Here is a 144,179-nt window from a genome sequence, read left to right on the forward strand (position 1 = left end):
TCATTTTCTCCTCAAATCTGTCATCAAGAGCACCAACTACCATCTTAAAAACTTTCATTCAAAACACAAGTTTTGCCAATCTCAAAGGCTGTCATCTCTGAGGTACATTGAACTAATTAGTAATTTAGCAGGAGTAGAGGGAAAGAAGTTCACTTCAGGCACTTTGGTAGACAGACAAAGAACAAAGTTCCTTTATCTGTATTAATACTTTAAAAAATAGCATTAATGTCCTGCAGCAAAAACAGTACCTGGAATGATTTCATGGAGTGAGTGCTTAATTCGAAAATATTCACACACTAAAAATATTTAAATGCACAACACAGGTCCATCCCATTTCCAATGTCCAATGGTCCATCCCATGTTCCAGGGTGGACAATCCTTTGTGCGGCCAAACAGAACCAAATATTTCAGGCATATTCAAGAGAAAAGAACAAAATCCTTTTCTTATGTATACACCACCTCCCAAGTCAGCCCATGGCTGATAGTCCTGATGTGTGACACTCTCTAAGCCAAAATTGTACCAAGTTAAGCAGCTGTAGCCCAGCCCAGAACTGCACAACAGACTCTGCTCCATCCCAGCAGGCTCCTAGCCCACCTAGTTTAAATGCCTTGCCTCCAATAGCCCAGTTGCATTGGAAGCAGGGTATTTTCTATTTCAATAATTGTGCACAATTTTTAGAAAAATATTTATACACACAAGAATAAATTAAATATAAAAAATCAGTATCCAGCTAGTCATTATTGCCTGTAATGTGTTACATCTAGTGCATAAAGTCAAAGGAATAAATACAGAAAGGTTTTTATACATGATTAAAAAGAAAAGTATCCCAAGAGTGATTAAATGTGCTCTATTGGCCTTTATTTTTTATATTTAAGCTTTCAAACAAGCAGTTTGCATGATGAGAGCTTTCAGATCTTCTACAAAATCCTAGTGAATTAGGAAATTTTGCAGTGAACTGATATAAACTTGGGTTTTAGGACTCTAAGTCAGTTGGTTTAAAATCAATTCCTTGAATCACAGTGCAAGATATGTTTTTATAGAATGAGGTAATAAGTCTTGGTTCTGTGGTGATGATGAACAAGTTGGTATTACAGGTGAACTTTTGCATTTCTTAATCTTTTTCTTCTTTTAGCTATCAAAACCAAATATAAAATCAGTGCACAATTCCCCCAATCATAAGTTACGGTTCACTGGCTGCTTTTAAGGAGGTTGCCATAACCCTGTTGTTTCGTCTTGTAGGACCAAAAATTTCAACGGTAAGTTGTTTATGAATGCAGTGAAAGGATTTCATTGCTTTTTTAATATATATATATGAGATTAATCTCATTTCTTTGAGAAGCAAACTATTGTGTATAGCTGTCCTTACCTGATAGATGGATGGTAGAAAATTAGTAGTCAGAATGGTATTTTTACTCCTCAGATAGCTTTTTACCACACAGTCAGAGCTTAAGGCATTCTAGCTCTAATTGCTTGAAGTATAATTAGACAGAGAAAAATATGAAATGAAGGAAATAAAAATTATGTGTTCAGTGTCAAACCTTTCCACACTTGCTGGATCTTGGCACTCCTCTGACTCACAGATTCTTGTGACACCTGTAACCCTGCTGCAAGGGATAATGACCACATAGAGAAGGACCAAGTGAGTTTTTGCAAAAGTATCTGAATTCCTAAATGTATTTGTAAAACTTTTGTGTCAAGTGACTTGTCTAAATTGACACAGACACTTTTCAGAAGAAGAGGGGGTCCTCTGAGTCCCAGAAAAGTGGTTTAATTACCTCAGCCTTCTTCCTTAGCATGAGCTATAAGGCAATAGAATAATTACATAATAACTGTGCTTAAAAGCTCATAATTTAGACAATGCAAAGTGAACTGAAGAGTTGTAAACTGACATTTGGAAAGGTGACCTGAATCGAAAACAGGTACTTTTTCAGTCACTTACTCTCTGAGCTGCAAAATTTGAATTCTAAACTGCACCTAAATGTAACCACTGGCAATTATTATTTTTTAAATACCTTAAAAAAGGATGAATAAATGAATTTTCTGCTGTCTGGGGATACTAGTACTAGAATGGTATGGTATAATTTAAAAACACTCTGAAACAAGCAAAGTCTCATCTTATTTCAGTTTCTTAATTTTACTTGTAAATTTTCACCAACATGCCATAAGTAAACTACTTGCAGCATACTTTAATCATTTGCCAGACACAGTCAAATAAGTGAGATTTCTGGGTAGGCCATTTGTCTTGGATTTGAATCCAAATAACAGAATTATTTGTATATAGCACAATTAAGTCTGTCCAGTTATGATGGCCATTTAATGAGCTTCTCCAAGGCAGAAGGGAGTTGGCTCTACCTGTCTAACCAGGGTTTTAATATGCCATAAAGCTGACATAATAAATAAAGCTAAGACTTTCCCAGTGACTCAGTAATGTGGATTGCCACATATGGAGAGAGCCATTAGGAATCCAACAAAAAACAAAGTGAAAAAAAGTAGATCACACTATTTGACTGCTAAATATTACAAATGCACTGTCTCTCTTCAATGGAACATGTTATGGTTTGAGATAGCTGTAACTTTCACTTGACAGGAATTCTGTGGCTCTGCCTATAGGTCTGCTCTCAGGTGTCATGTTGCTAGAAGGCACAGTCCTGGGGAAGAGTGAGTGGATGAATGAAGACAGGGAGCATCTCACAGAGTTGTATCAGAAATCATATGCTGCCCTATTTTAAACAGAAAACCCAAATGATTTCTATCAGACACTAAATTAACCCAGCAGGGATTTCTGACTGTTCCAGGCACAAAACTACTTTATTCATAGGAATAGTTGGATATTCGAGAGATCATCATGTTTTGTGCCATGGGTTGTAAATGTTGGCTCATCCATAAAGGATTGTCATGGGGTCTGTGCCTCTTTACCAAGGCAATTATGCAGTTGGTTAAGTTCAGCAATGCCCTGAAACCTAGCTTTAGGACAGAGTCAAGGTCCTAAACCAACAGGAGCTGGCCTTTTCAGTGCCAAGCAGGAATGAAGTTGGCAGCATTGCCCCAGGACCCTCCTCTGTCGCTTATTACATGAACTAGCTAAAAGGAAATGGAAATTATTTTGGAAATGGAGAAATGCATGGAGGTGAGGGGGATAAGAGGACTGTCCACTTTTAAGAAGGAAATGTGAAAATTACCCTTAGTTATGGTCTTCCAGGAACAAAAGGAGGATATGATTTTTACATCTGGTGAATTTTCTAAGTCCTCCCTTCTTTTTGGTCACAAAAATACATAATTCAAAGACAAAACATTTTTTCAGCACCATAAAAAGTTCACAAGTTAGGAGGTAATTGCATTAGCACGCTGAGAAAAGAGAAGAGAATGCAAGAAATCCTGATTGGCGTTCGTCTGTTTAAAAGGAATTATTTTCCAATACCTGAGCATGCCCAGAGGAGCTAGTCTCTGAGCAGCTGTGAAACAGAACCTTTTTACTTCAGGGTTAGTGCAGGGAGCTCATTAGCACAGCCTCAACCCTCAGCTAAACAGCCTTGTTTGCATATTGAAGCAATAGAATGCGAAGGTGTTAAAAAGGAAGAATTGCAGCCGCTACTCCTGACTGACATGTCTATCTGGGCTCTTGTGTTTACAAGAGAATAACGAAGCTGCCCCAAAGCCCCTACTGGGCCTGATTATTATGCAGAGGCTTCTTAGATTATGTATAATTGATATCCATTTTCCCTCCAGCTAACCAATGGCAGCTCTCAGGAGTAATGCTCACTCTCCTGCATCTTAGCAAGCAAGCAAACACTGGAAATTGCTATCTTTTGCTAGGCTTAATAATTTTTAAAGACCAAAAATTGACATTTACATTTTTCAGAAGCACAGATTATTGCACTGTTGGTGGGGTTTTCCTGCTAATAGCAATCAAACAGTGGAGAAACTGTATTTAAGGGTGAGAATAATCTGGGGCTATGTTTGTGTACCATTTCTATATATTTTTGTAACATAAGTTTAATGGACTGTGTATATAACGTGTGTGAACGCCCCAGTTTTTCCATACGATAACAATATGGTAACAAAAAGCAAGGGCAAGTTCTGAAAGCTTACTTTCTGCTGTTTTTTGTGAAAGATTTGCAAGGGGAGTTATGCAGGCAAGGACATTCCTTCAATTACATTTACCGGTCCCCTTTCTTTACTTACAATAGTTATCTTCATCCTTACAATTTAGGCCAAATGTTCAATTCCTAAAATTGACACAGGCATGAAATTAAATAGTGCAGTGCTCATTTTTTATTGCTCAGATATTTCTCTCCTCTTCTAAGAGAAAATCCCATTGAAGTTCTTCCTCAAAAATGAAATATTACATTCAGGCTTTCAATTACAAAGAAGTTAGGAGATATGAGAAAAGGGAGGTTTTTATTTCATTGACCAATTTTTTGGGTTTGGGTTTGTTTTTTTTTTTTCCTGCTTCAGAGCTTTTGAAAATATGTTTGTGCGGGAGGATTGGGCACAATAATTTTTAAAAAGTTTTTCCAGTAAAGAGTTGATCTTGAAAATGAAATGCTAATAGCTTGAGATAAACACGCAAAGTCTGTATAACCCTCTCAATGTGCTGCACTTCAATCCTGACCTTCAGCCTTTTTGCTGTTTTGGTCCTGGATATCTCTTCAGCACAAGCTGTCAGTTGCATGGAGAATTTTTCATCCATACAAATAGTATCCAGAATAAGGATGTGTCCAGTCCAATCATTTTCATGTCACCTTTCTCTCTAGAGGTGAAGACCTAGCTCACTAATCCTTTCTGCTACCTAACCTTGGCAGAATTTTAATTTTAATCTGCTCTCTGAGGAGATGCACAAGAAAATGCAAGGAATATTAATACATGGACTGAACTAGGTTGAATGCGCAAAGGTGAAGTTTCTTTCAGCCACTTGCATATATACCTATTTAAAAGCATAACCATTATGAGTGCACTAAACCTCCTCTCTGCACAGAGCAAGAAAAAACAGCAGAAAGGAATATTGTGAATTAATTTAACCACTTATACCTTGAGATTTCCTACAAAAACCTAAATACTTCTTCCATGCACTGAATAACTGGGCAAAACTAGAGAATAATAAGCAAGGAGCGTACAACCTTTACATAGCTGATTTTTTTGTTCCAGTAACTTTTCAGAAACCAGAGAGCAGTCAAAAAAACTGAACAGCTTGCAGCTGCCCTTACCTTAGCACACCTGCCTTTATGTTACAGAAACATAAATAGACAGAAACCAACTGTAGCAAAAAAAATTCTGCCAAAAGAAAAGGCAGGAACAGTCCCAACAGGCAATCATTCATATAGTGATCTCCTGACCTGTATTTAACAAAAACTGCACACTAGTTCTAAGAAAGAGTGAAGTCAAATAGTCATTTCAGAGTTGCACCTTTGGCCAGTGGACCACGGGACTGCAGTCTGCCCTGTCACACAAGGATTTCAGGCCACATAATTACATTCCAAGCAGTGTTAGTCCTGCATTGACCAGGTATATCTGGTAAGAGATAGATTAGCTCTTTTTTATAATGCAAGCTTCTGCTTTTTACATAAGCCTCTGCAAGTGGTTGCTGCAGTTCTACAAAGAGCTTCCTGGTCACATACATCCGTCTCTCCACCTCCTTTCAGGTGCTAACTTTCATTAAAAGAAGCTTCAATTAAATATTAATTTATTACTTATTTATTACATAGTGCTTTTCCATGCCATGAACTGCTGAGCTTGCCATACAGATCCTATTTGATCTCTGGGAGGAAAGGAAGAAAGCTGTGTGTCCATGGATGGGAGGGGGCATGATCTGTATTGAGATGCAGCCCACATTATGAAAGACTTAGGTCATATCCAGCACCTATAAATCTCAGGAGTGGCTCTATTATAAGGCATGTTTGTATTGTTCACACCCTTAGTAAGACTTTGAGATGCTCCTCAAAAGTATTAGTAGTATTCTGCCATCCCCTCTCCTTGGTAAATATGTTAGCAGAAAGACATTCTGACCTTTTCTTTTGCTTTTTCTTTAAAACGCCAAAGCAGAAGCCTCCTTGGACCTCCATGAGTGTCCAAAAGAGGACACAATTTATGTTTTTCTCTTCTTCAGAAGTATGGAGCCACCTCACTGCTCTCAGTTTGGGGTCCTTCTGCAGGACTCTCTCATGAGGAGCGAGCACGTTGGGCCTGATTTGCTCTGCACTTGTAGGAGCTATCAGTAGAGATAGGGGCTGGCTTTAATAACACAAAATTTGAACTGTTACAGTGATGTAACTCTTTTCCTTCTGTCTTTGGCTCTGTAAGTCTAAAATAAGGGCTCAAAGCCGCCCTTCTGAAGAGTAGACTCTGTTTCTTTCCCTGAGAAGAGATATAACAAAAAATAATCTTTTTTTTATAATTGAGAATACTTAACAAAAATCCATTTACCATCAGCGCAGGCAGAATATTTGTGCTGACTCTCTGAAAGAGATCATAATCAGTAAATATGCCAGGTGATGTACACACTAGAGGTTTGGTTCAATTCTCTGTATGACCAATCAACATCAATTAAGAAATATTCAATGTTTGGTCCAGGAAAGCATTTAAGTATTAACTTTTGTATTAAGATTTAAGTTTAAAAGGTTGACTTAAAACCTCATAAGAAGTTTTTCTCTTTCTTTAAATTTGATTTTAGATTACACCAGATTTTTCTCATCCCAGGTTTGTAATTTCCCGGGTCCAAGGCACACAGCCATCCATGAAAATCTACATTTTAAATCAGGCAGCAGATTTTTTTTATTTATTCTTTGCTTATAATTTTGTTTGGTAGTAACAGGGGGCTTTTGAGTCACAACTTCTGGGTCACCTGTGGTGTCACATGGCCCACAGATGAAGCCATAGCATAAAAACAACTGCAGGACATGGTTATAGTAAAGAATAATTGAAGGCCAAAGGAACCCCTAATCCAGAATAAATTTTAGCTTGCCATTCAGTGTACTCTTCACTCATTACTATTCAGTGGAAGTTCCATACACACAAACAATAAAAAAGTTTAGTCTTGATACTAGATTTGTCACCTGCAAGAATGCAGAACAATCTAAAGTGGAGAAAAATAACTGCTGGAATGAATATTTAATGACTTTTTCAAGAAGTTAGCACAGGAAGGGAGAAGAAAAAATTTGCCCTTCAGAGAATGCTCTTGTTTAAGGTCAGTGAAATTTGTTTTACAACTCTTCTGAAATAAAACATAAATTCCCTCTTAATTAAATTGGTCCTTTATTTGTTTCTATTCTCAGACACACTGTGAAACACCTGAAACTTTGCATATCCTAAAGAAACTGTCTGTATTTTTATGCAAATACGGAAATTATTATAATATCTTTTGTAGTCAAAACTCTTATTGTTCCATATTGTTTCCTACTTCAACAAAGGAATTTAACACAATCCATTTGCACAATCCAGTGTCCAGGAGCTACCTCGACTCTTCATTTCCTCTACACCTTGCTGGGCTATAGCTATTGAACATTATCTGAATCTTACTGACTTTAGTGCCTTACAAAAGGTTTTTGCCTCAGAATTTACATAATTTTGTGTACAGGAATCACAAAGAAAATATGACAAAGTAAAGCAGTGTTCTTTGAAGAGACATTTAAAGTTTCACTGTGCAAGACAATCACCATCCCCAACTCAATGAGCTAAAATTTCAAGTTGTAAGGATCTGTTTGTATCCAGAAAAACATAGGTCCTAAAGTTTTCAAGACAGTATAAAGAACAGTCTCTTATTTATTTTCAAGACTGCTAGTCTTTCTATCTTTCATATTTATCACTGCATGTCTTTTAATTTCCTGCCAGACCAGCTATATGGATAGAATACCACAGAGACAAAAGAAAACTTCCACAGTGAAGTGCTGCTTGCTTGGGCTGCTTTGTTCCTCAGAAGTCCTTTTTCAGGCAGCACCTCATTGCTGCAACAAATTAATCACCAAAACCCAGGTCTGGTAATGAAGTGCTATGGATTTGCAAGAGTTTGAAAGGCATTACATCTATTACCTGAAAGAAAAATGAGGTGAGTGCTCAGCCTGGGAAAATTAGCACAGCAGCTCTGTCAGAGGCCAGTCATCCTCTGGAGCAGTTTTTAGTGAAGTTAGCATAGTCTCAAAACCCTGTGGTTCTTTTCTGGCCTGTGCCACAGAGTCATGTCTAAAGTTACACTTGAAATCTAGAACTGCATGGATCTTGGATTGCCATTTACCACAGGTTTGGTGAAACTGTTCTCAAATACTGGCATCAGCCTGATCTTTGTTAGTACTCACAGAGGCTGAGATTCAAATAAGGCTACTCATTAGTCTTTTCATCCTTTCCCTTTCTAAGCTTGTCATAACTTTTATCATGCTCTGAAGAATAATTGTGATGTTTATCCCATTGTTCAAGGGGCTAAATTAATTATGTTCTATCTCCAAAAGTTTTTGCATTTTGCCACTGTAAAATAAGACAACACTTTTGGGAGATAGGATGGACAGATGTCTTTGGCTTTAAGCTAAAACAAGAGGATGGGGAAAGCACATAAATGCATAACTATGGTATTTCCTGAGTCCCTGAAACACCCCGCAGAAACATTCAGCATATGTCTCCTGTGAGACTTGAGACTCAATCCAAGACTGCTATAGCAATCAGTCTCTTTATGTTCCACTGAGACACTTGTTCTGCTCAAGCTCCACGTCTCTCTGGAGAGGAAGAGTCAGCAACTCCTCTTCCAAGTGCTGTTGGTCCAAACTCCTCCTCGTGAAGATGGATCAAGTGCAAGAAATCATCCACCATCAAATAGACCCGCTCATTTCTGGCAGAATGGATACCTTGAGACTGAGATGGAGCTTGGTCTGCCACAGGAGCTCAGTCATGACAATTTTGCTCTGAATCCCTGAAGTTACTCTATTTTTCTTTCAATTAAAATTACTGCAGCTGAAAGCAGAATCAATGCCAAGTAGATTGTATTGCTGACACAGCAATTGGGAGCTCAATAGCAAAAATACATCCCCTGCCCTTTTATTGGAAATTTATCTCCCAGCAAAAAAGAAGAGAGAAATGCAGAGTATATGGTGAGGTTTCCAATTAAAGCATTACCAAGCATGTCAAGTCCTGAACACATAGTGCATAAACACATCAATCTCTGCCTCTCAGCTTTCTCTAAATCAAGACATTCTCCTCTCTCTCCAGGCATTACATTTTACTTCATTTCACGACAGTGGAATTTCCTAGAGTTCGTGGCCTTTTCAGGTTCATAATATGAGCCATTAAGCAAAACATACCCATTCAAGACTTTGTATTTAAAAATAAATTCTAGCAATATCAGAACCATGTCTCTGCATTATTCCAGGATATTATTTAACAAATTTTTGCAGAGTAAGCAAGGAATGTGCTTCTTTTAGTTTCCCTTACATTTCAGATACCTATAAATATACATACAAAGAAAGCATGGAATATAAACATTTTTGTAATGAAGCATACTGTGGGAATTCATATCATCCACTTAAAAACACAGACTCTCAAATTAAGGTAGTTCAAAAGAAAGCACATGTCATCCTATCATAGGTGTCTAAGGCAAGTGTAATGAAGCTGAGCTGGTTCAGACTAGATGTCTAACATTAAGATGCCTGAAATTAGAGAAGATGAAGACCCACTGCTGTATGGCAGACCAAGACAAAGGATTTGGGCCAACATGGAAGGACTGGGACCTCCTGTATGAACTAACTTTTGTTAAAACTTCAGACAATATATGGTATATCCTGTTATTCTTGGACAATTTGATTCCCTGACCACAGGTAACAAAAGGGATTTGTAAGAGAAGAACACATTGTCATTCACTTAGTGAAGTAATTTATTTGAGAGATCATGTACAACACTCCAGTGTGCAAAATTCCTTCTCCTGTGACAAATAAGCTACCCTATGAAATTTAGAAATTAATATTTATCTACATCTAAAGCACAAGACAATTTTTAGATGTGCAGGGCAGCAGCAAACTTTCAGTAATAGACTGATCCCATACCCCAAGCATGAGAACTTTGCTTAACCAAAATTACTTCTGCATATCACACCTTTATCCAAGCCTCACCCTACTGACCTTATCAATGTCTCTAATTTAGAATTTATTCTTGTGTGTTACATAAGAAATCTATAGATTTTTGATAATAAGAAGGTTGAGGGTGAGTTTTCCCAAGACTTTTAGATGCTGATATTGAGAGAAATAGCCATAATGACTAAACAAGTAAGACAGCCACTTAAAAAAAAAAAAAAAAAAAAAAAAAAAAACATAGCTGTCCATTTTTTACATTGATTCTCAGAAAATTTTACATATTTTCAAAACACAAGTTTCAGCAGAAGAGGGTATGTGGGGACATGAAGAGGTCAGACTCTCTTCTAGGAAGGAAGAATCTGGGCATGGCCAACAATCTGTTAGTTGTGGAAAACCCTACACCATGAGAGCTAATAAGCAGTCTAAATAAAGAAATTAGTATAGATAGTAAGGTCTCCCCTGAATTCAAGGTAACAAAACACCTTTATGTAGGCAAAAATACTTTTAACCATCAGTCCTCAGTTAATTCATAGTTGCCATAGCAGAAAGCAACTGAAGTATTTCAAAGAGTGTCATTTCAGAATTGCTGCCAGAAATTGGAGATGAAGGCTTATCAGCATGGAAAACACAAATCTGGCACAGACCTCATGTAAACTAACAGTAGCAAGTGAGAGGCTGAAGTTCAAATGCTCTTTTTGTTCCATTCCACCCTGCTTTGATATTGTAATTTCTAAGTTTGAATCAATGGAACACAGTAGCTGGTCCCTTGCCTTAGTCAGTGTTTGTCTGGCATCTTCCAAAATGCAGCCTGACCTATGGTTCCACTTTCCAGGCATTAGAGAATAAATGTATAATCAGTAAATATAATCATTCATTGAGTTGATATTCTTCCTATTTAATCTCTCTTACTAAAAAATTTTCTATATCTGTTAGCTAGGAACTTCATTAGAAATACAAAATCTATGAGGAAGACTAAATAGTAACATGAATAAACAAATACTTCCATCAATATCTTACTTAATAAAGAGAATATTCAACAACCAGCTCCAACAGGAAGCTTCAGTCACTTGCAACACAAAAAATCAGGAACCTCTTCTTCGTGTTAAAAGTCAGTTAGAGAAGTTTTGATAATGAAATTAGATGGTCTGCAGATAAAAGCATGGCAAATTGTGTAGGGGAAGATGATGTTCTGCCATGGTATTGATTTTTTTAATTAGAAAACACAGATGAGTTTGCCTGTACACAAACTTCAGAATGCAGTGTTATTCTTTGTAGTTGCATATCATAGTGTATTATCACCTTTTGTTCTTCTTAGTTACTTCACAGGCCAAAATATTTATTCCATTGACCATTCCAACTCCCTAGAATGAATGCCATCTACCATATTAAAAAAAATTTGTTTATAGACTAGGCTTTGCTTCTACCAGCACAAGGTCTTTTTCTATCTCTACTACTGTAGATATATTATGTCTTTTTTCTGTACTGCTGTTGTCTAATGAAACCCTTCCCAAAATTGTGCCATGCACTCTAAAGCCACAGTGGGAAGCGTTCTTACATTAAAAGCTTTGTTACCTAAATAAAGAAAACAAGGGAAGAATGAAAAAGAGAGCATGTTACAGCTGGGGAACTGAGACACAGACTGATTTGCTCAAAAGTATTTTCCAAAGACATACAATAAATCAGTGGCAAAAGGTCTGATTTCTTATTCCCTATTCAGTCTCAAACTTTCCTTTCTTTTATTATTTCCTCTTCTACATGATATTACTTACCCATACACATAAGCAAGATAACTATATCACAACTATTATGCTGTGCTATTCTATAGCACTAAGGATGAATAAAAATGCAGGCTATGGAGTGCATCAGTTTTATACTGTGCTTTTGAGTGTCACAGATCTCCACCCATAACTGCTCTGCATCACTGTTTCCATAGTAACAAGATAGCATGAGAGGCTTTGGTGTCTCTGAAAGAGTCCAAACTCAAGATGAGAATATCATATTGGACTTTGTAAGTGAATTCTGATTTGTGCCTTTCATGCAAAATATATCTCTGAATGATGCACCCACTTTAATAGTGAAGTTATTCAATTTGATGATAGTAAAATTATAGGTTGAAGAGAAAACAGGTTTTAATGTGTAACAAGGAGCTGAAAATGCTTTTCCTTTTAGATAACAGGAGCTATAAGGCAACAGATTCCCATGCCAAATTAAAAATGTTTATAGTAAATTGACAGGAAGGAATTATGTGGTGATGATACTGGCATATAAGGACCAAAAAAAGACTGTAGAGAATTTTTAATACAGACTAGTCCCTAAAATATAACTGATGGCTGAGGAAAAAGTGTGATGTAAGATCACTCCATAGTACAGATATAATGGTAGCAACCCAGGTGTCTGCACATCCCAGCCATTGAGATCTGGGAGGTGACAGACAAGAGAAGTAAAACAGCCCAACGACAGGACAGCAAGCTACAGTGGAGCTGAGAAAAAGCTGCAGGTACAATGAAAAAGGATCTGATTTGTGTAATATGGTCCAAAAATGGCTGGGAATATGTACATGGAGGCTGTAAGACAGAAGAGAGGCAATGGTACTGCAAAGGTAAGTATGAGAAAAATCAAGTACAAGTTGTAGACAAATAATACACATTGAGTTCCAGGAACCATTTTTACCACTCCTAAAAATTTGACCTGAGTTGTTACAGCAATACCAACAAACCTCTTCCCACTGCTGAACTCCAAAACCCACTACATAACCTCACTTCCTGATCTTATTTTTGGAACATTTTTCAGGATATTTTCAGTTGCTTCATGGAATAGTTTGAAGTGCAAAGTACATGTAATAGGTTGTAAAACATAGGAAATTTTCTGACTGGCTCCCTGTGTGGCAGGAATGTAATTGAAATACTGTAATACGATATGTTCTTGTAATTCAATTACTTTTTTCATATATTCTGGCTGTTTGTATTTTTTGTCTACTTTTGATGTCTAAAAGTTAAATGGATTCAAAAAGTCTACAGAGTTGGAAGAACTTCCCTCTGACTTGCAGAGATGTGCATGGCTGGACTTGCATTCTGCCACATGTATCTCTTTTAATGGTTGCAACTTCAAGGGGCTGACAGCATTTCTTCATTTGATCAATAGCCTGAGCAGTTGCTACGTGCTCTGGTGTGTACAATGGAAGGGGCCTGGCAGTGCTACCTCTCTCAAAAAAAGCAATAAGAAAAAGCCACTTCTCTCCCCAGCATTCCTGCATGGCAGCTCTTCATTCTGCTGAATGTCACTAAATGCCACGCTGGAGCCACAGCAGCGCCGTGCTGCTGAGGTCAGCAGCCATGGGAGAGCACCAGGGGAGGGCTTGCATCAGTCAGGACACAGCCAGTCCAAAAGAAATTAAATTACCTCCACTAAAACACTGGCCAACCCTCACCACAAGGACAGTCTTCAGGTAAATGCTCTTTTCTTCTCTCAAAACTTTTCTTCACATCATTTGTGAGAGGAACATAGGGGAACCTTTGTAAAATCATGAGAGCTGGGGATAGACTTGTGTGAAAGCATAGCTGTATAGTCTACTGTGCAATAGTTTTCCACATAAAATAACCCATTCTCCTATTCCTGTTCCATTCAGGCTGGTGGGGACTCAGGTGGCTCTAATGAGACAAGAATGAGCAAAAGGCAGACACACAGACTGTGAACTGAGTTTCAGCAATAATGTTTCTCAGGGGCTGGTTATGCTCCTGAGTTTTAAACACCACTCACTTATTGAAGGATGATAACTGAAGGGAAGGTGAGTTTAAACATGTATTTGTATGTGAAAAAAAGTGGTTTTTACACCAAGGCACACAGTGATCTCACTCCTCTCCCAGTGAACCAGTCCTCTGACCTGCCCTGTCAAGGCTTTTCTTTTTCCTCCCTCCCCGACAGCTCTGAGCATCCTTTCATCCAGAGGTCTCTGCCATTTCAGATCACCTGCTCTACAGCTGACTTTTGCTCCAGCCCTGCTCAGGTTTCTAGGGAGTTCAGAAATGACCTTATGTTTTACAGAATTCATTCCACCTTTCAAACACAGTAAGGAATTTCAGAACCTATTGTATGCTGTGCCTGTCCATAATATGGCACACCACAAAACTTCCTGCCCTACCTGCAGATTATACAGCTGAAATGTATTTAACCTGCAGTACATGCTAGAGCAAGAAACAGTTAGAACTTTGCCTCATAGTAGGGACATAAGAAATATGAAAACCTGGTAAATTATTAAGGAACAAAGCTTTCAGTAGAAAAGCGACATTATAGTAATGCTGATAATTTGACTATCATAGGTGTTAGGATCTGCAATGGAACTCTTCTCCCTTTGCAAGTTCCTTTCAATGGAATTTGCTAGAAGATACAGTCTTAAGCTGTGCCAAGGGATATACAGCTTGATATAAGGAAAAAGTTTTTTATAGAAAGAGTGATAAAGTACTGGAACTGTCTGCCCAGGGAGGTGGTGGAGTCGCCATCCCTGGATGTGTTTAAAAAAAGATTGGATGTGGTACTTGGTGCCATGGTTTAGTTGAGGTGTTAGGGCTCGCGTTGGACTCAATGATCTCAAAAGTCTCTTTCAACCTTGTCATTCTGTGACACCAACAGGACTCCAGTCTCTAACCCTACGCTTGATTTATTCCCACAACAACAAACTGTAAGGATATTCTTTAAAAGATTACTCAGATTTGCCAGATGAGATAAGTAAAGCAACACCATTGGAAGCTGTTTCACTCCTTCACAGGGAGAGTTTGAAGGGGGTGCCTTTGTAGTGTGTTTTGTTTTAGTGAGGGCTTTTTTTTTACAGTCTTTATTTGCAAGTCAGCAAGTTTCAGTGACTTCCTGCATTACATTGACCCTACCTCACTTGGTCTCCAAACAATTATTCTTCTGTTCATCACTTCTAAATGCTAGTTTTGAATCTGGTCCTTGTTTCAGAATATACCCTGCACAACTCCCAACTCCCTGCTTCCTTATTACCTGTGTTCATCATTTCTATTAGGGAAGAGTGTAATTTTTATTTTCTTCCCAAATGCTCCAGAAGCAGGCAGGATAACAAAAAGTTGCTTTCCTTTTTGCTATTACAGTACACAGAATGTGCAGAAAAAACTGAAATAAACAAATCAAGTGGCTGTATCAGAGTCTTGATATGGAACAAAATAATATATTTCTTTCACCAGGGTTCCCACCTGTGGCCTGACATTGTCTATGAACCCTGGATGCAGTTTGTATTTATAGATGTCTGCAATGCAGTGGTATGGGATGGATACCAAAAGGTTTTCTTGATAATGAGCTAGAAGAAAACAAGCATTCAAGGGTGAAAATAATTTTAAAATGTTGATATGCTTGGTTTAGGCTGAGATGTACAAAACCTTACTTTTAAGGGTTAAGTCTTTGGGGGCTGTTTAGGAGCACAACTTTAATTTGATTTCTCCAAAGCAATCCAGACATAAGTGGATCAAAAGTGGAAAATATATGGCAGGTATTTACTTCTTGAAGACTTACAAAATTGGGGGGTTAGTTTCTCCTGTTGATTGTGGCAGGATTGTATTAATTGATTAATTGCCCAAGTGGTTTAAGATACAGACCTCTATAAGGAATAACACCATGTGCTGAAAAATAACATCACTAAGTGAAGAATGCACCAGAGAACACATTGAAATAATGGGAGAAATCCTGTTTAACATATTTTAAAGCCAGTTATGGAAAACAAAATACTTATGATCTCTATATGCTTTATAGAGATTTTTTTTATTCTTCAATAGTATCATGTCCTCTTATAATCATAACAAGCAAAAAACATCCAAGTAAAGACAACTACTAATTTCACCACTAGATCTTTTTCTTTAATCTCCCTGAAACTGCAGGGCATTGTTTTGGACAAGTGAGACCTCCCCATTCACTAAAGGCTCTGTAGCCTTATGGAAGTAGTCCTCTAACAAAATAAGAATAATTTCTCATTACAATTATGCTAGTCCTCAGGTTACAGAAGAAGCCACAGGCTTATTTCCCTGCAAGTCTACTGGAAGTTAGTACTATTTATCTTAAGAGTGGATTCTTTGAATAAGAAGGAGCAGGGAAACTTTTGTATTGGTTTTCTAGGAAGTTTTGCATGTTATATTTCATAAACCTCTGTAGCTCTCTTGGTGAGGTCTGGGATCTTCCTAACTCATTCTGTACCACACAGAAAGTTGTCATAGGCTTGAAGCTGTTAATATAATATCATATTAAACTGATAATTGAGACATATAAAGATATATAGATACTGATCCTCTATTCCTGGTCTTCTTGTCTAAAAGCATCAACTTCAAAAAGCTTTAATTTCAGAGAAAGTCTCAAGCATGGTTTGCTTTTCTGTGTTGGTTAGGAAATTTAGACTTACACTTCAACCAGGAAAAGTAACATTATATATCCTCCATGGGTTGTATATTGCCAGTTACCCTGGAGGATTAGGAACCCAGTCTTTTGCCCTATAAAAGCCTCCTATGGTTGTTTTGCTAAAAGAGTTTCTCTTCAGGTATTACAAATTAATTGCTTCAATAGCTCTTCAGCTCAGCCCCAATTCCTGCAGACTCAGTTCTCCCTAATGCCTGCTGCATTCCTGGATTTCCTGTGTCCTTTCTAAAGACAGGTCTGCACAATATTGGTAGGTGCAGTCTGGGCTGGCTCCTTTTCCTGGTGTCCCATCATGCTGCCCCAGGAACCTGCTGTTATGTGACTCAGTTTTCATCACAGTGTGTAGGGGAGAACAGAGGGTCGCAAAGAGCACATGGAGTGCTTAGGGAAAGAGTACAGAACAGATACAGTACCAGACTAAAACTTTGTGATGTACCTGCAGCGTTTTCCAACCAAAGGTTTAGAGAATTCCCCTACTAAAAACTGAATTAGGCCAATTATATCTAGTAGTTACATATATATATATATTTCTGTGTCTGTGTGTGTGTGCATGTCCATGTGTGCACACATATATATATGCATAAAAACCTCAAAATCCACTCATATTTGTGGATATAACATAATAACATAACATCTCCATAACACTTTGTGTGGAAAAGTTCCAGGTATTATTTTGCTGGCTTCTTGCTACATGGTAATTTTCAGCTCTTGTACTGCAAAAAAAAAATGTAGAAAATTATTCTCCATCCCCTTCTCTGATTGTGCTTTTCTAGCCCTCTCTCATATTCCTACTTTTTTTATTTCAATGTCTCTTATCTGAAATAAAAGGTTTTAATTCATTTATTAAATATTCACATAGAGATCTGTTTCACATTTATTGCCATACTTCTTGCTCTTCTGCCTAAATATTCTTGCTGGTTTATATGTTTTTGTCAGCGGGATATCAAAACTTTTGGCAGTGTATAATAAGTGAGTTCACCCCTGAATTACAAAAAAAAACCCCCATATATCTGTGTTCTGATCTTCTGGTCTCTGCCTCCTCCCTGACAGCATGAGATCATTCCAAAACCAGCATGCTGAGGAGGACCTGCTCAGAGCCAGCTGGTAGGAAACACTCAGAGCAAGGACATGCAACCACTAAATCCCATCCTTCTCTGGGATTTCATGAGCTCCAGATCAGGAAAAAAAAATCTCATGAGGAGCACTCCATGGCATCATATATAAAATACTGTATTGTATCCAGAGCACTCTCTGGATCTGGGAGCACTCTGGTCCAATTTCTCTCTTTCTGCTGTTGATGATTCCAAGCCATCCTTCTCAGCTCCACAAAGGTGAACCTACAGGTGCATCTCCTCCCAAGTGACACCTGGATGGTGGAGAAAGCATCCAACCCTCCCCAATGGGTCCGGGGGGTATTTTGTAAGCTTTTTGTAAGCTTTAAAGGAAGGGATAGAAAGAGTCTAGAGGAGTAACAGGGCACTCTTCAAAAGGAAGAAACCTGGATTCAAATCCACGGAATTTAGGAATTAAACTGAGGTTTTCTGCATGCTGGTCAAAAGCTCCAACACGTGAGCTGCTATACAAAGGGGAAAGAGTGTTTATACTCTCCAGCTTTGTTAAAAGAGGGGGGTGTCAGAAATTATTATTTACTCCTAAATTCCCAATGTAAAAGCTTCATTTTTGTAAATTTGTATGAATAAACATGGAAAATTGTACACTATGCAGTGAGACTCTTTCAAGAACAGAAAAACAAGACATTCTTTTCTATTTTTCCTAGCATACACAGGCTTCAGAATTCAGTTCTAACCCAGTATAGCAGCAAAAAAGTAGGGAAGTTTTGGCCAACAAGTTGCAGAATCTAGCAACAGGGAAAGACAGGAATTTTTTTTGCTTTTCTTTTTCCCTTGCTTTGTTGGAAAATTTTTCCTCTAGATATTGGAAATGAACAGAGCAAAAGGAAAGGTGGGCTTGAATTCAGAAGAACTGAAGCTTTGATCTTAAAAAAGTTAAAAGTCAGAGCACAGAGAGTACACATATCACTAGGTCAGGGGAAGTGATGTCACGCTCATAATGAGCAACAACAATGCTTCTGAAAAAAACAACTTCAAAAAATGCCCCCAGATATTACATCAAGGGGTATGTTTGCATGTTAACTGCCTCCAAGCAATCTTTTATATTAAACTACTTTATGTGCAAGACTTCCAGATCGTTTACAGGACAAGTGCTTAGGAAAGTAGGGGCTTTCCAAGCGCCTGAAAAGATTGTCTGACTGATTGTCTGTCTACAGGTTTTCTTTTAAAGCTATTTTAAGTGTATGATCCCATCCCAGCTATTTAACTCAGGAACCTGCCAATCACACACTGCCTAATTGAACTCTCGGATATTGTATGATTGCAAGCCACAAAGCATATGAACAAAAATGTGAAGAAAGGGTTTTCTGCTGTTATTTCATTCTTCAAACCCAATTTGAAAAGGTCAAACTTCAGATTGCACAGGCCCATTGAGACTCAGGGACTAAACTGGGACAATCAAAAAAAGAAAATAAAAAGCTAATTTTTTTCTTCCATTTTTGAAAAGCAAGAGGAGGTCTTTAATACTAGTTACTTGCTGGGGCTGATAGCAAGGTCTTAGGGTGGGGAAAGGACAATGAAAACTGAAAAAGGGAGACATGATTCAGTTTTTCTACTGCTGAGCTGCTAAATGATGACTGACTGACTGTATGACATCCCTTTCAGAGACACTTGTAATCTTGCTTTGTCTTGTTTGATTTTTTTTCTTCAAAGAGAAAATATGGGAAAACAAACATAATTAGGGTCTAAATAAGGGAAAATATTTCTGGAATACATTCTACAAAAGGCTAGAAATAAATGGTATTTCACAACGGTTGGACTGTGGTTCTGAGCCAAAGCCCCCTGAGGTTAAGTGAAAACCTCCTTGATTTCAACATGTCAGAACCTAAACCTCAGTGTTTTATGGAAATGAGAGTGGCAGTATTTATCTTGGCATGTATTAAACAAATTTAACCTACTTATTTAACCAGCATACAAATGTGTTATCGTTGTTTCCATGTTTATTGATTGACTGCATAAATGTGTGACCTCAACTGGCATAAAACCTTAGGACTCCACCAGCTGCAGTGGAGCAGTGAGAGCTAATGTCAGCAGAGAGATCTGAACCATAAAGAAGATGGGACTTTACACAGTCATGGCCATCCATGTTCTTAAATGAAATATGACTCAGTGAGCTCATAATATTGGCTGAAGGGGAGTTACTCTAAGGAAGGAAAAGCATCTGACCACATTTGCTCATGCAGCAGGTGGTTTGCAATTGTGATCACCCCCTAATGGTGTCAGCAGTATGTCTTTGATATTTAAGGGGTGAGTCTTAATTCTATTGACCTTGTTTGCAGAATTTATTCCATCCTGTGAGCATTACTGACTGTCACACTTTACATAGCTGTCTACTGGATGTTTTACTACTAGTGATTTTTTTTTCACCTGAGGCACTTCAGTCATGTAACTTCAGCAATCAATTTTGGCCCAAAGCAGCACAGGCCTCAGTCACAGAAAAGCAAGTATTTGCATGCAAACTTGCTATTAAAGCACCAGGGAGAAGAGTGAGTACACAAAAGCTTAAGAAGTTGGAATCTGAGTTGAATCATCACACAGTCAGCTAAATTATTAGCCCTGCAATTAGCCTTTTTGGAGGTCTCTTAATTGTTAATCCCTTTGCTGGTTATAATTGCTTTATTGAATCTAAATTAATCCAATTTTTTAAAAAATAATCATGCAATTCTAATAGCTACATAAAATTAGAAATATGGAAACTACTTTGAGAACTAATTTAGATGAGGCTCTATTGAAAAAATTAGTCTTGGCAATGATATTTTTTGCAGGTTTTTTTTACTGGAACATTGAGTTGCAAGGATGAGAGGGGTTAATATTTCATTTACACAGTGTATGCAAAGCAGTTGTATTTAAAAATTCACGAGATTGGGAGTATCCACTGCATATGGAGAGTGAGTCCGTGCCAAATCAGAACTGGATCCATGCCAAGGAAAGAGAGCCAGGGGTTAGACATCTGTAAAGTGTTGGATGGGATGAAGACAAAGGTAAAACACTTTGGTTCATTACACATCTAGGCTATTTCCTAGCCACTCATGTAAATCAAATTTTCCAGACCAAAACCACCCTATCTAAAGATGGACATTTGCATACTTTTCAGTACACTGAAATTTTATTTGGTCCCATAAGGACTGATTTAACCTGAACATATACCACTGGTATATGTTAATATAATATAATACCCAAGGTCTTATCTGACCCAGTCTGGGATAGAGAAAAAAATATATCTTCCAGGTGTCTGGGACTTCCAACACTACCAGGAATTACCTCATTATCCCACAGCACTATTCTTTATCCCTCATCAGATAAAGAGTATGGGGGGAAGGACACAGAAACATGAGAAGAACAGATAAAAGGAAACTAGGGAGAAGAAAAACATGTTGAGTCTTAATTGAGCTTGAGAGGAAGCAGGAGGAGAAAAAGATAGTTGGCTGGTTTATGGTTTTTTCTCTTTAGTGATCCATGTTTGCAGTAGATTGAAATCTTGTTCCTAATATATATTTTATTCCTTGTTTATCAAGTGTGAAGTCAAGGATGAACAAGTTTAAGTTATGGGCAAATAATGACTCTTCTTTAGAGCCAATGTCATGAGGAATTATATTGTAAATCTCAGTGAGCATGTTAATATTTTCCAAGCAGTTACACATCGTTCTACCCTGAGCCTCAGCTCAAGGAATACATTGGTTTGGTGTGTTACAATAAATATTTAAATGTATTAAACTTTATATAAACCTTAATATGCATAACGTGGAATCTTGATGCCCAGTGTCTCACCAAGAAATCATCACTGACTGGGCACAAGAAAAGACACTGAGGCTACATTTGGAAAGAGAAAGGGGAAAGCAAGAGCAGAGCCAGATACACAAACCAATGGAAATAAAATCTTCTTTCTCTTTCTCCATTCACATATTAAAATAGGGAAAGATGCCAGGTTTGGATAGGTAGCAGGAGTGAACCACTACAACAAACAGAGATCACTGGTAACATGCCTCCAAGATTTCATAAATGATCATAACTGTTGAACCAGACTTTGCACTTTGATTCCTGTTTGTGGACTATTTCACTGGCTTTAAGAGAATTTCTATGGATTCTACGTTTACATGCACATTCAAAATTCCATATTAATATGTACAGATATGTATCATCTTTTATAAAAGCTACACTGTGGAGAGTTGAGGCTCTAACATGCTCCTGCAGTATGTGTATGTAGAATACCATCACAATTAGCCCTGATAAAAATGAAATGAGGGTTTGAAACTTAGTATATTGTATATACTTAGTTTCAATATACTTAAGTGTCCAGTTTGCCCTTTGAAAGCAAGCATGTAATAAAATGTTATTTTTAAAATACAGCTCTCTATGTCTTACACACAGTGAAAAACAGCCATTTCAGCAACAAAGCTTGACAGCTGCTCAGAAGAATTCAGTGTCTCTACACGCTGTTCTCTTCACTTGGTTATGATGCCATCAGTAACTCTGCTTATGGAACTTTTAACTAAAGATATTTTAACACGTGCACAGAGGAGGATTTTACAACACACAGCTATCAACTTAATTTTAAAATGTAATCCTTTAAAGGATAAGAGATCTTAACTTAAAATCTTATCCTTTAAAGGATAAGAGAGCTTAACTTCAATTACCAGAAAAATATCAGAACAAATAATGAAAAGGTCTATTTGTAAGAATCTTGAATATAAACAGGATACAAAGGACAAATGAGTTTCTAATAAATATATCATGTAAGAGCAAATTTATTTCCCTCTCCAGTAGATAACAAGCTTTTTGGACAGAAGAGTCAAAACACTGTTATGAATCTGGATTTTGGCTTTTGACATCTCACAGGACATTTGTATAGACAAGCAGATTTGAGATAGGTAGTTATTTGGGAAATCCCATTCACAGAATTAGTTACCAATAGTTATTAGTGATTCATTTTTAAATGAGCAAGATGCATCAGGTCAGGTTCTGCAAGAATATGCATGACATGTTTATTATTGAACTGGTAGATGATTAAGATGCTTTTTGCATTTGAAAATTACACTAAGCTAAAAACACTTCAAACCCATCAGAGTATAGAATGTACATTTTAAATTATCTTGGTTCACAGCAGAAATCTGAATGCAGCTAAGCAATTAAGTGAATTCACATGCATCTATACAAGTAAAATTACATGCACAAATATAAAAAGGAGAATGACTAACCAACTCAGTGCAGAAAATAATCTGGCAATTAGAATGGATCACAAAGAAGCAATACAATTGTACAATTGCCTAAGAAGCAATCATGCTGTGTTAGACAAAAGTAGTACATTTCATGTGAAACAGACAAAATATTCCTTCCTTTCTACTCAGAGCTGGTAATTCTTTACCTGGATCCCTGTGACCACTGCAGGTTATCACATGTCAATACAATACATGAACCAGCTGGAGAAAGTCCCAGAACCTGAAATAAGAATTAATTTAAAAGAACTTTCTAGCATAAGACTTTGCAAGAAAGAACTGAGCTTGCAAGGCTTAATCCAGGAGGGGGAAGACTAAGAGGAGGTTTGATAGCAGTTCTCAAATTTTCAGAAAGACCTTTTGTGAAAGCAGGCAATGAATTGTTTTGGATACTCTCTGAAAAACAGGAAAGATTGCAATAAGGGAGAATTAGGTTAGAGGTGAGAGAAGTAATACAATGTGAAAGGCCAACTAAGCAATGAGTAATAGACCTACAGAGCTTTTTCCTGATTGCTAGAAATTTTAAGGAGGAGCAAACCAAGCAACAGTGAGGACTGGTTTTCTGTATCATTTCTCTTCTGGAGCACACTTTTGACTTAGTTAATCTCATAAATAATGCATAAAAAGTATTATTATCAAACAGTATGCAACTTTCTACCCTTGCTCTATTGTATAGACTGTGGTGCTAAACATACATCTCTATTAAGAGCATTACAATGTAAGCTGAATATGAAAAATGAAAGTAAAATGAATGTCTTAAACAAGGAATCAAAATCTCTTTAACTAGGCAGCATGTTAATGACTGCAGCAGATGAATTGAAACTGGAGATATACAGGTTTCTCACTGATTTTTCACAGTAGATCACTGCTTTCCATCCAAATATTTAATTGATCCAAAAAGATTAAAGTTTATTTATTAATTACACCCACAGAATTGAATGCCTTTGTGAGTAGCCCATATTGCATTGACTTCTAAGGTTACTGCATGCACAACAGTTGTCTATTTCTTCATGTTAAAAAGTAAATAAAATAAAATCACTTTCTCTATCCTGTAGTCCATTATTTCAGAAGTATCAATTCTTATCACTTTCTTTCCCATTCTGAACTTTTCAGGAGGTCATTAGTTATGTAACACTGTGGATGATATTTACATCATACAAGCATGATTACCAACTCACCTAAAGGTTTGATAAATGCATCAGTACACCATACAGAGGCAAATTCTTTAAGCAGTCTGGATGACATTCCTCTACATTTCTCAGACAGATGAAATTATGAAAATTACACCTTGGGCCATTTAGAGGGAAGGTGGTCCCCATCCTGTCTGACATAACTGCATTCACATATTCTCTACTTTGTTGTAGCCTCAAAGCCTTTGTCCCTTCTTACCTTAATATTTCTGAGAGAAATAACATATGAATGTTTAATTAAGCCTGTGATATGTTCCATTTCCAGCTCTTTATAGTGCTTTAATAGCACACTGTTAAACAAACTTCTCCATCTGTGTGGAAAAATACCACTGAAGCCAAGAGAAATTCTGCACCCAAAGCTGGAGAGGACCAAGTGCAAGAATGGTGAGAAGGCAGTGTGCTGAGCTTACCTTCACTACATCTGAAAGTTCTTCTCTTTCATAAAACACATTTCCTAGTCTTAAAAAATAACAGGGAATGGCAACGAGCGGCTGCTGCTAAAAGCAGCAAATGTCCCTGTTGCCGTGCACTCAAAAAACTGACAAGTCTTTGGCACAACTTTACTCAAAATGGTAAATATATATTAGAAAAAGTGTTCACAAGCTCACACTTGCCAGTACGGATCCTTGTACTTAGAACAAATCTATGTATGTACATATTTTCTAATAAAAGTGAGCTACTAGGAACTCCTCATAAAATATAGCCCTATAAAAAAAGATTATTTCAGAAAGTTTATTTACTTCATCAGTAGGATTTCTCAAAAATTGTTGTCATCAAAAATAGTATTTGAAAGAGGTTTTAAAGTTCTTTTTAAAAACAAATACACGTACTTTCTGACAGGAATAAGAAAGCTTATGGTGAGGTATACAAAACCACAACCCACTGCTGTTCTGATCATTATTCCCAGTTCCCAATTCTTGGACTACATGCCAAAGCAGCTAAGAAGACAAAGTCCAGGAATAATTGTGTTGGAGCTTTAGAGCTGCCTCTGGATCTGTCACATTGTTGGACTGTCTCTTGGTTGCTCATCTTCCTCACCCTCCAGAAGGTCATTTCCTTTCCTTTTGACATTTTTCCCCATAGTTTGTCTGGTTTTTTATCTACTCATGAGCAACATTCCACTCAAACCCTTTATACATCCTGCCATACACAAGATGTGTTTAGAGGACCTTCAGGCTGTGAGTGCAGGTTTTGTCAGGTGGGCAGATGGATTTAGGAAGCACATACCCACTAACATGGGAAATGCATACCTGGAGCCTTCCTGCTGAAACACAGCCTGCACACAGTCTGAAGCCTTCACAAATAACATACCACACCCCCTTAGTCAAGTACCTGTTTCCTATGACAATGTTGGGTTCATTTCCTGACTAGATCCTGCTTCAATATGGAAAATGCAGACTTGGTCCCATATTTCATGTGTCCTGTTCAAGTCAGGAAAGTTTAGTGTCCTGTCTGAAAGCAGCTTAAGGACGGAGTTGGATTTGATCTGAAAAACTCCTGATGAGAAGTTTTTGATCAGAAAACTCCTGAGACCATCCAGAATACCCTGTGTGCCTGCACACTAAAAGTGTTTGAGTCATTGCCAGCATTTTATAGCTGTACCTCCCACAAGTATGCACAGAGAAAATCCTGGGGCACAGATTCTGTGGTGTGCAATAAGTCATCCATCATTCCTTCTCCCATTTTTTCCACACTGTGTAAATGTTATGAGCCTGCCATGCAACCCTACATAAGACACAGGGTCTCAGAAATGGCTGGGAAGGACAGGAAGAAACCAGAATCACAGCCAGGTGCAGGCCCCACGCTGTCAGCCCTCCCCACAGTTTCCCAAGTGCTGACATTGTCTGAACTTGCAAATAGAGGCTGTGCCTGTGCTTGGAGTAAGGATAAGAGAGCACAGCCATGCTCATTAGCACAAGGGCCCCTTGTTAGGCAAACTGTGGAGATGCCACCACTCTACCAAGGGTCTGCAAGCCTGAAGGTGGGTACAGCCCTGTGTGCAAGTCCCTGAACAGCAGCAAAGCAGCAAAGCCGCCCTTGCTCCTGCAGGGCACACCTGAGACACAGCCAGGGGTGCACCCTCCCCTCACAGGAGCCTCCCCTCTGAGGCTGCTGCAAGGTGTGGGAGGGTGGGCAACCAGGACACTTTGTCTCAATGACACATTCAACAGAGCCACAAGGCACAGGGCCTTGAGGTCCAGCTATCACACTGACTATCTCAATCACCTTGTTTGGAAACCACAGTTACAACATCCTGCACAAATAAGGGCTTGTCAGGAAAAATGAGATCCTTGAGGGCCAAGCTGCAGTCAGTGCTTGCATGATATGCTGCAAGCAAGTTACTGGGCATCCTCCTCCTCCTCCTGTTGTCCCTGCATAGTGCCCTGTCAAACCAGTCATTGCTGCCCACTGGGGAACAGGTACCGTGTGCCACAAGGGAGAAAGAAATCTGGATAATCAGGGCACAGGAAGGAGAGGGTCTAACCTGTCATCCTACCTTCTTGGCCTTGGTTCTGATCCATAGAACACAATGTGATGTGATTGGTGACCCATGGAGATAGGGAATGAGCCTGCATTCTCCTTTATTTGGACACTGGACACATATCCAGCAGATCAAAGGGAAGGTATGAGATCCTTACCAAGCTCCATCCAAGCAGCTCCACACCATCCATTGCCAGCTTGCAGCACAGGCCTCCTCCCATGACAAGACACATTTATACCATAAGTTCCTTACGGCCCAGTTTTCACATTTAGAACAAGCCTGTGTTTTTTAGGAATAACAGATAATGCTATGTATGCATTGATAGATTGAGAAATAGTAACAAATATCTTCTGAAAAATATTAAAAATGCACATTAGGAACCATTATGAAAAGACAGTGATATTGCACAGTATGGATCACATTCTTATCTCCAGAATACCCTGACCTGAATCTATCTTTATTCAGCTTTTTCAGAAAGATGGAATAATCCCTGGGGATTTCACAAAGCACAGAGGCAAAGCCGTTTGTCCACAGTAAGTAAAACAGTGATTCAGAAATGTTCTTCCTCAATCCATTATCTGTAAAGCAATATTTCTTCACCTTATTAACAGGCTAAGAGATCATGAGAATTAATCACTGTGATTAATCGTGCTTCTAGATAAAATGTATATCACAGATTGTGTTTTATTATGTCTGGAGTTGGGGAGAAATCATACATTGCATCAAATGACTGTCAGTTCAGCTGCAAACTCAGTTCTGCTGCTCAGCTATAAATAGTGCTCACAACACATGTGAAAACCATCACGCTCCATTCCGAGGTGGGAAAATGCTGAAGTGTTCTGGTAAACAAACCCTTCCTGATGGCTCTCTGAATATCTGGCAGTGAGCACAGCTCTTGGTTCATTCTGCTGACAAAATCTGCCTTACTCCTCCCTGCTAATAAAGCAAGGCTGCATGTCAGGGAAGGCTGAGACCACTGATACAGAAACAGAGGAGTCTTGGTTTCAGCCTTAGAAAAACCCAGCCAAAGCTGCAGTTTTTATCAAACCATCTCCTGGGTATGGCCTGGGTGTTTACTGCAGCTCAAATAGCTATTGATACCATCATGTCCTTGCCAGCCCTCAGCACAGGCTCAGCAGTGCTCAGCCCTGCATGGCACACACAACAGATGTATTTTCCCAAGATTGGAGATTCTTGAGGACAACAATTTCACAGCCCCTTTCAGTGCTGCTCAGAAAGGCTTATGTCTCACTAGGGTCTTCTCTGCTACAGTTTGAGCACATTTTTCTTTCCTGTCCACCAAGAATATGGAGAACAAACTATCCTTGTTTGTACTCTCCTTGGTTTGCTTTAGACAAGGTCACTGTGACTGCTAACAATATTTCACACAGTTCAGAACTGTTCAGTGCTCATATACCATCCTGTTTAAGGTATGTTTATGTTTAAGGTATCACAGACCTGTGCTCTGTTCTACAGTGTCACACCAGATCTCCAGTACCCTGATGGCACAGCATTCAATGGTCTGTTTTCCCACCTTACCAATCACAAGCACAGTCCTGACTGCAGCCATGCCAAACATCCCATGCAGTACCCCTGCCAGGAAGCCTGGGAATGTTTTTCCTTTCATCCACTAAGCCATTCTTACACAAGCATAAAATATGGCAGCTGATTTTGCTATTACTAAACACACCCCAAAACTGACATACAGTTTGTCCAATGCATTTAGTCTGCAAGCAGTCACAGTGGGATGTACTCACACCATCCTCCTTGGCAGTTTGCACAAGCCATCCTTCAGATGTTCCCACCCCTCTCCAGTGACTCTATGAGGAACACAGGATCCTAACTTTTGGTGAACCAAATCACATCTTGGTCTGATATCTAAAGTGGATAGTGAGTCAGTCTTGCATCAGCACCTACATGGGTGGTTATCTCAGCATAGGACTTTGGGCATATGCAATATTTGAGTAAAATCATGCAACAGAGCTCCTCCATAAGCTTTCAGGCGAGCAAAATGCAATGGCTCGAATACTCCCAAAAGAAGAAGCCCAGTCCTGAATGAAATTAATTCTTTTCTAAATATAAGTGAAAGGACAAAAATATTTTGCAGTCATCAGTATACTAGCAATGATGAGGCATCTAAAGTCTTCATTTTGAGTCACTGGTCAGTTTTCACACACACCCTTTAGGTGGTTAATACTCAGTTTCACAGTATAGATAACATGTTGTAAACTTCTGTGTAGCTATCCAGATCTACAGAGAGAGAACCCATCTAGTTAACATTGACATTTGGAATATGTGCATGGTTTTCCTTCTCCTTTATTTTTGACAGCTACAGTTTAAGAATGGGCTTCGATACAGCCCATGACATGGCTGAGGGTATTTTTAAAAAGCAGTTTGGGGAGAAGAGGAAGAGAATGAAAATAAAGCCTGATCTTAATTAGTAATTTACACGTTCCCAGGTATTTCCTTCTTGAGATCTTGCACAGAGCAACTGCATCAGATCACCTGTAGGTTTAGGGTTTTCAGTTTTTCAATTAACATCTCCCCCTTTTTCATAAGCTTAACTCGTGTTTTCCAGAGTAATGTTGTTTTCACTTCACATCATTTGAACAAACAAATGAAGTTTTCTCTCCCTCACAAACACCAGCACATGCTCACACATGCTTCTCTCTTTGGTCTGCATAAGGTAGCTTGGCACCAAAAAAATATGTGATTAAGTTTTAACAAGTGTCAAAGCCAAGAGGCTCACAGACACTTACCTGGAGATCAGAATGAAGTTTAGGTGCTTTCTGAAATTCAAATTAGCAAGTGTCATTCTTCCTGCCTTCTACCACACTTCAGGAAACGTTTGATCTGCAGAGAGAGAATGAGACAGAGAAAATGAGGAAGTGAGAAACCTCCAGGATCCAGAGGCTCAGACTTCCCATTCCCCAGAATTACCACTGTCTCTAGGAGCATGTGAATAATCTTGGTTACTCTTGCTTAGGTGGTCCTACTGCAGGGCACTAATGTAAAGTACTGTAGAACCAAATTACCCATATTTAGGTCAAGGATTTCAGCATAGAACAAGAGTACAATTAACAATTCAAAATGCTGCCACTGAAAGTTGTTTTTGACACCATCAGCTGAAGTGAGCAGACACGCCTTTGTTAACTTACACTGTAGTCTATCATTTGTAATACAATATCAATGCAAAAAGCAACCTCCAAGAGCATTGATCAGAAAATTCATAATCTTATTTTTTGTTTGCTAAAGCACACATTTTATAAAGGCTCTTGTGATCTCATGTTACTGCCACGTTGCTCAGAAATAAAAGACATTGCAAGGGAAGGAAGGAGATCTAACATCTCATGACCTACATGGGTTCTTTATTGTTAAAAATGCTAAATTTATGTAGCTTCTGTATCAGGGGAAAAATACACTGACTAGACTACAGAAAGTGTATTTTATACATCAACTTCAATACAAATTTTACACTATACATAGTGATCTGTATTAATGTACTAATGCTTACCTTTATCTACTCTTCATACCTCTCTAATACACTATTATACAAGTGTTTGAAAAAAACATGAAAAAATATTTAGTCCAGTGACCTTGGAGACCTGCATCCTTTTTCCACCTGAGCATCCCATTAAGTTGCAGCTGGCATATTGCAAAGGAAAAGAAGAAAGAAAAGGAAGAAAAGGAAAAAAGAAAAGGAAAGAAAGAAAGAAAAGGAAGGAAAGAAAGAAAAGGAAGGAAGGAAAGAAAAGGAAGGAAGGAAGGAAGGAAAGAAAAGGAAGGAAGGAAAGAAGGAAAGAAGGAAAGAAGGAAAGAAATGGAGCGGTGGCCGAATAAAAAGCAAAAAACCCAGGCTAGAGGAGTGTCCAGCCAACCTCCAGCCATTAAGGCACTTCCCCAACACGAAGTCGGGGCCTTGTGCCCAAGGCGATGCCAAGCCTTGCGGACGTCGGCCGCTGGGATTGTCCAAGGTCGCAGGACGAAAGGAAGAGGCGACTCTCAGTCTCTTCGGGGTAGGAGGTTTTATTGGTAGGGGATGCGGGGGATAGCGAGGAAGAAGCTGAGAGCCCCGAGGCAGGGAAAGCCTCGTGTTTTAAAGAGGGTGGGAGGGGTGAAAAATAGCAAATCAGAGAAGGATACATTAAGGATTGGCATAATCGGAGAACCAATCAAACACGGTTGTGGGGGGGACCCTGGCCCCTAACCCAATCACCCGACACCCTGGCCCGAACTTTCTAGAAAAAGAGGCAGGGGTGTTGAGTGACAGGCAGGCAGCCAGGGGTGGGGAACAAGAAAGATACATTTAGTAACCAAGACAACTGGGGAGGGGTTTGGGGATTGACACAAACTGGTAACAGGGCAGGACCTTCTGAGAGAACAATGGGGGCAAACTGAACAAACATAAAACACACCACAACAAAGAAAGAAAGAAACCAAGTATAAGGAAAAAGGAACTGTCCAAGATGCACATTTTTTCCTCTTGCTTGTGCTCAGTCAGTCCTGTACCATAGGTCTTCTACTTTCACTTCTGCAAGCAAGCTTCTGTTTTCATGCCCAAATCTGAGGAGTCCATCATCCAATCTTACACTGAGCCAGGGGCTGAGTTTTAACGAGTTTTAACTGCAAAGAATTACCTTTGGCCCATTTACACATATTTTAAATACTGACTCTCTTTTCCTGACACAGGACAGGCAAAAAATGACATCTAGTTTATATTGGACCTTCTAATTTTATGTTGGCTTGTTGAATTTTGGTCTAATCCTTTCTTGATGCAATTTTGCGTATAAATACAAGCAATGCAAAAAATAAATGAGACAGGAAGAAAATGTATGATCAAGGCACCATGAAGTGTTTATCTCTTCTATGTTCTTTTCCTGTAGTTCCATGGCTTTCCTCATCAAATTGCACGAGGACCTGTTACACCTAATTCTGAGAAAGGAGGCAGTGGGTGGTCATGCAACAGGCACATGGCACACAGCAGATGAACCTCTTCCCTGACTCCTCCTGGTTAAAAGATGGACTAAATGCAGGCCTGTCAAACCATACCTCATCTAGTTCCCAAGTGTCCTGTTTCTCTACTCACAAAGCAGTGCAAGGCAAGGACAAAGGGGAATTAATATATATGAAACTACATATGCCTCTTATTGTTAAAAAGGGCTCCCATGTATATAAAAGAGGTACAATTGCTAGGTCTGACTAACAAAGAATCAGTCTACTGTGAGTGGCTAACCAGTTTTATATGTACCCATCCTTGGAAGTGTTCAAGACCAGGTTGGATGGGGCTCTGAGCAACCTGGCCTAGGTGTCCCTGCCCATGGCAGGAGGGTTGGCACTGGATGATCACTAAGGTCCCTTCCAACCCAAGTCATTCTATGATTCTTTGATTCTATGAGTATAGGGTATGCTGTGTACCTTAAAATCTTTGCAATGACCTTTTAACTTGTCTTTGCATGCTGCCAATTTTAATGGGGCTATTTTTGGTAGATAGCAGTAAGATCAGAATGCTTTGTGAAAAACACAAGAGGATTTAGAATAATGAAGGGTCCAGATCTGAAAACATTATTTTTTACTTAATTCTTATTTTTTACCTTTGGCACATCTGAAAATCTATTCTTTTAGACTGATGCAGTCCATTCAGAAATGGTGTCATAGCAGCAAGCTTGAATTGCAGGACAAAAAAGCAACAAAGAATCACTGTTTCTGCCTTGTCCTAAAGACTTTTTCAAAATATGTATATATACACATTTATAGCTCTGTTGAACTATAGAAGTGAAAAGAGAGAAAAGCACTGAATAATTAATCAAATTTTCTTCCTTTATTACACATGTCCAATTTTCCCACATAAACATATAAAACCAAACTGAATTCTTACAAATTATTAATATTAAAGATGCAGCTAGAGGATTTCATCTCAAAGAAAAATAGTCTTGCTAGTCAGCCTTGGTTGAGTTTCTGTGAGTTAGAGACAGGCATGCAGATCTGAGGCAACCATCCCTGTCTCTGTGCCTAGTCCATGTAGGTGACAGAGTCCAGTGATTAAGAGGTCTCATCCTAAGCAGAGATCTAAAACATTTGATATAATAATAGCTTGATTGATAAGAACATTTGATATAATAATAACATTTTATATAATAATAATAACTTGACTACATTACAACAGTGTCTATTTCTCTCACTAAAAATAAGAAGAGTCCAAATAACTATGGATATGTACCCCATAGATGCTTAAAGTCATGAGAGAGTAAAAATTTCCTCTGAAAAACCAACTTACATAAGTTAAATTATGCCAACAGAAACAGTGTCAGACAAATACATAACGACATTCAAGAATATTCTAAATATCCTGTTACCTTCATGCCACTGCAGGGAATTCCAATTAAAATATACTCTCTGGGAATAACCAGACAGACCCATTGCAGATTTTAGATGTCAATAAAACACTCTCCTATGACAGAACTTTGACTTAACTGCAGTGAAATTGGGCCTTAAGCAGAGAACATCCTTGCTATAGTGTTTACTGATTTACTTGCAAGGCAGTGTTTAGAGGGATATTAAGAATTAACTAGCATGTTCTCTATTTGTGGATTATGTGTGTAATTCCCCAATCTGAAAGCGAAGTATATATATCTAAAAGTAAAGCTCCATACACAGTTTCCCATTAGACATTGCTTACTCATTTAAAATGTATATTTACTTAAAATTTTGTTCCCTGGGAAGACCTAATGAAATATACATTTCATTTTAGCAGGGATTCCCAGAGGAGTCAGCTGCCAGGCAGCCTTTTTCTAGCTCCTTCCGTGCAAACTATGTAAAGCAGGACACTAAATCTGCAATAGCAGGCGACACTCAGGAATTAGAGTTTCAGCTCTGTTTATGCAGTCAGTGCTTGAGGAGTACCTGGATCTGAACAATTCTGTTAGTGCATTGATAATTCATTCATAGCAATTTCTTACCTGACATTAATTTCCTACAAAACCACAGTATCTAAACATGCTCCACATAAAATCACATTTAGGAAAGTCAGAAGCTAAGAGGAAATGAATGAGTGAAATTTCCCTAGTTATAAATGCTTGCAGTATTTTGGCATCCTAAAGTCCTGCAAGACCCACAGCTTAATTTTAGCTGCTTTTGTCTTAGGCAATGGATAGGCAATACTAATTCTTCCAGCTAAAAATCTACCTTAAATTCTGTCCCACATTCTGAAACTATGAAGACAGATTAAAAAAACAGACTTAAACAAAAGAAAAGTTACATTACAAGCCTTTGGTTGAAATAAAGGACAGGGAAATAGTAGTATACTTCTTGGCAGGAGTTCTGAAGACATTTATATCAAGAGTCATTTAGAACTCAATCAAGAGGGATCCAGGCATCATTGGCTATAAGTAGTACCAGCCAGGAAAACTAATCTCTATGAAATGATACTGAAAAAACATTTTAAAACAGACTCTTTTTCCTCAAAGCCTTTCACAGAATAAACGTCTTGAAAGAGTTTGACTGAACTGACAGACAGATCTGAATCTCTTACTCAACAAATATAAATCAAGATGAAACTATAGCTGGTTTTATGGAGGAAAATAGTGGTAAACTCCAGAGACAACTAGAGTCTCTAGAGAGAAAACAAGTACTCTTAGTTATGAAAACAGTCGGAAAATACCAAAGGAGCAAAACTCTCCCAGAGCTATTATCCAGCAACTAATAGCAGAGGTGAGTGGCACTTGCTACAGGGAGAGTGGAAAGTGGGCTACTCACAATATTGTTAAATACAGGATTGGGTTCTGCTCAATCTTTCAGACCTGCCAGACTTGCTGCAGAGCCATCTACATCAAAATGCATCGCAACTCTATGATAAGAATACAGCATATTTTTTAGACTTCTCTAAATTGGGCAGGGCTCATAACAAAGGAACTACTAAACATAAGAAATTTGAAGAGGTTGGTTAGAAATAGGATAGAAAAACAAATAAGAAAGAAAATGGTAAGCAATTTTTAAAAATTTATTTTAATTTCATACTCTGGCTCTTTGTAGCCTAAGCACGGTATCTACAGAAAACCTAGAGTTCAAGACAATTTGGCATTGAAAGAGGAAATGAGCTGTTAGTTTTGAAAGAGAACGTCAAGAGGCAGCAGGTTCTGTCATGAGAAAGTTATATGAAAATCATTTTGCAGATTTGAAGTCTTGAACATTAAAATACACAACAGCACCCTTCTGTTTAAAGGTGTAATAAAAACCTTCTGACTCTTGTCAAAAACTGATTGCTGGAGCCGTACTGGTCCCCAGCCTTGCCACGTGTCATATTCCATTCCCCTGCAGAGACACAGCAATATCAGCTACACAACTTTAGGCTAAGGAAGGAAACAATCTCTCAAGCTTCTCCAGCAGGTGATCAGATATCATACAAGCCTCCCCCAAGGTGTCAGCCATCAGCAGTCACATCTTTCCCCAGGACACCCCACAGCAAAATCCATCTGGCTCCCAACCATAGAATTTTTCAACTCAGTAAAAAGATAAAGACATTTTCTTAGCAGAACTGTTAGCCTCGTGACTGAAAAAGGATTTGCAAGACTGTAGTTGTTTCATAAATATATGCAAATGTTCCTTAGAGTTGCAGCATCAGCGCCCAGGTTAGTTAAATGAAACCATTTATCTCCCCTTATGTGCAACAAGCCCATTACTTTTTTGTCTTCTGAGGCTTCAGATTGACAGTACTGAGGTGGCATGGTTATCAAAAAAAAAAAGAGACTACTACTAAACTACTCATCTCAAGCCACTGGTTTAATCTTTTTTCTGATTCTCCTCTCCATGCCAATGGAGGCATGGGGTGAAAATTGAGCATCTGCATCGTGCTTTGTTGTCAGCTGAGGCTAAACTGTGACACTTCTTTTTCCCTTCCTTGGAATTTATTTCCACCTCCACCTCCACCTCCACACCACCCCAAGCTGCACAAGTGCTAACACCACCTATTTCTCCAAAGGATCAACTCCTGCATCCAATTTACCAAGCAGCTGCAGCAGGTCAGGGTGCAGAGTTAATGTGGCCAGAGGGAGGGAGAGGGAGGCAGCCAGGGCAGGGTGACTCTCACAGCCAGGAGGGCTCAGATGCCTCACACACAACAGCTAAACCCCAAACCACCCCAGGTTCAGTTTGATGACAATGTCCCATAAGAAGCCCAAGTAATTAGAGACCTGAGATTTTTAGTTGCAAATGTAATTGCTCTGTAAAAGAATCAGATAAGAAAGGCTGTTACCAACAATTAATTTATAGGTTTATTAGAATTCTGACTAAAATTTAATTGAAATAGAAGATACAAGATAAAATTTAAAAGAACTATGCTAAATAAACACATCCATATCTACTGCAACTCTATATCTACTGTTTACTAGAACTGCCATGGTACTATTATGTTGTCTCTTATATTAAGAAAACAATTATAATCATTTGCCCTGATAGCATTTATACTTATCTTAATAGATGAAAAAAAATTTGTTCCATTTCTACATTAAATCACAATTTTTAAAAAGCTTCTACTTAAGTTTTACCTCTGTTAAATTTTGCTGGACTGCTGTACTCTTCATTACTGTTGTCTCTCAAAATATCACCTTCACTTCAACTGTAAATAGCTCAGGAAAATAGTTCAAACGTTAAAGGGAAACTTCCAAAGCGAAGATATTTTTTCCCTCATAACTGAGACCTTTCCCAAGGGAATAGGACACTTTTGGAGGTGTTAGTGCTTCATGTTTGTAGCAATGGGAAAAAAAATGTAGAGAAATAATGGGTTGGCTGAGTTTATTATGAAAGGGTTTCTCCTATTAGGAGACTCAGGGCAATAAGAGTCAAGATAAAACAAAGTTATGGTGGAAAGTTGGAGAATTTGTACTAGTTTCAATATCTTTGCTTCCATCTCCTAAATTGCCAATTGTCATATGTCATTACTGCTCAGGCTGTAGGCTGCTCATTTGATTACAGTGTAGATCCCTCTCTGGAGCACGGCTCTGTCCGCGTGTGAAATCACAAAATGTGCTTGTGCAGGTGCAAAAAGCTTGGGAGAACAGGAAGATGATAATTAAAGTATTTTGTTGCCTTTTAAATACGCAGTTACATCTACAACAAAACACAGAAATACTAAGCTGTTTGCTTCTATTTGTCCTTAAAGGATTTGTGGCTGGATGTACTTCAGTAGTTGCCAAGAGTTCTTGCACAGTATTAATACTAATTTATGATGAAGCATACCAAATGAACCACAAGTTATTTAAGAAAATGAAATAAAGAAACTTTTGAGGTTTTAGCAGGAAAACAGACTGATGTGTGAGTAGTCTGATGTAAATGAATAGATGGCTTCAATGAAAATGAAAGAGAAGAAAACTCCCTCCTGGGGTTCATTATGCCTCTTGAGCTGTTGGTAGTAAAGTTAATTTTTAAATGCTTTGAGGTGATTAAGAACTCAGGCATCACTCTAAATGTAAATAAGTCCAGCTTCATTTCCTCGCAGTTAACTGATTGCAGCAGTCACCAGCTACTTAGCTTGCTCATATTTTTGAGATCTGTAGTCTAGTTCATCATTAACCCTCTTCATATGAAGTGACAATGTTAGCAAGCCTGTTGTTGAACATATATAACCAGGATGTGACATATTCACTCACTAGGGAAGGAGAACGTTTACATTTGTAAATCTTGAGGGCACTATTAGAAGCAAAAATTTCACAGAACAGAAACCAACATAGAAAAGGAATTTGTTTCCATTTACATTGGATGCAGCTTAAAAATGCAATCAAAATATATGCAGTTTAGAACATTCAGCATAAACAGAATAATTATTTATAGTAAAATTAAGAAAACCATTAAAGCTTTACCTATTCCTCCCCCATCAGGTCTACTAAAAAGAAAATTTCAATAATCTGTAGATGAATATCACAAGTGAAAAATCTCAGATGATAATCCATTCGTGTAATGCATATAAACAAACAATTAAGAATTAACATCAATAATCCTCTTCAAAGCAGTGATTGGACCCTTGAAATCTGTATTCTCATTCCCACATCTGGAATTGAGGTAGTTTCATGGCTAGGCAAAAGCTTCAGAAGTCACTAATTCTATTCACCAGTTTGAAGTTACCTAACCTAGGATGTGCTAAGCCATAAACAGTGAAAGTAGCTCTACAGGATGCTGAAACAGTGAGACAACCAATACTCAGCTCTGGGACAAGCTCCCCAGGTTGTGGCCATGGACCAAGCCTGTGGGTGTTCAAGAGATATTTGGACAATTTTAGACAGTCTAGATAGATTGGACTATTTTAGATAGTCTAACTTTTAGTTTGCCCTGTGTGGAGTCAGGACCTGGACATTATGACCCCCATGGATCCCTTCCAAGTCAGGATATTCTATGATTCACTAAAGAGTAAAGATACAGGCTTTATTAATACAACACAGGTATTCAAGTAATCCAAAGCCCAGAAAACTTGGGTTCAAATCCTAGCCCCAAACTCTTTAGTGAAACATGTCTATCACCTGCTACCAGGTTTCTTTACAAAGGCATATGATGTTTGTCCAAACATACTATAAATGCTTGAATATTTCAAGGCAAAGGGATTTACACTACAGAGATTTACACTTTAATGTCAACCTGCAAGTCAGCCATTTCATATGTTTAGTCAAATCAAATTTAAACCTTTTTTTAACTCAATTGCTTTTATTCACTTGAATACCAGAAGAATTGTCAAAGGAAAAATGTACACAAAATAGACATGAAATTTTCACAGGTCTTATCTAACCCAAAAAGCAGGAAAATCTCACAGTTGTTAGGTACACCTCTGCCTTGCAGAGAAAGAGATTGTGCATCTAACCATGGCAGATCAGAATGAACAGAAGGTAAATAGGATTCATCAGCAAGTATACTAGCAATACGCTGGTAATTTCCAAATAAATAACAAAATGCTAAAGTCATTATAAATAAAGTCTACAAAAACTGCAGTTGCTCTTTTCCTATCACTGGTATTTAACCCTAAGTAGGTAAATGTAAAAGGGAAAAATGTCCTAAACTGATCAGGATAAAGACTTCCTAAAGTTGCTGGCAGTCTGATCTTAGCTAGAATCTGCCCCACCAAGAATCCTATTTTTGCTCTAAGACTGTCATAAATTTATTAGTAAATTTGCTGATAAAATTGACTACAACCATTTTGAAAATCAGGTCTTTCATGTGAATACTCCCAGTTTCCATTCTCCCACTGAAAAGTTTCACTCTACTTTGTTTTCAGGTTAAATATTTCATTACAGTCTTACCTGACAGATATCTTCAATATAAATTAGCAGCTGGATTGCTAATTCTTTCCTTCAAGAAATGACAACACAATATAATAATATCCAGCTAATGAATAATATTTCACTGCATTTTAACGATTAGCTTTTACAAAAGTTACCAGAAGAGTTTTTCTCCTGCCTTGCTCTTCTCCAACTTCTGTATCAAATTACAGCTAGTATTGCCTGTGTCTCTATACCTCACAGTTGTAGCTAGAAGAAGATAGGGAGGGAAAAGGAGTTGATCTAGTCATTTATTAATGTCAGGAAGCTTCAGGCTAGATCTTTTCCGTGGGGGAGAAACACTGTTAGTGCTCTCAGTAAATTGAGGCAGGTCGCATCAATCTTGCAAACAAAAATTCTCCAGTTGTTCACATTTGCTAAATAAAGGCTCTCTGGCCAGCTGCCTGCTGACAGCCACAGAACTGCAGCAGCAAGAAACATTGCATATCTCTCAGGCACCTGCAGGGAAAACAATGTTGCCCCATAAAAGGTTCACAGAATTTTCAAGTAGCAAACAAAAAGGCACCGAGGAATCACTAGAAAGCACATTCAAAACAGAAGTCTGATTATATAGTTATATACATATATAGGTATATATATATACATATATAGGTATTATTTGTTAGGAGGAGTTGGCTGTAACATCTCCAGCAGGTGAGATCTTTTCTTCAATTTTATTCCATACCCTAAGTATGGTTAACTTCATAATTTATTTTTTAATTATGCCAGGTTTGTAAGTTAGGCTTGAATATACATGGATATGTGCATTCAGTGATTGTGAAGATTCAAATTAATCTATGATATCTAGACTATTTATATTAATCAGAAAATCAAAAATTAATCTCTGAAAACAACTCTCAAATCAAAGTAACAGCTTCCAGACAGACGATATTCATTTTAGCAAGCATAGCAGTTACCTACTCCTGTGTTTGAAATTCAGGCCCTCTGCACAGTGCTTTAAAATCACTTCAGAATTCTACATCAATGCCCTTATTTGAATCACATTATTAGCAGGTGGACATTCTCTCAAAGGCCAGAGTCATAGCCCATAACAATACCAATCAATATATGTGGATTTAGAAAGGTAATTTCTGTTATATCCTGCTTACCAGGGATCTGATAAAAACTTTTGGTAACTGTAGCACCCCATGAGAAGGTATGCAGGCAATGAGCAGGTCATTTTGCTCCTTTGCTCTGAATTTTTCATAGGGCTTCTCTTTTGTGTGCTAAATGAGGACAGATTCTTTGGATGGAAGTTCCTCACCCCTCAGGTCTTCTCCACACACCATGAGAGACCCATTCCCACAGAGAACAGGTCACATTCACTGTTTTGCTCCACAGAATCATAGAACGGTTTGGGTTGGAAGGGGCCATGAAGATCATCCAGTTCCAACGCCCTGCTGTGGGCAGGAATGCCTTTCCATAGACCAGGTTGCTTCTCTCTGGGGCTGCTCAGTCACAGAGAAAAAAGAAAGCTAAAAGTCTTCTCATCTTACTGACTGGCCACAGCAAAGGTGTTGGAAATCCTGGAAGGCCTTTCCAGCCATCTGGATGGTCAGCTTAATGCAGAAGCAGCCAGGAAGCCACAGAGCAAGAGATGGACACAAGAAGAGCGGGGCCCTCTCTGCGCTGTGGAGCAGGTACCGCAGTCCTGGGGTGTGTGCACTGCCTGCCCACATGGCTGAATCCAGGGCACGGCCACGTCCTCATGGAGAACAGGGTACTCTCCCCTCACTACTCACTAAAAGCAAACAGTCATCCCAAAAAATACATTTTTTTTAAGCCTTGAGATTCTTAAAACAATCTTGGTTTCCATAGAGCTGAAAAAGACATCTGACCAGTTTTGAAAGTTCATAAACAGCAACCAGTATGAAGTGTACAAACCCACAGTACGTGCTGGCACCCTGGTGCAATTGAAATGGTCAAGTATTCTTTCACAATACTTTGGTATGGATAACAATTTCCTTCATTGTACCACCACATTAATGGAGCCTTTCCCATGCCTGACCTGTCTGGGATAACAACACTTGCTTGTTCAGAGTACTGCTGACATTAATAATGAAATGCAGCAGGAATAAGGTCCCTTTAGCAGGGCAGCAGCACACAGCCCTGATGCAGTGCCCAAGTTTGCCTTCCCCAGGTGAGGACACTCAGCCTCAGCAGCCCTCAAGTGCAGAGCATTAGTGGGTGCTTAGCATCTCTCACAGCATGAGCAAGACTGAGCTGCTCCAGCCCACACTGTCTGCCTGGTGAAGATTTTCTCATCTTATCCTCAAAGCTTTTCAAGCCCTGATCCTAACAGAGGTCTTAGGAGACTTTTTAATCTTCATGCTTCTCAAACTCCATTTAATTTAGCTTCTCCTCTCAAATCAAGTCAAAGACTTAGAGGGATTTGAGGGAAATACAATCTTCTTTCATTAAAAGCAGGGTCTTATCACGGATCTTTGTGATTTGTATTGTCCTGGCAATAGGGGAGATCATGTAACTGGGAGTGTTTATTTTCTATGAGGCAATTAAGTTTGAGAGATATGATTGTAATTCTATGTGCTTACTTGCAGAGCTATGTACTCACACCTGGGCTGGGCCTGGTCACTCTGGCACCAGTTGCTGCAGTTCTTTGTGTGTGCACATATCAAGGGCTTTGTGAGGTCAAAGAAGACCATTCATTTGAGACTTGAAAAACCTTGTCAGTGTAAACAAAATTCTTATCCATTTGAGAAAAATGTTGGGTTTTTACATCCCATTGCTCTTTTCCAATCAAGTCTGCAGAAATGAAACATGAACAGAACAGAAAGAGAGAAAAACAGAAAGTTCATTATTACATATGATGTGCTCTCTTCAATTCAGAAATTCTCTTCAATTTAATATCTCTGGAGTTAAAAAAAAAATAGGAAAACCACAACCCAAAACCCACCACAGCCCCAAAAACCCCAACAATTTATTTACAGAACAGAGAGAAGGTTGCCTGGACAAGGCTATGACTTGCCAAGCAAGGACAGCCACAAGTGCTGATTACAAAAACACAGTTTTCTGTTTTGATTGAGGATGAGCTTTTCCAGTAAAATGAGATGCCAATTAGCATTTACTGTACATCAAAAAGCCTAGTTCTTAACCTTTTGTGACATGAGAAAGAGCTGAGGACAGTTCAGATAGTCATATGATATACAGGTACTCAGTTAATCATAAAGCACAAACACCCTCCTCAGATAATCACACAAGAACTGTTAATTATGAAAATAATCGATTCTACTGGGAAGAAAAAAACCCCAAACACTTATTCTAAAACTTTTCTCCTGGGCAAGGTGATTTCTTCTCTATACTGATGTTTATTACATTCAGTCTTTGCTCAAGGGATTTTCTTCCAGCAGCTTACTGTTCTCAGCTACATCTAATCTTTCACACCTGTTCAGATTCTTTAACCCTTAAAAATCCTGCACATTGATACCTTTCTTAATTAACTTCACTGCTTGTAACTGAAATCATATAACTAGGAAGAATTTGGTATGAAATTTGGTTCTAATCAGTTACATTTTTACCTCCTAAAATATTATACAAATCAACCTATATTTCCCAGTCAGTGGCCAGTTCCTGCTTACCTGAGCTCTCCCACTCTCAATAATTTCTGCCCAAAGACCAACCAGATGAAGCTGATCCCAGTGAAGCTTCTGGTGACAAAAAGACAAAGCAATCAGTAGCATTTTTAGCCCTAGTGCATTCTCCTTAGGACAAAGGATCTAAACTACTGAATTAGGATTAATTAGTACTGACCTATATACTGGTGCTGAATTAGAATGTCATGAGCTCATCAGTGTTCTTTAACATCATCTTCAACATAAGAAGAGTACTTAGTCCTGATCAGCTGCAAGTTTTCCTCAAGCTCAAATACCAGTGCTGTTCTGCAGCATTGGAAAAGTTCACAGAATCTAAAAACTTGCACTACCTCTTGCAGTGTTTAACAAAAAATGCTGCATTATCCCAGATTTGTTTGCCAGATTCTACATCATCCCACATAATACTGAATATAGCTAAAACAATGAAATACCATGTTCAGAATAACTTATGTCTAGAATATTGATTGAAACCAAAACTGCCATTTACTTGGCACATTGGGACTTCCACCACAAGAGTAAACTTTGAAGGCTACACAAGGCTACATAATAAAACTCTCACAAACCTGACTACCTCCTGAAAACCTTGTTTTCCACACAGTCAGCATTATATAGGTGCACGTGTAGGATGCTCCTTTCAAAAAAAACCACAATAATCCAAGACACATTATTGCAAAGGCGTCATCTTTTTTGGAAAAAAATTAGGTCAAATGCAGCAGGTGTTACTTATGTTGGTTAATGTGGCTGTGGAAGGCAGAATGCAGGGTGGTATAAGGAACCATAGGATGCAAAAGTCTAAATGGAAATGAGTTTATGAGGGTCTGTCTCTAGAGACAAGTGATTAGTCTGTGATGATTATTCAAAAAGAGCAGTCTCTGATAGGGGAAAAAACAGATAGAATGAGGGTCATGTGGGATAGTGTGCATTGTTCCAATATTGATAAATAAGCTGCACAGAAGGGGGTAGTGCCTGAGGTACCAGGCACAGCAATGGAATTGCCTATTTACTGGAGGAGGAGAATTACCAAGGTGAAAATCCACTGGAAATGGATGGGGAATAGGAATGCAGAAAGACAGACAGATTCATGTGAAAATGTTAGAAACCCCTTTGACAGGGATGGAGCAGTAACTGCCATCTGCAGATTTACAGGCAGTAGGAATGGAGCTGCACCAATCAGCCAGACCTTCTCTTTTCCAATCAAATTAAGGTTTAGCAGAGAGTCTGTGTGTGTGTGTGTGTGTGTGTGCGCGCCCATGTAAAATGACAGATTACATACAAATTGCTCTTCACTTCTTAGGATTACAAAGCTGGGGTTCTGTTCTTATTAGTGTCCTGCTTTCCAGCACACAGTTCCTAGAACAACTGCTGTGTAATTACATGTTTCACAAAGTGGGACATTTACAGAAAGCCATGACTAAATATTCCTACCAAATTAGCCTCTCATGTATTAGTCACTCTTTTCATAGAAGAAAAATGGAGTTTGACTCTTCCTTCATGTCAACACCTGTTTTGAACTGACCTCATCTCGCTGCCTCTACATGTGATCTGCCATTGCAAGTAGAAGACTGATCTCTTGGTTCAATTAGCTTTCCAAGACACATATTTTCCTCCAAATATTAATAGTATACAGAACCAAAAAAAGTACAAAGTGATGTTTATATATAGAATGTCATATTTGAAAAGAATTAATGATTTAACCAATATAAGCATAAGAATAAACTTCCACTATGCAGCAAAGGAATGCAGAGTATGAGGGAAGTTTCACATCTTACACACATATTTTTATGTACATAGCAATAGAAGTGTGCACTGAACTTGAAATTTATGTAAATAATAAAACAATTCTTACAACCAAAGAGAAGAAAGAGAGAAAAAATAGTTCTATGCAATATTTTTCCTTCATCCCTATCCCAATCCATTCCCAATAAAGAGACTAAGTGGGAGACTAAGTAGAGAACTTAATTCAAATATGTTAAGATAAATATTTTTTTAAATATGGTTGACTCTTACTATAGAATTGCCATAAAACTTGTCAGTTGTATATATAACATATGTTATAAAATGTTCCCCTTTATAGTGACATCATTAATTTTATTTGGAGGAACTTTGCTGATCTCACCTTTATATGAGACTTTTCCTTGCATAGGAGTAGGTGGAAGGGAATGGTGAGTACAGAAGACAGACAGTAGTGTTATTTTTTGTCTGCACAGCACAGTGGAGTGATTACCACAGCAAAATGTCAGCCACCTGCAGGAGGTTTCTCTTTCCCCCTCACAGTAAAATGAAAGCAGATCTGCATTTCCAGATTGCATCTTTCCATTGGAGCAGACAGTGAGAGTATTACTTAGCAATTATCTTTCTCATACTAGAGATACAGAATGGTAAGTCTAGAAAAAACTTGATTCCATAGCAGTTTTCTGAAGACAGCAGGGCAGACTGTGACACTGCAGCATTAGGATCTTTCTTAACTGCTTATGTTAATCAATCGTGTCAGTGAAGGAGGAAAACTGTGCAAAGAACTATTGACTAAATCACCTGCAAAGGGTTTATATTGACAGCTCACACTCCTCCCAAATGAAGCCCCAAACTGTGCATCACCCTCTACAGATATTCACAGCATAATTCCAGGGTCCCTCTCTTCACAGGGAAACAATGGGTTTCAGTGTTGCTCCTCTTCTAGCATTACTAGTATTTCACTTTATCCCATTTCAGAATAAGTGGTACTTATTAAAAAAATCTTGTACTGTGACTTCAGATTAAAGATGCACCCAGAAAACCCCTACATCTTAAACAGAAAGATGATTAGGACTAGAAAAATAATACTTCCTCCTGACTGCTCTCTCTTCCTTTCTAAGATAGTGAGTCCTAGAAAAAAAAATTATCTGTTTGAATAAATGAATATAGGAAAGGAACAGTTGACTTTATATTCTCTAAGTTGACTAGCTGAGCAAGAAATGTTCCAAAGACCTTGAGTGCAAGTCTTTGTTTATTGAGAATAAGCAATCAATCAGCCAGAGCACACAACAAGACCTTGTTCAAACAATGGATAATGCTGAGTGCCTCAGTCACACAGCTTAGATTGAACAAGTAAGCTTGACATTACCAGCAAAAAAGGCAAAGTCAACAGCATGAAAGTCACAGAATAAGACAGTTCAGGGAGGTCTCAAGCACAGGAATGTTAACATATGTTCAAATGGACACAGGGCTTTATTGAGATTTTTCTTAAACAAATTGTTTATTATTTAAAGCTCTCAAAACTTGCCTTGAAAACTAGATTAAATAAGTCCTTCACATTTGAAATGTCTATGACTAAAGGCCCACTTGTGTTAACTTTCATGAAATTAATAGTATCAAGATTATTTTTTCTTCCTGTATATATTTGTATATGTTTTCTATATTTCATTTACAGCAATAGCCCCCATTTATAAGCTTCACTTGAAAGCAGCCCCAATGTGAACAACAGCACAGGAAAGAAACAGTCTACATGATCAAGAAAAAAATTAATATACAATCTAGTGCAAAACAAGAAAAAAGTATTCTGTGAAATACACACATGTCTTTCTATTTCTCTGTTCAGCAGTTTCTCAATTATGCAGTTCTGTATTACAAATGAAATTATAAGTACTCTCAAATTTTGCAGCCAGTAGATCTTGACAGTCTTCTGATCACCTGGTGATGAATGAACTTGCACTATTTACACAGGAATTTGGGGTGGGAGAGAGGGAGAAAGGGAAATGGGTACGTGGTGAGGGGTGAGAGACCAGATATAGAGAATGATTTCACATCCTTGGGTTAATGAACAGTAACAAGATGAGAACATCACTTGCAGCCTGCAAAGTATACTGGAAAACAGAGCCTGGTTCAAGATAAAATTCATGGGTCTGCTTTACTCGCTGCTAACTGAAAATTCTATCACATGCAGTCTTCTTTCTCCCACATTTTCTATGACAGCAGTGAAAACCTTCAGATTAGCCAAGCTATTTAAGACCATAAGATCATGTCAGCTGTGGTATAAAACATCAATTTGTAACCCAGGCTGTTACTGTGAACCATTTCTTCACTGCATCCCAGCAGCCCATTCCTCAAACCTTTAGCTGCTCATGCAAGATGATTTTCCTTGAGCCCTTGCAGAACTTTTTTTTCAAAATTCCTCATGTGTCAAAATTCCAACATGTCTGCTGAAAATCATGCATTTAACTTATTCATGTATAAAAATAAAAGATTCAACCAAGAATATCCAATGGAAATTATCTTAAGACAATCTACTACATCTTTTGGTTTTGATAAACTGAGCATTCCCACAGCTACACAAACAGAGGGCATTACATCTCCATAAATTAGTATCAGTCTTATCTCATTTATTCCCACATGCACAAGAGAGACAAATGCTGGAAATGGAAGTCTGAGGTATATTTCATAGTGGACAGAACCAGGATGTACTTCCTTCTCCTGTGCTGCACTGGGACAAGGATTCTCCAAGACTTCAGCCTCTCTTGTGGCTATGAAACATTCATTTTGCACAGGTAGAAAGAAACTAAATTACACACTGATAGCTGCATTCAACTGCTCCTTCTGGCAAAAGGGAAGAGACTGTGCTGAATTTTAAATGAAGTGAATTTGATAGATTTTCAGAGTATGAACTGCCTGATGCCCTGTTCACTCCAGGGGCTGCAGAAAGGCAACAGGTTTTTTGTTGCTTGAGATTTCAGTGGGTGCACAGCAAAAGCGATAAAAGCTGAATTTATGTTGCATTAATTTTCCTCCATTTCGAAAATAAATATATACAAAAAGGAATTTATTTTTTATTACTAAGGCTAGAAAATGTATTGTTAAAAGTGTACACTAACCTCTAGTTATTTTGAAGCACTCTATCAATTGAAAGACAGAAATGTACAAATCTTAAAAGTTCTTACTCTTTCAGATACAATGCTACACATCTTTTTTAATGCAATTGTTAAATTCTAAGATGATGGTGATGATGATGATGATTAATATTATAAGTGAATAGGAAATTTTCTGTGGGATACTGTTATTCTGATGCATAATCAAGTCTCCAGGGATTTTTCCAGGAATTGAAATTTTGACTAAAGCATTTTCAATTGCACCCCTAATTTATTCTAGCTGGTTATAGGGATTCTCCAAAGGATTAGCATGACACACTGGCAAATGGGTGATACCCAACAGAGTAGATGAAAATTTGCCTACACTCAAAGGGTAGTAGGGAACAGTTCAAAGTCTAAGGACTTATAAGTGGTGGTGTAACCAAGGGGCCAATATAGAGGATGACATTATTTAATGTCTTCATCAGTGAGCAGGAGAGAAAAAATAAAAAAGGCTGATGGCTGATGCCAAGCTATGGGGAAAAGTTTCTATGCTGAGGAGCTGCATTGCTATGCCAAGGGGCTTCAACAAGCCAGAGGGCTGAATAGAGAGGAAACACTTTTGGTTCAGCAAAGGGAAATGCCAACTACCGCCCCAAGGACAGAAATGTCCCTTGTGGCAACGCAAACAGACTGGGACAGACTGCCTGGCTTTTAACTGTGCAAGAGAGGCCTGGGCAGGGGTGCAGAATACAGTGCTGATTTCACAGAGAACATAGCCAGAAAAACAAGCAGAGTGCTGCTCCTGCTCATCTCTTGTGAGGCTGCATCTGGGTCCAGCTTGGGGCTCACCAATATGTGACATATACTTTCAAACTGGAAAAAGTCCAGAGAAAGGTCCTTTATCTGGGGGCTAGAGCAGATTAAATCCAAGCTGCTAGGACTTGTTTGTTCAGCCTGGAGGAGAGTAGAGGAGAATTTAATTGCAGCCTCCTGCTATAGAAAAAGGACTTTGCATGGGGGTCAAAGTCTTCTCTGGGGTGCTCAGCAAGAGGTTAACAGTCACAACAAGTTGCAGCAAGACAACATCTAATTGGATATAGTAGGATAAAAATGTAGACTGAGAGTGATTAAGCACTGAAAGAGGTTGTCCAGGGACATGGCAGAGTCTTGTCTTGGGAGATTTTGGAAACAAGACTGGACAGGTCCTGGTTAACCTGGTTTAAATCTGAAGTAATTCTAACTTTGGTTTGGACAGTGTAACCTCTGGAGGCTTATTCCAACCTATCTCTTTGACCCCAACTCATCTTATGGGTACCACCACCTCTGAAGGTTGGAGGTGGTTTGTGTCATGACAAATGAAAGCACAGGAGAGAGCTGCCTTCTGGAGACTGAGTGCAGCAGCAGCAGAATGCAGCAACACTTTCAGAGGATCAGCTAGGCCTGAGCCCTCCTATACATGCCCTCTGCTGCAGTATCTGAACAGCATCAAACATTGTTGGAATCTCTGCAGAGCAGAGAAGAGTCTGCTGTGCCCAGGGGGAACAGAGCCAGCACAGCAATTTGCCCAGGAGACCTGCATTCTTTTATCCTGGCCTGTTGTCACAAGCTTTGTTCAATAAATTCACTGGATCTCCCTAGGAAGCCCCAGTGAGACGGTTTTCACATTTACTCAGAGACCAGTCCAGTGAGGTCCAAGTCTTTGGACAGTTTAATAAGATAAATATTTATTAATTTTAGTTACTATAATAGCAAAAGTGTTTAGCGTCTGTGAGAATTGCTTCCTTTTGGTCTCCTCCCTGCAATTTTCTACAGCTGGAAGTTGTTCTTTCCTTCACATTGCCTGACTGCCCTCTGAACTCCCCCTCACCTCTCTCCATCCTTCCTGTGCAACTGGCATTAGACTCTAATTTCTGCTGGTTTTGCACTCTGCTACTGCTTCACCCACTCTCTTCTTAGCACAGCCAGCCTGGGAGAACACCCACCTCCCATTTTTATGGGTTTCACATGCATCTCTCATGCCCATAATTCCTGCTACCACTTTCTGCATGATTTTCCTTTGTCTGTTTGGATGGTGTGTCAGACCAGGTGCTTGGATGCTCATGGGAATGGGTGTGGTGAGTAAAATTTATAGTTTATGATAACGGAAACTTCTTAACAGCACTGAATATCCAGGGTTAGGTAAGTGCAAACTGCAGGAATTCACAGGACCAGGCAAGAATCCATGAGGGAATAAAAGTAATGAGATATATTTGTATTTCCAAGCCATCCTTCCTTTGAGCCTGACCCCTGGCAGCCCCTGAACAGCAGCACCAAACAGCCGTGGTGCACACTGTCCTGCAGCAGAATGAACAAAGCTTCTGCAGGCTGTAGCAGGACACTCACAGGGGCAGGAGGGCTTTCTCAGTCCCCCATATTTTATGCTCACCTAACACATAATCAGACATTACTGGTTTTTACAGTTACTTTTTTTTTAAGAAAAAGAAATAAACTATGCCTGACTACTCAAAACCAAATTTGTGGAATTGTCTTTTTATTTGCCGAAATTTAATAAAATCCCTGTGAGAGCCCAAATTAATGCAGCCTGATGTTTTAGAGGACCACAACTGTGACTGCTATCGGGTACTGGGGTAGGCATGAGTTGCAGATGAAGCTTTCTGCATGATGGAGACATTCAGAAATTTTCTCTTATGATTTTCCTCACTCCATGAGTGAGATCATTTTGTGGTCACACACACATACAGAGGATGAAGACCTAAACCTCATCTTAGGAAATCTGGCTAAACAAATGAAAGATGAAGAGATGGAGCAGAGAGGTATACTTAGTAGTCAAACAGATTTTTTTTTTTACTTTTTTTTTTCCTTTCTAATGAACACATAAACTTAAGACACTTCATCCTACTTATTTCTGGGTAGGTAGACATTTTCAAAACCCATAACTTTAGTCATTTTTGTCTATCACTCTACCATATTTGTAGGTAGCTATCAAATCTCAGGCATTTTCTCTTGTAACCCAAGGTTTCCAGTGAAGATGGCAATATATAAATGCAATAGTTTAAACTGCTTTATAAAGCCCATGAATGTAACTGCTTCTACTTTGCACCCATCAGACTGTCTGTTGTTAGAATTAGAGCAACTTTTGAACAATAAACCTCTAAAAACATGCATCTTGTAGATTTTGAAATAAATACAATAGTATGTTAATAAACTCCAGGAAAAAAAAATCCTGCTCCTACACATGTTCACAGTTGTATTTTTAGGTTATATATAATAGACAGCAATCTTTGTTTGGAAGCCAACACACACTTCCCCAGTGAACTGCAGGATACACATAAATAATCAGGGCTGGAGAAAGGTCATCACACGGCTAGAACTGGGTTAGCAACAACACCAAGCAAACCAATTGTTCAGTAAGCCTTAAGGAAAGCAAATCAAGCTAAGTGCAACATAACTGACTGTGCTGAAAGCTGAACAGACTTAATCATAGGGATGAGCCAACCTTGAACCTTAACACTCAACAAATTTTATTAAGAATGGACAAGTTGTGAGAGAAGTTACACAGTTAAGCTGTAGCTCAAGGGAATAAGTGTGCAAAAATAAAATGAGGGGAATTTAATAAGGCCCAAGGACCACCAGCTGAGCTCGTGAGAATCAATCAGTAAGAGCTTGGTCCCAAGGTCTCCTTGTTACTGGAGTAGGGAACATATTAATGGTATATATTGACTTGTAATAAGAGATTCCTGGAAATGTTTCCCTTTAAACTTTTGCTACATAAAATTTAGTTAACAGCAAACTGCATCTGTTTCCCTTCAGAAAAATAAAATAGACTTCATCAAGACTTACTTTACCAAAAGCTCAATTTCTGTAACCTAAAATTGAATTCTTCCATTTCAATGTACTCGGACAATGTCTCATGTTTGTGTCATGATCTCATTTGCTTTGTTGGGCCAGAACCCCTGGACAAATTTACCTGCACTCATACCTAGGGACTCCCATGTTGCAAGCAAGAGCCCCTGCCTGAAAGGTGGAATTGTCCCATGGAAGGCACAGGTATTTTCATAAAGAATAAGCCCCTCACAGCAGCCCACAAATTGTGCCCAGAGTGTATGGCATGCTAAGAGTCACTGCTCAGCAGGAGGAAAGGTGGGAGAGAGAAAGGGGGATTTTCAGAGGTGTTATACACTTTGCAACTGAATTGCTGAATTCTTTAAATACAGCTTCACAACACTAATTAGAAAGCTAAGCCTTGTGATTTCCTGATAGATTTCTAAATATCTTAGAAAAACCCTTAGGGAGAAAGGTAAAAGGCAGAAATTCCACAAATTGACTGTAACCAAACAGAATCAGTTTTGAATGCCACTCCAATCTGTCCACAAAGTCTGCCTTCTGCCTGATTTTTTAATGTCCTATATGAAGGAACCATATTTGCTTGGATTTTTTGCTTTTCTTTTCTCTCAAAAGTTTCCTGTAAACTAGATAACACATTTTGCCCTGAATTCTAAAGGCATTTTAAATTAATACTGCATACTTAATCTTGTCTTAACATGCCTTTTGGTTGGTTTGTTTGGGTTTTTTTTCCCATTTGGTCTGGGAGCTACACTTGGTGGGATGCAGCAGTTGTACTACTGCTGATTACTACTGATTAACTGATGTTACAGGAATGTTATGAAATTTAGGTAATTGAAGTTTGTAAAAAGCTTTACAGAATTTTAAATTAACACCGCTTCAGTTCAAGTAAGAAATAGTTATTAGGAGTAGAAAATGGAAAGACATCTGATGAAACAACGTATAGAAAAACTACAAAACAGAGAATCTATGCAAATCATAATTAAATGAACACCCATTTGTAGCTCCTTTAAGAGAACAGAGTGATTGAATAACATGTGCTGGAGCCTGATCTCATTTATCTGAACTGTGCTTACAGGAGCTGAGTTATTCCTGATTTACACCAACACAAACAAGACCAGAATCAAGCCAGGCAAGAGCCCTAGGGGTACCCTTAGAATGAGAAGAAAAGGAAAGAGCTCTGCACTAGACAAACCCACCAGCCCAGGGGATTCCTAGTTTGAACTAGTTTTTATATGACAATTGCCAGCCCTCTGGCAAAACTGCCACTTGGTACATACAAAACCTTCCAATCATGAAGAAGAGCCTTTTTCTTCCAGAGGAAAAATTTAGTGTCTGGGAAGGGACAATGTGTAGTGGAGGTCAGAAAAAATGATCTGGTAAAAACAATTCCCTTCCTTATCAATTGGACTCATTTCCACTATACCTGAAGGAAATCTGTTCATTTTACTGACAAAGGCTGTTTTTCTTAGTCACTTACAAGGTGGATGCTCTTTTGAGACAAATCTGAAGCACAATGCGAACATTCTTTTACATCCCCAGCAATAATTCTGGTGAAGCTTCACTTGCAGCCCAAACAGCAGTTGCAAGAATTGTGATGGAATTACAGCACAGCTAAATATGAAGAATATGATTACTCTTAAAGGAGCACTTGCAGCTGTTGAATAAAAATTCGATCTGCACATGTCTGATGGAAAGGTTAGTCAGAAATAACCATCTATGTTGGCAAAATACTTTCCAGGGTAACTTCAATGTATATTCAATGCCATGCAGGACACTAGCTATTGAGGAACTGTGAGAAACAGCAAGTCCAAAAGGAAATATTTGGACTTATAGCCCACACAGGTGCAGCTGGTTCCTGAACTGTTGTTTGACACAGATCTCATCTTATCATTTAATCTACAATTTTCAAGTCAGTATTCACTTAGGTCCTATTACCTGTAGCAACTACCTGCTTCTTATTACAACATTGCAGGGAAGAGAATGTCCCTGTACAATTATCTTTGCCTTACAATCCAGAACTTCATTTTCAGCCTCACACTACATTGCATACTATAAATATATCTGCAATGGTTTAACCAAACAGTGCCCATCTCGAAACCAGAAATCTTGGAAAACCCAAGTATTAAAGACAGATCTGCAAACACCTATTCAAATATCCATATTTAGGGGCCATTATTCTTCTTCAAAGACTGACAAAAAAAATTGAGACTGTTTCAGATGCCTGACAACAATTGTATATGACAATCTAATACTGCCCTCTGCAATATATTTGTTCCCTTGATAGCTGTATGTGGCAGACAAAACTTTAGGACAATAGGTAGAAAAAAATTTACTAATTCTACCTATTGCACCTACAACTGATTTGAATTCTTTTTCCAGAAAAGTGACCATCTCAAGAGGAATTCTTAAACAGTAAGAGAGTACCAGGAGCGGGGACCAAATGACCAGCCTAAACCAAAGTAGGATTCACTTTTCTAGTATGCTATTTTTTACACATTGCTCACACTAAAGTCTTCCAGGATAATACAATGCAGTTTTATTTATTAAAAATAGTCTTTAGAGACTATACTTTGGGTGTTTTGGGGCTACCACAGTAGATGAGAATTAAATTCTACGTCATGGTTTGTTTTTTTTTCTTTTAAGACCCTGATCAGCAAACACTTAAGATCACTAGCTGCAAAGTGTCTGTCATTTGAAGACTTCTTTTCCTTCGACATACAACACCAATCTTTGGAGTATTTTGCTCCACCAGTCCTTTCTTGGTTTTAAGAATAAATTTTAACCTCCATCCTGCTTATAATGAGATTGAAATATCTGAAGACTGTTGCTTCTCACCACGGAAGGTGAGCCATTGCCCAAACACCCCTCCTGCCTTCTCAGTGCCTTTCTGCTCATCACCTTCTGTATTATTCTGTGTGCTATGGTATCACCGTCTCCCGCCTGGGGTGATTGAGAGACGACTACTTTCTTCTTGGATTTCACTTTCTTTGGTTCCTCAGAATTCAAATCATTTCTTCATAGACCTGGAGAGCTGCTGCCAGTCAGCTCATCAAGAAAGACTTACCTTCACTTATATGCCACATTACCTCAGCCTTTCATTTCATTTTCCTGATCTTTATTTGCTAGACCCATACTGCTGTATTTGAACTAAGGTTTCAGCAAAAAAGGCGACTGATTCATATCTTGCTCCTTTCTAATTTGCCAGTGTCTTCATACTTTCCACCTTTTGCTCTTTATCTGGGGAGTTCTCTTTTCACGAAGACAGTTATTATCCGCCAAATTCAAAGAAGGCCAGACTTTCTTACATATCTGACTTACAATTTACAACAACTCTTCCTTGTATCTGAGGTGTCATATAGTGTGACTCTGATTACACTTGCACAGCTGTAAATATATTTTCTTAAATGGAGATTTTCCTGACACGAACAGAAAGCCCTACAATTTCTTAGCATAGATATTCACTTTATCTAAAATAGGGGTTTATTATTATTTTGTAAAAAGAGGATGCTTTCATTCTGACCTAGATAAGAATCTCTTTCTCTTCCCTTCTTAAGACAACTATGAAAATGAGATTGTAAATCTCCTATGGAGAAGAGACTTGGACAAATCAATAATTTATGTTATGATTTTGAGAGACTTTCACCTTGAGGAAGTGCCAGCCCTATCGTAATTCTGTAGCTCTTGTTTGAAAATGTTTTCCATTACTAATCGGGAGAACCTTTTTTTTTCCTTATTATTTATACAAGGCTCCTTTGATTTTCAGTGTGTGACACTTCAGAATGAAAATGGTGTCTGCATTAATTAAAAAATGAAGAAGAGAACTCTTACTTTCCTTCCCCCTCACTTAAAATCCAAGTAAAACGCTGGCAGGCAACACTCAGCATGTAGTGCTCTACTTCCAACCATGAACCCCTTTAACAGATTTCTGTCATTTTAGCTGCTTCTGGCTAAAATCACTTGTTATAACAGTGACTTGGAAAGAAAAATGAGCAGAGAGTTAAGAGCAAAACGGGGGGTAGGTACATGTAGCAATTAAATAAGCCTTCTACAAATGTCAGGCAGAGAACATGTCAGCCATGTCATTCCTAAACAAGGCCCTGGCTGTGCCAGGTTTATGCTGAGGCCTTTGTGGGGAGAAACTTTATGAGTTTATGCCCATGCACCTTTCTTTTGACCTCCACAGCTTACTAAAGAGCAGACTGCCACATCGACAGCTCACTCCCCTAGATCACCCACAGTTTGAAGAAATCTTCATCATGGCTTGCAGCAGCATGTTCTAGCCACAGGTTTGCTTCGGCCACACGATCTCCTGGAGACTGGATGATTAAAGGTCACCCATTCTTACCCATTGCACCATAAACCCAAAGCACTCACTGAAAGTGGGTCTGCCCACACAAAGTACACACACAGGAGCTGCTGGAATGGTGTAACCAACAGTGGGGCTGGGACCAGCCTCTTGGGATGAGTTCCACTTTCTGCCTGGCCACTGCAGGCAGCTGTGACATTTCTGAACCACACCTGCAAACAGCACAAGTTGTAAAATTTGCATCTGACTGCTCTATGCCAAGTAATTGATTCCCTTACCTCTCTATAGCAAACCAATTCTAAGACATGACAAAGCCTAACAAATCTGAAAGAATAGGAATTAGGGGGGTGGGAGGAAATTTAAGGGAGAGTTCTTTGGGCCAGGATTTTGAGTGTTAGCATCAACTTCCAGCTCCAGTTGATTTAGACTTTGTTTAAAATGAAGCACGACTATAAAAATTTTTTACAGCTTTCTGGGATGAAATTACTTCCTTTGTGCAGATATTTGACTACCACTCCAAACTCTTTCTCACAGTTCACTGTTATCACTGTGGAAAAATTTCTGAGCTACATGATGTTGGAAGTATTAATCTATTTTGTTCACAATCTGAAAAAAATACAACCCATATACTATTGAAAGCAAAAAGAAAACCCAACAAACCCATTTATTTTTCCCAAACTTTCCAAGTCTTGATCAAGTCTTTATGTTGTGGTCTTACACAATTAAGCCAATGTAGACAATAAATGCACCGATAGGGTGACAAAGAAGTTTGTGGGCCCTGGACAATTTAAGAATATTCAACACTTATCTCAAGATGAAAATAATAACTGTTGGGTTTTAAATAGCACAAAAAATTGACCTAAACTCCCAGTGAACATCAAGTTATACTAGGAAAGGAAACCCTACAACCTCTAAAGATGCCAATGTGTAGAATGGGAACAATATAGCTCAGAGGCCCTCCTAACTCCTCATCTCACTTATTCCCTCCCAATTTTCATATCAATTTTTTCCTTTTTTCCTTACCTCACCCACTCCTACAAAGTAGCTCAGATATCCACATATACACAGAGCATTCATGGCAACAACTCTGTGACTAAAACTGATGAATATGTAACATGATCTTAAAAAATGCATGTGAAATATGAAAGGCATCAACTTAATGAGTACTTTCATTTTGTCCTGTTTTTGCATTGAAGGGTCAGTTTATCTAACAAACAGCATCAGAAGAAATCACTTGTGTTCTGAAACCTAAATCATTCATCTTGCTAAACAAGGAGATTTACTTGAAGGACTGGAATTCTACCATAGGATTGGACAGGATGTGCTGTTTGTATATCAGGGCACCCAGGATATTTTGATATGTCATCTGAGGTCTTAAAAAAGTGTCATAAGAAGTGAGCTTCCATTAACTGAGCAGTCACCAAGCAGAAACTTTTTAAGAATCTTCACTGAGTTTTTAAGATTGGTGTAGCAATTGTTCATTTTGATATCTGGAACTGAAATGTGACTATTTTGCAAAATGTAAAATCAAAAAAGAAGTGCCATCATTTGCTATGGCTTTGTTATTTCACCTACCTGCTCATTCTCAGAAAAGGAATTTTTAAAATCCCAAAGAATCCTTAAAAGTCTTAAAGCATCCTTTAAGAGTGACAGAGATGGGCTTTTATTTGTGCAGTGGTGCATGATGAATCTTCATATAGGCAACCATGGGTATACTAGAACTACTCATTCAGACGCCTCACAGGTGTCTTTGGATATTGTCTATGAAGTGCAACTTTAAAAAGAAAAACATGAAGGAACTATTTACAATTTCAGTCAGTGTGCTGAGAAGAACAATAGCATGTAAGTTGAGTAGTTAGTTCAAAACTTCAGCATTTGCAAACACCAGGTTTCAGAAACCACACTCAGAGTAAAATCTGACATAAATTGCATCTACATTAAATTGTTCAAGTAATTTGGAACTAACACATTCCTAGTAATTTCCAGCCATGTTTGTTTGGAAACAATTAAACAAAACTTGTTTAAAAAATAATCTGTTGAGGTAATTTCCCCCATCTCTTCCAACAAATAATTCAACTCCAGAAGTTTCACTGTGGTTTTTATAATGTATGGGGTTTTTTTTCACCTGGGTCATTTCTTACCCATGTGAAAGTTCTACTATCTCACTTTTTTGCCTTCAACAGTTTGAAAACTAGAGAAATCATTAATATTAAGAAGAATGCCAAAGACGATAGTTTTCTCATCTTGTCTTTGTTTCTCTTTTCCTCTGGGCCACATAAGGATATTCAAGTCAGCAGAGACAGTGTTACTCTTTAAAAAACCCGCTGATTTAATATTTAGTAGGTGATGGATTCCACCTCAACAATCAGTCTCAGGAATAAAAATAGTCTGAATCCCACTCAGCGCCATCCACAAATCCATGGATAGAAACCCAAAGTATTGTACAGCACAACATTTCCTGCTCAGTAAGCTTGAGACAAGCTGCTGTGATTCCCTATATATACACATATATTCTGAGCTGATGCCTGTCAAACCAGCCCCTGGTTAAGTGGCAAGCATAATATAGCTTCCTTTCCCTAGAGATAACTGTCCTCATTACTGAAGCGAATGAACCCCTAGGTGTATAATAGATTCTTCTTTAAAATATTCATCATATGACAGCTGATATTTCAGCCATATTTGGCTGGAATGCTACATTTTGGGGAACTTAGGACTCCATAGTCAATTAACCTGGTATTTTGCTCGCCATCTAATTTTTTTTTTTTATCATAAATCATTAAACATTTATGTTAGTTTGTAACTTGTTATTCTCCTCTTCAGGACTGAGTCAAACAGGCAGACCAAGCTTTCTCCTACTGCAGCAATATCCATTAAAACATCTGGACTAGCAAAGCTGAAACTTTACACTTTCCCTCAGCCAGAAAACATCAACTTCTCCAAGGTGAGTCACATCATCCAGCACGGTTCTGTTTCCTTCACACTTCTCAGAATCAACACTTCAGACTGTGAAAACCTCCCTCTGCCAGCAGGTCTCAGGAAGACCATGGGCAGGCAGGGGGAAATAACACAGGGGCCAGAATTCTCCACCAGAAATCAGGAGAAAAAAAAAAAAACTATGTAGGGAGAGAAAGAAACAAATAGAGCAGCAGGTTATTCACCCCAAACATTTCCTTATTCAAACACCAAACAATGTCTTCTTGACTCTCCATTATTCTTTCTCAAGTACTGTATTTCTCCCTGCCTACTCTTCCCATTTTTTTCCCTACCTGTTCTTAATTACAGCCACAAACTTCAGAAGGTCCTATTCCACCTGCCTTCCCCTGCATTATCTCACAGCACAAGTGCCCGATTCACTTTATCCTTCCAGAAGCCTTCCCTGCCCCGTTCCCTTCCTGCACACAAACCAGGGAGAGCATCACAGGCATGCAAGGCTGCTCAGGAAGTTTACACAGCACTTGCTCAAACTCTGCAAGCCTTCCTGACACCAGCTCAGCATTCCAGCACACCAGCATCATTTTTAAGTGATTTCTCATGTGATTTGTGCTGTCTCTCCGTTCCCACATGCTACTTAGACCTTGGTGGAAAAAAAAAAAAATTCATTCTTACTCTCATCAGGACTTGTTTGTCATCAGAATCCCTCTTTAGTTTTAGTAATTTGCTTAGTTTTAGCCTACTTATCTCATTATGCTGGTCTAATTAAAATCATTTGCTGACAAATATTGTCAGTAACGTAACAGTTGGCTAAATTAACACTGGCTTAGCTTAGCTTTGTTATCAGCTTAACTACACAGCACTGATTGATGAGCATTTTAAAGCAGGAATTCCTTTCTTCAGGTCAAATGCAGAGAAGGCAAAGCTGGAGATTTGAATGTGATACATCAACAAGTCTTACCAGAAGAAAGTCAGATATAATTGTGCAGAAGCCAAACCAAACTCACATCTCCACAACTTCTCAGCAATCTTGGTAATAAAAAGAAAGATGCATTTGGCCCAACCTGTTAAAAGAGCAGGAGCATAGCTTAACATCTAAAATTACTGTTATAAGCAGTATGCCTTGTACTCTGATTCTTATTTACTTTTTTTGGCATAAATTGAGTATTTCTAGACAACAATTATTCCTACAGACAAAACTTAATTGCAATATTCATCACCAAATATGTCTAAATGATAGGGATGCTGAAGTGTTTTACAGTGAAAACACATCCAATTTTAATGAAGTTCAAAAGAAGAAATGTTTATTTATGGATTAAAGTACACAAAGATCTGCTGCTCACACTTTCTGAAATACTGACAGCTTTTTTTTTTTTTTTTTAAGAGAGAAAGAGAGTGCAAGGGAAGGAAAGACTTCACATCTTGTAAATAGTTGTGGTGAGTGGATCAATGTTCCCAGCAGACAGGCAGGGAGCTCCTGGGTCTTTTGACACTAGTTGAGATCAGATGATATACAACTGAAGTCTGAAGACAAAGTTGCCTCTAAGAGACTGCATCTGGTGAAAGGGTGGAGATGTGCTGTTAATCCATTACAGCTGCAGGGGGATGTCTCAACATGTCTTGAGAAAGACTGCATATTTCTCTGTTTGGGGCTGAGGTTTGCTACTGTTCAAATTAAGTGACATCTTTTTAACACTCCTAAAGAAGAAAAAAAGGTGAATCCAAACTAGAACAATATCCTGTAGAAAAGTGCTTTCTATTTTGTAGGCTCTTATGAGGGGAAAAAAAGCATAACTATGTATCTAAAATTAGTTCCTCTACTGAAGAACTAAACTGAAAACAACTTTAAGAGAAGACGAGAATGTTTCAGAGCAAGATATAAATATAACAGAACCATTAAAAAATACAGAGAAAAGTCCAGGTTTTGGATAGAATTTTCAGAACCCTTCCCACTTCAGGAATTTGCAACCACCACCTATTGAATGAGAGCTGCTGCTGTTGGTCTTCAGAATGATCCATTAGATGAGAAGGCACAGAAATGTTACAGGGGGAATACCAACCTCCAGGAGATACAGATTCAGCCTGCTTGGAATCAGATATTTGTAAAGAAACTAGAAAGCTGTGGCTGTGCATAGACTTGACAGTGCTCCACTGGAACAACCAGAACCCAGGTTTGCACAGGCTCCAGCAAGTTAACTTGCACAAGAAATCCCAAGTGTTTAAAAAAATATAACTTGGCTTGGGGAGAGGAGTAACTGGGGAAAGGGAAATATAACAGACAGGTAATCCTTATTGCTCTGAAAACTGCTATCACTGGCCTGCTGTCAAGCCATCCAAAGACAAGAAAATATACAATCTGCTGCCATTATTACAGCACAATTCTCTATGGATTCAACCACAGGAAAAGAGTAAGCCCAGAGTTAGGCCTCAACTTAGAGTACATAGGCTGAAAAAGAAAAAAAAAGACAATTTTTTGCTAACCCAGCTAACAACATGCTGCTGCTCCAACACTCTGCCTCAGGCCATGCAGCCTCAGCTGCACCATCTGGGCTGGAAAGGCTCCAGGGAGGAAAGAGCAGCTGAGAGTGCAACAAGTTGAGGCTCCAGTATAACCATGACTGTTCTGTTCTATGAGTTCATCTGAAACCTCACCTCCCCAGTTCCTGTTTCTTGTTGTCAGACACCTACTTTGTTAAATTGTTATTTTTGATGCGTCCTTCTCTATCCAGATGTCTTAATTACTTGTTTCTCACTAAGTGCTGGCTTCATATGCCTTTCCAGAGTATAACCTTCTCCCTGGATTCACAAGGCACAGCATCCTGATGAAATGCCACTTACAATGGAGGCATTAGGCACCAGGAAGTTCAGATTGTTTTTAAGAGCAGTAAAACCCCTTCCAAGATCTTGTGACATCAGTTATCAGAAACAAAGATAAAATGCTTTTCCTATTTTCAGCAGCAACATTCCCATTGATCTTAACACTGCAGGATATGCCCCTGTGCACTGAAACAAATCACCTGTATATGAAGGCAGTCAGGATGAAGTGACCTCCAGCACAGCAATTTCTTATCCTTTGATTCTGAGGAGTAATAGTAAAAAGATCTGTCCCTTCTATCTGTATCTCAGTCAAGTCACCCACAAAGAGATATAAAGTTCACACTCATTTGTTCCCCTTTCCTTGACACCTTACCATGCTTCCCATGTTGTTTATACATTTCCTTTTCATTCCTGACATGCAAAAGTTACCAACTTTACATGAGGTCATAAGGCAAAGACAGTGTGCTTTCTGAAGGTTGACTGTGTTAGCTAAGGAATGAAATCCACTGGTCTCCTAGGGGAAGAAACAAGAAGGCAGAATGAATCACCTGCACAATTAATGTGAAAACTCCATTTTGGATAGCCAATCACAGAGCAGATTGGGGATGTTTAAGTGCAAATCTACAAATTCAGGTGGAGGACATAATATTGTGCTGGCTGTACAACACACACTCCCTTTGCAATTCTGATTCACAAGAGATAAGAATAAGATTGACTCATTATATAAGAGCTGCCCTGCCTCAACCTCCACAGTAGAGCTGTGGCTGTCCCCTTGTTACACACTGTACACCCTAACACCCCTTCTACCAACTTCAGAGGCAGCAATTCCCATGGGGATGTCCACATCAAGCCACAAAATACTCCTGGCAGAGCAGAAACTGTTGTCCTAAAACCCCTCCACACTCCCCAGCTGTACACAGCTCCATTTGACAGGGATGGATCCTGAGGTCTAAGTGTACACCTGAAATATTTTGCTACCATCTTCATGACATCAACATCAAATCTTAAATTGCCTTGAGCAGGATAGGAACTTTGCATGGCATCACATGAGCCTGCTGAATGGAAAATGTACATTACCTGGAAACTGCCTTCAAAACTCATTTTAAAAAGAGACTTTGGAAAAATCTGACATTGTTTTCATCTTTACAGATGAATTAAAGAAGACACCTGAAAATAATTTAGAAAGCTGTCTATGTTTTTTACATTCATGCACATTAGTTTCTGCTTTTCAAAACCCAAATTCTGACTATTTCCACTGGTCTTACTGTTCTGCAGGGAAGCACTGCTTCTCTGCTGCTACTCATCACATCCCCATGGTAAAGGCAGGACTTGTTCTTACATGTTGAGAACTGGCACAGAGCAGAATTTAATGATCAGAATAGTACATATTACACACATTATTTCAGTGCTCAGGATTTTGAAGGAAATATTCTATACTACAGTTCATTCTATACTACAGTTACAGGGAATGTTTTCTGAAATATTCACATGTATATTTGAGTCCATCCTTGGGATCTGGATATCCAGCAGATGACTTACAAAATCTGACTTGTAATGATTTTATTATCAGGGCTTACCACTGCCAAATCCATGTCCTCTGATATCTCTGACAGAATCCCATCATCAGTTCAGGGAATGTGAAGCAATACCCAGTATCTGAGGAAAGAATACAGGTGTTCAAACACTACAGGAGACAAAGTCAAATTTCCTAGGCTAGAGAAGAATGTGAGGAGAATTGAAGTGGAAGGAATGAGCAAAATGTCCTCTTGCAGCAGGTCCATGTGGGCGTGGGCACATCTCTCCCCTTCACTCACAGTTTGCAGACTGAAGCCACTGTGATCTCCTTTCTGCTCCTGGAGAGGGATATGCAGCTTCACATGACCTCTGTCAATGAACATCAAACATGCTGTGAGGTTCAGAAAGGTATCTGTAGGGAGAAGGAAAAAAAAAGTAGGAAAAAGCAGCATAAAAGTACTTTCTCAGGACAGAACAGGTCAGAAGCGCAGAGGATGTGGATCCAGACATTGATTGGCAGTTCTTACCCAGTGGTGTCTAACCCCTGAGGGCCCCATGGCAGCTGCTGCTATGTGACCCATTTCTTGCAGCACATATCCAGGGAGCATGACCTGGTGCCACCACACCAGCTGGCATTGTTTCAGATTCATCACAGAGTAGAAGAGTGAGCCAAGCAGGGACACAATTTTATTCCTTAAAGGAAGAAGACATTAGGGAAAGCTACCTGTAATGACTCTGTCCTTAGTAAAAATGGAGGGGGTTTACAAGACCTTTGCTCTCCATAAACATATTTGGAGGGAGAAAGTTACCAGTTTGGCACATTTTGCCATCTGTGTGACCTATTTATACTCCACTGTATTTTCACAGGCAAGTGCAATCTGCCTATTTGAACAAAGACAGTAAGACAGAGATGTCCTGAGACACCACAGGGCACTCCTCAGAAAAACCCATTAGGAGATTTAGAGGCTGTAGGGAGGAGGAGATCCCCTGCTCACAGCAAGCCTGCTTTCCTCTCCTGGATTGTACCAGAACACTGCACACTGTGTCTATGGCTTTCCATGCATGGAAAAAACAATGCCAAGGAATCTTTAGATAACAGTCTCACCAAGTGCAGCCAAGAGCTTAATGAAGGCAGCTTTCACAAATCGAGTGAAAAGCTCTGGACACAATCCAGAAGAGGGTGTTGGGAAGAAAATTTCTGCGCTGACAATACATTGGGTTCCTATGCTCAAATTTTAATGTATTTAATTGTATTTTGAGGCTATTTTCCTCTGTAACAGCCAAGAAAAATGAAGGGACTGCACAGGAATGTATAATAGTTGCTTTACAAAGGGTATCTGAAACTCCCATTTCCCATCCTTACTACAACTGAGATTCACAGTTCCAAATCCTTCCACTAAATTACTGACCAAAATTATGCTATTGCAATTAGTACCAGCAGAGGAACAAAGTTTGGATTCTGCACAAGTTTAGATGCAATCAAAAAAATATATTTATTAGCATGTACCAGATGCTTTTTAGGTTATTTAGTCATCTTAAATATACAGCATTGATCAACTATTTATATTTTTAAAAAAATACTACCCAAGACACATATGGCAGTATCCAGATTATGACAGGCACTGAAATTTTTGGTCCAGCTTTCCAGCTTCTCGCAGCTGGAGATCAATATGGCCAGCCAGACACCAAAATCTGCACAGGACACAACACAGCATCAGGCCAGGTTGGATGGGGCTTTGAACAACCTGGTGCAGTGGAATATGTCCCTACCCATGGCAGGGAGGGTGGAACTAGATATACTTTAAGGTCCCTTCCCACCCAAATACTTCTATGATTCTATCAGTAACATTTCCTTTTCTTAGATGACCTTTTACATCTGTCTTTTCTTTTAGGATCTACTGCTTTTAAGGATCAATTTTATTCTACTTTAGGGAAAAACTGTTTTTTTCCCTAATGGGAATAATCTGTAGCAACCACTAGTCACCTCTTAAAGAGATGCCCATTCAAAGGCAGAGACTCACATGAATCAGATGAAAAAATATGTTCTCTAGTATAGGTCTCTGGCATATTGCAAATACACTGAATGCTTGACATTTTTATGATTATGCAAATGTTGTGACATTTGATGTGCTTGTTTTTTAAAAAAAATCATGCAATTAAGTTCTCCAAAAGAAAACCAGAAAGAAACAGATCAATCACTGAGAAAGCAGAAAGAATGAAAACTGCTTCTACCAGCTTTAGAAACAAATGCCTGCTAGTCAATGGCAAACATTTGAACTAGATATTTCAGACTTGTCAGTTTTACTCTGAAAGTAAAGAGCACTGGTAGGGTGACTTTCAATTTTTAGTACAAGCAGTGGCTTCACTTTCACCTCTTCCCTCTACCTTTGAAGTATAATAGCATTTGTCATGAAATGACTCTTTCACTCACTGAAAGAATTATAACCCTTAGAAAACTATTGCTTCCTTGTAGACAATTTCAAAATATGCACAACCCAATTAGGTCACAGAGCCTTGCTTTTAGCTTCACCCCCTTTTAAAACACTGCTTCAGTTATATCCCAAATTAAAGTAGGAGAGAGATAAGATATATAATTGCCAATATAAACTATTTAATAATTCCTCTCCTGCACATACAAACCTGAAGATTTACAGGAAGAACCAGAGAACTAAAAGATGCTCTACTGGAACAGCCCAGTGTTTGATGACAGGAGGGCTACATGGATCCGAGCTGTGGAGCCAAGTAGAAACACAGAGGAGCAGCAGATGCTAGAGGAGAACCACAGGGGGATCCAACTGCTTATTTTTGGTACAAAGCTATAGAAGACAGAAGAAATGGCTACAGGTTAATTACAGCAACCTGAAGTAACTTCATAGCAACTTTGGAAGTAAATTAAAAACGCATTCTTTACCTCAGGTTCTGTATACATTAAATCTCTTGTTAAAGACAATTACTAGTCCAATTGAGTTTAAAAATAGATCTAACTTGATGGGGATTTACCACTGATGAAATCAAGAATCAGCTTAATTCCAAGAAATTCAATTCCTTACATGATACATAATCAAGGCAACAATAGCAAGCTTAGGAAAGTGCAAAAAGAGACTACAAAAAGAGGGTCAATAAAAAAAATTGAATTCATGGTCAATTATTGGCAAATCCTGAGTTAAACTCTGAAAAGGAAGTTATGGAGAGGACTAAGCTAGAAAACTGTAGGAGCAGTTTCAGCTCTTTCCCTTGAGACAGTGCAAGATAATTTTAAGTTAAAGAATTGGTCTGAAACTGAAGGGAAAAAATAAAAAGGATTTTCAAAATCAAAAGGAATGAACCAGCAAAACACAAAGCCTAAGAAAATAATCTCTTCAACACACTCAGAGACTCCTACACCTTTTCTGTTCCTAATAAAACGTGTATGCCTGAACCTTATCGATGTCCTCAGTATTTGGGTTTTTTCAGATACATTAACAATATAGAGCCACTTGACCTACAGAAAGATCTCCTTATATAATTGGCATGGCAACAGTTGCAGCATTTCTCAAACAGAAGTGACAACTTGTAGGTCCCCCTTTTGCCACCCCTTCAGTATGACATGAACCTTTCCTGAGTTACTTTCCTACAGCATAAAAGGAAACCCAAAGCTTCCCAGATCAAACATCCTTCTCTTGGGATGTTCTATCTTGGAGACACCTCAATATCCCAAGTATTTCTTTCCTTGGTCATAGTCTCTAACAGAGACTAACACTTCCTGCTTTTGCTGGCTGCAAGTCTTTGAGAAAGCTGACCCACCAGCCAGTGGTGGTCAGAAGAGGAACAAATCTGGAGGGACAGTGCTTCCTCCCACTGAACCAGGTGCTCTAGGTAGGTCTGTGCCATGTGAGGTCAACTACAAGCACACTGATCACCTGTAGGTATGACTTAGCAGAAGTATGCCCCAAAATCTTAAACTTTTAAGGATGGCTTTTCAGTACAGAGCAGCATCTCAGCTACGTGACCTGTAAAGACCAAGACTGAACCAGAGCAAACATACTAAAGCCTATTTTATCCACCTGGGACCAAACTGGAAATATTTTTGGTAGATTTCATCTGATTTTAATCCCCTAGAGTGTAGGTGTTTATATTTGAGCTAGTTAATTTGGGTTGTTTTAGGATTTTTTAAGTTCAAGGAGAAAAACAAGCATTTCAAGATGATTCATCTAACCTACTTTTGCTGATCTACACTACAATGAGATCGATCACACCTTAGATTTTGTTAAGTCAAATGAGTCAGCCTCTGTCTGACTTAATAAATAAAGCATAATTATTAGCTTAGAAATTTTGAACGCAATCCAATCTTCTGCTGACAATGGAGACAAGACACTGCAGGAGTCTAGACTCAGTACACTTAAATTCTTCTTCTCCTAGCACTCCACATATACCCTGCAATGAAGCTACTTTGTTTTCCACCAGTAAAAAGGACCTTCAGCTTTTTCCATCTTAGCTTCCTTTTCTGATTTTTGCAACGCAGAGAAGTAAAATGATATTTTGGTAAAGTATTTTCTTCAACCTTTGTGAATCCAAATCAGAAATGGAAGTGTGCCTAAAGCATTCACTCTTGAATAGGAGGTGTTATAGGATCTGTGTTTCTACTAGACACAGAAAAATACCATAGCTGAACTTTGGTTTGAATTCATTTTCCTAGCCAAACTCTACTAGTAGAAATAAACAGGATTTAATACAGTAGAATATCAGACTTTAAATGCACCGTAAACTGATGTGGTTTTTATAAACCCAAACCTAACTAGGATTTTTTAACCATGCTCATTATAATTAAATGTAATTATAATATCCACAGCTTTGAATAACGGTTCAATAAGGATTAAAATAGTTTCTGCTAAATTTAATTATTTTAAAATATAAGTTGAACTAAATAAGGCAGTATTTAAAAATACAAAAATAAAAAAGCCAAGCTCACAGATCTATATCTTTTCTTTATCAAATGGTATTGCGAAAATTAATTAATGAAGTAGCCAAAACTGTAACAGTAAAGTCAAAGTAAAATTTAAAATAAGATTAATACTTCCCAAACTCTCCAAGGTTTTGGTTACTTTGGCATTGTCAGTTCCCTCATTTCAAAGTGCTGAATTTACAACCATGAAAACTAATGATAGCTGGGGTTACCCAGCATCTCTGAATATCAGATTTAGAGCACCACACCTTCTTCCAAATTTAGAAATTCCTTCTGACTGTATTTGCTAAAGTAGTTTCCTGTTATACTGTGCAACTCCTTAAACCACTCACAAGTCATTCCTGAGACCAAAGAGATCAAACCTCATTTCCACCAAATACTGATGGAGTCCTGACACTAATTGTAATAGGTAAAAATTACCCTCTAGAGAAATAAGTGGAGTGGGTGTATACGAAGGTTTTGTTGGATTTCTTATAAGGAGTCTGCTTTACCTTTGAGTCATTCTGTAATAAATACCATATCATTGCTTAATTGTATGGAAATGGTTATTAGTGGTTCTGCAAATGTTTTGTTTGGGATTTGCATTTTCTCATCAAAGGATACTTCTCTGCCTTCATATGTTGTCAGCCTCTTTCAGATGAGAGAGCTCAGCACAGAGATGCCTCAAATATATCAGGAAAAGAAGAAAACATATTAAACCACCAAATGAAACACAGAGACGCTGAGTTCAAACACAAGGGCTTGGAAATTAAGGGAGTTGTGGCAAAATATTATGGGTTGACTTAATGCCATGCCCCAAAATTTAAGCTACTTGCTTTAAAAAGAAATTTCAGAGACTAAGGCAGAATGAAAAGCAGCAGAGAATTTTAGTTTCTGCTCTCAATTTCTGGCTTCAAAATCTTTTTACTTTATTTTACAAGAGCAACTTTGGGGGCTGTGTATATTTTAAACAGCTGTCAAATGCATGTAGTGTAGACCTTCAGCCATGAGGAAGTGGTTAGTAATGGGGAAGAGATTATTATCTCTTATTATGGTGTGGAGCCACCATCCTCTTCAGAGCTCCTAAGATATCCCTGGGTTTTGATAGGTTTCTCCCACCATACTGATGTGGTCAAGGAGCTCCAAACTCATTTGCATTGTGATGATAACATTGAACAGAATTTGCTGTATTCAAAACCAAATGACAGTTCTTTGGAGTTGCATTGATTTTGTTAAGAAAGATGGAACATTTTGTTAAAATGTTCATACGCATTTACTTCTGGCTATAGCCATAATGCTATGATAAGAAATATCCATTTATAACACTTTTTAGCCCTATTGGAACACAAAAAAATGCTGCCTTTCCTTCAGCACTTCTAAAACTGTAAACCTGCAATAGCTCATCACATCCTTCATGCACACATTTATCAAACTACTTCAAATATGTGTTGTGTAGCCCATATGATCATTACAACAGCTTGAAATTAATGAAAGTTAAGTGCCTTTAATTCTAAATTATTCCACTGCAAGTGTGAAATAGCCCCACAGCTGAAGAAGCAGGAGTCCATACAAGATAGAAAGAGGACCGAGCCACAGACTCTAGCTACAGGTTACTCCTGATGTGAAAAAGTTCATTTAGAGCCCATTGCTTACTTAGGCATGCACTATAGTAACATCAAAAAATATTGGTTTGTCTTTGTCATAGCTTCAGTTTTATGAATTATGATGGATAAAAAACTTAGAAGAATCTAACAATTAAACTAGATTATTGATTGTTTTTTTCTGTAAAAGGATTTGCTTGACTACTGTCTCTAGAGGTTGACATCCTATACATTGTGTTTCTTACAATATTCTTAAATGTTGGAGGACAAGTTAACAGAACAGCGAATCTTCTAGTACCAATAAGTCTAAGAACACCAGAAGGAGTATAATTTGGAACTAAATGAGATGTAAATTTACAGTTTTAGGATACCTGTCCATTAGGTGTGTAGTGAACTCATTCCATTACATAAATCTAAGTAATAACAGAAATACTAAAACTAGCAGCCCCACAGCCGTACATTGCATATTCTTCTACTTAAGGTTTCCATTTCCACTCAAGACTTGGCCAACTATTTTATTTCACATGTTCAATAAGTGGCTGCTCCAACAACATATAGCCTTCATTTGATCTGTCACTGGATGAACTGCCCATGAAAGTCTCGAAAACAAATACAGGACTCATTCAGAGCCACAGAATGGTTGACATTGGAAGGAACCTCTTGAGGTCATCCAGTCTAACCCCACTGCTCAAACAGGATCACCTACAAAGAGTGGCCCAGGCCCATGACTAGACAGTTTTTTAATATCTTGGGGAGGGAGACTCTGAGCACCCTGTGCCAGCACAGCAACCTGCAAAGTGAAAAAGTGTTTCCTCATGTTCAGAAGGAAAGTCCTGCTTCAGATGGAGCCCATTGTTCTTGTCTTGTTGGGCACCACCCTCTTTGCACTTTCCCTTTACATATTTACTTATGTGGAGAAGTGCCTCCCTGAATTTTCTATTCCCTAGGCTAAACCCTTCCAGCTCCATCAGCCTTTCCTCACAGGAGAGATGCTCAAGTCACTTAATCATCTTCATGGCCCTTCAGAGGACTGTCTCTGGTATGTCCATGTCTCTCTTGTGCTTAGGGGCCCAGAACTGGACACAGCACTCTGGAGTGGCCTCATCAGTACTTCAGAATGGGAAGGATCTCCTGCCTTGACTAGCTGGAAACATTTCTCCCCATATGGCCCAGGATACATTGAGCATTTGCTGCAAGGGCACGTTTGTGGCTCGTGACAACTTGGCATCCACCAAGACACCAGGCTGTTTTCTGCAAAGCTTTTCTCCAGCAAGTTAGGCCCCCACCTATGTTGTACATGGGTTTGTTCCTCTGAAGGTGCCAGGCCTGTCACTTCTCCTTGTCCACCTCTGTAAGGTCCTTGTCAGCCCATTTGTCCAGCCTGTCCAGATCCCTGAGGATGGCAGCATTACCCTTTAAAGTATCAGAAGATAATCTTGTGCCTGAAGTGTAAAACTTGGGTCTGATTCCTCATCATATATTCCAGCATCTACAACTACAAAGCCTCCTCAGGTGAGTTACCAGACTTTTCCTTCTTGGGGGAAGTAAGGGATTCACCAGGTGCACCTGCCCAACTCTGTGCTCCTTCCAGCAGCACAAGGGACAGCTGTATCTTACAGATGACCTTTTAATTAGGCAAATTACATTCCTCATTATAATTCCATTGCTAAGGTCATGAAGTAAAAAAGGACTGTACCTCACACTGACACGTTGACAGCATTATCTGTTCTATCAACACAAGCATCATAAAGACAGATTCTCTCTCATGAGTACCAGCAGTTTTTTAACAGAAAACATAAAGCAATATTTGAACGGGGGGGCGGGGGGGGGGGGGGGGGGAGAAAAAGGTAGCTTTATAAGAAAAACATGGAGTTTTATTTCCTATAGAAAAAGACTAGTGTCACAAGGTTCAAATATTTTAAAATAGTAAATTTATTGCCTGATTGAAATTCACTGTAAAACTGATATTACAGGGAACTGATAAACCCCTTGCCAAATAGTAACATATTTAAAAAGGGAACTCTTTGATTTTTGCTAGCAAACAAACAAAAGAGAAAGTTGGTTAATACTACTCTGATGCTTACTCCACCTCTTCTTCATAGCTTTTCATTAAATTCCATTAACTTATGATCAAATCTCGAGTTGTATTTAAATTTATTGAATTCAGGAATTATTCCAACAGCACCAGACTAATGAGAGAATCAGGCTGTAAGAGTTGCTTGTATAAATATTATCACGCCTCTACATAGCAACTTTTTCTTCAGTTTATTAGTATTATTATAACATTTAAGTGGGAGGGCTCTTGCAGGCTGCATATTCCTCACTCATCACTCTCACTTTGCAAAACATGTGTTTAATGAGGCTGTGATCAAAATCAACTTTACAAGTTTGCCTGGATGTCATAAGCAAAGAGCCTTTGGACTACAGTGGAGTGAATACAATACATTAGTCTGCAAACAGGGCTCCAAAAATGGAAAATCAACCAAATACTCAAAGAACCATCAAACCCCAAAGAGAAGCTTTTATGATCTCTAGAGGAGACACTGCATTAAGGCAAATTGAATTAATTCCAAATTTATTTAACAAGGCTGGACTGATATGTTTACAGTTTACTTCACAGCTGTTAATCATTAAACACATTTTAGATAGTCATCAGATATTCATTTTACGCACAATAACATTTTTATTGAAGTTAACATAATAGTACATCTTAAGAACTCTTTTGAAAATGTTCCCTAAGGAAAAAATTATCTGCAAAGTAAAGCCATGAATTGTGTGCCTTGTGAGTTAACCAATTTTGTAAAAAAGTGAACACATATCATTATGACACTATTCTAATGCCATACAAATCCCCTGCTTTAATATGCATAGTAAATGTTTTGCCTGGGTTTATTTTATGAATATCACAGATTTACTCAACCTGGACAGGACAAAAGAGGAACTAGAGAGATTGTAAGCTACTCTTTTACAGCTATCTTGTTCTTTCCTGTTTTGAGAAAGAATTTTGTCAGACAAAGACTATTTTTTCTGTTCCCACAAGATCCTCCTCTGACTTCAAGGAAACTCCTCCCAGAAAAGTCACTTTGGCCCTAATCCTGAAAGCTGATCTGTGTCAATGGACATGCACACTATCCCACTGAACTCAGCGGAGCTCAATATGAACATGAAGGTTTTGTTGATTTAGTATGAAGAGAAAAGTATAAGTCACAGGTTTCCAAGGTAAGGCCTGTACTTATATCTGTGGTGATTATCTGGCTTGTGTTTAGCTGCAAGTCCCACCAGCCTGTTTTCCTAATGAAATGTAGCTGGAATTCAATGAAAACAATAAAAATGTTTCAAATTCTCAAAGTTACTTTTCAGTCCTGAAATTATATTCATTTCAGTGACTTTCTGACAATTTTTAATAAAAATATTTCAAAATAACCTTATGGAAAGAGATTTCTTTGTCAGCCCCTTTTCTCTAAATCACCCAATTCTGTTACACAAAAAGAAATTTCCCCACTTAGTACTTTGCCTAAAAATTTGATCAGCACTCTAGTGGCCTCATTGATCAGAACTGCAGTGAAGATGAATTGTAACTGTCCAGAAATTATTATTAACAAAAGTCTACCTAAGTCTGAAAGTCTCCTTTAGCAGAAATCCAAACCTATAACCAACAAAAAAACCCTCAAGTTTTTTCTAAGAGTTTAACAAGCTGCTTGTGATTTTTTCTGGCTTATTGGAGGAAAGGGAGTCAAGAGGAAAATTCCAATAAAACTGTGTGTAAGCCAAAGGTTTGTTTATGTTTGTATGGATTAGCATTCACACGTTTCCTGTTACTAGACTTCCTATTAGTGATGTTTAACTTTAACCACATATCCTGGGTTAAGGAATAGCTCCTGAAATCAATTTCCTGATGAGGCTAAGAGAGGTCAAAGGTTAATTTTTTAGCCACATGATTAAGCTACCAACAGCTACTGCATAGCCTTGTTTTAACATATAAAGTTACTGCAAATATTAGCTAAAGGAGGGGGCACACTCTGGTGAGTACACAAACTGTTGGAGAAAAATAATTCCAGAATCTTACTCTAAGTGAAGTTTACTCTCGCCACATGCACGCCTAGAACCCACATCAGTGGAGTGATCTCTCAAGCATGGTGAGGCCAACCTGACAACCCCTAATGTGTTGCTCATTTTAAACGTGGCTGTGTGACCACTGCCAGAGCCCAACTGCCAGCCAAGAAACTTCTGCTGTACATCACAGACTTCCTTCAAACACTTGCTGCAGACCTTGAAGAAGAAACAATGTTTATGGTAACGTAAGAATCCACAGACTTGTATGTATCATATTCTCAAATAAAAAGCACAATGATTTCTGCTTCCTTAGGAAAAAAAAAAAAATCAACAGATGGTTGATGACTTTGCAAACAGCACTGCAGCAGATACTGCTCTTGTACCAAATCAGCAGAAATTTAATGCATCAGTATTTTTTCTATTTTAATACTAAAATGAACAATCCTCTGCCCAAACATTTCAGATGAAACAAGAAATATCTTTAAAAGTTTGTGAAGTTTCTGCCTGGAGTGATTCTTGTTTCCAGCAGTAAAATTGATTCTTTTTTAATAGTGGCATGAGTAATGACAGCCTACTGACACACATTGATAGCAATGAGGAATTCTAGAGTTAAAGCTGATTATCCAGATTCATTCTCACTGCACAGCATTGTCCTTTCCTGCTGAGTTCTCATCTACAAATTATTTCATTTTTATTCACTTTTGGTAACTTGCTAGCATGGAAGATGACAGTCGAATGAAATCCCATGTACTGACATTATAATTTTCTTTTAGATCTGTGAGACACATGATGGGAAAATTTTATGTTAGATTTAGTGAAGATAGTGCTGGTATTTAGTTGTCTCATTGCAACTACTGGAGTTTTAATAGAGGGCTCATAAGTAATTAAGCAACTTGGGTTGCAAGTCATAGTTTTAAAAATAAAGCTTGGTTTGACCCAAGGCTTACCATTGCTAATACAACCACCACTCTTTTGGGCATTCCTCTCTGTCTAACATTATCATTTTTGTTTGTATCAGTCTGGCAGCATTTTACACTTGTTTTGCACAGGGAAGGCCTCTAGATCAGATGCAAGATAGAGGAGACAGTCATCAGTCTTTACTCAGGATTTCCTGACTGCATGTGAACAATAACAATTTTTTTTTGTAAAAACTAATGCATTTCAAAATATATATATGTAAACAGAGAACATCTGTTTCTCATACTCAAATCTAGTTAAATTACATTCACAAGGAACTGGCTCAATTTTCACATTTAGGCTGTTTGCAAGACGTAATTTTTGTGAATCCCTCATAGTAATTTAGCCTTCATTGCTTATAAAAAAACCAAATATAAGTGGATGCACATGAGTTGTTCTTCATTCATTTGTGGACTTAACATTTGGAATTCACTTTTCCAGCCACATGACTGGTTCTACCAGTCAGACAATAAAAGTTTTGTTCTCTAACTAGGTTTCTTAAACTTTGTAAACCGCATAGCACTTGAAAAATACGTTCCACCATCCAATAAAAATGACGAAGATTACCTGAGAAATAACAACTTTGAACTGAAAGAAAAATCTAATTACTTTTGTTATATTTCAAGAAATCATCTTTTTTTCTTTTTTTTCTTTCTTTTTTTTTCTGAGGGATATTTCTGCCTTGCTACAAGTATCCTTTTCAGATTTTAAAATACTCTCTTTCTTTCCTAACATGCAGTGAGCAGGGGAGAAGGATTTCTCTTGTCACATTCAAACCAGCTCATCACTACAAAACCAGCTTTCCTGTCTGCCCAGGAGCTGCCACATTGCTGACCTCTGCCTCCTTATTCTCCACGTGTCTCCTGCTTTACTTTGGGCTTTTTCTGATGAGCAGCTTTGACACTTTACCAGCTGATTTAGGTTATCTGAAAACACTAAATTCTAGGACTGTTTACATTTTAAATTGTAAACTCTTTTGTAGAACATGCAATGACATTTCAGCAGCACAAGCTCCTCTGATGTAAATCCTCCTGTTCCAATAATTGACTACACTGCAGGTACAAATTCCCTGCATTCTCCACTTGGAATACAGCAAGGTCTATGTCCAAGAAATCTCACTTTCTACAGTGCCTTTTTCCTTTCTTTTTTTTCCCTAATTATTGGGACTGTCTGTTCTACGACACCTGAAAAAATAACTGCATTTTTCAATCATTTGTCTCCTTACTGCCTATAATACCTGCATGCACACACCCAGCAGGTACAGAATTACTGGGTAAATCACTTTGATAAAAACACAAGTTTTGGCAGCCAAACCCATTGATGTTCTGTGCATGTGTCTAATGGGTGTGTAACTGCATTCTAATAGTTCTGAACCTGTAACCCAATAAATGGAGATCACTCTTTTGATTGTAAAATTTCTAGGGTTTCTTTCAGCCTTTTTGGTGAGGGACAGTTGAATAACTAACACAAGTTCAGTCATGTAGAAATATTTCACACCTCTCATTTCTTTGAAATCCCAGAAAAACAGCCCCAGCTCTTGAATGGTGGCACTTTCCACCACATAGGCAGTGAGGTAGATTATCTGTTCTCTCCTGTGAGAAGAAATGCTGCACACTTTCAGCATTGATGGAAAAACTGTCAGTGCCCCTGCTTTAAATGACAGTAGAGCAACTCAAGTATATCATCAGATCCTGGGAAACTTGGTTGATATGTTCTCCTGAGATAAAAGGTGTTCATCCCCTATTTTCAAAGAAACTGCCCTAACCACTAAATTAAAGCTTGATCAAAGTGTCCTGGTATAGCTCTGCCCTGCATCACAGAGCAATACATGAACATCCACTGAATTCATCTAGAACCAAGACTGACTTTAGTTTCCTATTGGAGATGAAGGGAGAAATCTGGCCTGTGGTTAGATATCACTATTCAAGATTTCCTAGAATATGCAGCAACTATATTCCTCATTAATTGCTGTCTACTTCTGTCAAGATAATACCACAGTAACTCCAATGAAGTTACAGCACTTACAGGAGTACAGCTGATAGCAAAACTTGGCTCAATGTCCTCAAACATAAATGGATATTTTATCTGTTTAGTGCATGCTGTCTCTTTTATTGAAACTGAAACAGTGAGACAAAAGTCATCCTGAAGAGACCAAAAGAAACTTAAATATGTAGTTTTTTCTAAGCATATGAATATTTTATGATTTATAGTTTCCATAGTGCTTATTTACTTTGTTTGTTCAACATTTTGAGTTGTCAGAATAGGCATTAGACAGAGCAACAACAGAAAAATGGAAAGTAAGTCAGCACCAAACAGAGTTCTTACATTTTTCCTTGGGACACAGACATGAGGATGCACACTCCAGCAACATTTTGCAAATGACATGCTAATTGTTGACTTGTCTCAAACCACGACTTTCAGACTCCCAGAAAGTATTCAATACACAATTTTTAAATTATTCCAGTCACATTAAAATGAAAAGTCTCAATAAAAAACAATCATAGAAGGAGAAGAAAAACCAGGTATATTTTGGAAGAAAACAATATGTATTCAATACAATCAGTTTATCAGATTAGCAAGTTTCTTACTAATATCTACAATGAGATGTTTTCTAGTCACATATTTTTGCAAACAGTTTCAGAAAAGGTTAAATATTATGAGGGATTTCTTTAAAATCTGCATTATTAATATTTCTTCCATTTCTAATTCGTTATTCACCAGAATTAAAACTCTATTTGCACTTAGATTTTTGGTATTGGTTTTAAATGTATCACAATTTGCTTCTTCCTTTTAGGTAATGGCAAGGCAGGAAATAGCAATAACAGGCTTTCTTGGGAAATGCACAATATTTTTGACTGTGTATTTTCCAAACTCTGTGTCGTCTTCCAGTGAAAAGCAAACAGAAATATTTAAATTACTTAATTGCCTCTCTAGGTTCTACCTAAACTCTTCCTAAAGTCACGCTCTTTCCTTTCAGTGAACCTTAACAAGGCAAACTGAAAGCTTCCTTTGTTATCCTGGTCTACAGCACCTGAATGGTGCCAAACAAAACTAATTCAGAGCTCTCAGCAAAAGGATTTCTTTCTCTTACTCCTCCTCATTATCAAATAGATTAAAGAAATTAGTCTTTTTCTTTTCAGTAACTACAGCAGAGAAAACAAAAATATCATCTCCCTCATGTACACTCATCTTCCTCCTTTTTTTATTTCTTTTGAGCATCTTTGATTTCTTATGGTTATTATTCACCTACATAAAGATGTTACCCTTGATGGTATGAAGTGGTTTTACGTGGAATCCTTGTAATGCAGCAACTCATAACCATAATGTAGGCTAAAATATGCTATCCAAATTGCTGTGGTTTCAAAATTTACAAAAAAAATATATTTCCTGGAGCAATCTAATTTCTCCTTTTACTACTACAACAATGTAAACCCATTAGGAAGACTATGAATTTCAGCAATTAATTACACACTTAATAATATTTTATAGTTTTCTAAATACTTTAAAGTTCTTTCCAAACATTATGATTCAGTTCCTGCTACCACTTCTCACACAGACTAGGAAAATTAATGGAATCACTCCAAGAGCAAATTACATTTAGGTTCTCAGAAAATCTGGGGTTTGATTCAGGTTTTTTTCTAAGAATTCAATGAACTCTGTGACTGTATGCATTTTGCAGACTGGGAAGTGGAAACCCAGATATTAGGCTACTTCATGGAACAAAATGGTGGAAAGACAAGATTTCTCTATTTAAAAATAAAGTTCTTACTCTTAAGTATCTCACTGGTGAAGTGTTCCAAAGGCACCAAAGTTGGTCGGCCCCAAAACCAATATCAAAAGTCTCAGAACTGTATCCTACCTCACACTGTATTTCCTTTTTTTTTCTTGTTGTAGTACTGGACCATAAGAACATAAAGAATGAATAACTAACTATTGCTTAGAGTTTCATATTTATTACCTAATTAAAGCCATAATCACATCAAAAAGCTACAGAAATTAGAAGAATATAATCATAATATCAAAAAAATCTTAAATGTTTCAAGCATTCCACTGATATGACAGACTTTAGCAGCTACTCAAACCACATGGTTTGCAAAGGCATCCTTTCTCAAACAAAATAATTAAAATTTACATTTAAAGTTTTTTTTAAAAGACAATGAAAAATACTGACTTTGTTATATCTGAGTTAGAATTATAAAATTATTAGCCAAATATTGGTGATTTAAAGATATTGAGTCTGAGAGTATGAGCTACTAAGTGAATGTTTAATAAAGTCAGGTACAAATTAAAAATTTCTCAGTTCTGCACAGAAATCCTCAGTTTGGTGGTTGGGACCACATTAAATCAAATTTTTACTAGGTTTCAAAAAAACCTGCATATATTCATGGTTTCCAGAGGCTAGTCAAGAGCTTGAAATATTGGTCTTGACTATCCAGTCAAGACCAATTCTTTCCACAGGAAAGTAATTCTCAGAGGAAATTATTTGTCACGCTACTTCCAATCTAAAGATCTAAACACAGTCTTTCCTCTAGCCTTTGGCACAACCCATAATAATTGGACCATGGGAGAGAGTGACAAAAAAGTGGATCCACAAGATGCATGCCAAATATCACTACCAGCTCAATAATTTACTTTCTCACCTTTCCTCCCCATCAGGAATAATCAGTGGCTGAAGTATTAAATGACATGTCGCAGTCATTCACTGATGGAGGAGCAAGACAGAATGACATATTCTGCTGATCATTTATAGCTATTGGTTGTTATAGGATACTAACTTGCAATACACAGCCTTGTTTGAATTTCAGATGAGCAGATGGCCAGATGGATTAGCCTGTAAAATTAATATTCCAAACTCATACACAGCAGGACTTTGTATGGGAACTAACTGCTTCAAAATCCATGAAGTCAGTCTAGAGGATTTTATTTTTCAGGCCTCATTTATTATTTCCTCCACAAATACTGAAACCTGCAACGGCAAGAGGCAATTCTAGAACACTCTGCTATTTTGGTGCCATGGCTTCCTTGAATATTTCTTTCACCATTCCAGAGGCACCCATTTCCAGCACACACTTGGTGAAAAGACCAAAATTCATTTATCTAGCTTACATTAAAATATTTGCATAACCCTACAATCAGCTGCATTGTACATGGGATAAAGACATATTTAGGCACCTACTTTTGGCAACAGACTTTAGCAGCACTGTTCAAGTTATTCCCAAAACCACTTCTCTGTGCTTTTGAGGCCTCTCCCTATGTAGGACTGTACAGATACCTGACAGATGCCACCTGCAGTTCCCAGAACGACCAGGAGCCAGATTCGCTGGAGCAGCAAGGAGCCACCCACTTACTGGTGGTCATAGGGACAGAGTGCAACGAGCAACCACAGCCTTGGAGAAGGGGACAAGTTCCAGCTGTTAAAAACTGAATTTTCCATGTCCCCCATATCTTTCTGAAAAGCTTACCTCAATTGCAATTAGTCTGACTTGGCCTCTGACCCACTGCAGATAAACATAATACAAGTCTTGAAGGAAACTTCTGTATTTTAGAGCCACCAACTTGATTACTATTGATTACCTACTTGCCTCAATGGTAATTTCCCTTTGTCAGTAACATTTCTGCCTGACTGCTCCTTCTGGGAATTGGGTTTTTTGTTATATTTCTTTTTTTTTCTCCAGACCAATTCCAAGAAATACATTTTAGTTATTGTTTTGGGTCAAGCAAGAAAGGTAATAGAAGGGAAGGGCTCAGCTCTAATCATGGCAGGAGCTTATTAAAGAAATCCCTTGTTGTTCCAGGGTCACCAAAAAGGTAATTCTACTTTGGAAAATTAAGCTGTCTCACAAAGTTTCCCTTTCACCCTTTGATGGAGAAAAAACATAACAATTTAAAATAAATAATATATGAGGCATTAGAATACTTCCATGTAGTTACAATCTCTCTACTTAATGAAGTACTTAATGAAGACTGAAAGGATTCCTACAGTTAAATTACTGTGTGGTCAAAAACTAAGTTTAGAGCTGACTGAATATGATGACCCAGCTGAGTGGCTCGGGAACAATGAGGTCGGGCCTCCAAGTGGCAGATGAGGCTTTTGTTTTATTTGTTTGACAGTAAATATCTGGGCTGTTGCTTAGCAGCCACAGACAGAGACAGAGGCGTTTCCAGACAACATAAACTACACTGCAGCAGGTAAACCTTTCACAGCAATTACCAAATGGAAATGAGAGCTGAACCATCGCTGCAGCACAACCCAACACCTTCGTTTCCTGCAGATGTTTTAACACACAAATGGCAATTTGGGATTTCTCAATGCCAGTGTGAGAAGACTTCATATCTTAAAAAAAACCACACTGATTTTGAAAAATTATATGCTGAAAGTTCTAGAAACAGAGACCAAAGTTTTCAAACTTCTGTCAGCTGTTAAATCCATATTTAAATAACATGTTATTTTCTCTCAGAGACAATGAACACTTACAACTGTTGGTTCCAGGGAATTTTCATGTGTCCCAGGAGCATTGCACTCATCCAGAACTGAAATACAAATAACAGAGCACCAGATTGAGAAGCTTTTGTGGATGTTTTAACTTGATATTAATTCTGATAAGTCTTATTTCTATCTTTGCTGTCACAAAAGCATCCCCACTCCAGCCAAAGCTCGTGCATGTCACCTACCCCTGCGTGCTTCATTTCCACACAAAATCTTCAGCTTTCACAGGACTCACCTCCTAAACCAAAAAAAAAAAGAAAAAAGGAAATGCCAAAGCTACTCTTGCATATCACAGCTGTACAGCTCCAAGGCAGGTATTTCACTGAGAAAGCAGCACTTGGCCTCAGTGAGCAAACAGAAAGGGCCAAATTCTGCTCTCCTTACCCTGGGGCATTCCACCACAAGGAGGAATCTGCATGTGAATAACCCTAGAGAAGAAATGTGTTTCCAGACACTTGAGCTTAAAGACTAAAAAAATGCTGTTGTGAATTCTGTCATCTTATATTTTCATTGAGGGGTTTTTGGGGGTGGGTTGTGTTGTGGGATGTTTTTTTTCACTCTCAGAGTTGATCCACGGGGCATTGTCATTATGTTGCTGTCTCACCTTTCAGTTGACAGACAGACTTCCTGCTGGAGAGACATTATTATTTAACCGGATCCACTCATCCTGCCACTGATTTGTTTTACTTTTGTTCCTGGCAAAGAACTCTAGGTAATGTTTCTTTTCTCATTTGGGCAAGTCCTTCAGAACACTTTAGCAAATTAACCCTATGCAGTTCACTTGGTAAACACAGGATCTCCTGAAAGGATTTATAAAACTAAATTACTTTAGATTTTCCAGACAATCTTTGTTTTTCTTTCGTTTTGTCTGACACAAGCTTAAGAAAAGACTCAGGAAGCAAATGTGAATGCTTAATTCCTCAGCAAATAGAAGTTCTAAGCACAGCATGAGAGAATCAAAGTAAAAAGGAGAAGTTTTAATAAACAATATAGATGAAGACATGCCAACTCTGTTTCTGAAGTAGAAGCATTATTAATGAATCTGCAATAGTTTGTTTTAATTACATTTTTCTTTTCTAGTTAAGGTTACCCTTCCCACATTATAATCTCTCTCTGTAAATCTGCATCTTCAATTTGACCACAATCAAATTTTCATTCATTAAGTTTAGGATATGTATACTTGCATTTGTGTATAAATATTTATGATATAACCTGTACTATACATCACTGTTCAAAGACAAGTAGGAGACTTCCTAAAAACATTAGTGACTGAAATTTGTTCATCTCGGTCACATCAGGCCAGACAATTATAGAAGTCTTTTACTTTCATCTACAGATCTATTAAGAAAACATATTCAGCAGAGCTGTGTTCAATGGGATATTCTCCCTCCCACACTGTCAGACTAGAAACTTCTATCAGGTGTTAACAAGTCTTTAAAATATTACATTATAGATGCCATTCATAAAAATTTCCTGAAGGACCCAATTCCAATTTATGTAGTAGACATGGAAAATTATCCAGTTACTCTAAACAGGCCTTGGTCTAAGCTGTAGAGTGACAGCCACTCACCACTAACTTTATAGATATTTTCTTCTTTCTAATTAGAAAATTAGTAATATAGTTTGCTCAGGAGTGCCTGCAGACTAAATGAAGGATTTCTCTTACTACTCACTTTCTTGTTTCTTCACTCCCCAAATGCTCCAAGAATCACCAAGACACTTTTCAAAGTCTTCATTAATGCAGATTAAAAAAAAAAAGGATTTTTGTGCAAATACAGAATATTGCAATGAGTAACTACTAGAGACATAAGCACAAGGGAAGACTCTAGAGATTCATAGGCTCAGGGACTTGCTTTATATGAGAAAAATTAGATGGTTCAAAAAAATTCTGGCTGTTAGAAATTAGGCAAGATTATTTCCAGGCTCCCCAGTTAGGATTTAAACACATAAAGGAGACAGAGGAGGGTCACAAACATATGTGTCATCTACTTACAGTCCAAATAAACAAAGCAGCTTTCAAAACCTGTATGAGTACCAAGAACAGTTCTGCTCCAGAGCAGAAAACTCTCCAAGCTAATTTGGAAGAGACAACATTAACCTGTGCAGAGTATCAAACTGGATTAACCCCTGTACAGAAATTAGCTCAGTTAAACCCAGTTTAAATACCTGAACTCTCACTCTCCTATAGTCACCCCACCCTGGAGAATACCCTAAGAGCTGTGCCCAGCAGAGGTGGCAGCAAGAACTCTGCTAGTTCCAGAATGGACGATTTCTCAAGCAGGATTAGTGTGTTAATGTCAAAGCAGCATTAACCAAAACCATCAGCAGCACAGAAAGCAAAGTGAAGCACAAGCAGAAAGGACAAGTACTGCAATGACCTTTAAGACCATCCTGCTCTGGTGGAGCCACACAGGGGCTGATGGCTGGGTCTGACTGGGAAAAAAGGTATTTTGTAGGAATTTTGAGAACCAAGTAGGCAATGTTGACTCTGCATCAGCTTCTTGAAAGTGAAGATCTTTAATATATTACCTAAATGGGCAAACAAAAACATTCAAAAGAATCCCTCTGAAGTCCCTTGTCATCAGCTGCCTGGACTCCCTGTCCACCCTGGACACACTCTCCTGGATCTCTGGGGTTCAGCAAACTCCTTCCCCTTCCATACTGCTGCAAATCCTCTTTCACCTGAGCTGAGCTCATTGGCAGTGACCAATCCAGAGGTGAACATCAGCAATTTGGCAAATCCAAGCCAAAATGCACAGTACTAAAACCAGCACAAGTTCAGCCAAACCAGCACAAGTTCCCAGCCAAAACTGGTGTATGGGTGAAAGTTCTTAGGAACTTGTGCAGCAGGAGGAGATCCCCCTTCAACCTCACCACTAAATGCTAAGTATATCCAAAGAAATTCCACACCTGAGTACAACCAAAATACAGTACATTCATTTATTTATAACTAAGTCAGGGCAGCTTAACAAGAGAGATTTGCAGCAAGGGTTTTTCTTAAGTGTAAACTCCTGTTCCCTTCATTTTCAGTGTTCCTGCTATGGTAAACAATTATTACACTTAAAGACAAAGCTGCTCTGAAGGAGAGCAAGAGCTGAAACTGCCAGAACTGAGGCTGAGATATTCAGTTAATAATTTAGCAGCAGCTATTTATCAGGATACACAAGTTCACATTCCTCCTTTTCCCCACAGAAATGTCTTCTTCGTGGAAGAATCTCTTTGGGAGGTCACTGCTAGAGAAGAGAGTGAATAGCACTGTCTGTGAGAAAATGCCTATTTCTGGCTCCAAGAGTTATTCCGGATAACTTGCACAGACCATTATCACCATTAAATGAATGGTGATAACATTTTTTTAAGAATATTAAATCTTCTATACTGAACTCTTCTGCCACGCTGCTATTTCATCATTATTTGAAAATAATCTAGGTTTTGCCCTAGTGCAATTCTAGCCAGAGATCCATACAAAACATGCAAATTAAAAGAAAAAAGTATAATTGAGCTCTTCACTATTTAAATTTTAAGTTTTGGTAGAAGAAGAATGAGAGTGATTAAAATATGTCCAAAACCTAATGTCAAATTTTGGACTGCTGAAAAGAGCCCATTCATATCTTGTTATAAAAGAATGTTTAGTCACATGCAGTATTATCTATTAAATATTACTTATTTTTTCAGAACTTTACAGCTGCCATTTCAGGTAAATGGTACCATTATTTCTATTTCTCTGTAACAGAGTCATCCAAATTAAACAATATTTCTGCAGTGCATCATCAAATATGATATACTCATCATCTGTGATACACAAATGGAAATTTTGAAATACAGGCTGTAAAAATGTGTTCAAAACTAATAAAGGTGGTGCAAATGAAAATCATCTGGGGAAAATAATTAGGTTTTGACTCATCTTCTTAGCCAAGCAAGGCAAGGCATTTAGCCAAAGTTTTAGTGATTAACCCCCAAGATTAAAAATACACATTTCTGTAAAATTTAAATGCTTGTATGTTCTTCTATATCATATTTTGCTAAGGACAGGAGATAAATTTGAGGAAGTTTTATTTCACTGAGATCCAAATTCATCTCACTAACTGCAGGAATTTCTCTGGGGTGCCTAATTAGGAGGCACATCAACAAAGGTTGCCTATATAAGTCAATGCTGAGAGACAGCTTTAAAGGATAATTCAGTGTTGCTACTCTAAAATTGCCTCTTCTCATGCTCTATAGAACAGGGCTCCTAATCTCAGCTGGGTATTACAATTAGTTGAAATTAATTCTGGCCCCATCCCTAGGGTTCCTACAGTAAAAAAAAAAGCCCTTTTTTCTTTCATTCTGAAAGAAAAAGAGACATTTTTTTAACTCACAAACCCAAGAAACACATAGGACAGATGCTCCTGTCTTTCACTTGGCCCTGCAGGCTTCTGAAAACCTATGGAAAATGCCATTCTCACTGGTGTTATGGCTTCACAAAGTCATAACCACTGCCACTGCCTCAGACTGCATTCAGTATTCCCAGTAGACATTTCTCGCTATCTCGCTTGAACTTCAAATTCACCCTCTTTCTAAGCCATTCCAGTCCCCAGGAAGGATCTTCAACAGTCTCAGGCTGAATAAAAAAGAACAATGATGTGGCTCCCTACTGCAAACCTGCAGTGTTTTTGAACACAGATGGAAAAATTAAAACAGAGCCCAGAGTAACTCTCTACATGCATGATCCATGATTCAGTGCACCCTGGAATCCTGAGGATACACAGCTCTCACAAGGGCACTCTGCTCTCTAAGTAACCTGGTTGTGAATTTGACCCAGGAAGAACATAGAGGCATGAAATTTTAAAAAATTTTAAACATTTTTTAAAAAATCAGGTCCACATATTTATATAACTTCTCAGGGTACACTTTACCTCATTCAAGGGACACAAGCTCCACTAACCTGGCCAAGTTCAGTATTTTTTTCTATAAACCAGGTTTAAAAAAAAACAGGTTAGTGGCATGCCAACAAAGTAAGAGTCATTTAGGAAAGCTAAGTGAGAATATTCATCTTTCTAGGGTTCTGAAGGGGATGGAGAAGAGACAAAATTTCTCAGTGCTTCTTTCCTTTAGAGACTAATTTATTTTCCCCCACAACAATGCCCTGTTAAGAAAAAAACAGTGCTGTTTCATGCTTTCACACTCTTCTACATGACAGATGAAAAACTAAAAGGAAGAATCAAGGAGGTGTTTTAGCTTGGTTTTATGGTCAAAATTCATGCCTGTGTACTCTGGAAAGGCTGCAGTGACTGAAAAATTTAGGAAATTTTGATATGAGAAAAAAGAAACAGGAAAAAGTAAACCCTACAGAAACAGAAATTACATTTTCTAGTGTTCTTCAACCAAGATTTTCAAGAATGACTAATGATTTGGGCTTTTACAGTGCCTGAATTGCCTATGTGGCTAGTAATTTCCAGAAAGTGCTGAGTATCTTTCCTCTGCAAATCAAGCCTCTTGAACCAGTATGTAGTTGGGAAACAAAAAAAGAAGGCATGGAAAACTTTCTTTAAATTTAGAATCTTTTTTAAACACCCACTTAGCTACAATGCCCAAAATCATACTTGGAAGAAATAGTGTCAATGTGATCAGATTATCTGCTGTATAATTACAGTGTTGCAATACATACCCCTGAGATATTCAAGCTGATTGTGAGGAAAAATGGAGATGATAATGTATTATCTGAGACATGCAGAGTTTAAAACTAGGCAGAAATAATGCCTCCAAACATTTTTTATTTGCTACACCAAAATGACACTCTTCAAGTATATTATACATTTACTAGAGATTGAATTTACCATGTTAGTGATTAGCCATAATCTAAACTATTTCAAAAAAGTGTTTTTGCAGAAATGTGTGGCTTTTTTCCAATTGCAGACACTCTCCTGCAGTTATAGATACAACCAGAAGTGAACCCTGCAGAAACTGATCCGTTTAATTTACATTTAAGGGTTCATATAATTCATACAACTATCAGGCCAAATAGGACTACAGAGATTATTTCAAGGAATTGTGTGATTGGCCGTCTATAGGATTAGGACCTTCCCCATAACCTCCACTTCCCCAGAACCTCCACAGCTCTCCTGATATCTGAACATTTGCTCCAATCCACTTGAAAACACACCACAGCACACCAATCCACTATATGCCATTACTTAGCTTTCAAGTTCCACAGGAGTTTATTCCCAGCAAAATACAAGATGCAAGCAGCTGCACACAAGATTAAATCCCCTACCTCCAGCAGTTTTACAGAAGTTTTGCATGATGTATGTTCATTACACAAAGCTAAGTGGCCACCAATCAAACTGCTATGATTGCCCCCAAACTGGTTATCTCTTCAGAAGATAAAGTGTGCTGTTTATATAACTTATTAAAAATTGCACCCTTGCATTCCTTTTTCAGATAAAAAGTGTGAGGGCACTGCTTTATCACTTTAACTATGTGTTTCTTTGAACATATTTGTGCTTTAAAGTAAACACCAATGCTATTTTTTTACGACTACTAAAATCAAAACACATCTTTTCAAACTAATCTGTACAATGGCTGGGAAGAGCCTTTGATTCAGTACCGTAATTATAAACAGGCACTTAAGTCAGATGTACTAAAAGAGCATCAGTCATTTAAAATCAAATTAACAGTTTGATTAATCAAACACCAGACTGTCAAGTCAGATAACATACCTGATGGCTTTGTTCAGTTACCAAAGAGGGTTCCACTTAAAGCTCCACGGAATTCATCAGCAAAACAAATTTTACTCAAGCAGAAAACTTTGGTTTTCTTCAAATGTGCTCTATAGTATTACTGGTAACACTTTTAGGACAACCCAAATTCTGACTCACTTTCATGTAGTCACATGGCAGAAAGGGGCAAATAGATTTCCTGTCTCGTTTAGGTCCAATTTCCAGGCAGAAAAGTGCAGTGGGATTCAGGAGAATGTGCATTAACAGCATCACGTTATGCATGTGTGGTATACCAATGTGGGAGAGAAACATTCATTGGCTTATTTCTGAAAGTTACTGATTATTTATTAGAATATGCATGAGAGGCCAGTGCACAGCATAGGGGACATTGCATGCATTTCACACCTGAATTTTCCTCCCCTCCATTAGATTATTTTCTTTTCCTACCATACCACAGAAAATCGGTCCCCACAAACATCTGGCAAGACATCTGCAATTTTGTTAGAACCCCAAAATGCAACAGGTCATGCTCTATCAATACAGTCCCAGAGAAACAAAATGTACAGATGAGGGTATAGAACCATTATGGAAAACACCACCCCTGTGCTCCAAAGAGCAGGGTATTCCTCTGTGCAACTGGGACCCAACAAACTCAAGAAATTATCACTGAAGAATTGTCCTCTGAAGGGAAGCAACTCATCCTTGATCCTCTGTAAGTACAAATCACAGCAGCATATCTGGCAGGAGGTGTCTCCAGATGTGTTCTATTTGATTTATGAAGAAAAACCATGTTAGTCAATACAGAAAGAAGGCAGACATTTCAACTGACCAGAGAGGTTTCAAACAAAGAGAAAGGAAAAGCCATCTTTCTTCTGCAGCATCCAAATTTTCCTGGTGTTGGACAATATTCCAGGATTCATTTCCAATCCCTTGGGTGTCACAAGCAGCCTGAAAAAACCTAAGAAAGAAAAGCAAGAGAGAGTTTCTCACTGCATGAGCTCACCCACTATTGCTAGACACTGGAGATTGCACCTAAGACCAGCACTCTGAGCTGTGCAGCAGCACCAACGAGCAGATGTGTGCTGCTGGGGATAGGCCTGCTTTCAAAAGCATCATTGCAAATGCATGTCCTTTGCAGTGTCTGATCCAGAGCCCATTTCCAGCATGGCAAGGAAGGATAAAATGGAAGCATGCCAAGTATACCAACATAAAACCTCTAAATTCAGAGCATACAATTAAAATTAACAGGAATAGGGACCAATTCCAGATTAAACAGCAGCAAAGGAAAAACTTGAAGAAACAAACCCCATCACCTCATACACCAAAGATCTTTCTGTCATGATTCATTATGCTGCCTGCATATATATATGGATTTGTAACCAAAGAAAAATCAAAAATGCCGCTTGTAAATGGTGTTTTGAAAAACTGATAATTTCTTGGCTTCATTCCATAACTGCTTTTGATACTCGTCCATTTATGATTATGATTCAAACTTTAAATGCCTCTATGCTTCCAGCCTAAAACACATATTATTTGCTAGTTGTATTCTGAATGACAGTTCTTTCAAGGTGTCTGCCTATGGGGCCATTCGGGGGCCGAACAGCCTAATTCAACTTCATGCATTTTAATGTTCAGCACTGCCCATTGATGAGCTCTATTGAATGTGAGAGACCTAAAAATATGCAGAAAGTAATTGTCCAGTGGGATATCCCCCCCCCCCCTTACCCTAATTACAAGAAAAAACCTTTAGACTTGTTCTTAAAAAAAAAGAAAAAAAAGGCAAGGAAAAAACTTTAACCCACTGCTAAAGTGTGTTAAGAATGAAGCAAGGATCTTGGGTTATAAGAAATCTAAAGGCTTATGTTAAAAGCATTTCTCTTGCTTACATTGGCATAAAGACAAAAGGTTTCAAAGAAAACGTATGTGGGGTTTGCCAGTTCATTACAGTATTTCTGCTAAAAAGAATTTCCCTCACAGGTCACAGTCCAGTGATGTATGAACCACAATGTCTTCTGAAGCTTGGATCATGTGTGCCATGAAAATTGTGGCTGCTTATCTAATCTCTGAAGTTTCCTTTCTTCCTTTCCCCTTCACAGTCTTGATCTCTCCCTCCACAGCCTCATCTAAAATTATTACTACTCATACCAAACCTTCTCACTGTTTTTAAAATATCACGAGTAAATGCCACCAAAGTCTTTTTTTCTTTCTTCTAACCACAAATATCAGTCTGATAGCTGTTTCAGAAACCAAAGCTCGGGAAAAGAGGAGTGGTGACTTATCACAGCACCAAGATTCAAAGCTTGTATCTGCTGCAGTGAATTCTTCTTTCATATCCACAGATGTTTCCTCAGGACTGAATGAACAGGAATTCACCACCTCCATCCCACGGTCCCTCTGCAAAGACATGCCCTAGAGATCGTAGATACTGCATACAAAACTTCACCTATGTATTTGCACAACTATATAGGCAATTTGGACTTTAAACTTTTTATTCAAACCCATTACACCTGCAATTGATACAGCTGTTGTTCCTTTTTAAAGCAAATACTTGATCTTTTAGCTAGATGGACCATCAGATACTGATGACTAATGAATGGCTATGTATTGTTTCACCTTTAATCCTCATTGATATTAATGGAGGCACAGTTTTCAGTCTGGGGCACCTAATAGCAAGCAACCTCTTCCCTTCATGTTTGAAATATCTGATATTCTATACTGATGCAGGAAGATTTTAGAGGAAAGAAAATTTATTCAGTGGTATTCTCTGGAAAAAGCAATTTTAACAAAACACAAACGTGATAGTTTCTAATAAACAACTACTGCTGTATTTTTTTTAAATTTCCAATTTTTACTTAATCATTTCACTTGTTATATACCTTTGCCATAAAATACTGATATGCAGCATGTGTCAATAGCTCACAAAGCAAAATCACCTAAATATCAGGTTACAGTAATTCAGATTTTTAAAAATTATATTTCTCAGGGTTTTCATGCCATGAAAAACTTCAAGCTTCTCTCCAAGTTAGAACAAAAAGAGAAGCCTTCATATTTTATCCTGAACAACATAAAAAAGCCAGCAATATAATACATAATTAAGAAACCTAATTTTCATGGCCTTGGATGAATATAAACCTGCTCAAGACACATGTGAACTTCATTTTCAGGAAATCTCAGAAACATAAAATAATGATCAAAACTCAGGACAGAATTTCTAAAATTTTGGGTTCCTTATTTTTCGTGTATATTTTTACTAAAAAGACAAACAAACAAAAATTTTCCCAAAAGCATAATCCCTTTTCCACATCCTAATGGACATTTGGCTCTGTCACTGACACACCATTGTCTTGGGACACACATGGGAAATTTCAGTCTACTGGGAAAATAGAAATGAACTGACTGACCCCTTTAACCTTGGCATCTTGGCCTGTGAAGATTCAGGACAATGGATTTTGTATTCTCCTCCAGAATACCTTTCCATGCCCTCCATGCTCTGCTGGAATAACACAAGAACACTGCATTGTAAAATAATGAGTTTGCTAAAAAACCAACAGATTTTACTCTATAACAGAATCCCTACATAGGAAGGCATTCTGAAGTAAGTGTAATGAAACAGTTTATTTTCCTGTACATTGGCCAGTCAATTTATCTAAATTCCATAGCAAAAGCCATTTTTAACAGGCATCCAGGCAAATCATTATCACACCAACCCCTCCATTATCACTAAAAACAACAATACCTTACTCGATTTTTATTCTCATATTTTGCCTGAAGTCTAAAGTAATCTTAAAAAAATATATATAAATATTTACTGTATTTCATCATTTTCTAAATCATATTCACTTAAAGTAAGCCTCTGAAATTAATACCAGAAGAGAAAACTTTAGACAACTGGGTAAATTCATGTCCCTCATTTGTTGTAAGCAAAGATTATATTCTTACAACATTCAGGCAAAACTAATTCAGGTTGAATTAGTTCAACCTTTCACTCTCAAGCAACTAAACAATAAAACAGAGCTTTAAAATGGTCAGAAAGACAGTGAACTTCTCCAGAAGGCCATCTCAGCTGAAATCTACACTCAGACTTCACTTGCTTTAATCTGGCACATAGATATGTCATCTGGCACACTAATGTATATATTCCTCACTAGTAACAAGAATTTGTAGGAGTCTGGACCATTTCCTACATAAATCTTAGGGGTGTAATAGAAAGAAGTCTTTCACAATATGTCACTGAGATTCTAATTCATAAAAAACTTTATTTCACCAGAAACTGTGGCCATTCATATATGTGCTCCAGAGACTTCTCTTTTACCCTTTGAATTAGTTGGAAATACAGGCTCATGCAACTGCACAGAATATTAGCACTCAAAGAAAAAAAAAAAAGAAAAAAAATTAAAGGAAAGGAAAAAAATCCCCAAAATAAACACAAAACCAAAAAAAAAAAAAAGAAAAAAAACCCACTAAATGTTATAGAAAGAGTTGTAACCAGGAAAATTGCAGAAAAGGGGGAGAAATGGGATTAATATACTACTTTTTCCATATTGGTACTTACTGTATCTTTAGAACAAACATTTATGGAAATTAAATCAAGACTTTCTCAGACTTCCTGTTTCCTTTGTAACATTCTCTCTCTTTCTGGTCTACATACTGCAGAACACATTTAGCTGCCTTTTCACTTGGCACCTTCAGATCATGCTTTCCAAAGAGCATTTGAAGGACAACTGCACCTAATTCAGTCAGTCCAGCAGACTTAAGGATCTGCACAGGACAAGAAGCTCTTCCCACAGCAGACAAACCATTCTATACTGTTCTTTGTATGTTTAACTCCAGCAGGTATTTCTAGCACTAATCAAAAGGACACCTCAGTCACCTGCACACTGTTGCAGCATTGTTTAAACATCTGAAAGGTCAATACCAATAAAAATCTGTTCTCATAATGAAGAGTTCCCTTTCTGACATCAGCTGCCCAGCACATCTTGCTTCTGTCCAAACACTGTGCAGTCTAAAACCAGAGACTGGAAACAGCTTAGCTACAGGCTCAACAAGAACAATGGAATTCACCCCTTTTTCCCAATTTTTGTTTGTTGCAATGTGAATAGCCATGGTTCAAGTAGCAATTGGAGTCACATGTGAATTCACTTGCCCCCTTCCAGGGCAGTTTTCCCCAGCCATGGGCCTGAGAAGGCAACTTGACAATGTCAAATTCAGGCCTCTTTTCTTGTACACTCACCAAGAGACAATAACTTGGGGCCAGGCCTGCGTTCCTGACAGCAGAGATTCAGGAACAAGAATGTGTCACTTAAACAAAAGAATGAATTATTTATTCCATTGCTAGCAGAACCCTAACTTACACTTTACAGCCTTACATAAATGTCTATGATCTGGAAAGAGAAGGTGCATTTAAAGCAAACTGAATATCCCCTCAGACAAACTGGCTTCTACCACCTCAGCTGAAAATATGGGCATGTGTGCAATACAGCAACACCTGAACACCCCAAATAAACTTGGGGCTCCTTGTGTCTGGTGCTTCAGCCACTAATGCCAGGGGATTTTGCTACAAAGAATGTAAACAAATAAATAAATAAAAAAGAAAACCAGGAAAACAAAAAGCAAAAAACAGGCAAGGAGATTGAGAAAATATGCTTATTTCCAGATTATTTCTATAAAAGTGAGGAACACACCTAACACCAGAAGGGTGTACAAAGTACAACACCCATCACGGTATCTCACATTACTTAATCAGAAGGTTACTATTTCCTTTCTACTTCAAATCTTTCAGAATATATGAACATATACCATTTCCTTCTTCTGGGTAGGACTGTATATCCAGTGGATTTTCATATTTTTGGGCAGCACATCATTCCTTGAAATTACTCCAAACCTGAATAACAATGCTTTAGAATGAACTCCAGTCACAGTTTCACTCATCCTCAGTGGCAATCCAGCTCTGGAAGGGGCTGAAAATCAAAAATACCCAGATCCCATGTATTCTTACCTAAGGGTGGCCCTGCCAGGTCAGACCAAAGGTCCATCTGGTTGGATATCCTGGCTCTGGCAGTGGCCAGTAGCAGATGCCTAAGGAAAAGTAGAGAAGCAAGGCAAGCACGTCGTGATCCTTCCCCTCGTTACACTTCCAGCATCCGGCAGTTTCAAGGTGTCCTAAGCCAGAGGTTCTGACAGCAGTTTTATATGCTGAATTACAGGACTCAAATACCCAGCCCTTTATTTTGTGTAACAACAGGAGAAAGAAATATTTTGCAGTTAATTAATTCATGTTTTAAGCAAGATCTGTTTTTTAGCCTCAACACAATTTAGGTGCTCCTGCTGCAAAATTACATTTGTTTAGGCACATTTCCATGTCACACATCTCGACACGAATTCCATCGATCTTCTCATTTCACTTGCTGTTTGAAGCTGCAAAGAATCCACAGTTTGTCCATAACAGATGCCAAAAGCCTAGAAACTTATTACACACTGCTCACAGTGTGGGTTCAGATACATTATCAGCATAAAAAGAAAAAGGCAAATTAGGCCACAGTAGGAGAACACATTTTTAATATTACAGGCTGCAGTTTGCATCTCTAATTTAATGCTGCTGCTTCCCAAAGTTCTGCTGCATCATTCTAGGTTGCTGAATTGAAGAGATGACATTTTACAAGTGACTGGGCAATGGAGATAGCCAGTGCTCTTCATGAATTCCAGAGAAACCCTCAGGGCCAAAGTGAATGAGACATTTTTAAAGAATTCTTAGGGCATTCAAATTCATAGAAATTAGGTATGCACATGCTTGGTGTATGAAATTTAGGGAAAAGGGAGATTTTAGTGCATTCTTCCAAAAGAACAGAAAGGAAAAGCACTCAGCACCTGTAAGCAAATTGCTTACACCCTCTGTAAATGCTTAGTTCTGTTGGTTAAATACACACACCGCACACACGTCACATAAATTATCACCTCGAGAAATCATTGCTTACTGAGGGGATTATCTGTGCCACTATGGCTTCTCTGGAGCTGATAGATATCTTTTGCATCCTATCTACTGTTTACTCCAGCTACAGCAGAAATCTTGAAAGTAGAAATCAAAGAATAGTAAAGAAATACAGTCAGCAAGGAAAAGTAACTTGCAAAACTTCTGGTTTCATGATGTGTCTTCCCAAGATTCCGTTCAGCTGGGGCAACTATGTTTTGCCTAATTTAAAGTTTAAATTAAAGATGGTGAATCTCCCAGCTAAGGATTAGATAACTGATATTGAAGAACCTCAGGGACAGTGAAACAAAGTCATGCTGGTTTTATGAAGTCACAGATTTTTCAGTTTAGGAAGAAAAAAATCAGAGAGCTCATATACATGAAAAGCTTTGACCTAGTCAGATGGAAGCAGAAAGGAAAAGAGCTAGCACCTTTACTTTACACTGAACAGAAGTCTTTAACATTAGACAGGTTCAATTTCAGTAGTTGCAGTACCCTGAGATTTTATAATACCATTAAGATGAGGTGGCCTTATCAGAGTTTACCCACTAAAATTACTTCCAAAAGGTGACAAGTTCCCACCTGGAAAGTTTGCTTTGATAATTACCAGAGGATGCATACGTGTGCACCACAAAACCAATCACCACTATGTCTGCCCTGGCTGCTAGCTAGCAAGTGGCAGGCACAGTAGAAAATTATTCAGAATTGCAATTAATCTCATGATTATTCAGCCAGCATTTCATCTAAGATGCTATAGAAGCTCATTTTACATTGTCCAAAATAAGCATCCTGCTACCATCAGATATTTCCTTCATGCAAACTAAAAAATTCACAATACAAGAGCATTTCAAAAGAACTACACAATAGTCGATTTTCATGTCAGCAAATTGTTATCAAAAATTGCAAAAAACTAGCTGTTCTTTGTGATGAATATTCAACATGTTGGGGCCTCTTCTGCATCTCTTGGCTTGCTCAGGGGAATAGGCAGTTTGAGACCTTTTGGTCTCTATTATAATCTAAAGTATTGTGTTACTTGAGCAAACAAATTAAACATAGCAATTAACTGGGAAGAAGGTGTCTATGATTCTTGATATCCTGAAGTGGAATTAAGTTAACACTGGCACTCATATAGCAAACATATTATTACTGCTGGATGTTTATTCACCAATACAGCAGGGCTTCAGACCTTTTAAATTAAATTTACATGGACACTATTTAAATAGAGAATCAATGGTGCACATGTCTGTAGCATTTGAGATATGTGTGGTTTGCTAGACTGAATCACCAGGTAAGTTTTTAATTTTTTTTTTTTTTCAGGAAAATATATAAGAAGATAGGAAGTGTTTAAAGATATTAGACTCATTTGTCAGCGTCAGGCTGATTAGAACATAAATTCCACACTGCAGCTAATAATTTTAAAACTCCGTATTGAAGTTCCAGAACTCTGACAATAGCACCATGAGTCCTGGGACACAATTCATCTCATCCTGCTGATCTGTCATTTGCACTTCTGAGTACTATCTTGCTGTACTGCTGGCCAAGCCAGATTTAGGAAAAGGTTCTTGTTTAAATATTTAATTTGATAGGTGGTACACTGTTACTCTGAGCCTCTAATGTAGGGTCTTTAATCATTTTACCCTGTTGGCTGCTCTTTTTATAGAAGCTTTCCCTTTTTTACATGTTTTCCTTTTTTGAATTTAAACATTACTACAGTATAGGAGTTTTTTCCTTCCACAGGACACAAACTTTTAATTTGTCCTGATCTCTTCAGCCTGAAATGTAATAACATCTTGAAATACATTCTGTGCCATGTTGAGGATTATCCAGACATCACTTCTGCTTTTTTTCCACTTTTGGCTATCACTAATAGAGGAAAACTTCCTAGAAAATACCAAAGCTGGTACTTGTTAGTGGCAAAAAATGCAAGCCTGAACTGCTTCTGATGCATTAGAGAAATTCCTATGCCACTGAGTCAACCCCTGAGAGTGCCACAAACCACAAATCATAGATTGCTGATTAATAAGGCTCATAAATATCTTTCATACTATGAGGTAATATTTATATGTAGGAAAAAAACAGGAATTGCCCAAACTTCTTAAAATCATTATTTTAGTGCATAATATTAAGATTTCCTTATTTTTTTATATAAAAGAGCCATAAAGTTATTCCATCTTGCTTATATTTTAAGTATATACCAAGGATAGTTAAGTAAAATGCAGTTTCATATTCTGTTTCCAAGTCCACAACAGGTGGTAATTTTACAAGGTAGCAGCTAGAATCTCAAAAAAACTAAATAAATCAGAAAACTTGCCTAAAACTGAAACTTTCACTACCACAGTGTTGTTAAAAAGAGGAAAGAATTCTGCTAGACCAACAGAAATCCTGACATAACTGAAGTGGTATCACCCTCACCACCACCAAAAAAATCCCTTTTTTGTAAACCACAGTCAAACTAAGCTCTGGCAAAAATTGTTCTCATTTAAAGCTGTAATTATGGAATTTGCAGTCTAAATTATATAAATTTGTAAGTATAACACAAGCAATAAACCTTGCATAGATTAAAACAGCCTTAGCCACATCCATAAAATAGCAGTTAGCAGAGGAGTGGTTCTTAAACACAGGCAGAGCAAAGACTAATCCTGATTTAGCACAAGATCCAAGGTCTGTGTGCATGAACACAATCTGTATCACCTTGACTATTACTGTAAATTGATTTTGAGACATACTGGAAAAACTAAAAATCAAAAGCAGGCAACTACATTTGCAGAAATGTGTGGTGTTTAAATGTAATAAAACATGAGATTTACACTGATTAGATACAGTTGTGTATCTAAGCTACAAAATAAACAAACAACCATAGTAGCACATATATTATTTAGTTCATGTTAAGTCTTTCACCTTTGGAAGTGCAATGGTACATTGGATTGGATTAAAAATACTGGCCCCATGTTATTGTTAAACAGATTATCAGTAGAACTTACCACTGTTGAGGCTAGATTTTCAGGAAAATTCAGCATTCAACATTTAGACACCTATCTCAACAGACAGGCTTTCAAAGGAACTTTGTCCCCATTTTGGCACAAAAAATGTATTGATTAGATTTCCAAGAACTCAATCCTACACCTTGTCAGGTAGTTGTGGCCTTGCTCTCTTGCTTCTATTTGGAAAGGAAAGAATGTATAAATTGTGTTTTATTGACCTAAGTTCTGTGAACACCTTCACAGTCCCTGTTACCATGTTTACTTCTTTTAAGGTAAAGTTTACTTCTTTTTAGGTAAATTCTTTTTCCTTTTTGTTCACTGATGCCTCTCAGTGAACAAAGACATACACGGACACCTGCTAAGCAGTTGAAAATATTTCCTGGAAAGCATTCCCTCTGAATTTCTTTTCCCATTGGTTTTAGTTCAATTTTGGCTTTTCCACAGTCTTGGGCATTGGCCTCTTATTGTTTCTATCATTGCTGCATAAAGACAGGGGTCACCATTCTTTCCATTTAGAATGAGTGAAAAATGATTATTGCCAGTGAGGAGCAGCTGGAAAGATGCCACCGTTATTAAACACAAAATAAAATGCTGCACAGAAATTGCCCTAAGGGCTGTCATAGCATCAGTGTGAGCTATCAGTCATACCTGGATCAGGGATCACCACAGATTGGAGAAGGCAGCTGTGGCTGCCAACAGCAGTTGCCCACTCCTATGCTACAGGACCCCTCACACCCCCATGGCCACAGGAATTCTGCAGCCATGGGAGCACTCCTGCCCTGCATGAGCCACAGGAGCCATCCCATCTGGCTTTACAGCCTGCATTAGCAGCACTGTAACAGCATTTGCAACTCCTTCTGTGGGACACCTTTTGTTTCTGTGAAGTTGACAGCCTCCCAAGTGCAGCTCCCCTCTGGTTAACAGTGAGCACTGCTCAGGGGTACCAAGATGATTTTGTCAGTTCCAGCATCTCATCTGATGGCATCTCTCTGCTACCACGTGGAAAGCTTCACACAGCCTTTTATCCCAAGGCTCTTCTTTTACATACACATTTACAGCTGTTAAAATTGCCAGCATTCTTCACCAAAAGGACATTCCTATGAATTTATCACTTTTACAGAAAGCTTTCTGGATAAAGGGAATTAAAACTGTTCTTCAAAATGATGCACATTCTTGTAAAGTGTAGTAAACATCACACTAAAAGGGGAAAAAAAAGAAAGAGCATTCCATGCAGCCAACAGCTGCCAAGCATCAAAGATTTCATTTCAACATTGTGTCAAAACCCTATGATGCTCTAAGGTTCATCAGAACATGAGTACATCTCCAAGGCAGATGTCTTGACTCCCGAGGCTGTTGAATGGCTGGATTATGGAAAAGCTACCAAAAAAAAAAGTGCCCATGCATCTAAAATTTTTGAGAAAGAAAAAGCATCCATGCAAACACAGCAATAATAGTTACCCTTACTTGTGTCTACGATTGTATTTTATCATCTGCATTTACTGTATCTAGCGCTCCATTTCTCAGCTGCTAAGGCCTTTGTGATTTTCTCTTGCTTTCCAGTTCTAAGCAATTGTTACTGTTTTCCACTGGCATTTTTCCTTACTTTCTTTATGTAGGTCTTATAGATTTTTATATATCTTATAATACACATTAATAAAGCGTGCAAGAACATAACAGGCTAAAAAAGTCCTAAAACTTAAAAAATATTTAAACAGAAAACCAAATTGTATTTAATCCAACTTTGGTCCAAGATAATGTGTTACCTAGCATACTGGCTCACAAAATCTGAATATACCTGTGCTCTAAAGCCCAACAGGGGCAAAACCAATGTTCTCCAGAGCACACAGAGATTTGTCCTGTGGAGGGCTGGGAGCTGGACTTCAAAGATCCTCCTGCATTCTCTCTATGATATTCTATGATCTCAAATACGTGAACTCTTCAATTCCAGTGGCATTAACTTGGTGTCAGGACCAGTTAAAATGATTTAAAAAGCCAGTAGCAGAAGTGTTAAAGATATAAAAGCTGTATTAATTGCAAAAAAAAAAAATATATAAAACCAGATTAGACTGGCCTTATGAAAACAAAAATAAATCAAAACATCTTGTTAACCTCAAGATTCTAGGGAAATAGCCATTGACATGAAGAACTATAGCAGCAGCTGCAATCTTGACTGTCAGAAAGCCTTTGACAATTTTTCACACGATAGATTAGTGCAGATAGTATTAAATATTTGCTATCCTAAGGAAAAATTTGAGACTGGTTAAAGAAAATCATAAGACTAAGTAGTAGGTTTATAGACGGAAAGAAGAAAATAAGAACTTAAAACATCCATTCATCACAATATGGCAAGAATTGTTTGCATGGGATTTAGATCAGATAGCTATTCTTCATAGTTTGATTAACAATTTACAGAAAGAATTAAATCTATTGTCATCAGCATCAGAGATTAGGAAATGGTTAAAATTAGAAAAAATATTTATATTTTGGTACTCAAGGTGATATGGGAATTTTAAGTCCCAGAATGTAGAATGTAGAATAATGCAAGCAGAAATGGTAACTTAATTAAATACAGGTAAAATAACAGGAAAACATGGTAAAGGAGAACATGACCTAAATAGGTATGATCACAGTTTTTATTTCATCTAACACAAAACAGATGTGTTAGATGTTAAATTTAAATGGTTTGTTTTTTCTGAAAGGCTCTTTTGTAGAAGAGAATTCATCATGGATATCTGGACAAGTTTCACCACTAATTTCAACAGGATTTCACCAGAATTGTGTGACATTTCCTTTACTTACCTAGAACCAGCAATGTCACATGGGTAAGTGATAAAGTTTGATGCAATAGGAAAGTTTTCTACCTGAGAGAAGACTGGGGCAAGTGCAGATAGGGGGGTAAATTTACCCTGATGGATTTACTTGACTAATTTAATAATTTACTTTCTGTAAATTAACCACAGTCAGCTGCATCAGCTGCAAATGTGCCTGTCTGAAATTGCTTAACAAATGATTCTTATAAATGTAGGAAACACTCTAGGAAAGTTCACTTTCCTAACATGCTTCTGGGTTCACACTCACCACCTCCCTTTGTGAGCAGAAACGAATGGCTGTCACCTTCTGGGTTGGTTGTAGAAGGTCAATGTGTAATTTAGATGAGATCCATAGTTTTTGTAATGAAGATGCTCACTCCTTGACTCTCAAAGATGAAAATACACAACAGGTCATTGAATTATAACTGGGGGTTTTAACCATATTGGTTGTACTGCTGAAAGCCATGTCCCTATTTAATGAGAAGATGGGGAGCTTGCAGAGGGATTGTCTTTGAAATCTATCACTTTGATGTATGTCCTCACAGAGAAAAAAAAAACATTTTACACAAAAGGACAACAGATTTCCTCAGAAGACGCAGTTCACTGCCACCTTACACCATGCAGTCCCCAGGTGACAGTCCCTCACTCTTCACATCAAGTTAGACCATTGTGTTTGAATGAGGTCTTCGGCTTGTACATTCTATCAGATTTAGGTATGGAATCAAGACATCATTGCCTCAATTTCCATCACACTTATAGCAGAAACAGAAGTTTCGTGAGTTTACTGAGATACCACAAGTCACTATTCAGCATATCTGTAAAACTGCTGCCAACCTCAGGGCACTGCCTTTATCTTTTGTTTCTTTACTCTCATGAATCAGCTCTTTTGGTTTCCTCCAGTCTGTCTTAGGTTCTCATTTCTTTAGCTGTAAGAACTTTCCCTCACATGTACCTTTATTCTCCTTACACACACTCACATGTCCCATTTGAGATACCATATACTAGGTTCAGGTGGAGCTGAAAATTCTTGGAATTTTGGTGTCCACACTACAATAAAATTGAAAGCAGGGCAGAAATCAGGGCTTTGGTGATATTCAAACTACACAATAATATTTTTCCAGAAGACCTGAGTAATTTTGTGGTGTCCTAGAGGCTACAAAAATATATAAATCAGAACACAAGTCTGAATACCATCTTCTGTGCAGGTAGAGGCCTTGGTGACCCTGGTCCTGATTCATCCCCCAGTAGCCTCTCATGTCAGAAGCCTTCTACTATCACAGAGAGTCACAGACATAGATTAGACATGCTGGATGGTTTTCTGTGTAATCCTGATCCACAGGTGTCTAATTGCAGAGGGAGAAGTAAAGAGAATATTCTTTATTCTCAGTCTAGTGCTGGAATTAGCTGTGACAAACCCAAGTTACAGCATTTTTCCTAAAGCCTTTTCCTACATTACAAACAATGTAACTTCAGGAAAAGCTTAACATTAACATTATTGACTTCCTTAGAGCTTATTTATGCTTCAAATGGGGTGGAAACAGCATATAAAATTTCAGTGTCTATTACAAACAACTAGGAATAACCAAGAGTGTAGGGAGATACAACTGGAATAAATATTTAGGCACAATTATTCAGAAAGGATTCTGGAATGGCTGTTCTTGGCTAGCTCAATGTATAGTCAAGCTCTCAGTCAAGATGTTTTCCTAGGTCAGGGTGACTTAGAGATGGTGTGTAACAGAGAAATCCTGTATTGCCAACTGTCAGCCTTGGTCTGCTGACTCACCCTCTGCAGGTGCTCATCTGTCACTGGGAGTTACCTACACTCTCACCTGGTATGCTTTGGCAAATTTCATAAAGTTATGTGAAATAAATTGTGGTCATATCAATTTCATAAGTCTAGTTAATTCGGAACTGGAAAAAAGTATAAATTAGTAAGTTTAATTACTTGAGACAATCTCAAAGTTAAACTATCCTCCATGGAATAGCTCCATCAGAAAGAGCAGTTGCTCCACATATAATTCAACCTCTATTTGACAGCCCACTCCAAAACTTGTATGGACAGGCTCATTCAAGAATGAGAAAGAGCATGTGGTAATGGGAGGAGGTTCCTTGACACTTTCAAAATCTACACAGGACCTCTAAAAAAAGACAGAACTGGAAGTATTGTTACAGACAAGCTATCAATAGATTATGAACAAGAAAGTCAGACAAAAATTGATTTTTAAAAAATTGGAAAGGTAAGGAAAACACAGCATTATAAACAGAGGCAATAATTTCCAGATAAAAATTAAGCATTATTAGTATATGTGAGCCCAATAAAAATGGATAACATGAGCAGTGTTCAGTACCTTTGAGGAGCATTCATCACTTCAGCATGCAAAAAACTCATTTTGCCTTTTTAGGACTCACTGGGGATTTTGGATTGGTCATAAGTTGCCTCTGCCATATCAGCTATGAAATACTCTGGTGTTCTTTCATTCTTCACTACAAGGTGTAATTGTGATATCTGCTTTCAGCAGGGGTTTGTACTAGATTAATGCCAATTAATACTAAATTATTCCATGATTCTAGAATGATATTAAGACTCAAAATTTCACCAATTTATTAGGCTGGGGAGTTTATCTTGCTGCCCCAGAAACTAAATGCTCCCTGGACCAGGTTCTCTGCTGGGTTAATGTAATGCACTGCCCCAAGGAGCCCAATGTCCTCCATAAAGGACAGTCACACATCCATTGCCCAGAAGCAGCAACCAGAGCCATTAAAATGTTAACCATGGCTGTGACAGGAAAAACCCTTGGAACATGGGGAGTCCAATACAGTGTGGAACTTCCTACCTAAAGGATTTGTTTCAGGGACAGCAGTGTTTGTGAAAATTATGTTTTGCATAATTTTGTGAATAATAATGCCAAGCCATCCTTCATGTGAAGGTACACTATTCTGTTTTGGTGCAAAAAAGTCTTCCACTACCTATTCTTCTCAAGAAAAACTGGTTATGGAGTGTTGCTGCTACATTAAAATGGATATGCTCATTATGAAAGGTTAACCACAATAAAAGTCTGTACATAGATAAAATTGTTATGCTCTTTTTTACTTTTAATATCAGACACTATGCAAGATAAATTCATGTTGTCAGAAATTAACCTCTTTTGCAAGAAAGAATAAAATATAAAAATATTAGGAATATTCTGAAAAATATGTACATTTTCTTTTTAAAGCTAATCCCACTACATAGCAGCTCTTGCAATGTGTTCCTAGAATCATTTGGGTTAAGAAAGATTTCTGTCAATAGGATTTCAAGGAGTACCTAAATCCAAGCCTCCTGAAGCATAATTTCACTAATCCTACAGCATCCCTGACAGATAAGTATCTTGTTGAGTCTTGCATATTCCAGTGATACTGGTTAGGACACAGCCCTTGGCAGCCCCTTCTATTGCGTAATTACTCCTATGATGACTGAGTTGGCTTTATATTATAGAGTGCAAAACTTGGCAAATAGCCTCTATTTTGAGGAGTCAAAAAAAAAAATCTAAGTTTGGGATCCATTTTGCTATAACTGAAACTGTTTCTACACAGCCATGAAAAACTAGGCTACCTTAGGTTGGTGCTTAGTATCTTGAGCACATGGAAGATTTTTGCTGTGAAGTTGCTGTGTTCTTCCACTTATTTCTGAAAGCAAGCCAGTGTTAGTTCTTTTCTACTCAAGTCCTCCCTTCATTGATCATCCATACAAAAATCACAGTCAGTGGCTAAAACCCTTAACTTGACAATGAATTTAAGATTAGACTGGACAAATATTTGATTATTCTTAAAATAAGAATTTTAAGAAATAAGAATTTTAAAAAATAAGAATTTTCTCTCTCCTGATGACATTTAAGGTTTGTCATTATTGCTGTTTTCTTCTTAAGCAGTAGGAATAATTGATGACAATAATCCACAGGTATCTCTTTGAATGCTCACAGGCATTATCACATCTGTTCTGGTATCTGTTTGTGGTGGGTTGGCTCTGGCTGGATGCCCACCAAAGCTGCTCTATCACTGCTCTCATCAGCTGGACAGGGGAAAGAAAATATAACAGAAGGCTCAAGGGCTGAGGTAAGGACAGGGAGAGACCACTCATCAATTGCTGTCAACTTGAGGAAAGAAATTAAGATATTACCAATCAAATCAGAGTAAGAGGATGAGAATTAAAGCCAAATCTTGAAACAACTTGTCCCTCATCCCTCCCTTTTTCTCAAGCTCATTTTCACAGAGCTGTGGTCAATCCACCCCATGCTGTCTCTGTTGCTTCTTCCTCCCCTGGGAAATGACCCCTCCCAGTCTTCTCCTGTTCTCATGAGGAGTAACTCCCACAAAGACAGTCCTCCACTAAAAATAATCCTGCCAGCAAACCTCCTCTAGTGTGGGATCCTGTATCTCCATGGGTCCACAGGTTCTGCCAGGAGCCTGCTCCAGTGTGGCTTTTCCATGGGGTCACAGCCTCCCCTGCTCCAGTGTGGGGTCCCATGGGCTGCAGGTGGATCTCTGCTCCTCCATGGACCTCCATGGGCTGCAGGTGGATCTCTGCTCCTCCATGGACCTCCATGGGCTGCAGGTGGATCTCTGCTCCTCCATGGACCTCCATGGGCTGCAGGTGGATCTCTGCTCCTCCATGGACCTCCATGGGCTGCAGGTGGATCTCTGCTCCTCCATGGACCTCCATGGGCTGCAGGTGGATCTCTGCTCCTCCATGGACCTCCATGGGCTGCAGGTGGATCTCTGCTCCTCCATGGGCTGCAGGGGTACAGCTGCCTCACCTTGGTCCTCGCCATGGCCTCAGGGAAATCTCTACACCTGCAGCACCCTTCTCCCCCTCCTTCTCCATTGGCCTTGGTGTCTGCAGATCTCTCTCACTCATATTCTGTCTACAGCTGCAGCTTTCTCTTGAACAGCGAATTTTCTCCCTTCTTAAGAGTGTTAGCTCAGAGGAGCCACTGCTGCTGCTGATGAGCTCAGCCATGGCCAGCTGCCTTTGGTTCTGCTTTGGCTCTGTCAGGCACAGGGGAAGCCTCTGGTGGCTTCTCACAGGAGCCATCCCTAAACTTTGTCACCTTGCCACCAAATATATTTTCATATCTTTAGATTCCAGCATGCAGTGACATCTACAGCACTTTATTAGCCCACTGCATATGATTTCATTTTCTACTATCAAAGCAATAAACACTCCTCAGACAAGAAAGGGCCAGTGTCATTCACAGCAACTTTCATACCAAGACCATTCATTCAGATTAAATGACAGGGTACAATTGATGAGGGATTTAAAATAATAGTACTCTTAGGGGGCAGAAGAAACTGCCCCAAGAACCTGTCTTCCTATGATGAAATACATTCCAGTATTACCCATAATTTTAATAAGAGTTGTTTACTAGACTGCTAGACACATTGGATTAGTGTTAGGTTCCAATGCTTGTAGAAACTATTTTTACCCCTCCAGAGTGGTAAAAATGTCCAACAAAAGCTCAGCTGCTATTCTCAATTTGCAGATTGTGAGAGAATAAATGTTGCAAGGTGTTTTGTTGGTGAACTTCAGTGAGCATCATTATGATGGAGCAATGGGTAAAGATCTGAACAAAAAAAAGGCTGTTGCTCTGAGACAACATTTATTTTGCCTTCCAATACAGGAGAAAAGCTACCAACACATGAGAAAAAAAAAATAAAATTAAAGGCTTTACCTTCACTGTACACACCAGTCTTTGCTAATTCTTAGATCTTTCTTCTGTGCTTCCTAATAACATGAGCTGTCAATGTTTGCTGTAATACTTACATCAGCTCTGCAAATGTAGGAAGAATTAGCAAGAAGAATTCAAGGGCATTTATCACAGTAAATATCATATATACCCCTCAAACCCCTGAATTTGTTTCAATGTCATAACCTTTGGAAATATAATTACTCAATGAAAAAAGGTTAAAATTATGTCCTGGTCCATTCTAAAGAAAATCAAACAAACTAAAGTTTAAGGTATTGTTTTGGTGATTTGGGCTTTTTCCTCTGACACTTGACCAAATTCTTGGGCAAGGAGCTTATTTGCTATGCTGAAAAGCAGCAGAGAGTTTGCAAGCAGGAAACTCTATTAATATTTAACTTGGACTAGAATACTCCATGTGTTGGTGGAATCAATGCACAATGATTACAAGAGTTGGTATTGACAATACATCTACCTGGAAAAATACCTCTGAAAAGTCTTATAGTGACCGTGTGGCATCACACAATTAAAATATCTGTCTTTCCGAGTTTAAGCTAATACTTCTGGCATCTGAAAAAAAATCTGGTAATTACATGCTTTTTATTACTCAAAAACATTTATGAAGTTAATTTTCCCTTGAAAGGCTGAATTTTGCTTTTCTTCTTGACTCCTTAATGCACAGTAAAGCCACTGTTCTAATGGTACAAAATCCATAAAGTCAAATATCCAATTCAATGGCATTTTTTTAATGAGGGAAACTAAAGCAGAAGGAAAAACAAAATATTTTTTGGGATATTTTTTGAAGACTCTACCAGGTATTTCTCAAATTCCACAAAGGTAGTGGTACCAGCATATTTTTGCAAAATGCATTTTCTAAAAACCTTCTCAGTTCTTTTGTCAGTGACAAATTAAAAATGGGGGAGATCAGCGTTACCTGAAACCTCACCAAGGTGACCAGCTCTCTGTTCTATCATCAGTCACCATGACCAACTCCCAAGTCATGATACAAAGCTAGATTTCATCCTGCTTTTTCATGAAAGTCAAATATGTCCCTGCTTTTAATGAAATCAATAAAACCTTTATATTCATAGCAAGAAAGAGAACTCTGTCCTACATCACCATGCTTCAACATACCTATCCATAAATAAACAGCTAGAGAACTAAAGAATTCAATTAAGTTTTCATTTCTCTCAGTCAACTGCAGATCACAGAGGAAGCACCAATGACAGCAAAGACAGATGATGAAAACCTGATCAATTGCTATCACTTCAATTTAGATAAAAAGTCACTCACTTTTCAGCACTGCTTGGTGCCCAGAAGAGATTAGATTAAACTAAATCAAGAGAAAAATAAAAAATCTAAACAACAGCCAAAGAAAAACTTTTCCAGCTCTTGTAAAATGTCCTCAGTTAATCCCACTATGTAAAGTCAGGCTACCAGCAATGGCTAAAAGCAAATTCCAGAAAGTTATTCCTTTGAAAGTTATCAGTACTGTTTAACCTTCAGAGAAAAGGAGCATGGAAAGTTAAACTACCTGTTTGCTTAAGTTGTCTCCTTCTATACTGGATTTGGGACTATATTAGAAAACTTCCTAGAACACGACTGGGGCAAACAGTACAAAATCTTGTGTCTGCATCCCCCACTGTCATGTTCCACCATGTTATGTGTGATTCCCAGAAGTTCTGGTGTTATTTGATTGCTACAAAGCTACTGCAGAAATTTGCTAAGATCTATCACAACCTGATTTATTTCAGTTTTGGGAAAATATAAAGCATTGAGATGCAGGATCAGCAACTGACACTTTAATTTGGTTTGGATAACCATTCTGCAAGTGGCTTCATAGAGCGAAATACAAAGAACATGAATTTAGCTCATTGTTACAAATGGAACACAAATAAAGGGAGAAGACATTTATTTCACCACCACAAGGCTGTCATCACATATAAGAATTTATAAAACAACAGAAGTAAAAAATCTTGACTGCATTTAAAAAGAAAACACATGCTTTATTTAAAAGCTGAGGAATTAAACTTGGTTCATCCTACCAAATTCTGTGTACAGCAGCAGTTCAAATATGAGTAGCATATCTCAGCAGGCAGAATTAGCACCAAAGGAAACATTTTAATGAGAACAATATTAATCCTAGATTTTATCTTTCTTCTGTCAACATTTGTCACCAGTACAAATTACACAGTCACTTAACACATTGTCTGGTGATGCCCAGCCCTGTGGCTGAACACACACCGAGGCCTTGAGCTGTCTGGAACCAGCTGTGCTGTCAACATTTGACCTTGCACCCCACAGGGACAGCCCCATGGGCATGGACACATCTTGGCTCATCACAGAATCACACAGCTGGCCTCACCCTCCCCACCTTGGGGTTTATTGTGCACTCCACACAAGGACAGGGCTGCCCTGGGAGTGCAGCAAGGAGGAGCTGCAGGCACTTGGGACAGGTTATGCACTGGCATCCAAAGCTGAGGGGCCCAGGAGAGCACAGGGAGCACAGAGTGGGTCACAGATTGTGTCAATTATTCTGCCAGGCTGTACCAGGGCTTCTATTGCCACCTCCATGTGATATGAATAATCCTTCACTTAAATTCACTTTTCTAGCTGTTTACAATCAGCAATGTACAAAAGAAACAATTTTGCAATAACAAAAAAGGACCAAAATTTTAAAAGCATCACAAAATATTTCTCTTCTTTGAGAAGAATCTTGTACGACTTGGCCAAGTTACCTCATAAGCCCCATGTTGGCTCAACAGTGAAGACACTGATGAAACACTGAATCAGAAAAACTGGAATGCTTTTCCAGCCTCTGCTGCTAGCATAAAATTGGTTTTCCTTCAAGCTTTCTATTATTTAATTCATGCAGGGCCACCATCGTGGTCAGCTGGGGGCTTTTTGAGAGTAGCTAAAGAGAGGCAGAGAGCAGCCAGCACCAAGCACAACATGACAGTGAAAGTGCTGGCTGTGCACTTGGGTATGTACAGGGAAGAAAAATGGGACACTCTGGATAAAGCAACAAAACAGTGGCATCCTAAAGATCCACCAGACAGAAAGAGGTAACAAGGGTTGAATGGCACTCCTCTACATCTCATGGAAGCCATATTTTCCAAACAATTCAGAAGTCCTACCCTGAATATTGAGTCAGCCCATTCAGAATCCCTCTTCCCCATTCTATGCTGGCTGAGCCAGCTTTCATCAAACATTTGTCTCTCCACTTCCACATAAACCATCAATTAATACTAACATAGTTAAAAAGTCTTCTCTTATGTGGACAATAAAGTCTAAATCTTAGTTCAGGACTGAGAAATTTCCTGAAAAAAGTAAAAGCCTTGATTGCACAATAGCCAAGGCTTACATCCCTCTCCACAGGATCATTTCTAAACAGAAGATACCTTAGCACGGTGACCAGTGGTGGTCACAAAAGCAAGCAGTAGAGGAAGTCCAAAATTTTTTTGCAGGATATCCCTGGGAAAACCTGACAGATGCAAGTTTTTATGTGTTCTTAGTAAGCATTATTTTCATACTCACAAAGTTTCACTTAGCATAGACAGCAACTCAACACCTGACACGATGCACAACAGAAGTTGTCTGGCTGACATGCAATGCACTGGTGAGAAGGGACTGAAGTCAACCAGCCACATGTTTGGGCAAGTGTTAAATTTCACAATGGTACAGACACTTGCAAAAGCACTGTTTGGCTGTGAGGGTTTTTCTTATGGCGGTTTCCATATTTTTGTACCCATTCTAGTCAACAATGACAAGAGCAATGGAATAGCTACAATGAGTAGCATTTCTCCAACAAGGCAGGAAAATGGGAAGTGTTGATCCAATGGCTGAATTTCCACTGATGTACAATGCCAGAAAACACCCGCTTGGGAAATTGAAGATTGCCTCTTTTTTTATTATTTATTTATTTTTAGGAAACCATTGCTATTAAACACTTTGACTGAAAAATGCAGGACTGGTTTCTGCCACAGTTTGATACATTAATTCCAATAATTGTTGGCATTATGTTTCAAGATTTAACTGTACTGCACAGTTCCATAGCTACTAGAGAAAAGCAAGGAAAAATGAAAATATAAAAATCAAAACACACATCAATATAAATACTCATTTGGCAGTGAAATAATTAATTGTTATTTTGGCAAAGCACAGTAACCCTACCCTCAAAGATAAAGGGACGCCTATCAGTTATATTCTCATTGTTTCCTTTCCAGAGGAAGACTGAAGAATTACTACCCTAGCAAAAAATAGAAGCAGCAATATTTCCCCTGAACAAAATTTGTTATTTTACGCAACCATATACATTCAGCACACCTTCTTCAAACTAAATATTCTCTATGTCCTCTTCTATCCCCTCCATTGTAGCTTTTTAAATCTTAGGAAAAGAGCAAATGAACACAGAATATAGGCAAAGTAAGCCTTGCCTAGACTAAGGCTGCTCAGAGGATGAGTTTTAGCAGACCTGTGACACCTTCACTTTTTACAGCAGTGAAGCAGAGGGTGCACACATCACAGTGTGATTTTGCATTATGAGGAACATCTACATAAAACCTGTACTGCTTCATTGTGTGATTATGTGTGGAATTCTGAGATTTGTTCATCTTCACTGTAAATTTACTGCTGTATTATTTTCCAGAGACATTTCTTCTCCTTGATGCCCAGGGAAGCATTTGATTGATTAGTGTTGGTTTTCTGGTTTACCCACTAAGTTGATTTGAACAATCCATTTGTTAATATAGTGAAAAAAACATTCACGATTATAAATTGTTTAACAAGTCTCAACAAACAAGTCCCTTGGTGGTCCTGAAGTTTCTTAAAAGCAGATGGATGAGGTACAATTTTATAGATTCTCTTTCCTATTTGTGAAAAGCTGCTAAGGTCGGAAATAGGCTTTAGTGCAAACAAGGGGCATTGTCAGACAATAAAGAGACAATTGCCTGTGTTAGCACAACAATTAATTTATTTGCAGAGAACCACTCAGTCTATTTGTTACCAGAAATGTGCTAATTATTCCTGCTAATTACATGCAAAACCTTCATTATCACCTATATGAGGAAGAGGACCCCTCAGGTTTCAGTGACAAATTAATTACTGTGTTTTCCTTCTGAATGTACTTCTTGACAGTCCCTGTTATCTGAAAAATAAATTGGCTAGCAGGAAGCTTGTCTCTCAGAGACATTCTACAAACTAAAAGCAAACACACAAATATCATATCAAGTCACTACTGCTATTTGTTCAAGCAGGTATATTCTGAAGCTCTCAGAAATTCTATATTAATTTACAAGCTCTTAATCCTAATAAAATGTATCATGCGCTGCTAAATTCCACTATGTAGCTGCTTTCAGAGCCCTTTACACATCTATAAAACAATGGATAAGATAGCAGGCATTAGGTTTTAAAAATACAACAAATAAACCCAATGGTAAGCTACATGTCAGCAAAACATTGACATAATTTCAGGGAATAAATATTATTTAAAATTCATAACTGAAGCGAAAAGGATAGCAAAGGGGCTGAATTACTCAGTCTTGCATTATCACCATTCTAATTCAACACACAGGACACTTGCCAGCAATTCTTTGGAATGCATGCCCAGGGCAGGGGAAGCCTCATGCAGAAGGGTGAGGAAGAGGAGGCAAGCAGGATAAAAGTCTTAATTTTAAAGGCAGAAAACATGGTGAGTGAAAGAGTTGCAGCACAATAAATCTGGCAGAGGAATCAATGGAAACACTGCAGTGAATACTCAGCACACAAGATAAATTGACTATTCAAAAAATTATTTAAATCTCTTAAATTTTGTTTAAGAATCTGTCAGGTAAGTTTCAGCCATTCCTGTATGACACCTTGCCAACAGTCTGCCTCCACTTTCATTAAAAGCTGCTCTGGTGACTTGTGCATCCTGCTCATATTTACTCAAAGCCTCCTCAGTTTCTGTGTTCAGTACAGCAGAATATCAATACCTTAACAATTCAGAGTATCAGCAGCATCCATAAGTGGGCACATGAGCATCATCCTACAACTGCAGAATGTGGGTTTGCAACTACAATTTTAGGAGCAGCTGCAATATGACATTGAACAAAACAACAGCTTATTTGAGGCTGGATACAAATGGTGTTGTCTTGGCAATGTGTCAGGGATGGGAGACAGGGCTCAGACAGGGCTACTAAAACGTTAGAAATAGTTTCATAATGAACCAGGTGATGATTAACACACATGCAAAGTCAGATTTCAACAGCCACTCCACCTTATGAAGATAAAGCAGGAGCGGAGGAGTGGATTCAGACTCTGGATGTCTGTAAGACCCAGCCCCACCTCTCCAGACCATCAGCACAGACAGGCAGTGCCCAAGAGCTGCCTGGCCTTAGAGACCAAGAGTTCATCCATGACTCACTGAACCCATGCCCTTCCTTCACTGCAGTTAGGGTATCACTTGTCATACAGCATGCTCTTCTACTTAAAACATAAGATACTTAATTTTTTACTTGCATATGTAGCCCATTTTTCAGACCCTTGTGTTTGGTGTATCAAGTGGTCCAGATAAGCCCCTAAGTCACATAAGTAACCATGTTGGTGCTTTCTGCAGCGCTGTCTCTCTGAGGCAGGAAATCCCCAGAAATAACTAGGTGGCAACTTCATTATTCTTCAAGGCTACCTTCATCCTCTCCTTTCCTTGAAGCCTTCAAAAGGCTCAGTAACAATATTTTACTAATACACTCAGCTTCCATATCCTGTACTACTGAATACAGTTCCCATCTGTGCACCTTGGTTTGTCTCTTTGTCAGAAGGTAAGTTCCCCAAAATAAGAGACAACTCTCTTGTGCATTCTTGTTGTAGTTAGCATGGCTTAAACATTACTCAACTATAATTATTAATGGAAGTAGTAGCAGTAGAGGTAGTAGTAGCAGTATGAGGGGGAAGCACAGTGCAAGTTTTCCAAATCAGAAACGCAGCAAAAGATTCAACATTTGGAGACCAACACAACAGTTCTCATAATTAAAAAAAAAATTAAAAATTAAAATCTAAAAAATAAAATTAAAAAACAAACAAAAAACCTTTCATGACAAACCAGCAAAGGAAACACACAAACTCTCATGTAACCATAGCTGTATGTACTTATAACTTTTATTTTAATTTTAGCCTGAAATCCTGACTAAGGTTCTGGCATACATGCATTTTCTTTGTGTCCTCTAGCTCATCATCTGCCTTCGTTCAATAAATCACAATGAAAAGAAGTGGATGAAAAGGAGTGCTGTACTCCATCTGAGTGCAGTAATTTGGGTTTTTTTAAGTCAGAGACATTCATGTAAAAGATAGAATGTGCATGGTTTTATTTCCCAAAACCAGTAACTCATAAAATTATGCCTACAGCTCATTCCCCACCAACAGAATCTGCTTTATTGATAGGTATTAGTCCAATCCATGAGGATAATAAACAAAACTTTTTACATACACAAAGTTCTAACCTCCAAATCCCAGTCTATTACCAGGGTTTTTTTTTGTTTCAAAGGATGGGAAGGGTTCCTTGGCATAAGCAAAAAATCACATCTCTGAAATTTTAAGCACACTTTTTTTAAGAACTATATCACTCTGAGTGACTGAAAACCTCAAAAAATAAGAGGTTAGCATAGCTGCTAGTCCTCTAACAAGTGCCCTCCAACCTCCTGTCCCCAAAAGCACTACAGATCCTGAAAACATAACATTAACCTACTGTCAATCCATTGAAAATTGACCTCAACAAGCAAGACTTTAGGAACAGAATTCAAAAACAGGATATAACTTTCTCATGACAGAAAGTTCTTTTTTAGTTTATTATAGCAGGTCACTCACCAGATTGTTTTATCTGTTTGTCAATAACAAGAACAGCAATACTTGACTGACCCTGAGAGATGACTGGCAATAGGGCTGCCATGTGGCAACCAAGGAGGATTCTAAATCTGAAGGTCAGTTGATGGATGGGGGAGAATAATCTGAAAAACAGAGGTGCATAAAGAGACCTACATAGCATCAAAATTATTGAGAACTGGACATGAAGGGGACAACAATGGAAAAGCAGGTGATTCTAGGCTATTTTTGTTGTGACACAGAGAAGGAAGAATACATTGATTTCACAGTGAAACATTTGAGCAATAAAATAATGAGTGTGCCTACCCAGCAAAGCCTTTCTAATTTGCCTGGCCTGAATTATGAGAACATATTTTTGGCCTGGCCTATACCACAAAATATGAGTAGGATTAAGTGCAGTCAAAGTAGCTGACAAGATGCTGAAGCAGAAGAGAACCTTCCCACAGAGACAAGAAAGTTGGGGTCAGCACTGGATTAGCTGACACATAAACTGCATCTCATGTTCCAGGGGCTTAATCACTCCACTTAAACCTATCAGCATAAAAAAGTAGCAACAGAAAAAATTATAAACTCTTTGTCATAGCTGGCTTTGGCAACTAAGCGACAAAGAATGACTCAGTAATATTTCTTCTTTCTTTCCCATGTATGAAGCTTTTAGAGAGCACTCCTCCCTTCTTATTCATTTACATCTAGATAAGAGTTTCTGTAGCCAGAATTGTTACAGTTGTAACAGTTTGGTAGTAAGGTACATTTAGTAAGCTATTTTTTTCAAATGTTGGAGCCCAGAGACTTATACACCTACAGCCACAAAGGATAGGGATCCACTTCTCCTGAAACCAACACTGGTTTATCAAGTTCTCCAACAGAAGAAGTAAATACTGAAGTGAAAAAGAACTGATCTAACTCAAAACTATAGTAATCATAGAAAATTTTTTGTTCTTTTTCTTTTACTTAAAAACCACGTGAACTAAAATACCAAGAAATTTTAAATTCCTTTACATTTCATGAGGTGAGGGAAGTAGTTGTTAGGTACAGGATTTTTTTAGATCTACATTTTCCTTCAGGTTCTCACATGCTCTTGCATAAACATTTCCTGGCTCAAGATTGTGTTTGCTCACACCAAAGTTCTTCCACAGACGCTTTTACTTCCTGCTGCAAAGAAGGGGGAGGGAAGGCAGTGTAGCACCATTTATCCTTTTCAGACAAGGCTTGATTTAGAAAAGGACCAGTCACAACTTGCTGGGAACGAGAAGCCAAATAAATTATTTTACTGTTTGATTATCCACATCATTCAAAACCTGTGTCAGTGGCAATTGGCTTGCTTCCTGTCATGCTGGGACCTGGGTTGCACAACAAGTTTGTCTCACAGAAAAATGTGAGGTTTCTGGAATTGAAGGCCCCTGGAACTGTTAGTTTTCAAAAATTTTGTCTTGGACTGAGCACCTTAACTCCTCCCTGTTCTCTAGTACAGCAGCTAAAATGGAGCCATCCTGCTGGAGCCTGTACAGCCAGCAGCTTCCCTAGGGATCCCCCACACCCTTCCCCTCACATTAACGAGCAGCTAACTAACAAAGTAAATGGAAATAAATTAGCAACAAACTCATTCTGATAGATGTCAAGGAAGAAAATAATTCCAAAGAGGAATTTAAACAGGGAAAAAGATATATGAGCTTAGCAGTTCATTGCAAGAAAGAGTGCTTGTGTAAGATACCACATTAAAAAATAAAAGTTCTTATACAAAAGGCAAAAGACTTGTTAAAAAAGAAAAAGAAAGTAAGTCTCTAAGGCTTGCACCACTAATGGAACTGTGAGGAGGGATGAAAAATGTCAGCATTATCTCTGGCTCAGGAAGTCCCAAAACCATGATTCAGTAGAAGGTAGGAGAGTACACCAAGAAGGGATCATTACATGCTTGACATTTTCTTATACTCTACCCCAGGCTGCTGTCAGAAACAGGATACCCAGCTAGACAGATGTTTAGTCTGATCCTGTATGACTGTTCCTCCTTTGTGATAGTAGTAAGACATAAATGTGGATAGGAAGAAAGTTATGTGCAACTCAGGGATCACATGAAACTTGGAGTTGATGCAAGCACAGCAGCTGACAGTGCAGAGATTCAAACCAAGGCGTGTCACCTCTGGGCAAATTCTGATCACTATGGACTTTTCCCCTGGGAGAAGTTCATATTGTCCAAAAATCCTTCTCATAGATTTTAGGATTAAGGTAAGGGCGCCTTTGGAGTCAAATCACTTCCCCTATCCTCCTCTGGTCTTTCAGTTACATATTTCATTCTTAAAAAAAATAAATATCTCTCTGTAAATTACCTAGGATCATGCTGTTGCCAATGGGGACATTTTCTGCATTGTATTCTTTAGGTCTCTGCGAGAAATCAGGACTTTCCAATGCCACCTGTCTTTCTGATACACAAGTCAAAACTTATTCTCAAAGTACAGCATTCATTATCCTGCCATCAAGTATTTGGGAGCTAAAGCAGATATGCAGAGAAATTTTGCAGCATAGTGACAATGTCACAATGTCAACCATAATTTCTACATTGTACACAGATGGTCCAAATCATCACAGTTCAAATACAGCTGGAACAATTCCTAGTCAGGAAGAGTTTTACTTCCTTCTTTACTATAGACTAGAGTAAAATAAGGAACAACAGTCACAAGAAATTTTCTTTCAGCGCAGCCATCAGAAAGACTACCTGACTCCTGGCCAGTTAAATTCACGCTCTTTCAGGTGAGTTTGCTAAAGAAACTGTATGTAGAAAATGTTATACAACAACTGTAGCAAGTAGCCTATGGAGCAGCTTATTTGCTGTGACAAAGTGCACAGAGCATGCTGCACACCAATACTCCATATTCTCTTCTGGGTCACTGAATGAATTCTGGTTCAAATTCCTGACAAACCATTTCATATGTAAAAACATTCAAGGACTAACACTATTTTCTTTTGCTAGCTCAGTCTAGCCTCTACTCTAGGAGCTAGGGTGGCCTGCAAGGCAATACATAGCATGGATACAAGCCCACCCAGACATTTCTTGGGTGAATATCTACCTACTAAAATGTTATGTAAAAGGGAGCTGCTCCATTTTTCTGGCAGAAGCAGCTGCTGTCACTGCATTTTAGGAGGAGATGAAGCTGTTCAAGGATATTTTGTGCTCTGGGAACAGATCAGCTGTGCCAGGTAATTCTGATCCCATAACATCTGCTTCCTGCATCCCAGTCAAGCTGCCAGAGCAGGGCAACAAGGAGCCCCCATGGAGCTGGTTTGGACCTTGGCTGCACCCAGCAAGGCAGGAACCATGGAACAGGAAAGCTGTTCATGGGATTTAGGTGTCACCCGGGCTAAATTGCAGTTAAGGAGGAACTCTTAGAGCCACAGTTTTGGACTTAAATAGCTTACTTTTCCAAATCTCAGGTTAAAAAGGGTATGTTCAGTGGTATGTTTCTCTCAGCAGTATCATACACTCCACAAATGTATTGTTCAGCTGACATAAAAAATTACTTACTGGTTGTGTGCACCATAGCCCGATCCCCAAGATGATTCTTCAGGATAGGTAGGTAAAATGTGAAAAAATTATGATGGAATGATTTTCACTGTGCAGGCAATCCTCTCATTTCACTTCAGCCATCTCTTAAAACCAGCATCTCTTTCATAATGGGGAGGTGATTTGGTGACAGTACCAGCTTAAGCAACAGCTTCAACAAGGTCAGACCCAGCACTTAACAAAAATACTCATGAACAAAGTTTAAAACAGGTGGGTCAACTGGCCAGAGAGCAGTATTTTCTCTCTGTTCTGATAACAGATGAAGAAACATAGACAGGTAGCTTAAATTAGAGAGCAAGATCCATGTGTTTATATTACAATAATCAATGTTACCTTGCACCAGAAGAAATAATATACATGCAGAAGGATTTCTTTAAAGATAATGCACTTTAATTACATTGGTATACATTTAGTTAACAGCTGTAAACTTTTTCTGCTCTGGGACTCTTGCAGACTGCAGACTTGCACAACAAGCCAGGTACACCAGATTAGATTCACACTATATTAAGAAAAAGAGACGTTCTCAAAGCAGCAATAGAAGTTGTTTAATTTACCTTACCCTACACTGTCTATCAGAGTAACACTAGCTCTTATTACTAAGTAAAAAATATACATGTGTCTATGTAAAGAGAGATACAGAGATGGATATTCTGTTATTACAGAAAGGTTAAAGATTTTCATCAATCTTTACATATTAAGGAGTGCTTATAATTTCTATTACAATGCCCATCCCAGTCATAATTTATAACAAATGGAAGACCACAATTCATCTCCCACCTCTCCAAATAAGAATTCAGTGATTTTGGTTTAAGAGCTTTTAGATCAATTGTCCCTCATGACTGAATCCGTGTTTCAACAAGAAAAACTTTACTGGGGTAGGCAGTGGGGAGGTAACTTCCACTAAACCTGTAATCCTTACCAGTGACACTGAGCAGCAACATTTTATTGCTCTCTGACACCAGATGAGAAATCGCTTTCTAATTAAATGGGAAAGTAGCATACACATGAGGTAACAGCCAGCTTCTGAGTGGGGAAGTAATACCATTTTCTCATTTTTCAGGGTAGGTCTGCCCTGCTTCTTTAAAAGAAGACGACCTTGGAAAGATTTTCTATGTATGGCATATAGAAACTGCTATTCCCAAGACTCCACAGCTCCTAAGTGTTTCAAAAAACAGGCACAGAAGAATGAAAAAAACCAGACAGGGTGACAATAATGGAATCAGAAAAATACCTTATGCCTCACTCAAGTATTTTATATTCAAGGCACAAGTTACAACTCATAAATTTCATTAAATCTACCTAATTTATACTAGAATTCATTGCCTCTTTGTATTTCAAGGGAATAGAAATACACAAGAGATTGTGGACAAAAGTGATATTTCTTGCAGGAATAAAATCCAAACAGAAAAAGAGAGAGACTTAGGCTTAATCTTCCTTATTATTTGATAAAAAAGCATTTTCAGAGTAAAGGTACAAGTTATTTATGGTTTTGATCACTCCAGTACACTGTTCCATACCTAAGAGTAGAAAATGTTTCAAATATTTAACAAATCAGGGCTAATTATACAGAATAATTGAATCCTTAATATAAAGCCTGAGAGACTTTATTCTTCTAACATTACTTGCTGCTGATGTGAATACCATGAGAAGAGATAAAACCACAGACCTGTTAATACAAAGAAGACAGTTAAAAATTACTTTCAGTTTTGAGAAAAACACTAGGCTCTGAATATAAGTTTAATTATTAAAGTTCGATTCCCTTTTTTCCCCCCCAAAAAAGTTATTTTAATTACTGCTTTTTTATGCCAAGTGTCTGCTTAACTTAGGAGAAGAAATGACTTTTTATTTGAAGCATTGCCTACTAGAAATAAGAGTTACTCAAGGGCAGTGTTTTATTGATAAAGCTTTTTTCTTAATAATCATCATATGTCATAACATTTCACAGGATTCATGAGGTTCATATTTTTTCAAAGGCAGAAACAATTGGAAGTTCGGATCTGAAGCTTACAAAAAACCCTGAAGCACTGTCAAATGTTGGAGTCATTTTTGCATTTTAAACCCTAGATATAGTAAAAGTCAGGTCTTCATAAAAGTAGGAGAGGTTATTTGTTACCATAAGAGCCACCATTTTTAAACTGTTATGAGTATTTGCATACATTTACATGCACTGAAAGCACAGCCATTCAGAACAAACAAGGTTCATTATGAAGACAAACATGCTGAGTATGACTGACTGACAATCTACACAATGGCTGATTTAAACTTTACATTCACCAACCATTTTTCTGAGCAGGAGGAGGAGGAGGAACAGCTAAGGATGACTTGCATCGCTTCAGCCGCTTTTTATTTTTGATAAACCCTGGGGCTGCCTCTGTTGAGGTGAGAGAATACACTAAGCCCATTCAGCCTGCTGAAAAACCCTGCTATGGTCTCTGACTTCTAGCAGGCAAGCTTAAATGAATCTCTCTCAAGTAGTGGAATAGGTAGGAAAACTGGTTTATCAAAACACATACACAGTTCCCTTAAACAGTTCAACTTTAAGGCATGTCTGCATGCATTCCTACTGCCTGTGACAATAGTAACACTTCCTTTCAGCCTAATAGGTCCTGAGCCCCATCCTTTGTCTGCTGATTAACTGCTCTATTCATTGACCAGACCACTAATTGCATGCTCCTTATAGTTACCCTACATTACTGTAAGAATTAATGAGACACAATTACAGCTCCCAGAAATCTCAGGCCTAGCCAACTGCAAAGCACTCCAACTGAATAAGAACTCCCCAAGAATAAAGAGAAAAATTCAGCCCATTGTTCACAGGAAGCAGAATGTTTTTTGTTAAAAAATTGTATTTATTTGAAGCTGTTTCATAATTAGGCCCTGGAGAAAAAAAAAAAAAAAAAAAAAGAAAAAAAAGGGGAGAATAGAGAAAGAACTTGGGAACCAGCATTCAGTGAGAAATCACAGCGGATGCAGAGATGAGCACACAGTTCAGATAGGAAGAGAAAAACACATAAGGAAGGATTGCATAAAAAATTAGTGCTATGAACACTACAATCATCTATAACCAATCAGCTGTTTCAACAGAGCATGTCCCACTGTATGAGAATTACCACTAATGCAACTTTATATTTGACAGCTTCAATCTTGAACAACTTAGAATAAGCATATGGAAGCTTCTGCAGTCATGCCTCTGAGACAGAAGAAGAATTTAATATGCACTCAGAATTTAATATGCATTAGAAGTCAGTGTCATTAGCCATGAAAGTCAAAATGAAGGACAGAAAATGAGTTTTTTGAAAATCACCCATATTGAAAACTGCACTCACATTTAATCTGTGTAATCAACAGCCACAGCTATTCAAAGTCTTAGTGACTACAATCACTACCTATTAGCCTGTAAGTAGTTCAAAAGCTATTATTCTCACTTGAACAATTTCCCAATACACAAGAGACTGCATTAAGTTAATGAAGTTAATATGCAAAGTCAATATTCTTTGTTATGAAGTCATCTTATTCCATTGGTTCCTCTTCAACTTATTTTCACCATATAAATTCGATTTAAATTACATGTATAGCTTGACAAAGCCACTGATACTTAAAATAGAGCTTGAAATGCAGCACTATACTTTATAGCCCTAGTAACCATTTTCCAGGGTACAATTTATAGCAGCCACTGAGACCCCAAACTAAGCATGTCAGACTGGCACTGCTACATTCCAGAATCAACATCTTTGGACAGAGACAACATTTTTTGTACGTCTCTACAGGGATTCTCAATAATTGCACCTAACTGCAGTAATAGTTTAAATTCATGGGAAATGGATGTTCTTCTGATATTATCGCTCACTGATATCACAGCAGAACTCTTTCCTGCATGAAGCAGACAGTTACCACCATGTGGTGCTGAATCCCAAGCAGGAAACAAGGCACAAATATGGATCAGAGACCTTTGTGTTCAGTGTATAATAAGTCCAATATCCCTGTCATAGAACAGCAATCATTAACTCAGGGATCTTTTGTTAAATGGCCCCTGTGGCTGGACTGGTAACAGCAGGGATCGAATTTGCAATCCTCAAGACTAGATTCATCTGTCAGGGAGACTGCAGACCTACAGATTCATGTATTTCCAAAGTGAGTCTCTAGGACTTCACATGAACATAGCAATTTCAATTAACCTTGACTGATTAATCAACCTCAGTGCACGGCCACAGAGCTTACATTTGCAGATCTAACTCTGGCAGTATTATTTGAAATGGGCTTTCTTCATGTCTTGAAAAAACCTTTGAGGAAAAAAGAAACCTTTGTCTCAAATGAAACATCACCTAGCTTGTTCAAGCTGTTCCTGTTTCAAGCCCAAAAATAGAACAAGTCTGAATTCCTGCAGAGTATGATGTGAAATTATTTCTACTAGTGCAAATAACGTATTCTGGTACCTGGTCCAGGCTTCATTTCAGATGTTATGAAGTAACTTAACCAATACAAAATATCCACACACTGGAGGTTAGCTGCAATTTCTAGTTGAGGTGTCTCTCTCACCATAAAGAACAAGGAGTCCTTCCTGCAACAAACATTATGAGCCCAGACTTTAGGGCATCAATTCTAAGGGAGCACTTTTAAATGAAATATTATTAGAGGCATACAGGAAGAGCCTTGTAAGAGCCAAGGGAAGGTTTCAAGTCTTAACCTGAGCTCACTCAAACCTACTCTCCTGTTCCACTACCAATTTCTTTAGAGCTACTTGCTACTTATGGTAGTGCATATAGCACCAGCAAAGGACAATCCTTATCCACCAAGTGTTCCCCACATGCTTATTTATGCTGGAACTGATTCACCTAAGGAAAATTCCAGTTTTGTACTTCTCATCCTTTAGTTTGCATGTTGCACCTCATAAGCTTCACTACTAGGGAGCTTCTTTCCCTCCTTTTCATTGTTATATCTTGTTGTCATTATATTGCAAGAGTTCTATATTGCTAGAGTTTCATACCTCCTTCATGTTTCTCATAGGCAGCTCCTCTAGGCACTGACTCTTCCTTGTCCTCACAGGAGCCAACTGACTCCAATTCCCCTTCAACCACCCAATCCACTCTTTTATAACACTCTTCTTATTGGCTACAGCTGTGGCCTGTTCACATCAGGCCTGATCCCAATCTCTAATAATTAACCCAGCTGCAACTCTTTAGGGGCTAAGAGTCATTTTATACTACCTTTACTTATGTTCTATCCCCCTACAATATCTACCTCCTGCCCTCTTTTTCCTGAAAGTAGTTCAGTTAAGCAATGGTTTTGTCTGTACCATCTCCTAAGTCTGACCCCAAAGGTATCCTCAAGACTAGAACCATCAACAGGAGAGATGCCAAACATGAACATTCAGGCATTGTCAGGAACTTGCAGCTGTAAGACAAGCCTGTAGGCAGGAGATGAACAAGAGACAGTGACACTACTCTTAGAGTTGCTCTGGAGGTCATTCTTGGGAGCAAGGTAAGCATAAGCTATGATGTATCATCTCTGTGTGCAGTGATAAACTGGCACATGAGTCCCCTCAGGATGAGGCTTACAGCTGATTTACACTAGAAAGGTTAATACAGAAATTACACTAACAAGAACTCTTCTTCTCAAGCAATCCACACCTATCCCTCAAGAGAAGTAAAATGTTCAGGTAAAAGAATTCCTTATGCAGCTTCTGCACTGGTTTTTTTGCTGGGATAGCTAGGTCAGCAAAAAATTCATATCCCTCCCTGTCAGGCCTCCTTGATAACACTTTCAAGTGCAAACCAGGTGTCACTATTTCTGTTATGACAGAAAAAGAGTTCTACACTAGTCATGAGCTGAATATTTGGCCTTTCATGACCTGGAAAAGTCCTTGCTTCCAAGGAGGTCAAATCCCATGATCATGTTTTCCACCAGCATAATCTCTCATGACCATAGTACTGGTACAGTACAGTATTAACACATATTGAGTAGAAGAAAATATATCAGTAGCCAACCATTTATATTCTGCATTTCCATGTAAAAATTATCTGTTTACACTAACGCCACAAAAAATCCTGTGAGTGGGAAGCACCAACAGATCTATTTTTAAAAATTGCTGTCATTTTTAGATTTAGTCTAAAAATTGTTTGAAATTGACTAATCTCTGGACATTTCAGTTGGTTATCTTTGGCACTCAGAAATATTTGGATAATTCTAAGAAGAGATTCCATAGATTGAATTCCCAGAAGCATCCCAGATCATGGAAGAAGCCAACCAAGAACAAACATCTTTCATTTTTATCAGCCTCGTTACGTAGAAAGTTAACAATATTGGTTTGAAAGCAGCTGGATAGCTTTAAAGAAAAGACAATTAAATGTATAAATCTATCACATGGCAAGAACTCCAGAGCTGAAGAGATGTTTGGAAGAAGACATGCTGCCCCAGGCAGTGTTGCAGAGGGTCCCTCAAGGATCACCAGCCTGTTCCTAACATAATTTACCATATTCTCTCCAGCTCCAATTCAGTTACTCTCTGATCCTATAAGATGGTTTATGGAATATGTTTTGGCCTTGCACTGATAGAGCAACAAAAGGCTCTTTGAAAGCACCCCTCACTGGGCTGGAATGCACAGGCCATGGTCCACCTGGAGTGCTCCTCAGTAAGAAATAAGATGTTCTGTGATAAAAGTCAGCATGAATAAAACAAAGTGTTTATAACTACTTACACATGCAACACTCACAGCCATCAATTGGCCAAACAGCATGAATCCCTAAGCCACAAGAAACAGTCAATCACATTAATTTCTCAAGTTAATTAATTCATGTTACTTTATTGGCCAGAAAAAAGGAAGATATTTCAGAAACAAAAAGGAACCTGCGATATCTAAGCACTTAAATCCCTACCCAAACTGCATCCTACTCCTAAAACTAAGATAAAGTTTAGCATGGGAAGAAAGTATTACATTGATTTATGCCCTGGTTTACTATTGCTGGTTTCAGAAGAGCAAACAGCAGAGCAGAGAGTAGTTCCTGAGCCAAAAGCATTAGACTGGCACAAGGTTCTGCATCCTTTAACTACCTGTGACACACACCCCTACCCTACCCTTTTTGTCACTCAAATTAAGTAGAATTTGGCTAATATGCAACTTGAATATTGGTTGGTTTTCATCATTATATTGCAAGAGTTCCATTGTCAGTACATTGCAAGGGTTCCATATTGCTAGAGTTTCATACCTCCTTGATGTTTCTTGTAGGCAGCTCCTCCAGGCACTGACTCTTCCTTGTCCTTGCAGAGCCAATGGACTCCAGTTCCCCTCAACCAACCAATCCACTCTTGTATAACATTCCTCTTATTGGCTACAGGTGTGGCCTGTTAACATCAGGCCTGATCCCAATCTCTAATAATTAACCCAGCTGCAACTCTTTAGGGGGTAAGATTACTTTCTATACTACCTTTATTTACTTATATTCTATCCCACTACAGTTGGCCAAAAAGTAGATTGGACAAAATCGTCAAATCCCTGTCAATTTTGAGCCCTAATGATTCCCTTTGTAGCGTCTTTACAAGGTCTTCTATAAATACCAGCAGTCCTATGGTTCACACCTGCCATGGTAAGAGGGAAGCCAGTTGCTGGAAATTAAGGGTGTTTATTATGTACAGAAAGTGTAAGAGTAGAAAGTCCAAAGAAATACAGGATAAGATTAGCAAGAAACATCTCCCAAAACCAAGTCATAACTAAGCTTCCAAACTACTAAATAAGAGTTAACAGCCAATGAGAGAAACAAGTAGGGAAGAATGCAGGGATGTGTGGGGAATTAGGAGGCTATATTGCAACTAAGCTTTATACATGGAGAGTTACAAGGTATTTAGGTTGCTGAATCCTATTTAAGAACATAAAATCCCACTCAGTTCTAGAGGAGATCAGGGACCTTCACGTCTCTGCCAGGTGGGGTTCAGGGACTGCTCCCACGGGACATTGGGGTCTGTGCCTCTCAGGGGCCAGCCTCACTGGTCAGGCAGCCACAGGAACATTGTGAAGAAACTCTTGATGCACCAGTGACTCAGAACAAAACTCTCACTCTACCATAAACACATTTAATGTCCCACGCGTAGGACCATTTAATGAGACTCAGTAAAAAGCAGTTTTTTGGGGGAAGGGAAGCTACAGGCAGTTGCTTATTCTGAACTTATGCACAGGTCCAGAAATTTCCTCTGTGAAGCTGCCAGCCTTTCTCCACGCACAGTTATCATGTACCATGTGTGTCACTGTAGAACCTGTAAGCCCAGGCTATGGATCAGTCCTACACAGATGCAAAGAAAAAAAGGACATGCCTAGACACCTGAGGCAAGTCATGAAACTAAAACAGTATCCATAACAAAATTTCAAAAAATTTTATTCCCTTAAAGCTAATTAATATCATCCATAGTAGTACTATCATAAAAACATTCTTCATATTACATTTGAACAGGTTTAGAAAGGAAAAATATGCATTGAACCACAAGGAGAAATACAGATTATTACATAAACTCTGAGTAGACAGGAAAAACACCTTTTTTGAAAGCAATGTTTTTTTTTACATAGCTAGATAAAATGTATTCCATGAAAATGACTTACAAAAACTGAACACATGGGAACCACTCCAGTAACTACAGTCTTGAAGGGCTTTCTGTTACAAACACAAGAATATGTTTGGATATCATTTATAACACACACTCCCTGGCAATAATTTACCCTTCCACTCAGAAGCCTTGTATAAAGGTACTTCACTGTTACCACACAAAAAAATCAGAATAACTTCAGAGAGAGCAACAAAGGAAATTTGCATCTGACACTAATATCTTCAAAGGATAAAGTATATTTTAATGAAGATATTGTCAGCAATACATGTGTTTATGCTTCTTTTTTCACTTCACACTTGGATTTTATTTCATTTATGTCATAATGTACCTTGCAAGTTTAAGAAATGCATCATTTATTCATGACCTCTACTTTTTCAGAACCTCTCAGTTACACAGAAGACCAGGCTAAAGAAAAATCAAGTGGTTTGTCTGATAACAGTTAGTGTCAAAACAAACTGTGTATGTTGAATTTCTGTTAGCTGAAGTCATAATAAAAAAAAACCAAACCCAAAAACCAGTGCTTGCTTGCTTGCTTTACCTTTTTCCAGAATAAACTCTCATAATTAAACTTTCTATTTTTCCAAGTACCTGACTATGTATTCCTGCACAGCAGGAGGTTTTCTCCACAGACATATTAACTTGGACAATAAACAAAGCAAAAATCCCTGACTGGAATTTACAGCTAAATTTAACTTTGCATATTGTTAAAAAAATTTGCATATATGTCTTTCAACATTAAGAAAAAATAAAAGTGGAAATTCAACGAATTTGGGCACTGCACTGCTTTGCAAGAAAAAAAAATGAGATTTAAGTTGTAATTTCCATATTTATTGAGGCTGTACGTCAAAAGAAATCTGTGCAAAAAAATCCTGGTGCTGCCTTGATGAGATTTGAAAGATGACAGCATATTAATAGTAAAGGAGCTTCTCCTTAGCACAGATGGCTTAAACAGTACCTATAAAACACTGATGAAAGGCCACATAATTTTAGAAAACATTTTCAGCATCTCTTATTTCTCTGTCCTTCAACCACAAAACAAGTAAATGCAGTTACCACGTTTTGAAGAAATGTCACCCACCCCTTCCTCTCAGTGTCAACTTTCCCCATGAAACATTAACAGATCAGTCAGCACTGACTTGGTACAATTAAAGGTGTGAAAGGAAACTTTAACTGATACTTTTTCATTGATTTTTTATCACAACACTGCATCACCACTAGTCCTCCAAAGCTATGAACTATCAGTAGCAAATATCCAGCTTCTATTTTTAATTATTGTGTCTTTTTTCACAGCATCCTGGACATTTGGATGTCTTAGGAATTTAATTTAAAGGAATTAAGGTTTCTAGTTCCTTTAAAACTAAGTTACTTTAGCTGGATCTGCCTAGCCACAAAGAGTAGACAATAAAATGCAATTCTGCCAGCATAAAACCTTTTAGATAAGCAAGAAAAACTTTCCCACTAAAGAGAGAAGATCATACTCCTTTGAGGTACTTTTCCAGTACAAAAGCTGGATGTATTCCAGGGATTATGCTGCTGGTTGGGTAGTTTGGGTTTGTTTTGTTGGAGTGTTTTTTTCTTTTTCTTTCTTTATTTTAAACTGAAACTGTGAATTTTTATCAGTAAAGCTCTCATTAAATTATGAAAAATTGTTCACATTACCACAGCATGTACTTCATGGCTTTTAATACTTGCCCTTGCACTGGGCAGGATTTCAAGGACATCTTTAACCTTTGCTTAAGCCTTCAGAGTTTGCCTGCTCCTCAGCTGGAGGAGTGAGAGGGCAAAAGTGAGGAGCTTGGTCATCGCTTAAGGCATTACCTTCAGCTGACTGTGCAAATAAGTGGCCCAGTCACTCTTTTCTTAGGCTTCAGGTGAAACAAACAGCCATTACCACCGCGGTGAGATGCACAGATCAGCTCTCACCTCTCAAAGCACTTCTAGCAACACTGCAGGCCTGGCAGGGGATCCCTGTATCCTCTCCTGAATTCTTCCTTCAAGTACAGCCACGACGTTCTTCTTTTCTAGCCAACAAGCCGAGCTGGGAGAGAAGTGCACCCCAAGAGGCACCTCTAGCACCCAGCCTGTGGCTATAAACAGCTTCACATCATCACAAAGCTCTGTTAAACAGCATGGCACCTTCCAGAGCACCCTCTTGTGAGATCCACGTGCTGCAACATTACTTCAGATTTTTTGTGCAAAATGCTGCATTCAAATATGGTGGGACAGAGAGAGCTGAGGAAGTGCAGGAATAATTTTATTCTGCAAATGTGCAATAAAAACTAGGTCAATAACCTCAGTGACACAGAGGAAGTCTGTGCATTCTGCATTTCCAACCACAGGAAACCAAAAAACTACAGGAAGATAGGACTTTCAGTGAGGTCACCCATGAGAAGCTGAGAGCTCACTGGGAGGTGTTCATGCCACTGAGGTCGGCAGAAGTCAAGGATCACAATTCTCCAAATACAAATTGCTGAGCAGGAGCCCAAGCCAGCAGTTAAGCATTGCAGAATCAGGCACTGAAATGAAGGAGTTAAAGATGAATTCACTCACAGACTGTGTGTACATGGTCACCTCATGGGGCCATCACCAGGAAGACAAGAGATCTTCTTAGAAGAACTGGCTCTACCAGAGGCTAATTAACAGATATGCTGCCTGTAAATAAAAGCAGGAGGTGGTAAACAGAAAAGAATAGAAAGTTTGATGGGGCTCCCAACAGATGCTGTGTGTCAATAAACGTCAGCTGAAACTTAGATGCTGCTTTGTGCTCTCTTAAGGAAATCATTATAATCACATTATTCTGTAAGACAGTCTAGCCTAATCTCTATGCCTCATACTAGAGAGGATATTTTGATCAACTAGACATTTGTTAATTACAAAACCAAGCACCTTGAAGCTATTTTGTTTTACATACAGAATGAAGCAGCTTATTTAAAAGTGAAAATTATGACATTCATATTTACTACCCATAAAACTAACAACACCCATAAAGCTAACAGCTATTTCTTATATCCCAAACTAAATTAGTGGCTCTTGTAAAAATATTCTTTGCTTCAAAAATGCCAGTTAGGTAGCACAAACATGTCAACAAAACAGACAAGAGATTGATATATACAATGACATTTAGGCTTTTTAAGCACAGAAACACTTTTTCAGTTTATCCTCATAATTTCCTATATCTGTAGATGTATGCCTTAACTCTAGGTTTTGACATTAGATTCTTTACATATATTTTACCACAGCATTTGCCTTCACTGTCTAGTTCACAAATTTTCTGCCAATGAAGGATTCTCCATAAGGAAACCAGTTTTAATAGTACTGAACACCTAAAAGATGGTGATATTCATTGTCCATTCTCTGCCCCACTTCTCCAAAAGTTAACTCCCACTAAAAACCAGATTTTTTGTTTCCTAATCCCATCTCCATTTTAACCACCTGGTTTGACAAACCTTTTCTCAAGCAAACAGACATTTTACAGTAACCAGCTTCACTGACAGGAGGACAGATTTTTTTGCATGACAAAGTTTACAGGATGTAATCTTCTCTTTTCCTTGAAGTTAAAGTAATTACTACCTAGTACTGAAATGAAAGAAATTTAATAGTGTCAGTCCAATTACTTGTGAACACATGTTTATTTTGCACCCAATTACTCCCCTCAATTCTTTAGTTTCAAGAGTGGACAGATTTTGCAACTCTACTTTATTCTCAGTTCTTGACATTATCATAAAAATTCTGATTAAACCATACAAATTATGTGAGAGAAGTTGCACTATTCTGCCATTCTTGACACACTATAGAGACAGGATTACAATATCTTCTTTCACTTCACAGAATTTCCAAATTAATTTTAATAGAATTTACATATTTTTACTGGCTTTTTTTGGGGGAAAGCATGAACATTTTTTTCTACTTTTTCCAACTCATGAATTCTAATGGACTAAAATTTCTTCCTTGTACAATGATTATTTGAATTAATGCTAATTGACTGTGGAGCACTATGCTTCAGAAAGTATTTAGATTCCACACATGAGCAGCTGGCACCATATGAGCTCACTCTTATGCTTCAATATTGTGCTTTCCTTTCTCTGCTGTCCTTCCTGCCACACTTTGGGTTGATGAATCTATTTCTCAACAATACTCAAACCCTTTCTTTCTTTTAACTGTTGTCTTGCTGTTATATTTTCTTGCAAATATTTTTTTAATAGTTCTAAAATAATAAAAGGGAGCTTCTAGTACTAACAATGTATTATAGTAAAATTGTGCTGACAGAAATCTGAATAAAAAGTGTCAGGAAAAGAAATAATAGAGGCCCCACCTATTTTGGCCAATATAACACCCAGGTAAATTTAAGCACACAGGAGTAAAACTAAATATATCTATTTTCAGGAAACCATACAAATTCTGAAGAGTTTATTAAAATATAGGAAAAAAACCCAAACTGCTGTTTTACCAAGAGTATGCTCCTTTACAGATTTTACCATTAATGCCTGTGAAGACTTAAACAGCAAAGTATTACTTAGCAATCATGAACTAAGTTAAACTACCATGAAAACAAAGTTCAGAATATCTGGAAAGATATTTCTGTAAAGCTGTTAGAATACAAAACAAGCAATAAAGAATAACAATCAATTTTTGCTTAAGAAATGCCTCGTGTTGCCAGTTGGTGGTAGCTTCTGGCTACAAACTGCATTCTGACACTGAACTAATGACAGAACATAACTCATACTGAAACTAATGCAGATCATACTAACAATGTTCCTCCCTGATTTTAAATATCTGCTTTGCTTTCTCTTCTTGTCATAATGCAATGTCCAATGGATTTTGCAGGATTCTCACACTAATGTTCTACCCACCAACTTTGGAAAAACACACAAAAAGGTCCATAGTTGTATGAGACATAGTTGTTGCTTATTTTTACTTCTACAAAAAGCAACAAAGAAGAAATGAAGCTGCAAAACCTACTTAAAAAAAAAAAGAAATCAACAGAATGCTTGAGACTCCAGAATCACAATCTATTCAGATAAAATTCTCTATTCCCATGCTCATATATTTAGTTATTCACTTGTACTTTTCTTGGTGAAAAAAAAAAAAATTGATAAATTTTGCTGAATTCCAGATGGCCAAAGCCCACACTTACTCATTTGTCAGTGTACTTCTCCTCATCCAAGGATAGCTATGACAATTCAGATCAAAGGTCCATTTAGGTCAGTATCCTGCTTCCAAAAGCAGTCATAAGTCAGAGTGAAGAGAAGAGAGCATGAGCAAAGAAATCAAATACTTTTTTCCCCAGAATAACTCTCTAGCATTTCAACTATATTCCACTCAAGAATTCCTAAGACTGATGTGATTTATCTATTTATTTTGCCCAATGGACCTACTCTTTCACTTATCCAATTATACCTTAAAATTACATAAACTTTTGCATCCACAACGTGCCAAAGCAAGGCTACCTTGGGCAAAGAACTAGGAGCTGCATTGTAGTGATAACTGTTTGTGCACAGTCAGTACACAGCACTCATATTTTCTTAGTAAAACACAGCCAAAATTTAAAAAATAAGTATATAAAAAAAAGAGCAAGATTGATGCACCCCTTAAAAGAAACTGAGTTTGCACATACTCAAGTGAGTGGAGTCCAGTGGGAATTAGCATTCTGAACACAGTAAAATGCTGCAATAGCAAGAGTTATAACAAGGTTGAATATAGCTTGAAAAGCAGGCAGATGTCATGAGTGAAAAAACAGACACCCTAACAAAAGCAGCCAAAAAACTCTGTAAGCCTCCCTCAGTCCAACAACCAAATTCTGATCCAAGGAGGTTAAATATAGGGCTGCTTGAAAATTTTCCACTGCATCTATTTTTGATGGGAAATGAGGCTTTCAGCTAAACACTTTCTGGTTGGATTGTTTGGGGGTTTTTGGCATGTCTAAATATGTGCTTCTGCAAGTATACTTTCCTTACCAAAAAGCCAAACTTATCAACAAAAATATTTTGATTGAAAACATAGTATGTTAGTAAGAAATGCTAGTGTAGCATTTCATTGTAGCTCCAGTTTACCTGCTTTATGTGGCAGATTTCTATCAACCAGACTTACCATTTAAATGAGAATTCTGAGGACAGATCACTTTGAGGGATTCCCCATTTACAGCAGTCCCTTCAAGGAGGAAAGGTCATGGCAAAATGTCAAAGGTGGAAGGCAGCCCCAGCCTTGCAGAGCAGGGCCAGCAGGCATCCAGGCTGTAATGTCAGAGGAGGACTACAGTAACATATTTCAAATCCAGAAGTTTTTGATTCCAGACAAAGTCTTCCAAAGTCCTCTGAATTCTGTCAAAGCATGTTGTGTTTCCTGGAAAATTAAGACAAAAAAGAAACAGAAAAAGCTTTTTATTTTTTTATCAAAAATTCATGCCGGGAAATTTCATGGGTCAAGAAAGGTCTTTCTTTCTCACTAACCTGCAGATTCAAACATACCACCTGGACCCACCCACTCACAAATCAGAAAAAAATTAAACAGCAGTAAAATGGTTCAAGTTTTCCATCACAGTTCTGTTAGCAGGACTGTTCAAAAGCCAAGGAGCTGAGCCCAAACAAAAACCAACAGTTGAATGGATGTGACAACTTCACATATGAGCCCTAACTTATAAAAGACCAACCAGCCTACCTAACAAAAGCAAAGGATGAAGATAAGATTCATACAATGGCTACACTTACTAAGTAAGAAATCTATAATACAAAAATATGTATAGCAAAATTAGCAAAGTGGCAAGAAGATAAGATACTCCAGTTATTATTCCCTTTCAAGGTTCTCTTTTCAGTAAAGTAAACTAGAAGGAATAAATCCAATAAGACTAATACAATAAAAAGTATCAGCTATCCCAACATGGCTATTATCATCCCTTTTCTTGGAACCCCACAATCCCCTGGAAGAACTGAAAGCCTTTCACCCAAAACCAGGCCCTGATCAGACCAAGACAGAGAAACACTCAATTAATACTACCAGGAAAAATGTTACAACTAAATTTCTAGTATTTTCTCTCCCCTTGTGGCTGTTTCCTGACATACAATTGCATCCCCTCACCCCAACTGCAAAATAAATGTATAAAGAAATAAATAAAAGACAAGAAATCAATCAAGCCTGCACCTTTTGTAACACTGTTGTGAACCTACAAAAGACAACTGCAGCAAATCTCATGGCAGTGGAGTACTTCTTTCTTTTCCCTCACCATACACAGAGAGGATCATTCCTCTATGGACTATTCTTGCCATCATTATGCCAAGCCAGAATCAAGAAAATTCAAAGGAACTGGCAAAGAAATATCCTTATTTTAGAACTCGGGGAGTAAAATGAAAGGAAGGACATTTTGCTATTACAGTGAAATTCCTTTCAACACCTTGCTTTTCAATCACACCATTCTTTTACTAAAATAAAAAATAGAGAAAGGTTTTTAGCAGTTTCTGCTGAGACCAGGCACCTGAAGGCTCCCTATAAGTTCCAAACACTGCCTAATGCTAATTCCCTACGAAGTGTTAACATCTTTGACTGTCTAATGCTATCAAGTGAAAAGTACTAACACAATTTGTCATTCTCAAGGCAAATTTATTCATCAAAATTAGTACAAGCCCAAGCTTGCTGTCCTTACTCGTATTTGGAATTACCAAGCACTGTTGTCCCAAAAAAACTAGTACACTGGAGAATTAGTCAGGGTCTAACTGTAGAAATAAAAAAAAATGTTTGGAATAAATGAAATACAAATAATAAATATTCAAAATCCGTGATGAAAGCTACATCTGTTATTTCAATTTCAATCTCCTGGATAAAATGTGATTTTATCATTCAGTATTTTAAAAATTACTACTGGGCATCCATCAAAAATTTGGATTGGAAACAGTGGAACTTTAAGAATGTCTATTTCAAACATATGCAAAATATTATTCCCTTAACTTATAGTTTCACTGACCTCCAAGGTGCAAAAAGTAGTATCAGAATTAATGACCAACTTCATATTGTTCAAGGATTTAATGACATGTTTCTCTTCAAATCAGTTATACAAAGTTCTGCTTTCTTATATCTGGGTTTTAGTCTTATCCATGCCTTTTAGAATAAAGCGTCATTTTGTCTTTCAGTTCACTTCTTACTCATAAGCACATCACCTCTTTAGTTTCTCATTTAATTTACAGCATGTGAGAGGGTATATGTGCAAGCTAATGTCTCCATGTAGCTTATGCAGAAGTTCCTAGCTCAAAGTGCACTACACTGCTTAATCTTGTCTCTGCACCAACCTTCTCCCACCAGGCTGGACGAGCTGCACACAGGCTGGGCTGGATTTCTTGCCAGGAGTGCCACCACAGCTGTGTGAGTGTGGCAACTGAGCCATCCCAAATGTGACTTACCCTACATGAGAGACAACCTGCACTCCCCACCCCCTCTGCTGTGGCTCTTCCTTTCACCCTGTCAGTACCAATACTCAGAGCTGGTAAGAGTTAAATGTGCTACACACCCACCTGCTATCACCCAAACATGGACTAAGTAACAAAGTCAAGGAGGTCAAGTTAATGATGGAGTCCCCTTAATTCCCCCAAAGCTGTGACATCAAAGTCCAGGTATCTGCAGGTCATGCCATCTTAAGGCCAGGTGGGAGCTGGAATTTGGAAGCTGCCCATTCCAGAGGGCCACATCCCAGACAGGCAAGGCAGGGGGCAATGCAGCAGCAGTGGATATTTACCAGAAACTTTGCAGGGGTTCATACCCAAGTTGTTAAAAGTGAGGTCTCCAAAACTGAAGAATGACCAAATGGACTTCTCAGCTCATGCTGGGAGTAGTGATGGTGAATGTGCCATTCCAGCATATATGAGCACTAATCACATTTTGGTGGAGCATGGAGACAGAACCACAAACATGACTGCAGGAGTCACTGGTGTGCCAGAGGCCTGGACATGCTTTCACTTGGAGAAGAGAGTGGTGCAAGTTTATACTCAGGGGTGCATGTTTATATTCTCATATTAACCCCCAGAAACCAGACTGGGGGTTAATACCTTACCAAGCTGAATCCACATCACCTTCCTGAGATTCAGGAGTCCATTTACATACTAATCTTCTAGCAGTAGCCCAAGAGTAAACTCTTGGTTACCTGGGTAATCAGAGGAAGACAACACTACTCACTCTGTCCATATAACCTCACATATATTATGGTCAGCAATTCGACTGCATGGAGTTTGTGTTGCTCTCCAAATACAGTGACAGTGGATCAACACACTGTTTAATTCAGTGCAATTTTTCTTCAAAAGTCACACGATTTATCATGTGTGAAACACCACACCATGAGGTATTACAGTCTGTAGCACAGGTGGATTATAATTGCAGCTTGCTAACTAGTGCTGGGAAAAGAAAAAATAATATTATGGAAAAACCCCTCAAGAACACTTATTTTCCTTCACAATCTTTATAATCAGTATTTTCTTGCATTCCTTTCTCCTGCATTGTTTCACTAATGAGAATTGAAGCAACATACAATTACACTGAGAGAGCCAATACTTTGCAGCCCAACATCAACTGCACAGTGTGGGAGAACAGGGCTAAAGCCCTTCAACAGGAGCTCATCTTATACTGCCCTCATGCCAAACTGCTGTTCCCAAAGTCCTAACACTCATTCTGCAGCTCATACTCCTCTAGTGAAGCCCATGCACTCAAAGTAGCCTCAGGAAGAAATTTGAACATGGTCAGCAGAAAATCCTCCAGCCACATTCAGGGCCACAACTTGCAGCTTCAGTGTCAGAGCAATACTCACACCACAGCACTGATCAATCCCTTTGTGATCATCCTTTATGACAAAGCAACAGCAAAATACTCTTCCAGAAGTTTCTCCTCCTCCTCCTCAGGCACCTGCTCACTGCACTCCAGGAGTAGCCATGGCAGCACAGTGTATTCAGCCTGTTTTCTTGTTTCCTGAAGTCTCTATCTCACTGAACAACAGTAGCACCACCATGGTACTGTGCCCATCCCCAATCAGATCTGACATGCCTGAAGAAATGTAAGCAGAACATTGTTCTTGCCTACAAAAAGTTCTCATGAATCACAATAAAGTACAGGCTGACTCAGAAGATGTATGAATGCCATTTATTTATTTATTTTTATAAAAGGAAAAATATCAGACTGTAAGACAGATATGCACACTGTATTCTCCTATCCCTATTTCTCTTCAGGTTTCACAGCACTGGATTTTTGCTCATAATTTGTGCTTTTTCGGGCTCACAGAAGTACAAACCAGGCAATTCCTTCCCATACTTGGATGTGTCATCATGTTGCTCAGTTCTGGACCACATATGGCGTGTGAGAGAAAAGGACAGACTGGGGAAAATAACAGTCTCTCAATTTTAATTGGAACTTTTTAGGGGAAATCTGAACATAGATGCAACAACTCTACCTCACTGTGTTTACTAAATGGCCTGTAAAAATACTCTTTCTTCCAGCTCCTATTTATCCTGTCCTCAAAAAGTTCCAGTTGCCAGTTTCATGGTGTTGTTCAATGTATTGTCCATGCAAAATCCCCCATGTCTTGCAGCTAACCAGCATTTGCTTAGACAGTCTCTGCACAAAGCTCTGTGGCATGTGATAGGAAGGAGATCAGCCCAGCCAGCCCTTCTGGGTTTAATCCATGAAATTACTGCCTTCAGTCAAGGCTTCATTCTAACAAGATTATTTGAACAATTTCCATGGGCCAAGTTCTTCTTTTCAAACACTTTTATAAAAGCACCATTCAGTAACCTATCCAATGCAGACAATGCCACACTAAAATTTACTGGAGAACATTCAGTGGGAATTAAAAAGCAATTTTTCTTCAATCTTATAAACTAAACATCTCTATTTTTACATAAACAAAATAGCATGTTAAATCCAAGATTTCATGTGGCACTTTTACTTCCAGTTAAAAAAAACAACAACAAACAAACAAAAAAACCCAGCAAATTTACTTATTTTGAACTAAAACGTCCTGTAGTTACCATTACCTGGTTTGGTGGGATCCCTATAATCCTAAATGCAAAGCCTCAGATGCACAGAAAAATTAAGCTTATGTTAGAGGGGCCAGTGCCAAACCTAATCGTTTGACTAAAAGAGGCGTGAGTATCTGTGGCAGCAAAGACCTGTTGTGACAAAGACCAGTCAGAAAGTGACTAGATTTGACAAGAAGTCAAATCTGTAACTTTGTAAAAAGTTATAATATCTGTTACATTCTTGCCAGCTTTATATTTCTGCAGGATTTGATGACTGGACATCTGTTTTGAAATCCCAGGGGGAAAAAGTGCTCTAAAGTATTCTGCATTGCTATAGCAAAGTTCAGCTTTTCAGAAAAAGCAGCTGCTGAATGTTCTGGAATAAACACACAAACCATTTTAAAGACTTGACCCTTGAGTCCTTCATCACAGGACTTCTAGGGACTTCAGGGAAGTCTCCAAGTATGAGGAACACACAATGGGCTCTGATTCCACAGTGTTGAGCTAACCAGGCTGCTTTTCAGTTCACATAAAGCAAAGCAGCCTCCTCACAGCTGTGCTGTTTTATATACCTGAAAGACAATTTTGAAAATTATCATGGTCTTACTAGGGAATTTGGATATGCAGTCATTACTAAATTACCATAAAGTTCCATATTACCAATTCTGTCATTACTGAACAGCTTCAAGACACACAGTATCTTTGTGCTGCATCTCTTCTTCTCGCTGTAAGAAAACAAGAGCATATGAATGACAGCCAAAATGAAGCCAAATGTACTGTTGAGAAACTTAGTATTCTCTTATTTCTAGGAGAGTTACAGTGTAATTCTAAACTGCAGCATTCAGCATGTCTCCTGAGCTTCCTCGCTAAAATATAGCAATGGAAATTTTACAGCATCTGTGTTGCTTTTGGAAGCCATCACCTCACATCTGCTGTCTCTGTAGTGTAAAGTTTAAGTTCAGCATAAAAAGGTACTTTGTAACAGGCAAGAGGAATCCTGACAGAGCGGTAATTTACAGACTCGCCCGGCTCCCCCGACTAGACTCACTGAGTTTTACGTTCCGTAGAGATTTTTAAATAAGGTGCCCTTCAAGCAGCCACCACACAAAAAAAAGTCACTCCTTAAAATGGAGCATCGCATCCAGGACTGGACACTTTTTAAACCTCCATCCGTCACTGAGTCCTGTGCCAGACGTTTTCTTCACCGGTCATTGTTCGAGCTCGTAACACTTTTCACAATGCTGTTAACTAAATTAGCGCTAAAATAACCACCTGCTACTTTTGGGAAAGTTCTGATTGTGGTCACAAACATCACCGCGCGTGTAATAGCGGGACCGACCGCGCAGTCCGAGCAGGCGGAGGAGCGCGGCCACGGCCTCCGGGAGCTTCCCAGCCCCGTGAGACCCGGGGCGGGCGCGGGGTCGGGAGCGGCGCTCGGTCAATTGCAAATCAATTGTGGTCACACAGCGGGCGCGTTTATCGCCCCATCATCGCCCATTTCCTCCTAACGGGGTAATCCGCGCGTTCGCTCACACGGCGACCAGCAGCTTGTTGGCTCAGCCAACAACCCGGGGATTGTTCCTTGTTTGGCCTCACGCGTTCCATTTCCTCCCCGGGCGCCCCGCACCGCCCCCCGGGGCGGGCTCGCTCCCCCCCGGCCCCGCTTCTCTCCGTGTGACTCCCCGCGAATCACACGATTCCCGCCGCCGGCAGACGGGCCCCGCCGCGTTCCCGCGGTTCCAGTCATTAGGGCCGCAGCGGGAGCGCCGCGCGAGCGCCAGGCGCAGCAGCGCCTCAATTAACAAACAAACGCCGCGTCCCGGGAGCGCGACAACCCCCCGGGACGGCCCCGCCGCGCTCGCAGCCCGCGCCCGCCGCCGCCGCTCCCCTTAAGGTGGTCTGGCTACCGCGGGGCCGCCGGAATTCCCGCCCGCCCCCTCCCCGCCGCGGGCGGAGGAAGGCAGCGACTCCTCTCGCGGCCCCCGTGAGCGGAGGGCGGGGGTGCTCCCCGGCGCGGGGCCATCCAGCCGCGGATGGCTGCTCTGCCGGCCCGGGCGGGACACGCCGCCCTGGGAGCCTGCAGGCGGCTCCTCGGCGAGTCACCGCCGCGGCGCCGGGCTGGCGCGGGCACTCGGGAGCCGCAGCTATGCCAGGACCGGCTCCCGGCGCTGCCCCTGGGCTGCGGGGCAGTGGCCGGCGGCGGCCGCGGTGCGGGCCCATGTCCCGTGGGCAGTGTGCGCTCAGAGCTACCGCGTGTCTTTGCCCGGCTGGGCACCGAGCGTCCACCTGCCGGGGCGCGGGGCTGCTCCCCGCCGTCCCACCGGGAGCTCCCGGCGCCGGCCGGGGCGCACACACGGCACCGCCTGAACGCGCCCCGGCGAGCGCCGTGACCCGCGGCTGCCCGCGCCTCGGGGGTCCCCGTGTCACCCTTCACACGCCGCGACCCCGACCCCGGGCAGAGCCTCCAGCGCTGCGCTTGCACCGCGCGTTGTTCGGAGCTCGGCACTAGGGCCGGAGGCGCGGGCAGCCTGGGCGGCGGGGCCGGGTGGCGGCTGCGGTGGTGCCGTGATCCCCGTAACCAACACGTGCAAGAGGATGGGGCAGCGCGCACACCGGCGCGGGCGGCGATCCCGCGAGCAGAACGAGGTGATAGGAAACCCCTTCCGAGACAACCCCGAGCGCTACTTAAACTGCGGCTGCGGTGACTGTGACTTGCCCGGGAGCCCGTGCAGGCGGATGGAGATCCCTGCATAGCCCAGCTGCCACAGCCCGCGCACCGCGGTGTAGAGCCGCGCGTCTCCGCACGGGCGGGGGCCGAGCAAACACCGCCACGTCCCCGCAGCCACTGCGACCCAGCAACACCCACCGCGGCCACAGTCCGGCACCGGCGCCACCTTAAGGAGCCCCGAGGCCCGCCCCCCGCGTCCCGCCCGAGCGCGGCTGATAGGCGGACGAGGCGGCGGGGGCGGGGTCTGGCGGCGCTCGCTATAAATATTCATGAGAGCGCGGTGGCCGGAGCGCCGCTGCCGGGGCCGGAGAGCGAGAAGTTGGCGGAGGCGCTGCCGCGCTCGACCTGCGGCTCAGGTGGTGCGATCGCGGCCAGGGCGCCCGGGAGCCGGAGAGGGACCCAGCGCAGGGCGAGGACCGGCCGGCTGGCAGTCACCCGCGGAGCCCTGCGCCCGGGCGGGCGGCAGAAGGAGCCGCTCCAGCCGCCCCAGCTCCGGCCCTGCCGCTGCCCGTTCGCTCGGGGCGGTGGGAGCCCGGCACCGCCTGGTTCCCGGGACGTCTCAGCCTTCTTCACCGCGCCGCCCGGGGGCTGACGGCGAAACTTCTCTGCTGCCGCCGCCCCGTGCCCGGCCGGCGCTGGAGCAGCGGCGAGAGGAGCCGCGCCTCCCCCTGCGAAACCGACCCCGCGGGGAGCGATGCGACGGCGGCTGAGGGGCCTCCCGTGAGCCGACCCCCATCCTCCGGCACCGAGTGGGGGCTCCCCGTCACCGGGTGCCCGCGGACGACGGAGTCCGGCGGGAGCTGCGAGACCGCTCACCTGCGACCGGCACGGAGGGGGCCGCCCTCCGCCCCCCCGGGGGTAGCCGGGGCGGGGGGGTGCTGTGGCGCCGCGCTCCCCGCGGCTGCTGAGCGGGACGGGAGAGGAGCCGGGGCCGCCGCCCGCGCGTCGCCGAGCATGGAGTGGAGTTACCTGTTGGAAATCACCTCGCTGCTCGCCGCCCTGTCCCTGCTGCAGCGCGCCGGCTGCGCCGCCGCCTCGGCCGCAGCCGCCGCGTCCTCCTCCTCCTCCTCGGCGAAGGAGCTGTCGTGCCAGGAGATCACCGTGCCCCTCTGCAAGGGCATCGGCTACAACTACACCTACATGCCCAACCAGTTCAACCACGACACGCAGGACGAGGCCGGGCTGGAGGTGCACCAGTTCTGGCCGCTGGTGGAGATCCAGTGCTCCAGCGACCTGCGCTTCTTCCTCTGCAGCATGTACACCCCCATCTGCCTGGAGGACTACAAGAAGCCGCTGCCGCCCTGCCGCAGCGTCTGCGAGCGGGCCAAGGCCGGCTGCGCCCCGCTCATGCGCCAGTACGGCTTCGCCTGGCCCGACAGGATGCGCTGCGACCGCCTCCCCGAGCAGGGCAGCCCGGACACGCTCTGTATGGACTACAACCGCACGGACCTCACCACGGCCGCGCCGCCGCCCGCCAAGCCCCCGCTCCGCGGCTCCAAGCCCGGCACCCCCGCCAAGGCGCCCCCCGCCGCCGCCGCCCCGCCGGCCGAGGCTCCGCGCAAGCCGCGGCCGCCGCCTCCCTGCGAGCCGGGCTGCCAGTGCCGGGCACCCATGGTGTCGGTGTCCAGCGAGCGGCACCCGCTCTACAACCGCGTCAAGACGGGGCAGATCGCCAACTGCGCCCTGCCCTGCCACAACCCCTACTTCAGCCCCGACGAGCGCGCCTTCACCGCCTTCTGGATCGGGCTCTGGTCCGTGCTCTGCTTCCTCTCCACCTTCGCCACCGTCTCCACCTTCCTCATCGACATGGAGCGCTTCAAGTACCCCGAGCGCCCCATCATCTTCCTGGCCGCCTGCTACCTCTTCGTGTCCCTCGGCTACCTGGTGCGGCTGGTGGCGGGGCACGAGAAGGTGGCGTGCAGCGGCGGGGCGGGCGCGGGCGGCGCGGGGGCCGGGGCGGCGGGGGCCGGCGGCGGCGCGGCGGCGGGGGCGGCGGCGGCGGGGGGGCGCGGCGCGGCGGGCGGCGCGGCCGAGCTGCAGCCGGAGCTGGCGGTGGCCGAGCACGTGCGGTACGAGAGCACCGGCCCGGCGCTGTGCACCGTGGTCTTCCTGCTCGTCTACTTCTTCGGCATGGCCAGCTCCATCTGGTGGGTCATCCTCTCCCTCACCTGGTTCCTGGCGGCAGGCATGAAGTGGGGCAACGAGGCCATCGCCGGCTACGCGCAGTATTTCCACCTGGCCGCCTGGCTGCTCCCCAGCGTCAAGTCCATCGCTGTGCTGGCGCTCAGTTCTGTGGACGGGGACCCCGTGGCCGGCATCTGCTACGTGGGCAACCAGAGCCTGGAGAACTTACGGGGCTTCGTGCTGGCACCTCTGCTCATCTACTTGGCCATCGGTTCCATGTTCCTGCTCGCCGGCTTCGTCTCGCTCTTCCGTATCCGCAGCGTCATCAAGCAGCAGGGTGGCCCCACCAAGACCCACAAGCTGGAGAAGCTGATGATCCGCCTGGGCCTCTTCACCGTGCTCTACACCGTGCCGGCTGCCAGCGTGGTCGCCTGCCTCTTCTACGAGCAGCACAACCGGCCCCGCTGGGAGGCCACGCACAACTGCCCCTGCCTGCGAGACCAGCAGCCCGACCAGGCCCGCCGCCCCGACTATGCCGTCTTCATGCTCAAGTACTTCATGTGCCTGGTGGTGGGCATCACTTCTGGTGTCTGGGTCTGGTCCGGCAAGACCCTGGAATCCTGGAGGGCCCTCTGCACTCGCTGCTGCTGGGCCAGCAAAGGCGCTGCCGTGGCTGGGGGCGCAGGGGCAGGGGCAGGTGGACAGGCAGTCATCACCACGGCAGGAGGACTCGGGGCCGGAGGTGGTGGCTCACTCTACAGCGATGTCAGCACCGGCCTGACGTGGAGATCAGGCACCGCCAGCTCCGTCTCCTATCCCAAGCAGATGCCCCTGTCTCAAGTGTGAGGAGGGGGAAAGAGGCCAAAGGTTAGGGAATGAGGGACACTGGCCTGCCTAAAATGCCTCCTCACTGTTTGGTGCCATTAATGAACCCCTAATGGTCCTTATTAGCCACAGCTTGTATAGAACAATGCAGCTGGCAGAGGCCCCAGGCTCCAACCCCCTCCTCCTTCCCCTCCATTCAAATGCAGGGAGCATGTACTTCAAGGAGCCAGCTTATTATTTTGCTGGCAGAGGAGGGTAGAGGCTCACCCGTGTCTTGCAGAGGGCAAGGCACAGCAGCTTCTGAATCACTCTGGACTAACAGCAGCTCTTTACTCATGGGAGAGAGGGTCTTCCTCCCCCCCCACCCCGTCCTGAGGTGGGAGTCTGCTGGGGACTGCAGGTTTTTGGGATGTGGATGACCAGGCAAATGCCTTACAATATTGACTGAATCAAAAAATGTCTTAATTATACACCCCAGCTAAATACGGGTTTCCTACATTAAAGGATGTATTTATATAATTATTTGTTACCTTGTACAGATGTGTAAAATATGTATATATCCAAAGCTATACAGTCTGTAAATTTTTTTGTAAAAATTTAGAGGCTACCCCTGTAAGAGCAAATATGAGTATTCTATTTTGTCAATAAAATGACTTTTGATAAATGACCTTTTTCAAGCTTTTCCTCTCCTCCTGCCCTGGTTATTCCAGCTGCTGTATCTTTAGGTAGTTCCATAAACTATGAACTACATTCATTCTCCAGTCATTACCTGTTAAAGAAGTGAGATATGTAGACACAAGAAAACAAGTCATTCAACAAGTTGTTCTGAAAAAGTGTTTGCCAAAACTGGGAGGTGCTTTACCATACTTCTTTCCTTTTTTTAAAGATGATGATGTCTTTGAGCCTTTACAAAAGAGTCATCTCCCGTGGCATGTTAAGTATCCTTTTAAAACGGGTGTTATTTTAGGAATGTGCACACCCGCCTCTCATATCTGTTGTCTACACTTCTGTAAGCACCTGCCTTTCCTGGGATGCATACTGAAGTGTAAAAGGTTAATGTTTTAAATTCATAGCTCATGTACTGTGGTGGAACAGTGAGTTGAAATTTGTTAGATCAATCTCTTCTTAACAGATTAAACTAACATCTTAACTTTTGTATATCAAATATGGTCCTTTTTCAAGAGAAAAGGTATTGTTCTTCTGTCAGGAGTAAGCTAATTTATTTGAGCAGAAGGCTGTTGAATTAACAGAAGAATGCTTTGGCAATTGTTGAACTTTTTACCTGTCTGCCCAGTGGCTCAGAACATCATTCCTTTAAGAGGAGCTAAATGAATAGGGTTAATCTGTAGGGAACTTGGTTTCTTTTGAGTTTGGGAAAACTTTGATCTTTTCTCTTCACCAAACGTGATGTATAGTCTGAAGTTTCTTTCCCTGCTGCCTGGTTCCTCTTGTTGCAGACCAATTGGCCACCATGGAGCCTTAAAGTTCTTCAATTAAAGGGACATGGGACTTTTTTTTTTTTTATTTTAAGAGGAAGACTTGTAACAGTTAGTGAACACCAGAGGGAAAAGGGAGAACAGCCTTTTAAACAGCTTTTCCCTGCATTGTTAGCCAGACTGCAGGCAGCAAGGCATGGCTTGGAGCATTATAGAAAAGAGCTATGAATGCCCTACAGGTGGTCTGCTCACATAATCTCCCCAATTTAAAACATTTTCCTTTA

The 144,179-nt window shown here is 39.4% G+C and overlaps 1 protein-coding gene and 1 long non-coding RNA gene across 2 annotated transcripts; one reads left to right on the forward strand and one right to left on the reverse strand.

Moving 5' to 3' along the window:
- Nucleotides 1-22,433: 22,433 nt before the first annotated feature.
- LOC118684153 (uncharacterized) lies at nt 22,434-88,966 on the reverse strand. The gene is made up of 11 exons (XR_004979779.2): nt 88,156-88,966; nt 80,817-80,869; nt 80,620-80,675; nt 65,253-65,428; nt 62,912-63,024; nt 62,675-62,753; nt 61,471-61,611; nt 59,242-59,344; nt 29,233-29,326; nt 26,631-26,752; nt 22,434-23,197 (listed from the first exon to the last, which is right to left on the reverse strand). It is a non-coding gene; the product is annotated as an uncharacterized LOC118684153 (long non-coding RNA).
- Nucleotides 88,967-139,800: 50,834 nt separating this feature from the next.
- FZD8 (frizzled class receptor 8) lies at nt 139,801-143,126 on the forward strand. Its single transcript, XM_036406857.1, has one exon. It carries the CDS (start codon nt 140,465-140,467, stop codon nt 142,478-142,480), a length of 2,016 nt encoding a protein of 671 aa, XP_036262750.1. The 5' UTR covers nt 139,801-140,464; the 3' UTR covers nt 142,481-143,126.
- The last annotated feature ends 1,053 nt before the right edge of the window (nt 143,127-144,179 follow it).

Source organism: Molothrus ater, chromosome 1 (genome assembly GCF_012460135.2).
Source record: "Molothrus ater isolate BHLD 08-10-18 breed brown headed cowbird chromosome 1, BPBGC_Mater_1.1, whole genome shotgun sequence".
Taxonomy (NCBI): Eukaryota; Metazoa; Chordata; class Aves; order Passeriformes; family Icteridae; genus Molothrus; species Molothrus ater.

Bases quoted from the DNA above. Each gene is read 5' to 3' on its own strand.
- FZD8 (XM_036406857.1), top strand. From the start codon at position 140,465: ATGGAGTGGAGTTACCTGTTGGAAATCACCTCGCTGCTCGCCGCCCTG.